This window comes from Lissotriton vulgaris, chromosome 5 (genome assembly GCF_964263255.1).
Source record: "Lissotriton vulgaris chromosome 5, aLisVul1.2, whole genome shotgun sequence".
Lineage (NCBI taxonomy): Eukaryota > Metazoa > Chordata > Amphibia > Caudata > Salamandridae > Lissotriton > Lissotriton vulgaris.
Window position 1 is genome coordinate 1,282,029,270 of NC_141693.1, and position 144,179 is coordinate 1,282,173,448.

Below are 144,179 nucleotides of genomic sequence, written 5' to 3' on the forward strand. Positions count from 1 at the left end.
ACGAAAAAGAAAAAGAAAGTGACAGGAATGACTCCTCCGAGGAGGAAGGACCTGAAGAACCAGACACGGCTAAAGAAATGATAGCGTATGTAGGTAAGGGAAATTATCTTAGGAAAGGCATTCGTCCAGAAAGTAAGAGAGGTTTTCTCTCTGGCATATCAAAACCGAGTTCTCCTGAATATCTGTTTCAGGTTACCGATAAAATTCTTCAAGAACAAATGGGGTACCATGTACTCAATTCTATGGATGAACAAGAACTAGCCCGGTCAGCAGTGCTATGGGCTGACAATCCTAGCACATACAATGATGATACAGTAGCACAGACATTTCTGAACCTTTCCCCAGACGAGCAGAAATTAGCTGGTGTATACATGATTCAGCATCTCATCACGTTATACAGACAACAACATTCTGATCCAGGTCCCTTACCGGATACATTAGAAGCGCTACTTATGAATAGATGGAGAGGCCTAAGTACCAGATTAATTCAAATAATTCTAGAACAACAACACAAATATAACGCTTTCTTAGGCCCACAATATGTTTCAGCTCCGCCCCCAGAAAGAAGAATGTGTCATTTTGACAGGCAGAATCCTTTACGAGAAGTACACCCAGTTATGAATGCCAATCATGCCTTGGAACGTGTGTTTGTGTACACACCTTTAACAAAGTTGGAATTGTTAGAAATGAAGAAACTAGTACCCTGTCATGATAAAGACCCTGCAGGTTTTCACCGAGAACTTAAAGACATGTTACTCATGGGAGATTACACGTATACGGATATCATGAAATTGTTAAAAGTACTGCTGCCCACCGGCATCTACGAGAAACTCAAGGAAAAAGAATGGGAGGCGGGAGATTAAAAGATTATATGGACTGAAATAGAAGACGAGGAAAAAGGCCGTACCCCAGGGCTAGGCCTTGGGGACAAAGCTAAAGCATTACCAGGTTTAATAGTACAGGTTTTGCCAAGATTATTGACAACTAAAAAGGAAGACTGGGACGCAATCTCAGCCTGTAAACAGAAACACGATGAAGATACTAGTGACTTCTATTCCAGATTCGAGAAATGTTTCATTATAAATAGTGGCCTGAAACCAGGTAGCGAGTCGTACCCACACCTTTTTGTAACAAAATTAGTCGAGAATTCCCTAACATCAGTTAAGAACCGTGTATATAAAGTTGAAAGTACATGGCAAGCAAATACGCCATCCCAGATGTTATAAATGTTACAATACCACCAGAACAGAATTAGAGAAGAACAGGATCACGAACAGAGACGTATGAAAGACACGAAAATGAAAATGTTAGTGGCCCAGTCGGTTCCAGCCGACGGTCAGAGGAAGGGTACGACCCAGACAGGTAATGCAGCAGCTCCCGTTAAAGGGACATGCAACTATTGCAAACAGCCAGGTCACTACGTACATCAATCAATCAATCAATCAATCAGTGACACTTGTAAAGCGCGCTACATACCCGTAGGGTCTCAAGGCGCTTGCGGGGGGGGGGGGGGGGTGCCGCTACTGCTCGAACAGCCAGGTCTTCAGCTTCTTCCTGAAGGAGAGGTGGTCTTGGGTCAGGCGCAGGTCGGACGGGAGGGAGTTCCAGGTCTTGGCGGCCAGGTAGGAGAAGGACCTTCCTCCTGTAGTCGCTCTTCGGATGCGGGGGACGGCGGCGAGGGCGTGGTTGGCTGATCGGAGGTGGCGTTTGGGAGCGTAGAAGTTGACTCGGCTGTTGAGGTAGCTCGGGCCTTGGTCGTGTAGGGCTTTGTGTGCGTGGGTGAGGAGGCGGAAGGTGATTCTCTTGTTGATGGGGAGCCAGTGAAGGTCTCTCAGATGTCCGGAGATGTGGCTGGATCGTGGGATGTCGAGGATGAGTCTGGCTGAGGCGTTTTGGATCCGCTGGAGTCTCTTCTGGAGCTTGGCGGTGGTCCCGGCGTAGAGGGCGTTGCCGTAGTCCAGTCGGCTGGTGACGAGGGCCTGGGTGACGGTCTTCCTGGTCTCTGTGGGGATCCACCAGAAGATCTTCCGTAGCATGCGTAGGATGTTGAAGCACGCCGAGGAGACGCTGTTGACTTGCCTGGTCATGGAGAGGGAGGAGTCCAGGATGAAGCCCAGGTTTCGTGCATGGTCTGTCGGTTTGGGTGCGGTGCCCAGGGCGGGAGGCCACCAGGAGTCGTCCCAGGCGGAGGGTGAGGAGCCCAGGATGAGGACCTCCGTCTTGTCCGAGTTCAGTTTCAGGCGGCTGGTCGTCATCCACTCGGCTACCTCTTTCATCCCTTCGTGCAGGTTGGCTCTGGCGGCGGCGGGGTCGTTGGTCAGGGAGAGGATCAGCTGGGTGTCGTCGGCGTAGGAGATGATGCTGAGGTGGTGTTTGCGTACGATGGCCGCGAGGGGGCTCATGTAGACGTTGAAGAGGGTGGGGCTCAGGGATGATCCTTGGGGGACGCCGCAGATGACTTTGGAGGCCTCTGACTTGTACGGTGGTAGGCGGACTCGCTGTGTTCTTCCGTCGAGGAAGGAGATGATCCATTCCAGCGCCTTGTCCTGGATTCCGATGTTGCTGAGGCGCCGTATTAGGGTGCGGTGGCAGACCGTGTCGAATGCCACGGAGAGGTCTAGGAGGATGAGGGCCGCTGTTTCTCCATTGTCCATCAGGGCTCGGATGTCATCGGTGGCGGCGATGAGGGCGGTCTCGGTGCTGTGTTTGGCTCGGAAGCCGGACTGTGAGGGGTCGAGGGATCCGTTCGTCTCGAGGAAGGCGGCCATCTGCTTGTTGACGGTCTTCTCGATGACTTTGGCTGGAAACGGGAGAAGCGAGATGGGGCGGTAATTCTTGAGGTCGGTGGGGTCCGCTGTTGGTTTCTTGAGTAGAGCGCTGAGTTCGGCGTGTTTCCAGCTTTCAGGGAAGATGGCGGTGTCGAAGGATGTGTTGATGATGTCTCGCAGGTGGGGTGCGATGACAGCGTCGGCCTTGTTGAAGACGTGGTGAGGGCAGGGGTCGGTTGGTGATCCGGAGTGGATGGAGTTCATCGTGCGGATGGTGTCTTCGATGCTGATCGGGGTCCAGGCGTGGAGGGTGGTGGTGGGGGGGGGTGGCTGGTCGGTCGTGGTGTGCGTTGGTTGGTTGTTGAAACTGCTGTGTATGTCCGTGATCTTGTTGTGGAAGTATGAGGCGAGGGAGTTGCAGAGGTCTTGCGATGGGGTGATGTCGTTGTTTCCTGCGCTGGGGTTGGAGAGCTCTTTCACGATATTGAAGAGTTCCTTGCTGTTGTGTGCGTTGTTGTCCAACCGGTCCTTGAATGCATGAATGTCCAGTCCTGAAACACAATATAGCAACAGGTAAAACTAAAGAAAGACCGCATCCGCCTAGACATGACCAGGTCCAGCCACAGACTTCACAGAATTCACAGCCTATGCATGCTCCACCACATACAGCACAGACCGCAGCGGTATCACAGCCACAGCCCATTGCTGCGACGCAGCAAGTTTCACGACAGATGAACCAGTATGCCCAATCTGATTATCCCGATTATCAACGATACACATGAAACAGCCTAGAGAGGGAGGTTGGCTTGCCTCTTATTGAGATTCCTGTAGATCAAGAGGGTCCTTATGTACACAGTCAAGTATTGGGAAAAGACAGAAAGTTTTTAATTGACACAGGGGCAAGCCGCACAACAATCAGCCATAATGAAGTCCCAGGGGCACCCCTCTCAGGCTCACAGAATGTTTCCCTTGGTTTTTCAGGACAGCCTATTGTAAATGAAGTATCGAAACCAGTCCCCCTAGCAGTAGGTCCATTATCACGCGTTACAGACTTGTTACTCACGAAATCATGTCCAGAAAACTTGTTAGGTATCAAAACATTGAAGGCTCTAGGAGCTGTGATATGTTGTTCTCCGGAAGGAGTTAGACTTTTCCTGCTTGACTTTAAGGGTCACTATGTATTACGAGAGTTTGATATCAGATCGAAAAATGTACCGAAACACCTGTGGGCACAAGGCCCAACCGATGTAGGTTGCATGCACATTACACCATACCGTGTTACACTCAAACCAGGAGTTGTTTTACCACGAATCAGACAATACAAGTTACCACCCGATGCTGTAGTGGCTTTACTGGGAATCGTTGAAGAGCTCATTGCCCAAGGAGTGGTCGTAGAGACCGACTCCAATATCTGTAATTCTCCTATCATTCCGATTCTTAAACGTACTGATCCCAATGCACCGCCAGTATATCGGCTGGTGATTGATTTACGAGAATTGAATAAATGCATTGTCCCACAGTATCCTGTGGTTCCCGACATCTCATCCTTATTGACTGCTATTGATTCAGAAGCGACGTTCTTTACTGTAATTGACCTCAAGAACGCCTTCTTCAGTGTGCCCATTGATCCAGAGAGCCAATATCTCTTCGGATTCAGTTTAAATGGACGAAGTTTCAAATTTTCACGCGCACCTCAAGGATTCACAGAAAGCCCCAGCATCTATAGCCAAGCACTGAAAAGACAACTTGATTGTATCCAAATGCCAGTTAACACTGCCTTACTACACTACGTACATGAATGTCCAGTCCTGAAACACAATATAGCAACAGGTAAAACTAAAGAAAGACCGCATCCGCCTAGACATGACCAGGTCCAGCCACAGACTTCACAGAATTCACAGCCTATGCATGCTCCACCACATACAGCACAGACCGCAGCGGTATCACAGCCACAGCCCATTGCCGCGACGCAGCAAGTTTCACGACAGATGAACCAGTATGCCCAATCTGATTATCCCGATTATCAACGATACACATGAAACAGCCTAGAGAGGGAGGTTGGCTTGCCTCTTATTGAGATTCCTGTAGATCAAGAGGGTCCTTATGTACACAGTCAAGTATTGGGAAAAGACAGAAAGTTTTTAATTGACACAGGGGCAAGCCGCACAACAATCAGCCATAATGAAGTCCCAGGGGCACCCCTCTCAGGCTCACAGAATGTTTCCCTTGGTTTTTCAGGACAGCCTATTGTAAATGAAGTATCGAAACCAGTCCCCCTAGCAGTAGGTCCATTATCACGCGTTACAGACTTGTTACTCACGAAATCATGTCCAGAAAACTTGTTAGGTATCAAAACATTGAAGGCTCTAGGAGCTGTGATATGTTGTTCTCCGGAAGGAGTTAGACTTTTCCTGCTTGACTTTAAGGGTCACTATGTATTACGAGAGTTTGATATCAGATCGAAAAATGTACCGAAACACCTGTGGGCACAAGGCCCAACCGATGTAGGTTGCATGCACATTACACCATACCGTGTTACACTCAAACCAGGAGTTGTTTTACCACGAATCAGACAATACAAGTTACCACCCGATGCTGTAGTGGCTTTACTGGAAATCGTTGAAGAGCTCATTGCCCAAGGAGTGGTCGTAGAGACCGACTCCAATATCTGTAATTCTCCTATCATTCCGATTCTTAAACGTACTGATCCCAATGCACCGCCAGTATATCGGCTGGTGATTGATTTACGAGAATTGAATAAATGCATTGTCCCACAGTATCCTGTGGTTCCCGACATCTCATCCTTATTGACTGCTATTGATTCAGAAGCGACGTTCTTTACTGTAATTGACCTCAAGAACGCCTTCTTCAGTGTGCCCATTGATCCAGAGAGCCAATATCTCTTCGGATTCAGTTTAAATGGACGAAGTTTCAAATTTTCACGCGCACCTCAAGGATTCACAGAAAGCCCCAGCATCTATAGCCAAGCACTGAAAAGACAACTTGATTGTATCCAAATGCCAGTTAACACTGCCTTACTACACTACGTACATGAATGTCCAGTCCTGAAACACAATATAGCAACAGGTAAAACTAAAGAAAGACCGCATCCGCCTAGACATGACCAGGTCCAGCCACAGACTTCACAGAATTCACAGCCTATGCATGCTCCACCACATACAGCACAGACCGCAGCGGTATCACAGCCACAGCCCATTGCCGCGACGCAGCAAGTTTCACGACAGATGAACCAGTATGCCCAATCTGATTATCCCGATTATCAACGATACACATGAAACAGCCTAGAGAGGGAGGTTGGCTTGCCTCTTATTGAGATTCCTGTAGATCAAGAGGGTCCTTATGTACACAGTCAAGTATTGGGAAAAGACAGAAAGTTTTTAATTGACACAGGGGCAAGCCGCACAACAATCAGCCATAATGAAGTCCCAGGGGCACCCCTCTCAGGCTCACAGAATGTTTCCCTTGGTTTTTCAGGACAGCCTATTGTAAATGAAGTATCGAAACCAGTCCCTCTAGCAGTAGGTCCATTATCACGCGTTACAGACTTGTTACTCACGAAATCATGTCCAGAAAACTTGTTAGGTATCAAAACATTGAAGGCTCTAGGAGCTGTGATATGTTGTTCTCCGGAAGGAGTTAGACTTTTCCTGCGTGACTTTAAGGGTCACTATGTATTACGAGAGTTTGATATCAGATTGAAAAATGTACCGAAACACCTGTGGGCACAAGGCCCAACCGATGTAGGTTGCATGCACATTACACCATACCGTGTTACACTCAAACTAGGAGTTGTTTTACCACGAATCAGACAATACAAGATACCACCCGATGCTGTAGTGGCTTTACTGGAAATCGTTGAAGAGCTCATTGCCCAAGGAGTGGTCGTAGAGACCGACTCCAATATTTGTAATTCTCCTATCATTCCGATTCTTAAACGTACTGATCCCAATTCACCGCCAGTATATCGGCTGGTGATTGATTTACGAGAATTGAATAAATGCATTGTCCCACAGTATCCTGTGGTTCCCGACATCTCATCCTTATTGACTGCTATTGATTCAGAAGCGACGTTCTTTACTGTAATTGACCTCAAGAACGCCTTCTTCAGTGTGCCCATTGATCCAGAGAGCCAATATCTCTTCGGATTCAGTTTAAATGGACGAAGTTTCAAATTTTCACGCGCACCTCAAGGATTCACAGAAAGCCCCAGCATCTATAGCCAAGCACTGAAAAGACAACTTGATTGTATCCAAATGCCAGTTAACACTGCCTTACTACAGTACGTCGATGATCTGCTGATCACCGCACGAAGTGAACCCGAATGTGAACAAGCATCCCTGACAGTTTTACATTTTCTGGCCGACAAGGGACACAAGGTGTCTCCTTCGAAGCTACAATTCTGTGTTCAGCAAGTTGTGTACCTGGGTCACTTGCTGTCCAAAGTGGGGAGACAGCTCACTCCTGATCGCATCCAGTTAATTGTAAACATGCCACAACCCCAGACACAAAAGGAAGTGCGGGCCTTTATAGGCCTCACCTCGTACTGCAGACAATGGATTCCTCAATATGCATTTCTAGCTAAGCCACTCATTCAGTTGACAACACAGGAGGCAGCGACTTCGACTGCCCTCCCTTGGACTCAGGAACATACACAGGCCTTTGAGGAATTAAAGAAAGCTTTATGTCAAGCACCAGTTTTAGCGACACCATGTTACAGCAAACCTTTTACACTTTTTGTTACAGAACGTGATGGTACAGCGTTGTCTGTCCTCACTCAAGATCAAGCAGGTTCACATAAGCCTTGTGCTTATTTTTCAAGTACATTGGATTCAGTAGCCCAGGCACTCCCTGCGTGCTTAAAATCAGTTGCAGCGACAGCCCTAGCAATCAGACAGAGCGACTCAATTGTATTAGGACATCCATTGACAGTACAAGTTCCACATTCTGTAGAGGTTCTTTTAAACCGAACCCAGACTCAACACTTGACTATAGCACGACTGACAGGTTATGAATTGACGCTATTCCAGCCACACATAGAAATCAGACGCTGTAACATTCTAAATCCTGCAACATTGTTACCTTCAATTATGACAGATTCAGCCCCGCATGATTGTAAAGAAATCATTAATGCAGTAACAAAGCCCCAACGAGACTTAACAGATGTTCCACTGACAAATCCAGACCTGACACTTTACGTGGATGGTTCATGTATGAGAACAAGCACAGGAGAATTAGTGGCCACGTATGCAGTGACCACTGAAACTGAAGTTAAAGAAACACATCGTATTGATACGCTGTCCGCTCAAGCAGCAGAGCTTATCGCTCTGACCCAAGCCTGTATACTAGCCAAGAACAGAAATGTTAACATATACACAGATTCACGTTATGCTTTCGGAGTCGTACACAACTTCGGAGTGTTATGGCAAGAACGAGGTTTCTTGACCTCTCACGGTGCCAAGATCCAACACGGTCCCCTTATTCAAGCACTGTTAAAAGCAATACATCTGCCTTCAGGCATTTCTATCATGAAGTGTAAAGCACATACTAAAGTTACAGACTCCATTTCCCAGGGTAACGACCTGGCAGACCAAACAGCAAAACATACAGCATTGACTCACACCCAGACAACTGATGTGACAAAGACAATAGTGCCGACACATTGTATGACAGTTAGGGATCCCACACTAGATGTAATCGATATTCAGACACATGCTACTCCAGATGAAATCAAGAAATGGACTGAACTAGGAGGTATCCAGACAGATCAGGGATGGATGACGAAGGGAAAATCTACATGGTTTCTCCCCGATTCTATGGTTCAAGTCATAATAAATACAGCACATAGTCCAGCACACCTAGGAGAAAAAGCTATGTTAGATAGTTTACAGAATCGCTGGTACAACAAACATTTACGAGCAGCAGCAAAACAGAAAGTGCGTACTTGCATGATCTGTTGTCAGTTCAATCCAGGTAAAAGCGTCCCTGTAGAGCAAGGTGGATTTCATCCTCCCGATCACCCTTTTGAAGTCCTCCAGATGGATTATATCCAGATGGACCATTGTCGAGGATTCAAGTACGTCCTCGTAGTTGTTTGTGCACTTTCCCGTTGGACCGAAGCATATCCAGTCCCAGATTACACTGCCCCGACCACTGCTAAGCAGCTGGTTCGTGAATTCTTCCCACGGTACGGCTTGCCTCGTATCGTGTACTCAGATAACGGACAACCATTCTCGTCCGAGCTCATGAAGCAGGTTTCACTCTTGTTAGGATACCAGTGGAAATTCCATTGCGTCCGACATCCCGAGGCAGCTGGCCTTGTAGAAAGACACAATCAGACATTGAAGACACGTCTCGCCAAAATATGTAAAGAGAAAGGGGTCGACTGGATAGTCGCCCTGCCAGTTGCACTGTTCTATATGAGAATGGTCCCCCATTCGAGATCAGGACTATCCCCGTATGAGGTGGTCTTTGGCCGACCACCAAATATGTGGGGGACGCCCATGCCTAAGAAAATAACCGATGTTGACTGTAATATGCTGACAGATTACCTTGCCTCCTTGATGTCTGCACTCCAATCATGTCGTTCACAGGTTGCCGCAGCCTTTCCCGACAACACTGATGTGAAGCCACACGATGTCCGTCCTGGCGACACTGTACTGATCCGCAACTTCGATAGGAGGAGCCCGCTGGAGCCCCGCTGGCAGGAGCCGAAGCTCGTCCTTCTGACCACGAGGACTGCAATTAAAGTTGAGGGCCGAAAGGGGTGGATCCATACGAGTCACATTAAAAAATGTAATGAACTGTTGCCAGAAACTGACTCTTCCACCCCCTCAAAGGACTGCCCCGATTCCAGTGACTTTAAAGTTCCCAAGAGAGAGAAAACTCCACAAGAGGAGTATAAAACGAAATTGCGGTCTAGCAAGTCAGACAGTTTAATTGTTTAAGTCCTCCCCTAGGTGAATCGGTTAAATTAGTTTCTGACATGTATCCCCTAGACCGAGATAGAGAGAGAGAGAGACAACTCAAGAAACATGCATATTGTAAATCACTTCGTAGTCACTGTATAGTGACATTATTGGTTATGTTTTTTCTAAGCCTTCTGACGATTGTTGCCAGTATATTGCTGCATATATATTACCCTATCTTCAAGCATACCCAATCTGCTTACAATGTCACTGCCGAACATTCTTTTAGCGAATTACCCCCTCATGAGTTATCTTACAGACTTGCGCTGCGCAACAACACATTCATTAGTATGTTACATCACTCCCATCAGACTAATAATGCTACAAACTGTTGGATATGTGGCCGACTCCCTCCCTATCAGAAATACAAGGGAGTTCTGCCCCTTTTTCCATACCCATTCACTCACAATGGCTCATGTGGAGCATGGTTTAGAATATTTAATTCTTTAGATTCTGATATTGCTGTTTTCGAAGGAAATTGGGTTTGGGGAAACCTGAACTTAGTTTTGCTTAACGCCTGTTACCCTGACAAGAAGGGACTTCCCACTAGGACAGGAACTGATCTAGAAAATGAAGTATATGGATTAGGTAATTACACAATTAACCTCATGATTCTTACTGTTGAATCCGAAGCTGCACCAGTTCTCCCTGCTATGTCAGTATTACCAGTCACGGGTGACTTATGTGTCAGAAAGAAGGGTTCAGTACACTTAGGTCATAGTAAATGTACTACTGTGGTCGAATTCAGTGATCAAGGCAAGTCTTCATTTAGAGCTACTCGTCATTCCTACTTTGTTTGTGGCCATACCGCATACATACGCTTACCTCCAGATTGGGATGGTACCTGTTACATTGCATTCCTTCTGCCACCTGTTTTCCTAGCCCCTCCTGATTATCACAGAAATACAAATCTAGTAACCACTAGACTCCGAAGAGATCTTCCGATTGTCGACTATACTGAAACGGCATGGGAGCAATACACAGACTTCAATAAAGGTTTCTTCCCCTACTTAGGTACTGTCTTTAATAGTAAACTGATACGAAAATTAACTAGAACCCTCGAAGCAGTAGTGAATGAAACTACCTCCGCTCTAGGCAACTTAACAGAGGAGCAATCTGCCATGCGGGTTGTTGTTCTTCAAAATCGTCTTGTTATTGACGTCATCCTAGCGGATAGGGGCGGAGCCTGTAAGGTCATCGGGTCAAGTTGCTGTGTTTTCATTCCAGAAAACGCGCCAACAGTATATAAAGCTATCACACGTCTTCATAAAATTGCAAGTTTGATACATCAGAATCCAGGCACCTGGACTTGGTCCGGTTGGTTCTGGACAACGATTACCGCTTGGGGATGGAAGATCCTATCCTTCCTAGGCATTGCCCTTATCATAGTATTCAGTTGCTGCCTGTGCCTACAATGTGGGCCAGAGCTTTGTGGTCTGTGCGCCACATCATGTATTCCGCATTCAAGTTTCCACTCCAAACGCGAAAAGAAGAAAGAAGAGCAAATGATGTTACATGAACAGACCGATCGGTTCATGAGGATTGATATATCATGAAGGGTCCGTAGGGAACAAGGAGCGAATGAGGAAATATAAATGTTATGGTCAAGAAATGTTCCCTAACGTGTACAAGCTTAAAGTGCATGTAACTTCCCTCCTGTGCCAGCTATGAAGACGCAAATACATTTGCGTCCAACGTTAACATGTCCTCTTTCAGATCCACCCTGAACGGGTTGAATATTCCGTTCCTAAGTATGCCATGCCAACGTCTTTTTGTGGTGTACTTCACACGTTTTCCAGCTCTGGCGAAGTAGGCACCTGAATTCTGCCATTGAGCCTTTTCCTGCCTTCTGACACTGAATGCCTCAGCCTGGGCTGCCTCTGTACCCGTGACCTCTGCCTTACTCCCTGCGCGGCTAACGGCGCTTAGCTCAGCCTGTTGCCTGCCAAGACTGTATTCAACCTTCGAATTATCTGCTCCGCTCCTCAAAAAATACATTCCTGCCTACTAGTTCAAGTAAACATCCTTCCAGCTGCAGAGCAAAGGGCCCGGTCTCACTGTCTCCGTGCAAGTAATTCATAGCTTCTGTTACCATGGTAGGCCCATGCCCCCTCGCATCTCATGCAGACACGTAGACGCTTATACACGCACTCACAGTCAGTATAGAATAGCATCTGCCCAAAAGAGACCTTTCCTTCTAGATAATATGGTTCCCGAACATCAGATATCAGATATGATATAGGAACGAGTTGATCTGACATGCCAGACTTCTGTCTCTTTCCGCTAGTGTAAATGTCAAGTCCCCTGCACCCTCCAGCTCCACGTCAATCACACGTCATGCAGCTGCGCGCGCATCCAGACCTCAGATTTCTGCTGACATTGCAAGATTCTGCTATGTACCCACCTACTTGTGACACTTTCATGTGACGTTTCTAGCACACACGCCTAGTTCACGCCTTTTTGATTACGTATTGCTAACACGTGTATGCTTTTATCTTGTCTCTCTCAGCTGTTACGCCTACTGTATTGGTTTTCAGTATATGCTTTAAGTATAAAAGTTATGTCTTGTCAATAAAGTATGCTCTATTCCTTCCTGAACCCCAGTGGTGTCAGGAACATGATATCCGGTTCAAGAACCATTCCTTTTTAAGGAATAAAACCCCTAAGAACTCTAACACCACGGACTCTGCGTCTTTCTTTCCGATTGAGTTATTCTCTCTTTTAGTACTTACCTGCATAGGAATTAAGACGGTAAATCAAATATTTACCACATTATTTTGGCGCCCGAATAGGGACCCCTCCCCCACCTTACGCGCCGGTTGGTGCGTTGCAACCTTTGCCCCCTGCCATAAGTCAAGACGGACAATTACGCGTACCCGCAGGATTTCCTGTATCTCCCTCAGGTCTACGGAGGTGACGGAGACTGCGATCAGCACCCAGACGAGGCGGTGAGGAGTGCGGAGGATCCCGACCAGAGCCTAGCCGAAAGAAGCAAGGTCCGAGGTGTCAAGAGGCCCACCAGTTCCGAAGTATCCACGTGTCGAGTCAAGTCCAGTCCAGTCCGGTCCAGTCCAGTCGGGTTTTCCGAGGCCTTCTGTTCCGTGCTTCCCGGTGAGTACCATTGCTGGGGACGCATCTAGACGGGTGCATTATTATGTATCCGGTAAAGACGAGTTTGGGTACACAAACACGGTCTGCACTGTTTTAGACAGCGTATCTGTACTGTTTAGCAGTATATCAGTTATTCAAGTTCTTGCACTGTTCTCAACAGTGTATCTGTGCTGTTTAGCAGTACATCTAGTATCGTGGGTAGTCATATATGTTCAAAATGTTTTCATGTAATTAATGTCGTGGTATGAGTGATTGTTTGATGTACATTATTGCGTTTTTGTGTAACTAGCTGTGTTCAGAGTAAGTAACAAGTATCGAGTATCCAGTACTAAGTAACAAGATGCCGTTTTTCAATAAATTAAGACAGATAGGAACTAGGAAAGGGATACTAGAGGAAGAAATTCCTATCCCCCCTAGGGACACTCCTGGAAATTTTATGTACCATAAGCATGGCTTAGATGCCATACTGTATCTAGATTTATGGGCCGATTATACCAAGCACCTAGACGAGAGACACAGATGGCCCGTTACAGTAACATGGGATGCCGAGTGCATCATGAAGGTAGAAGAAGCGCTATGGAAAAAGAAAGCCAGACAATCTCAGAAAGACGCCATAGAGTTTTGGCGTAAAGAATCGCAAAAACGTGCCGAAAAAGCACTCCGAAAAGAAGACAGACATAGAGAAGAGTCGGATAGAGTCTGAGAAAACGAATTAGTTAATGAAGGGATCCGAGTAAAAGCAGAACAAGTAGACCGTATGCGAAACAATCTTGTAAATGGCATGTACTTTGTGGCCGAGGGTTTGCCTGAAGCCACTTCAGAAATACCAAAAAATCTGCCACCGCCATGGGTTCCGACTAAAGTAAGTCACAGGACCACCAAAGACATATTCCTTGCTTCCTATCTAGATGATGTAGCACCCGCTTACACCAACCCACGTGCCCGCGTCCCGCCTACTGACGGTGACAGAGGTGGCAACCCGCCTCAAGACAATATCCCGCCATTGCCGCAACAAGATTCACCCGTTCGACAGCCTGTTCCACCTGTTCCTCCACCTCCACCACTTCCCACATCTAAGATTAATATACCAAATCCGATTGCGCCTGATCCTAATAAGAGACAAGTTCAGGTACACATACAGACTCCACAGAGAAATAATGCTCAAGCCTCTGCCTCAGGAGGTGCGACAGGAGGTCTCCAGACCCCGCCAGCAACACACAGATTAAACCTTAGGGACATGTTGAAGCAACGTACACCCCAATCACCCCGTCTCGACATGCTTAAAGAACCCCTTCCTTTTTGCAGATATGATCCAGTACCCGGTAAAGACGATAGAATGTTGTTAGCATCACTACGCTTACGAAAAGTTGCAGATTACCTAGTGTTATTTCCAGGAATGACTGAACACCTAGATAGAATATATCATTTTGTCCAGACTGGGGAAGATCCTGAAAGTATTAAAGAGGCCCTGGCTCACCAGAAAGTTGACACTCAAGGTTGTATATTACGTTTCTTCATAAATTGCTTAATAAGAGAACGAGACAGGCCTGGAGTAGACCAGGAAGAGATGGAAGCACTAAACAAGTGGGGTCAAAATATAGCCGACAGAAACCATGATAAACTGAATTGTATAGCAAGTATGTACAAGAAAATTAGAAAAGCAGTAATAGAAATACACGAAAAAGAAAAAGAAAGTGACAGGAATGACTCCTCCGAGGAGGAAGGACCTGAAGAACCAGACACGGCTAAAGAAATGATAGCGTATGTAGGTAAGGGAAATTATCTTAGGAAAGGCATTCGTCCAGAAAGTAAGAGAGTTTTTCTCTCTGGCATATCAAAACCGAGTTCTCCTGAATATCTGTTTCAGGTTACCGATAAAATTCTTCAAGAACAAATGGGGTACCATGTACTCAATTCTATGGATGAACAAGAACTAGCCCGGTCAGCAGTGCTATGGGCTGACAATCCTAGCACATACAATGATGATACAGTAGCACAGACATTTCTGAACCTTTCCCCAGACGAGCAGAAATTAGCTGGTGTATACATGATTCAGCATCTCATCACGTTATACAGACAACAACATTCTGATCCAGGTCCCTTACCGGATACATTAGAAGCGCTACTTATGAATAGATGGAGAGGCCTAAGTACCAGATTAATTCAAATAATTCTAGAACAACAACGCAAATATAGCGCTTTCTTAGGCCCACAATATGTTTCAGCTCCGCCCCCAGAAAGAAGAATGTGTCATTTTGACAGGCAGAATCCTTTACGAGAAGTACACCCAGTTATGAATGCCAATCATGCCTTGGAACGTGTGTTTGTGTACACCCTTTAACAAAGTTGGAATTGTTAGAAATGAAGAAACTAGTACCCTGTCATGATAAAGACCCTGCAGGTTTTCACCGAGAACTTAAAGACATGTTACTCATGGGAGATTACACGTATACGGATATCATGAAATTGTTAAAAGTACTGCTGCCCACCGGCATCTACGAGAAACTCAAGGAAAAAGAATGGGAGGTGGGAGATAAAAAGATTATATGGACTGAAATAGAAGACGAGGAAAAAGGCCGTACCCCAGGGCTAGGCCTTGGGGACAAAGCTAAAGCATTACCAGGTTTAATAGTACAGGTTTTGCCAAGATTATTGACAACTAAAAAGGAAGACTGGGACGCAATCTCAGCCTGTAAACAGAAACACGATGAAGATACTAGTGACTTCTATTCCAGATTCGAGAAATGTTTCATTATAAATAGTGGCCTGAAACCAGGTAGCGAGTCGTACCCACACCTTTTTGTAACAAAATTAGTCGAGAATTCCCTAACATCAGTTAAGAACCGTGTATATAAAGTTGAAAGTACATGGCAAGCAAATACGCCATCCCAGATGTTACAAATGTTACAATACCACCAGAACAGAATTAGAGAAGAACAGGATCACGAACAGAGACGTATGAAAGACACGAAAATGAAAATGTTAGTGGCCCAGTCGGTTCCAGCCGACGGTCAGAGGAAGGGTACGACCCAGACAGGTAATGCAGCAGCTCCCGTTAAAGGGACATGCAACTATTGCAAACAGCCAGGTCACTACGTACATGAATGTCCAGTCCTGAAACACAATATAGCAACAGGTAAAACTAAAGAAAGACCGCATCCGCCTAGACATGACCAGGTCCAGCCACAGACTTCACAGAATTCACAGCCTATGCATGCTCCACCACATACAGCACAGACCGCAGCGGTATCACAGCCACAGCCCATTGCCGCGACGCAGCAAGTTTCACGACAGATGAACCAGTATGCCCAATCTGATTATCCCGATTATCAACGATACACATGAAACAGCCTAGAGAGGGAGGTTGGCTTGCCTCTTATTGAGATTCCTGTAGATCAAGAGGGTCCTTATGTACACAGTCAAGTATTGGGAAAAGACAGAAAGTTTTTAATTGACACAGGGGCAAGCCGCACAACAATCAGCCATAATGAAGTCCCAGGGGCACCCCTCTCAGGCTCACAGAATGTTTCCCTTTGTTTTTCAGGACAGCCTATTGTAAATGAAGTATCAAAACCAGTCCCCCTAGCAGTAGGTCCATTATCACGCGTTACAGACTTGTTACTCACGAAATCATGTCCAGAAAACTTGTTAGGTATCAAAACATTGAAGGCTCTAGGAGCTGTGATATGTTGTTCTCCGGAAGGAGTTAGACTTTTCCAGCGTGACTTTAAGGGTCACTATGTATTACGAGAGTTTGATATCAGATTGAAAAATGTACCGAAACACCTGTGGGCACAAGGCCCAACCGATGTAGGTTGCATGCACATTACACCATACCGTGTTACACTCAAACCAGGAGTTGTTTTACCACGAATCAGACAATACAAGTTACCACCCGATGCTGTAGTGGCTTTACTGGAAATCGTTGAAGAGCTCATTGCCCAAGGAGTGGTCGTAGAGACCGACTCCAATATCTGTAATTCTCCTATCATTCCGATTCTTAAACGTACTGATCCCAATGCACCGCCAGTATATCGGCTGGTGATTGATTTACGAGAATTGAATAAATGCATTGTCCCACAGTATCCTGTGGTTCCCGACATCTCATCCTTATTGACTGCTATTGATTCAGAAGCGACGTTCTTTACTGTAATTGACCTCAAGAACGCCTTCTTCAGTGTGCCCATTGATCCAGAGAGCCAATATCTCTTCGGATTCAGTTTAAATGGACGAAGTTTCAAATTTTCACGCGCACCTCAAGGATTCACAGAAAGCCCCAGCATCTATAGCCAAGCACTGAAAAGACAACTTGATTGTATCCAAATGCCAGTTAACACTGCCTTACTACACTACGTACATGAATGTCCAGTCCTGAAACACAATATAGCAACAGGTAAAACTAAAGAAAGACCACATCCGCCTAGACATGACCAGGTCCAGCCACAGACTTCACAGAATTCACAGCCTATGCATGCTCCACCACATACAGCACAGACCGCAGCGGTATCACAGCCACAGCCCATTGCCGCGACGCAGCAAGTTTCACGACAGATGAACCAGTATGCCCAATCTGATTATCCCGATTATCAACGATACACATGAAACAGCCTAGAGAGGGAGGTTGGCTTGCCTCTTATTGAGATTCCTGTAGATCAAGAGGGTCCTTATGTACACAGTCAAGTATTGGGAAAAGACAGAAAGTTTTTAATTGACACAGGGGCCAGCCGCACAACAATCAGCCATAATGAAGTCCCAGGGGCACCCCTCTCAGGCTCACAGAATGTTTCCCTTGGTTTTTCAGGACAGCCTATTGTAAATGAAGTATCGAAACCAGTCCCTCTAGCAGTAGGTCCATTATCACGCGTTACAGACTTGTTACTCACGAAATCATGTCCAGAAAACTTGTTAGGTATCAAAACATTGAAGGCTCTAGGAGCTGTGATATGTTGTTCTCCGGAAGGAGTTAGACTTTTCCTGCGTGACTTTAAGGGTCACTATGTATTACGAGAGTTTGATATCAGATTGAAAAATGTACCGAAACACCTGTGGGCACAAGGCCCAACCGATGTAGGTTGCATGCACATTACACCATACCGTGTTACACTCAAACTAGGAGTTGTTTTACCACGAATCAGACAATACAAGATACCACCCGATGCTGTAGTGGCTTTACTGGAAATCGTTGAAGAGCTCATTGCCCAAGGAGTGGTCGTAGAGACCGACTCCAATATCTGTAATTCTCCTATCATTCCGATTCTTAAACGTACTGATCCCAATTCACCGCCAGTATATCGGCTGGTGATTGATTTACGAGAATTGAATAAATGCATTGTCCCACAGTATCCTGTGGTTCCCGACATCTCATCCTTATTGACTGCTATTGATTCAGAAGCGACGTTCTTTACTGTAATTGACCTCAAGAACGCCTTCTTCAGTGTGCCCATTGATCCAGAGAGCCAATATCTCTTCGGATTCAGTTTAAATGGACGAAGTTTCAAATTTTCACGCGCACCTCAAGGATTCACAGAAAGCCCCAGCATCTATAGCCAAGCACTGAAAAGACAACTTGATTGTATCCAAATGCCAGTTAACACTGCCTTACTACAGTACGTCGATGATCTGCTGATCACCGCACAAAGTGAACCCGAATGTGAACAAGCATCCCTGACAGTTTTACATTTTCTGGCCGACAAGGGACACAAGGTGTCTCCTTCGAAGCTACAATTCTGTGTTCAGCAAGTTGTGTACCTGGGTCACTTGCTGTCCAAAGTGGGGAGACAGCTCACTCCTGATCGCATCCAGTTAATTGTAAACATGCCACAACCCCAGACACAAAAGGAAGTGCGGGCCTTTATAGGCCTCACCTCGTACTGCAGACAATGGATTCCTCAATATGCATTTCTAGCTAAGCCACTCATTCAGTTGACAACACAGGAGGCAGCGACTTCGACTGCCCTCCCTTGGACTCAGGAACATACACAGGCCTTTGAGGAATTAAAGAAAGCTTTATGCCAAGCACCAGTTTTAGCGACACCATGTTACAGCAAACCTTTTACACTTTTTGTTACAGAACGTGATGGTACAGCGTTGTCTGTCCTCACTCAAGATCAAGCAGGTTCACATAAGCCTTGTGCTTATTTTTCAAGTACATTGGATTCAGTAGCCCAGGCACTCCCTGCGTGCTTAAAATCAGTTGCAGCGACAGCCCTAGCAATCAGACAGAGCGACTCAATTGTATTAGGACATCCATTGACAGTACAAATTCCACATTCTGTAGAGGTTCTTTTAAACCGAACCCAGACTCAACACTTGACTATAGCACGACTGACAGGTTATGAATTGACGCTATTCCAGCCACACATAGAAATCAGACGCTGTAACATTCTAAATCCTGCAACATTGTTACCTTCAATTATGACAGATTCAGCCCCGCATGATTGTATAGAAATCATTAATGCAGTAACAAAGCCCCGACGAGACTTAACAGATGTTCCACTGACAAATCCAGACCTGACACTTTACGTGGATGGTTCATGTATGAGAACAAGCACAGGAGAATTAGTGGCCGCGTATGCAGTGACCACTGAAACTGAAGTTAAAGAAACACATCGTATTGATACACTGTCCGCTCAAGCAGCAGAGCTTATCGCTCTGACCCAAGCCTGTATACTAGCCAAGAACAGAAATGTTAACATATACACAGATTCACGTTATGCTTTCGGAGTCGTACACAACTTCGGAGTGTTATGGCAAGAACGAGGTTTCTTGACCTCTCACGGTGCCAAGATCCAACACGGTCCCCTTATTCAAGCACTGTTAAAAGCAATACATCTGCCTTCAGGCATTTCTATCATGAAGTGTAAAGCACATACTAAAGTTACAGACTCCATTTCCCAGGGTAACGACCTGGCAGACCAAACAGCAAAACATACAGCATTGACTCACACCCAGACAACTGATGTGACAAAGACAATAGTGCCGACACATTGTATGACAGTTAGGGATCCCACACTAGATGTAATCGATATTCAGACACATGCTACTCCAGATGAAATCAAGAAATGGACTGAACTAGGAGGGATCCAGACAGATCAGGGATGGATGACGAAGGGAAAATCTACATGGTTTCTCCCCGATTCTATGGTTCAAGTCATAATAAATACAGCACATAGTCCAGCACACCTAGGAGAAAAAGCTATGTTAGATAGTTTACAGAATCTCTGGTACAACAAACATTTACGAGCAGCAGCAAAACAGAAAGTGCGTACTTGCATGATCTGTTGTCAGTTCAATCCAGGTAAAAGCGTCCCTGTAGAGCAAGGTGGATTTCATCCTCCCGATCACCCTTTTGAAGTCCTCCAGATGGATTATATCCAGATGGACCATTGTCGAGGATTCAAGTACGTCCTCGTAGTTGTTTGTGCACTTTCCCGTTGGACCGAAGCATATCCAGTCCCAGATTACACTGCCCCGACCACTGCTAAGCAGCTGGTTCGTGAATTCTTCCCACGGTACGGCTTGCCTCGTATCGTGTACTCAGATAACGGACAACCATTCTCGTCCGAGCTCATGAAGCAGGTTTCACTCTTGTTAGGATACCAGTGGAAATTCCATTGCGTCCGACATCCCGAGGCAGCTGGCCTTGTAGAAAGACACAATCAGACATTGAAGACACGTCTCGCCAAAATATGTAAAGAGAAAGGGGTCGACTGGATAGTCGCCCTGCCAGTTGCACTGTTCTATATGAGAATGGTCCCCCATTCGAGATCAGGACTATCCCCGTATGAGGTGGTCTTTGGCCGACCACCAAATATGTGGGGGACGCCCATGCCTAAGAAAATAACCGATGTTGACTGTAATATGCTGACAGATTACCTTGCCTCCTTGATGTCTGCACTCCAATCATGTCGTTCACAGGTTGCCGCAGCCTTTCCCGACAACACTGATGTGAAGCCACACGATGTCCGTCCTGGCGACACTGTACTGATCCGCAACTTCGATAGGAGGAGCCCGCTGGAGCCCCGCTGGCAGGAGCCGAAGCTCGTCCTTCTGACCACGAGGACTGCAATTAAAGTTGAGGGCCGAAAGGGGTGGATCCATACGAGTCACATTAAAAAATGTAATGAACTGTTGCCAGAAACTGACTCTTCCACCCCCTCAAAGGACTGCCCCGATTCCAGTGACTTTAAAGTTCCCAAGAGAGAGAAAACTCCACAAGAGGAGTATAAAACGAAATTGCGGTCTAGCAAGTCAGACAGTTTAATTGTTTAAGTCCTCCCCTAGGTGAATCGGTTAAATTAGTTTCTGACATGTATCCCCTAGACCGAGATAGAGAGAGAGAGAGACAACTCAAGAAACATGCATATTGTAAATCACTTCGTAGTCACTGTATAGTGACATTATTGGTTATGTTTTTTCTAAGCCTTCTGACGATTGTTGCCAGTATATTGCTGCATATATATTACCCTATCTTCAAGCATACCCAATCTGCTTACAATGTCACTGCCGAACATTCTTTTAGCGAATTACCCCCTCATGAGTTATCTTACAGACTTGCGCTGCGCAACAACACATTCATTAGTATGTTACATCACTCCCATCAGACTAATAATGCTACAAACTGTTGGATATGTGGCCGACTCCCTCCCTATCAGAAATACAAGGGAGTTCTGCCCCTTTTTCCATACCCATTCACTCACAATGGCTCATGTGGAGCATGGTTTAGAATAATTAATTCTTTAGATTCTGATATTGCTGTTTTCGAAGGAAATTGGGTTTGGGGAAACCTGAACTTAGTTTTGCTTAACGCCTGTTACCCTGACAAGAAGGGACTTCCCACTAGGACAGGAACTGATCTAGAAAATGAAGTATATGGATTAGGTAATTACACAATTAACCTCATGATTCTTACTGTTGAATCCGAAGCTGCACCAGTTCTCCCTGCTATGTCAGTATTACCAGTCACGGGTGACTTATGTGTCAGAAAGAAGGGTTCAGTACACTTAGGTCATAGTAAATGTACTACTGTGGTCGAATTCAGTGATCAAGGCAAGTCTTCATTTAGAGCTACTCGTCATTCCTACTTTGTTTGTGGCCATACCGCATACATACGCTTACCTCAAGATTGGGATGGTACCTGTTACATTGCATTCCTTCTGCCACCTGTTTTCCTAGCCCCTCCTGATTATCACAGAAATACAAATCTAGTAACCACTAGACTCCGAAGAGATCTTCCGATTGTCGACTATACTGAAACGGCATGGGAGCAATACACAGACTTCAATAAAGGTTTCTTCCCCTACTTAGGTACTGTCTTTAATAGTAAACTGATACGAAAATTAACTATTCTGCCATTGAGCCTTTTCCTGCCTTCTGACACTGAATGCCTCAGCCTGGGCTGCCTCTGTACCCGTGACCTCTGCCTTACTCCCTGCGCGGCTAACGGCGCTTAGCTCAGCCTGTTGCCTGCCAAGACTGTATTCAACCTTCGAATTATCTGCTCCGCTCCTCAAAAAATACATTCCTGCCTACTAGTTCAAGTAAACATCCTTCCAGCTGCAGAGCAAAGGGCCCGGTCTCACTGTCTCCGTGCAAGTAATTCATAGCTTCTGTTACCATGGTAGGCCCATGCCCCCTCGCATCTCATGCAGACACGTAGACGCTTATACACGCACTCACAGTCAGTATAGAATAGCCTCTGCCCAAGAGACCTTTCCTTCTAGATAATATGGTTCCCGAACATCAGATATCAGATATGATATAGGAACGAGTTGATCTGACATGCCAGACTTCTGTCTCTTTCCGCTAGTGTAAATGTCAAGTCCCCTGCACCCTCCAGCTCCACGTCAATCACACGTCATGCAGCTGCGCGCGCATCCAGACCTCAGATTTCTGCTGACATTGCAAGATTCTGCTATGTACCCACCTACTTGTGACACTTTCATGTGACGTTTCTAGCACACACGCCTAGTTCACGCCTTTTTGATTACGTATTGCTAACACGTGTATGCTTTTATCTTGTCTCTCTCAGCTGTTACGCCTACTGTATTGGTTTTCAGTATATGCTTTAAGTATAAAAGTTATGTCTTGTCAATAAAGTATGCTCTATCCCTTCCTGAACCCCAGTGGTGTCAGGAACATGATATCCGGTTCAAGAACCATTCCTTTTTAAGGAATAAAACCCCTAAGAACTCTAACACCACGGATTCTGCGTCTTTCTTTCCGATTGAGTTATTCTCTCTTTTAGTACTTACCTGCATAGAAATTAAGACGGTAAATCAAATATTTACCACATGTTTCTAACAATAACGTCCCTGAAACCTATGGTTTTTTCAGTGAATTTCAAAGGTTTTTTAAATGTTAATTTTTAAGTGCAATAGTAGTTATACCTATTTTTTTGTACTGAATTTCTACAGTTTTTCAACTGTTTATTTATAAATATTTTATTTTTCAAACAACATTATATATTTTTCTGAAAATTGCAAAAAAAATTAGATACATTTAAAACCGAAATATTTTTGATTCTTTTGTTGTTTTTGCATTTTAATATATTTATATAATGTTCTTTTAAAAAAAATAAAATTGGGGGGGAGTCGCACACCCAAAGCATACCTACTACAGCTGGTGCGCGTATTCTAGCTGCCATTGTGGAAAAGTCGTGAAGGATCCGCGTATGGGGAGCGACGAGTGCGTGGTTTTTTTCAGTTATGTCATATACGCACAGTGTTACGTGGTGTGCGCGACTGGTATGCGACCGGTCCGCGACTCCTGCTCCCGTGCATTTGAAAAACATGCATATTACAGTAAGCGACACTTGCGCGGTGGTGGACCCCACGTGCCGTCATATACGTGCTGGGGCGCGCTGGGTGCATGACTCCAGCAAAAAAAATGAATGTTCTAAAATGATATGTACGTGTCTTTAATGTACATATTAGGGCAAAAGATTTGAATTTTGAATTTGAATTTGAGTCGGATTTCTAAAGCGCATAGCTACCCGTGGGCATCCCAGCACTGTTGCTCAACATGCTAGATCCAGGGAGGGGGGATGTTCAGGGGAAGAGCCAGGTTTTTAGTAACCTACGGAAGGCCAATAGGTTGGTTTCCCTTCGGATATTGAGGGGAAGGGCATTTCATAGCTTTGAGGCGTTGTATGAGAAGAGGCGTCCCCCTGAGCGTGCTCTTCTTATTCTGGGGACACTGGCCAGGGAGAGGGTACTTGATCTCAGCTGTCTATTGGCTTTATGATGTTTGATGAGCGGTCTCAGTATGGGGGGTCTCTGCCGTGGAGGAGTTTGTGCGAAATGCAGAGGGTTTTGAAGACAATTCTTTCTTGAATTGGGAGCCAATGCAGTGATGTGAGAGCAGGTTTAGCGGAGCATCTGGGCTTTGTCCCAGTGAGGAGCCTGGCTGCTGCATTCTGGACGTGTTGCAGTTTGTTGATGACCAATTTTGGGGCCCCTAAGTACAGGGCATTTCCGTAGTCCAGTCTTGAGATGATTAGGCCCTGGATAAAGAGTTTTCTGGACTGGAGGGGGATTAGGGGGAGGATTTTCCGTACTGTCCGCATGAGGTCAAAGCATGTTCCAGCGGTTTTCCTCCCTTGGGCTTTAAAGTTGAGGTCTTGGTCAATCCAGATGCATAGGCTCTTAATTTCCTTTTTAGGGGTTGGGGTGTTACCATGATGGCGGCCATAGGATTGTGGTAGGGAGTTTACATGGGTCGCTAAGTAGTAAAATCCCTGTTTTCTCCCCATTAAGTTTAAGGCGAGAGTCGCTCATCCATTTTGAGATGTTCTGAAGGCAAGTGGCTAGGTTGTCCACGCATTGGGCCGACTGATTTAGGTAGACGACAAGTTGGGTGTCGACGGCATACATGACTATCTTTATGTCAAAAGGTGTCACAATATCTTCCAGAGGGGACATATACACATTAAAAATTGTGGGGCTCAGGGAGGAGCCCTGGGGGACCCCACACTGAAGGGGTAGTGCTCTGGAATGAGCATGCCCGTCAGCCACCTCAAAAGTTCTATGCTCCAAAAAAGATTTGAGCCAGGCCAAGGCGGTGCCAGTGACTCCCGCTCTGTTCAGCCGGTGGATGAGGATGGCGTGGTCCACCGTGTCGAATGCAGCGCTTAGGTCCAAGAGGATCACTGCCACTGAACCCCCTGCATCCAAGATGGTTCTTGCTTCTTCGATCACGGCTATGAGGGCGGTATCTGTGCCCTGCCCTGGTCTAAACCCTGTCTGGGAGAGACGCAGGAGGTCATTGGACTCCAGAAAAGAGGAGAGTTGTTGATTAACAATCCTTTCAGCCACCTTTCTAATACCGGGGAGAAGTGAGATTGGTCTAAAGTTGGCCAGATCTAAGGGGTCAAGGTGGGATTTTGTCAGCAGCTCTCTGATTATGGCCTTTTCCAGTTGGGGGACAGTGCCTTGGTTAAGGGAAGAATTGATTAGGTTGGTGAAGAGGGGAGTCACCGTGGGGGCTACCAGTTTTAGTTTATTCAAGGGATTCAGCTTGTATTTTTTCTTTGAAGAAGGCAGCTTGGGTGTTTTTTATGCTGGCTTTGTAGCGCTTCATGGCTGCTTTATATTCTCCTTTACTCTTTGCGGCCCAGTCCTTTCTCCATAAGCGTTCAAGCTTTTTACAGTTTTTCCCTAATTTGCGCTGCTCGGCTGTAAACCAGGGAGATTTAAATGTTCCTTTCATACTGGGGAGAGGTTTATTAGGCAGGACTGAATCAAGGGATTTTTCGATCCAGGTGCGGAGTTGTTGATCCGCTAATGCCGGGTCTGAATCGAGGATTGGAGCAGTGGCTGCAAGTTTGCAAGTCCAGGCTACTGTGTCTAATTTTGGCCATGGGCGGGATGGAGCCTGAGGGGGGTCTGCCTTGGATTTCGATGGTAATTTGATACTTAAAGGGGATTATGTAGTGGTCCGACCAGGGGACAGGAAGGGGCTTTTCTGCAGTCAATTCGGGAACATTTGAGAAAATAGGATCCAGAAGGTGGCCCTTAGTGTGAGTAGGCTGATGGTTTTTCAAGTGAAGGTTATGGGAGGATAGGTCTGCCTTAAGGTCTTCCACTGCTTTGTCTGACAGATCATCAAAGTGGATGTTTAGGTCTCCCAGGACGGTGAAGTTGGGGGATAGACAGACATAGGAGGTGGTAGCTTTCACTAGGGAATTGCAGAACTGTCCTAGTGGTCCTGGCGGGCGATAAACAAGGATACCTGAGAATGTTTTTAACGGGAAAAGTTGAATAGAGAAATGTATATTTTCGCAGTCCTGAATCGGGCTGTCCATAAAACAGCAGAACAGATGATTTTTGTAAATGATTGCGACTCCGCCTCCTATCCCGGAGAGTCTATCGTGATGTTTGATTAAAAATCCTGGTGGCAGTGTTTGGACTATGTCAGGGTCGGATGCTGGGGTAAGCCACGTTTCTGTGAGAAACAGCACCTTTAGTTCTGTCTCCTGCAGGAGCAAGTTGATTTCTGTGCTATGTTTGGGTAAGGACCTGCAGTTGAGTAAGGCCATCTTGGCCCAGTGCTTCTTTGGTGAGGTGGGAGCTTTTAAGCTATATGAACAGTGACGGCATCTCGTTTGTCGTTCTTCTAGGGAGATCGTGTGAAGGCAATGTACGGAAATGGTATTCCTAAGCTGAAGGAGGGTTTCTTGTGTGTAGCTAATGGGGGACGAAATTGATGGCATATGGGACATAGGCCCATGGCCCGGTCTGGCGCGGACGGGCGCAGACGGGCTTGCCTTTGGCGCGCCGCCGGCGCGCACGCTGCGCTCGTCCGCTGCACTTCCTGGTAAGTGTGGCCATTTATACAGGGGATTTGCGGGAGGAGCGAGCACTAGTCTGCCGACCCACCCCTCGTCCAAGATGGTGACCCCCCACCTGACTGTAGCCCCAACTCGGCTGCGGCGGTGAGAGGGAAGCGTGAAGGCAAGGGCGGCACAATCGCAGCAGCAGGTTATCTATGGTATTGATAAAAATAATATATTACTACTTGTAATAAACATATTATTTTTAAATATATTTTTGCGAAGTCGCGTCGGCGTGCGCTTGGTGAGCGCACGGTGCGCGGATCCCATGTGACCTCAAAAAAAAAAAGATTTGATTTGTTCATAACATTTCCCACTGTAACTATTGAAGGACCCCACCCATTTTAATTATTCTTTTTGGAGCAGTTGATGAGAGACATCTCTTCTTCTTCCAGAGCTGGTTTTGGATTTATTTTTGGTGTTTTTAAAAAATTGCATGGGAGAAATGGCATCTGGTTCGCAAGCTCCTCATCATTCTTCAGATGAAGATATCTTGGAGGAAGATCCACCCAAGCAGAGGCCTGAATCAGTGGTATGGACATTTTTCACCTTTCCTGCCGGAGAAAAAAAGGTCAATGCAAGAAAAGTCTCATGCTTGCTGTGTGACAGGGTTCTGTCACAAGGCAGTGACAAGAAATACTCCTGTGGAACAGCGAGTATGTATAAACATCTGCAGACCATTCACCCGAAGAATCTGGCACAAGAAGAAATGAGGCGTGCAGCAAAAAATCCACCACCAGGCATTGCTAGCACATCCGGATCGTCCACTTCAGCACCAACAGTAGACATTCGCCCAGAATTTGTTTTTCTGCAGCAGCACTGCACTAAGTGCAAAACTATCATCTGTTATTGTGAACAGTCAGCGAACGCTATTTGTGCAGTTCAACGGAATGACAAATGAATTCCAAAAGCTAACTGTTTACTTAGTTCCTTTTTTTTCAATCTTTAAAAAGCAGCAAAAAAGTACAAAATTGTTTTAAAAAACAACAAAAAATAGAAACCAAAAAAGTTCTGAACTACCTTACCTTCTGTTTGACTGAAAAATAATGCATTATTACTGTATGGTGAATTTATAGGGGCAGATCTATGAGGAAGTGCTGCAGCGTGACACTGCAAGCCCTTTAGCTGCACCGCGATGCGGCACTTCTAAAGCACAAAGATGTGATATATATTTACATGAATATGTCGCAATTCTGTGCTCCCTCTGCACTAGCACACAAACTGCAGCCATGCAGTGACGCAGGCAGGGTATCTGTGTCTTTGGGAGATTGTTTTTGTGTAGGAAGGGACTACTTCCTGCACAAAAACAATCACTAAAGGCATTTTCCTCCTTCAATTTGTGCTGTGGAATGCAGCATGCATTGAAAGAGGAAAAAACGAGGAGAAATTAAAACATTTCTCCTTTTTGTGCCTCGGTACACCACCTCTAGGGTGGCGCACCATTCACACAAATCTACAGATTTACACTTTCTCTTAAAATCTTGAGATGTGTTATTCCATCGGTGCTGTGTGGGAACAGACACAGCAACACCCATGGAACGCCCCTTCAATGCAAAGTGCTGCGTTTGAATGGGTCGTATTTTCAAGGAGAGGAAAAGCCACGCAGGGTGACTTTTCCTCTCCTTGTAAATATGAAGCAGTCCCCAGCGCCATCACTACATTACAAAAAGTGACGTATGGTGGTGCAGGGGGCTTGTAAATCTGCCCCATAAGTGCTTAGGTATTGGCAGAGTGATACAATAGGAACATAGTGCTGGATGGGTGATTAATAAACTGCATAAGACTGACTGGAGGTATCCTGGGCTGCATGAGTACTACTTCAATATTTTAATGGAGTGTATCAATAGTATGTATCTGTTTAGAGGTTTGTAGGGATTGTGCACAGAATATTGTACGTGTATTTGTGTTGGTGCCTAGGTCATTCTATAAGAACATCACTAGTAACTAGAATGATGACAGTTCTGCAAACAGAGTGCTCAGTTAATTTATTAGTGCTTAGGTATTGTCTCAATGCCTGAGTCATTCTGCAAGTGCATAGACAGTGACTGAGTTCCTAGAGTGCTTGTAGTTGACAGCAGGTTAAGGTTATAAGTGCTTATGTTTCAGCAGAGTGATTAGATAAGGAAATGCTTCTGTCAGGATGATTGTATGAGTGGATACAGACTCACAGTGTGATTCCAGGCAAGCATGACTATTAAATAGATTTTTGCAGGACTGACTCAGTAGTCTGCAAGGGTTTAAGGGACCGCATACATAGTGCACATTTGACTGTAACACTGCTTGTCTCCATGCATGATTCATTCTGCAAGTGTATAGACAGTGAATAGGTTCCTAGAGTGCTAGTAGTTGACAGCAGGATACGTTTATAAGGACTTATGTTTCAGCAGAGTTATTAGATAAGGACATACTTCTGCCAGGATGATTGTAGGAGTGGACACAGACCCACAGTGTTATTCCAGACAAGCATGACTATTACCTGGACTTTTGCAGGACTGACTCAATAGTCTGCAAGGGGTTAAGGGACCGCATACATTGTGCACATTTGACTGTACCACTGCTTGTCTCAATGCCTGAGTCATTCTGCAAGTGCATAGACAGTGACTGGGTTCATATAGTGCTAGTAGTTGACAGCAGGATAAGTTTATAAGTGCTTATGTTTCAGCAGAGTGATTAGATAAGGACATGTTTCTGTCAGGATGATTGTAGGAGTGGTTCAGATTCACAGTGTGATTCCAGACAAGCAGTGCTATTACCTGGACTTTTGCAGGACTGACTCAGTAGTCTGCAAGGAGTTAAGGGACCGCATATATAGTGCACATTTGACTGTACCACTGCTTTTCTCAATGCCTGAGTCATTCTGCAAGTGCATACATAGTGACTGAGTTCCTCGCGTACTAGTAGCTGACAGCAGGAAAAGTTTATAAGCACTTATGCTTCAGCAGAGTGATCAGATAAGGACATGCTTCTGTCAGGATGATTGTAGGAGTGGACACAGACTCACAGTGTGATTCCAGACAAGCATGACTATTACCTGGACTTTTGCAGGACTAACTCAGTAGTCTGCAAGGGGTTAAGGGACTGCATACATCGTGCACATATGACTGTAACACTGCTTGCCTCAATGCCTGAGTCATTCTGCAAGTGCATAGAGTGCTAGTAGTTGACAGCAGGATACGTTTATAAGGATGTATGTTTCAGCAGAGGGATTAGATAAGGACATTCTTCTGTCAGGAAGATTGTAGGAGTGGACGCAGACTCACAGTGTGATTCCAGACTAGCATGACTACCCATGGATTTTACCCGGACTATTGCCAGACTGACTCAGTAGTCTGCAAGGGGTTAAGGGACCGCATATATTGTGCACATTTGACTATACCACTGCTTGTCTCAATGCCTGAGTCATTTTGCAAGTACGTAGACAGTGACTGGGTTCCTAGAGTGCTAGTAGTTGACAGCAGGATACGTTTATAAGCACTTATGTTTCAGCAGAGTGATTAGATAAGGACATGCTTCTGTCAGGATGATTGTGGGAGTGGACAGAGCTGCTTTAGAGCCATAGAACAGGTCAGCAGAGCTGCTTTAGAGCCAGAGAACCAGGTCAGCAGAGCTGTTGTAGAGCCAGAGACCCAGGTCAGCAGAGCTGCTGTAGAGCCAGAGAACCAGGTCAGCAGAGCTGCTGTAAAGCCAGAGAAACCAGGTCAGCAGAGCTGCTTCAGAGCCAGAGAACGAGGTCAGCAGAGCCGTTGTAGAGCCAGAGAACCATGTCAGCAGAGCTGCTCTAGAGCCTAAGAAGCAGGTCAGCAGAGCAGCTCTAGAACCAGAGACCCAGGTCAGCAGAGCTGCTCTAGGGCCAGAGACCCAGGTCAGCAGAGCTGCTCTAGAGGCTGAGAACCAGGTCAGCAGAGCTGCTGTAGAGGGAGAGAACCAGGTCAGCAGAACTGCTTTAGAGTCAGAGAACCAGGTCAGCAGAGCTCATTAGAGGGAAGAACCAGGTCAGCAGAGCTGCTTTAGAGCAAGAGAACAAGGTCAGCAGAGCTGCTTTAAAGCCATGGAACCAGGTCAGCAGAGCTACTTTAGAGCCAGAGAACCAGGTCAGCAGAGCTGCTCTAGAGCCAGAGAACCAGGTCAACAGAGCTGCTCTAGAGGCCGTGAACTAAGTCAACAGAGCTGCTTTAGAGGGAGAGAACCAGGTCAGCAGAGCTGCTCTAGAGGCAGAGAACCAGGTCAGCAGAGCTGATTTAGAGGGAGAGAAACAGGTCAGCAGAGCTACTTTGGAGCCAGAGAACCAGGTCAGCAGAGCTGCTCTAGAGACAGAGAACAAGGTCAGCAGAGCTGCTTTAGAGCCATAGAACCAGGTCAGCTGAGCTGCTTTAGAGCCAGAGAACAAGGTCAGCAGAACTGCCCTAGAGCCTAAGACCCAGGTCAGTAGAGCTGCTCTAGAGTCAGAGAACCAGGCCAGAAGAGCTGCTGTAGAGCCAGAGAAACCACGTCAATAGAGCTGCTTTAGAGTGAGAGGACCAGGTCAGCAGATCTGCTTTAGAGGGAGCGAACCAGGTCAGCAGAGCTGCTTTAGAGCCAAGGAACCAGATCAGAAGAGCTGCTCTGGAGCCAGAGAACCAGGTCAGCAAAACTGCTTTAGAGCCATAGAACCGGGTCAGCAGAGCTGTTTTAGAGCCAGAGAACCAGGTCAGCAGAGCTCCTGTAGAGCCAGAGAAACCAGGTCAGCAGAGCTGATTTAGAATTGAGAGAACCAGGTCAGTAGAGATGCTTAAGAGCCAGAGAACCAGGACAGCAGAGCTGCTTTAGATCCAGAGAACCAGGTCAGCAGAGCTGCTTTAGAGTCAGAGAACCAGGTCAGCAGAGCTGCGCTAGAGACAGAGAACCAACTCAGCAGAGCTGCTTTAGAGCCATGGAACCAGGTCAGCAGACCTGCTTTAGAGAATAGGAACCAGGTCAGCAGAACTGCTTTAGAGCCAGAGAACTAGGTCAGCAGAGCTGCTGTCGAGCCAGAGAAACCAGGTTAGTAGAGCTGCTTTAGAGTGAGAGAACCAGGTCAGCAGAGCTGCTCTAGAGGGAGAGAACCAGGTCAGCAGAGCTGCTCTAGAGCCGGAGAACCATGTCAGCAGAACTACTTTAGAGCTGTTGAACCGGGTCAGCAGAACTGCTTTAGAGCCAGAGAACCAGGTCAGCAGAGCTGTTGTAGAACCAGAGAACCAGATCAGAAGAGCTGCTATATAGCCTAAGAACTAGGTCAGCAGAGCTGCTCTAGAGCCAGAGAACCAGATCAGCAGACCTGCTGCAGAGCCAGAGAAACCAGGTCAGCAGAGCTGCATTAGAGGGAGAGAACCAGGTCAGCAGAGCTGCTTTAGAGCCAGAGAACCAGGTCAGCAGAGCTGGTGTAGAGCCAGAGAATCCAGCCCGGTAGAGCTGCTTTAGAGTGAGAGAACCAGGTCAGCAGATCTGCTTTAGAAGGAGGGAACCATGTCAGCAGAGCTGCTTTAGAGCCAAGAAACCAGGTCAGCAGAGCTGCTCTGGAGCCAGAGAACCAGGTCAGTGAAACCGCTTTAGAGCCATAGAACCGGGTCAGCAGAGCTGCTTTAGAGCCAGAGAACCAGGTCACAAGAGCTGCTCTAGATCCTAAGAGCTAGGGCAGCAGATCTGCTCAGGAGCCAGAGAACCAGGTCAGCAGAGCTGCTGTAGAGCCTAAGAGCTAGGGCAGCAGATCTACTCAGGAACCAGAGAACCAGGTCAGTAGAGCTGCTGTAGAGCCAGAGAAACCAGGTCAGCAAAGCTGCTTTAGAATTGAGAGAACCAGGACAGCAGAGCTGCTTTTGAGCCAGAGAACCAGGTCAGCAGAGCTGCTTTAGAGCCAGAAAACCAGGTCAGCAGAGCTGCTCTAGAGCCAGAGAACCAACTCAGCAGAGCTGCTTTAGAGCCAGAGAACCAGGGCAGCAGACCTGCTTTAGAGCCTAAGAACCAGGTCAGCAGAATTGCTTTAGAGCCAGAGAACCAGGTCAGCAGAGCTGCTGTCGAGCCAGAGAAACCAGGTCAGTAGAGCTGCAGAGCGAGAAAACCAGGTCAGCAGAGCTGCTCTTGAGGGAGAGAACCAGGTCAGCAAAGCTGCTCTAGAGCCGGAGAGCCATGTCAGCAGAACTGTTTTAGAGCCGTCAAATCGGGTCAGCAGAGCTGCTTTAGAGCCAGAGAACCAGCTCAGCAGAGCTGTTGTAGAGCCAGAGAACCAGATCAGAAGAGCTGCTCTATAGCCTAAGAACTAGGTCAGCAGAGCTGCTCTAGAGCCAGAGAACCAGATCAGCAGACATGCTGTAGAGCCAGAGAAACCGGGTCAGCAGAGCTGCTTTAGAGGGAGAGAACCAGGTCAGCAGAGCTGTTTTAGAGCCAGAGAACCAGGTCAGCAGAACTGCTTTAGAACCAGAGAACCAGGTCAGCAGAGCTTCTCTAGATGACACTGACTGACAGACACTGACTGACACTGACTGACACTGACTGACTGACACTGACTGAATGAATGACACTGGCATTGACTGACACTGATTGACTGACACTGATTGACTGACACTGACTGGCTGACTGACACTGATTGACTGACACTGATTGGCTGACACTGACTGACACTGATTGGCTGACACTGACTGACACTGACTGACTGGCACTGACTGACTGACACTGACTGACACTGATTGACTACTCTACTACTCTATTACTCACTCTCTACTACTCACTCTCTACTACTCACTCTCTACTACTCTCTACTACTCAGTCTACTACTCACTCTACTACTCTCTACTACTCTCTACCACTCACTCTCTACTACTCTACTACTCACTCTCTACTACTCTCTCTACTACTCACTCTACTACTACTACTACTCACTCTCTACTACTTTCTCTCTACTACTCACTCTCTACTACTCACTCACTCTCTACTACTCACTCTCTATTACTCACTCTCTATTACTCACTCTACTACTCTGTATTACTCACTCTCCACTACTCACTCTATACTACTCGCTCCCTACTACTCTCTACTACTCACTCTATACTACTCACTCTATACTACTCACTCTATACTTTTCTCTATTATTCACTCTCCACTACTCACTCTCTACTACTCGCTCCATACTACTCTCTACTACTCTCTCTCTACTACTCACTTTATACTACTCACTCTCTACTACTCACTCTATACTAGTCACTCTATACTACTCACTCTCTACTACTCACTCTCTACTACTCTACTACTCTCTACTACTCTCTCTACTACTCACTCTCTACTACTCACTCTCTACTGCTCTATTACTCTCTCTACTACTCACTCTCTACTACTCTCTACTACTTACTGTACTACTCTCTACCACTCACTCTCTACTACTCACTCGCTACTACACTCTCTCTACTACTCTCTCTACTATTCACTCTCTACTACTCACTCTGTACTACTCACTCTCTACCACTCTTTACTACTCAGTCTCTACTACTCACTGTCTACTACTCGCTCTCTACTACTCTCTACTACTCACTCTCCACTACTCACTCTCTACTACTCTCTACTACTCACTCTTTACTACTCTACTACTCTCTACTCTACTACTCTACTACTCATTCTCTACTACTCTCTCTCTACTATTCACTCTCTACTACTCACTCTCTACTACTTGCTCTCTACTACTCACTCTCCACTACTCTCTCTACTACTCACTCTTCTCTACACTCTACTACTCACTCTACTACTCACTCTCTACTACTCTACGACTTTCTACTTCTCTCTCTGCTCCTCACTCTCTACTACTCCCTACTACTCACACTCTACTATACACTCTCTACTACTCTCTACTACTCACTCTCTAATACTCTCTACTACTCACTATCTACTACTCTATACTACTCACTCTCTATTACTCTCTTACTATTCACTCTCTACTAATCTCTATTACTCACTCTTTAATAATTACTCTCTACTACTCACTCTACTACTCAATACTACTCACTCTCCACTAATCACTCTTTACTACTCTCTCTCTCTGCTACTCTCTACTACTTACTCTTTACTACTCACTCTACTACTCACTCTACTACTCACTCTACTACTTCCTCTGTATTACTCTCTACTACTCACTCTCTACTACTCTCTCTCTCTACTACTCTTTACTACTGACTCTACTACTCACTCTCTACTACTCTCTACTACTCTCTCTCTGCTACTCACTCTCTACTACTCTCTACTACTCACTCTACTGCTTACTCTCTACTTCTCTCTAGTACTCTGTACTACTCACTCTCCACTACTCTCTACTACTCACTCTTTACTCTCTACTCTCTATTACTCTCTCTCTACTCCCTACTTCTCTGCCTCTCTCTACCTCTCTCTCTACTACTCTCTATCTCTCTACCTCTCGACCTCTCTACCTCTACCTCTCTACCTCTACACCTCTAGCCTCTCTACAAACACACATATGCACATACATATTTGCATATATATGCATTTATATATATATTTATGTGTGTGTATATATATATATATACAAATATATATAAATGTATATATAATCTGCATATCTATATAAATACAACTATAAATGCATGCATACATAAACGTACACATATATGCATACACATGCATGTTATGTACATGACAGTTTGAAAAACACTAATAAAAGCAAAGCTAAAAAGCCACTTAATTACAAACTGAATTACTTTAACTTAAATGAGGGCGAGACCTATTGCATTTTCAATGCTGGTTTACTTTGGTTCCATCAAGACGGCATTCAGATGTGTCACACATTTGCCTTAAATTCAGAATGTTAGCACTCCAGTTGCTAATTAGATCACTGTAGTAAAGCTACTACTCACCAGGGAAGTCTGCTGCTGGTATTCAAATTGCATGTTTCAGTCTGCATGTTAGAATTTTTTAATGAAATAGAAGAGGATTCGAGAAGTCAAAATGTGCCTTAATTTGTCTTTCTGCAGCACTAATCATAATTTCTATGGTAAAATGAAGCACTTCATTGTGTTCCTTGCAAATTAAATGTTTTAAGTGTTACCACTTTATCGCAATCAAGATGGCTTCAGGTGTTCCATACTTTTGTCATAAGTAAGACCGTTAGCCCTCTAGTTGTTCTTTAGAAAACTCTGGGACATTCTGTTATTGGGCTATACTTGGGCAACATCTGGGTAATATTTGTGCTACATTTGGGCTCTTTTGTCTCTGGTGGCCATCTTGGGAGACTTATTTGTTATGAAGTTTTCTAATTTCCTCATTTACTATAGTCTCCTCAGTAAGAAATACTTTCAGTTGTTTACTTTGGTACCATCAAGAAGGCATTCAGATATGTCACACATTTGCCATAAATTCTGAATGTTAGCACTCTAGTTGCTCATTAGATCACTGTAGTAAAGCTACTGCTCACCAGGGAAGTCTGCTGCTGGTATTCAAAGTGCATGTTTCAGTCTGCATGTTAGAATTTTTTAATGAAATAGAAGAGGATTTGAGAAGTCAAAATATGCCCTGATTTTTCCTTCTGCCGCACTAATCATATTTTCTATGGCAAAATGAAGCCCCTTATTTTGTTCCTTTTTAAAATAAATGTTTTAAGAGTTACCGCTGTATTGCAATCAAGATGGCTTCAGGTGTGCTATACTTTTGTCATAAGTAAGGCTGTTAGCAATTTCTTTAGAACACCCTGGGAAGCTGCAGTAGAACACAATGGAATCAACTGACAGTCTCTGCCCTTGTTGGATGTACATGTTTTACTGAGAATGTCAGACTTCATTCTCACATGAATGAGAAAGATAATGTGAATTTATAGAAAATATGCTCTCAGTTTAGCTTATAGATCACCTTCCAAACCTCTGTGGGAAAAGCATGAGAAAATAGTTTTCTCTCAAACATGATTCCTGATATCCCAACAGAAGGCTTTTTCACATGGTAAAATCACCTTAAAACACACCACAATTCCTAGAATGAGTATGGTACCATCAACAAGTTATTTATAATGTAACTAAAGTCTTAAAACTTTCTATTATCCAGCAATGCTTTTTAATGAGGTGCTATCATATATATTGGTCCCAAGATGGCTGCCAACACTTCTTGGATCAAGTGCTGACAGGCAATCAGATCTCACGATGAGATGTGTGGTTTGGCTCCGCCCAGATATATATATATATATATATATATATATATATATATATATATATACATATAGATATATATATATATAGATATATATATATATAGATAGATATATATATATATATATACATATAGATTTTTCTTTATTATCTAAAAAACTACTGAACAGATGTACACTATTTAACAAAAAGGCATGAGTCTGAAATAAGGACCACCTTTTTGCCAAATTTGGTGTAATTCCGTGCAGCAGTTCGGGCTGTAGCTGTGACTAAACGTTCCTATGGAAAATTGCATGGGGAAAACATGTTTTGGGACCCCCTTTTTTCTCAGCCCCGGCTTGACAAATCACCCCGAGACTTTCAGGATAGGAGCAGACCGGAGCTGGCCAAAAATGTTTTACATTTCGCGAGGATTCGTCAACCGGCTCCAAAGTTATTGGGAATAGAATGTTGTGGATTTCCCATGGAAAATATGTCCTAACTATAACTACCGACCGCCAGTTGGTAATATATGCGAGACTAATTAGAATAAGTACATTTTGCTAGGAGAATAATTTTTCTTGCCGGTGTCTTCTTTTTTTCTTTTTCTGCAGTAGAGCAATGCCACCATTACAGTTTTAGCACAGATCACAGGTATAATAAAGATTCCTTCCAAATGGTTTTTGAGGCACCATTGATGTGGCAAATAAGTCTTCCTGTGACTTGAATTTTTGATCCATCTGCTACAGCCACGTTTGTGTTGTCGTCGCCCTTCTGAAGCAGTGATTTTCTTGTTTTTAAAAACTGACTGTGGACATTTGACAATACTTCGGTTTTGGGGAATTTTAGTTGGAGGTTTTTCAGTGGGGATTGTTGGGACCACAGTAGCACTGTGCACTTTTTCATACCAACCATAGAGTGGCCATTTTTTGGTTGAAGGGTTAGTGGTTGGATTCCTGGCATGGCATAAAAACGGCAGGGCAATGGACACGCAGGGGACGGGCACAGCGGGTGTGCCACTGGCATACGAAGGCAAGCTTGTCCAAGTGGGACGAGGGGCCAGGGAACCTGCCTCTCAAACCTCTCACTGGGGAATATACCATAGGGACTTTCTGCTTAAAGTTAGAGGGATGGTTAGCGCCACCTGCAGCCACTCAATGAATGTCTCTAAGTCAGACTGCACCTGTAAATACTGTACCTATAGTTTTCATTTTCATCCTGCACTTAGGGAATCCCCTATACATAAAGCTGGAGGGAATATGTTTCTTCTCAACTGCTGGTCCCTTCAAGGTCATAAGTTAAACCTACATTCCCTGGAGGATTACAAACATGATGTAATTTTCCTTACGGAAACATGGCTTTATGAGGAATCCTAACCAGACATAGGTCAGGCTCCGCCCCCCCCCCCTGATTATCATAACATCTAGAGGGATAGAGTCGGTAGAAAAGGAAGAGGGCTCACTATTATTTTTAAAAATTTATTTAACTGCAGAGCAAATTCCCTCATAATCCCTCACTGTGAAAGTCTTGTGCTTTCCATCTCTTTTTCCTATCTTTCATAAACTCTGGGGTCTTAGTTTATTATCCCCCAGACCCAGCTAGTCAATTTATCCAGGCTGCGCCTGAAGTTCTTGCGAGTATAGCCATAAAACTTACTCATTTTACAGCTGCAGTCTTGTAGCACTGACATAGTGAATAAGGCTAGGTGAGTTTATAATACCAATCTAGCATTGTTTTGTATTGCGTTTGATAGAGCATGTCTGAGCCTTATACAGTCAACTATACCAACGAACAAATAGCAAAACTTCTTGATAGTCCATTGCGATTGAGCGATGGTGATATAACATTTTCAAACACTAACTTAGACAAGGTAGAAAATCCTCAGAAAACTGAAAAAGAAGCAAATTAGAACTCATGCTCAGGTTCTTTTGGAACATCTTAAAAATAATACCATCCCGTGGGGACTTCAAGTCAAGAGCATCCCATTAACTTTATTCATGACAAATACTACTTGACCCGAATCAGTGTAGGAGGTACCAAGTTTACAAGAGATTGGCTTGTGTTATCTGCTGAAACTGGTCTCAAAAGAAGTGAGCAAGACTCTAAAGGAACAGAGGAGAGAGAAAAGGAGATTTTGGAAGATCAAACTATTAATGACGCGAAGAAACCTTTAGAAGAAGTTGAGAAACAAATAACTGAATTCAGGACTTTCACTGTTAATCAGAAAACCACGCAGGTAGCTCGAGATAGCAAGAACTATAACATAGAGATTACCTACCCATATCTTAAAGAAGATTTTTTTATAAAAACAGACCTTACAGCAATCAAATTATACCAAAGTACCCTAGGTCAAGGTAACAGTTTCTCAGAAACATTCAAGTTCTGATTCTGGCTCAGAAATCCAAACAAGACACACTAATAGTAATCCACTTTCTTCATATGAAGAACAGGGCCCTCCTTGATTACTTTTTTATCCGGAAGCTAGAACAACAGAGGCAGAAACAGAAGCAGAGGGAGGGGGAGAGTTCAACACTCAGGAGAGATACAAACACGCAGAATGGTTTACAGATCGTAATGCCTGCAGATATTCCTGTGTATAATCTGTCCTCTCATATATTGACTGAAGCTGAGTGATCCCTTTTCAGCAACGGTTTATCATTCGTTCTCTACAATACAAGATTCTGTACAAACCAAAGTAGAGGTTTTAAAATGTCTCTGAAAAATACATTTTCAGGTCTTTTTTTGTAATACGGAACATATGGAGGAAAGTGTGACAGGACTTTAGAACAGCAGCACTTTCTGTGCCCCTAGTACTAAAATAGCAGCTCAAGTATTAACATTTAAGGAAACAGTCCTCAATGAAATAGAGAAACTTAATCAAAAACGACCTTTCTTACATAACAACTTAAACTATGAATAAAAGCAAGCCATCAGCTCTCTATCCCAAAACCCTAAGATCATCATAAAACCTGCCGATAAAGGCAGAGGTATATTGATCCTAGATGTAAAAAAATATGACAAAGAGGTGTTGCAACAGTTGAGCAATATAGAACACTACCGTTCCCTCACACAAGACCCATCATAAGAATTACAGCAGCAAATTAAGATTCTGACATAGCATGACTTAACTGATGGGTGGATTTGTAATAGTGAATTTTAGTTCCTTAATAACAAAAAAATTGAACACCAGTTATATACATTCTCCCAAATATTCATAAACACCAAATAAATCCACTGGGGAGACCTATCATTTCAGGTTGTAAGTCCCTGTTTGACCCTGTGGCACAATATGTTGGCCCCTTTTTGAAACCTATAGTCCATGAGACCAGGTCATACGTCAGGGACTCAATGAACTTCACTGACAAATATGAAGGAAGTGCATTTGACAATAACCCAGATATATTGGTCACAATGGACATTGAGTCCTTGCACACCAATATACCCAATGGTGAAGCAATCATGGAACATGCTTTGAACAACTATATTCAAGACAGATCTGTGCCCACAAGTTTTCTAATCAATCTAGCCCCCTTTGCTTAAATAAGAATATTTTTACTTACAAGGATCAGCTTTACCTACAAGTTAAAGGAGTGGCAATGGGATGTTCTTTCACCCCAGAGATAGCAAACATTTACATGTCCTATTTTGAAGTCAAATGGATATACGGTGCTAACAACAAGTATGCTACCAACATTAAATCCTGGCATAGATATGTTGATTGGTTGGTAGCAGTTACATACACAAGTATAACTGTCCCCCTGGGCACTGGTGTTTGGCTGACAAAGAAATTCAGCCTTTTCTACAAATCATATGGTTTCATTCCGTTGATTGTTAACATTCAATTTTATTTAATTGAATGTACGAGCCTTTACTTGTTCATATCAATGATATTCAAATTTCATCCAAAAAAATGATATGTATCCAATGCATTTTGGTGGAGAAACCACCTTCATCAGGGATCCATCTGAAAATGACAAACAATAAATTCTGAGCATACAATATCCTAACCAATGCATTATTACCAGTCTTATTTTAAATTTTATCAGCACTTTATGCGGTAAAACGCTATGCTCTCAATCAACATCTCACTATATTCCATTTAAAGTAGTCGAAACATGTCAGTGCTAACACTTTCCGTTATCTTGAAACTGTGTTTTCTATGGCGACTGATCTTTACAAAACGAGCTTACACATTTCTACGATATGCTGTTAAAATGTCATGTTAGAAAAATGTGCTTCTTACAACATGCCAAATGAGTCCTTTACGGTCAAGTTGTACGTGCCTAAACAGTCTTACAATATAGTTAACCGTGACCACCTTTATATTAAACGCTGTTGTTTCTATACAACCCTTGACGGGTTATAGTTCTTAAATAATAATGCGTTCCTGCGTTAGCTCTCAGTTCTCACCTGCACTGGCCTCGCTCGCGTCTCATAGATGTTACCGTGGGTTCGCGCTGCTGGCATTTCCGGGATTTGAATAGTGATGAAATATCATGCCATGCGTGTCTTTACTTATTTATTTTATTTGCAAACTTGTACCGCACTAGGAATCGACTCCCAGAGGAGTATCTCCGCGCCTTTGGCAGCATCTGAGAGCAAAAAAGGCCCAGTCATATATCTTAATTCCCCAACCAGATGGCTAGTAATTAAAAAGTATATATTTAACAAGATTAGAGAGCAAAGGGATTTTATCCACTGGGGTGGACGGAAGGGTACTCCCAATCCCCTGGTTAGGTAACTATATAACAAAATTAAGGAGTACCACCAAAGACAAGGCTAGACAGCCAATATTGGTGGAATGAGACACTAATGTAAAAGAAGAAGTCCTCCTTTGTTTTTAAGGAACCCCTCACTCACCGACCTGGTCGGTGACATGCTTCATCATCGGGGCCACCTTGACAGCTGAGTGCCGTCAAGGTGTGCTGCGACAGCTGAGATACAGTGGAGCGGGTATGTGAGTGATGAATGTGAAAAAAGAAAAAAAGTCAGTGAGTTAAAAATTGTCCTGGTATGACTTATCCAAACATTATTTATTCTAAGGCTACTGGACAATATTAAAAATAGTGTATGTTGATACAATAAAGGCTTTAATAGGACCTAGTGTATCTGTGGTATGTGTTAGGTCTACATGTTTCAAACCAAAATGGGAGTTACCGGTTTTTCTTCAGGACCAAAAAGATGTAAAAGGAGTTGGGTGGTCAGGGTACACTAACACCCTGCCATACCTGCAACCCTTTCAGGACCCTAAATAGCAGAGTTGCTAAGTGGGTAAATATAATTGTAACCCAAATGTGGTTACAATAAAAATTGCAAAAACTCCTCAATGGAGAAATGCTTGCTGCACGGGGATTGAGGGGAGAGGCTACAGAGCTCAAAACGTATTAGTTTCTCTGTTAGGAAATCGGCTGATAACCTACTAGGCTACAGAGCTCAAAACGTATTAGTTTCTCTGTTAGGAAATCGGCTGATAACCTACTTCGCCCCTCCGCGCACCCATGCAGCAAGCATTTCTCCATTGAGGAGTTTTTGCAATTTTTTGTCTTGTCTTCCTGAACCTGGGGACACATAACAGTTCTTGATCTCCTGATCTCAAAGATCTGGAGGGAACGTATGGCAGGAATTTTTTGGTTAGGTAGTCTGGGCCTTTATCAATAAGGCACTTGTGAATGATGCAACAAGTTTTGAACATCACCCTCTGTTTCACTGTGAGCCAGTGAAGTTTGACTAATAGTGGTTTTGAGGGGGTACGGGCCGGGACATTGAGAACAAGGCGTGCAGCAGTGTTTTGTACAACTTGTAGTCTAGTAATAATCCCTTCATTGGCGGCTAGCAGCAAACCATTACAGTAATCCAGCCTACTCAGCACGAGCGACTGTACTAGTGTTTTTCTGGTGGTGACAGGTAGCAGGGGGAATACCTTCCGGAGAAGCCCAATGACATGGAAACAGGAGCTGACCACTTGATTAGCATGTTGTTTAAGGGCGAGCTCCTGATCCAGTTTAACTCCTAGATCTTTCACGACCACTTTGGGCTCAGGGACTGGGCCTAGATCTTGAGGCCACCAGTCAGGAGTCCACAGGTGTTTGGCTTCCCCAAAGAGCATCACCTCAGTCTTAGAGACGTTACACTGCAAGAAGTTTGCTGCCATCCAATGTGCCACTTCTTTCATCCCCCGGGCAACGGAGTTACGTACTTCAGGAGTCATGGTTTTAAACAGAAAGAGTAGTTGAGTATCGTCCGCATACGATACGGGGATGAACCCGTGGGATCTCATGATGTTAGCTAGGGGCGCCACGTAGATGTTGAATAACGTTGGGCTCAAACAAGAGCCCTGTGGCACCCCCTTGGAGATCTCCACCTCCTCTGACTGATATGGACCCAGAATGACTCTTTGAGTACGTTTGGTGAAAAAACTCCTTAGCCAGGCCAGCGCCTTGCCTCCCAGACCGATGTCAACAAGTCTGGAGGTCATGATGTCGTGTGACACAGTGTCAAACGCCGCTGACAGATCTAGAAGCACCAGGATAACGGAATAACCTTTATCCTGTAGCATATGGAGATCGTCAGCGATGGACAGCAAGGCGGTCTCAGTGCTGTGCCTGGGCCTGAACCCGGATTGGGAGGGATCTAGCCCCCCAGCACTTTCGATGTATTTTGACAAGTGCCGATTCACAAACTTCTCAGTGAGCTTCCCTAAGAAAGGGAGGAGAGAGATCGGTCTCAAGTTTGTCAATTCGGTCCAAGGGAGAGAATTGCTTTTCCGTAGGGGCCTCACCAGAGCGCGCTTCCAGTCTAGGGGGACTTCCCCTGTACTCAAGGATAGATTAACTACCTGCCGAATTCCAGCACCCAGATCGTCAATCAGGAGTGCATGATACGTGCCGGGATGGTATCTGAGGGGCACCCGCTCTTTGTTTGGGTGATTAGGGCAATTATCTCCTCCATTGATATGGGAGGGAATTCAACAAGCTTACTAACCTTGTTTTCTGCTGTACTAATGTGTGGCTGAACCATATAGTCAACTGTTGCCATATTGTTAGGGATGGATTTAGAGGCTAATTTCTTAGCATAAATGCCTTCAATTTTTCTAATAAAGAACTGTGAGATATTGTCACAAAGTTCCTGGGATTCAATTCCCTCAGTCTCACAAGCAGTGGGCTTGATAAAGGTTTGTAGGATTTGTTATAGGACTTTCACGTTTTTACCAGCTGATGATAATTGGGCTGCTATATGCTGTTTCCGAGCCGTCCGAATAGCTTTGTGGTAGCTTTTAAAGAAATCCTATGGCTCTCTTTATCCTCTGCCTTGCGTGTGACCCTCCATCATTTTTCTAGCTTCCTCGCAGTTAGCTTTAGTTGTCTGAGATCGTCAGTGAACCAAACTTCTTGTTTTGGGGCAGGCCGGGGTTTATATGTTCTGAAAGGAACAACGTGATTTATGGTTGCTGTAATGGCTGGATTTTCTGTTTAGATGGGATCAGCCCCCAGGGGCCCCTGTGACCCAGCCAAAACGTACTCACCTTCCGTCCTCAGGACTCCTCTATATCCAGGCACCTGGTACCTACCTGAGGATAGGGAACTCGCAATATACAAGCTCATATTATTAAGAACACCACTAAATCTATAGGGATACTAAGAATACTCACTGATTACTAGGGATATCCATACCCTACACCACACTTATTCACCTCAGTTGGTCTCGCGGCCACCCTGACCCAGACCGTTCTACCCTAGGGCAGATCTGACACACAATCTGGTGCGTCTACACACGTGGGTCTGCAGCCCCAGTGCTCTCCTTTTCCAAATCGTTCGCGATCCTGCGAAACTTACACGGTGATCTCCCTCTCACCGCTCTCATTAATCTTATGCCACAATCCGGTGGCTTTATGCGATAGTATCCCTCCTATCGTTCTCATTAACGCCGCATATCAACGACGACCACATTCCTATGAACACCTATACATATATATATATATATATATTGGGATATTATCTCAGCTGTCTACTCGGGATGAAACTACAATGATGACTTTGGATATGGTTTCAGATTACAATGTATTACCTGTTCTTGGCATCAAAGGTCCACTCACTCCCTATTTATGTGATCACTACTCACCTGATTGGGATTACTCATCCATTCATGCAGCAATTACCTAGGAGCTATGTTTACCTTTAGTGAACAAGAATAGGGATTACACACCAGTTAGTTATAAACTGGGGGGTGTTATTTTATTACAGTAATATAAACATTAATACATATCTAACAAAGGCTATAGGTAGAACACACCGCTTGAAAGAGAAAAGATTACACATAACAGGAACACTCCGCTGAAAGGGAAAAGATTAAGTGTAGCTAATGTGATGAAAACAATATCACCTGATTAGTGTGAAGTCTTGTTCTAGCTGTCATCTGGGTTCCTCTCTCGTCTGTGCCTTGGCTCATCTCATGCTCTCTCTCCTCTCCTGCACTCTTGGGTACACCTCTGCGCTGATCGCTCTGTCTCTGGACTCCTCTTCCCCACACGAACTGTCTCTCCACTTTGCATCTTCACTCTTTTAATAGTTCCTGCCGCTCTGATCACCGTTCATTCTGTCTCTCTTATTCGCTCTATCTCTGCGCCAATGTCCAATTCCATCTGCTCCCATAGGTTAATCCACGAGCTCTCCTCTATCTCTTCTAAATGGCATTACTTCAGACTCCAGCTATTCACACTTCCTCCTGATAAACAACTGCTTCTGACTGCTTCCTTCAGTTCCAGCTCACTATTCAACTCAGCTCTTCTCCAGATTGAACCCTCTCTCTCTCTCTGCCAACTCCACTCCACTGCTCTCCTCTCTGCTGGACTCTCCTCTGCTCGACTGCCCTCTGACTGACTCTCTCCTCGACTGCTCTTCGACTCACTGACTCCGCCTCTGCACTTCACAAATATAGAATGCTGTTTCCTCATGGAAAGTTCCAGCCAGCTGCTTTTTCTGACCAATCCCATGCACCAGGCTCCTTGCGCTAGACGCTCCCACAGTGACCAGTCTGCTTGTTTCGTCTAGAGACTGAGCCCGGGAACAATTCCTGATTAGATTCAGCTCTGGCCGGTTCTCTCCGGTCCGCTTAGGGCGAACAACAGTTATAACTATAAACATTGCTTTTGCCCTAAAAAGCCTCTCTGCTTCCATCAAGATGGAGTCTCTCTAGCTTTAGGCCTGAAAGGGGTGAAATGCTCCTTAGCTCTGTCAGAATACCTACATAAACCATACCAATATGTCTAATATGTCAAAGCCAATAGGCAATAGACAGGTTAAAGTCAAGAATAAAGGCATATTAAGCAGCTATCCTCTTCTAGGTCTGGAAAAAGGGCTTAAAAGGGCCAACACAGGCTAAGAAGGCCTATACTAGATGCGAGCAAGAATAATGATCTATTATCACTGCTAAATAAAGCCAAAAACCCTGCCATAACAGTTGCTGTCACAGCTTCATTGAATTTGCATAATGCGGTGGTGGCATTGTCCCCACATTCGTCCCAATTGGGTTCAGTGTATTTCACCCTAAAGCCCTCTGGTGTTAATTTATTCTAGGGTCTCCTGACATCTGCCATAGTCCTCTGGATGCCCTTTGCTTTATAATTGGAGCGAGTGTAGAATTCAATAATGGAGTGGTCAGTCCAATCCACTTGGATGGGAGGCAAACATTTTATGGCTGTAGAGTTACATAGCACTAGGTCCAATGTGTGGCCTGCTAAGTGTGTGGGCCCTTGATTCATTTTGTTAAATCCAAGTGTGGCCAGATCAGTCAGAAGAGTCTGTACCTCCACACAGGTAGCAATCTCGCTGTGGACATTAAAATCCCCTACCAAGATGAAATCTGAATTCACCTGCACATGGGGTGCCAAAGCTTCAACAAGTTGAATGGAAAAGTTCCCACATGGGCCTGGGGGTCGATAAACTAACGCTCCCTTCCTGGTTTCCCTGGAACTAGGGTTGATAGTAAAGATCAGGAGCTCCATCTGTGGGTTACACACTGTCTCAGTAACTACAACCTCCATCTCCTGTTTAAAAACAATAGCTAACCCTCCTCCAGTTTTAATAGGGCGGTCCATCCTTACTATTTTGTACCCTAGCGGCACCCCCATTGTTATGGCCGGAACAGTGTGGGGCTTCAGCCAAGTCTCAGTTAGAAAACAGAGATGTGGGTTCTCAGTTGCTATGAGATCCCAGACCTGAGTTGCATGAGTAACTAAAGAGCGGACATTGCACAGAAGGCTCTTACAGTTTAAAAGCGGGTCTTTAAGAGGGCTGACAGTCAACTTCACCGGGTGTTTGATAGGGACTGATAATCTAGGCCTTAACTGACACGGAGCAGTTTCAGCGCTGGTGGTAAATTGCATTTGGCATCCCCAACAAGAAAACGGCCCCTCCAGGCTATTCTCTACCCTATGGGCGCACAGTGTGGTAACGTACCTGCCCATATCCATTAGGGTCTGGCTGGTATATGTGAGAGTGGTGCGGTAGGATCTCTCCGAAGGAAGGATACAGTCCGCCATAGCCCCCTGCCCCTGGCCACGTCCTGTCGCGGACGGGCGCAGACGGGCTGGTCTTTGGCTCGTCTTTGGCGCAGGAGTAGGCGCCACACTGTGCGTCAACACTGCGCGTTGAGCCGACGAGTTGCTTTATAGCCCTCGAGTAGGGGAGAGCTAGAGCGCTAACCGCTCGCCTCCCTGGATGTTCCTGGCTCTGCCCCGCCTTCCGCACCCGTGATTGGCTGGAGGGTCGGACTGGGCGTGCAGGCACAGGTCGAGCTACAGTAGGAGCTGGTCCCTCAATGCGTGTGGGTATGCGGTCTTATTTTTACAGAGTGCAACTATTAAATCAGTTTCTAAGCACTAACAGTTACTATCCCCCTTTTAAAAAACGCAATTTTCAATTTACAATATAAAATTACGCTCGAGCTCACGGAGCCGTTTCAGCAATAAAAACAATGGTGAGCAATTATGCTCTGAGAATGGCGCCAAGCGGAGTCGGGAAGAAGCTGCCACCGTCCCCCTTACCGCAAAGTTGGGTGCCTCCTCGTTACCTTAATAGCTCTCGAGTAGGCAAGAGCTAGAGCGCTAACCACTCTCCTCCCTGGATGTTCCTGGCTCTGCGCCGCCTTCCGCACCCGTGTGACGTATGAAAGTTACGCGCTGATCTTTTTTTTAAAATGCACTGGCTGCTAACTTTATAGACTGATATGCTGGTTAACAAGGAAATTCAATACTTTAATCACTCAGGTTTAGCAAAAGTATGTCTTACTAATCATTAACTTTCTGAACCTTCACACTTATTGAAATATATTTAACCATCTGACGCTACATGGAGAATCCACGGATATAATCGCCGATAGGTGCTAGTATGAGTGTAATGTGGTGACATAAGCACATACGTATGCTATAAATGCACATTGATGTTCTGTTACGGGTAGCCTGATTACAAATAACACAAAAATTCAGTCCTTTCATTTAACGCATTAGGTCTCAAACTGTTCAAATAAAAAATCCAATGATTTTCCCTCTTGAGTAAATTGTTATTGTTGGTCGGACCTTCTTTTCTGTCGACCTGTTCTAAAATACAGGCCCTCAATTGGCTGATATGGTGTTTTTCTTCCAAAAAATGTGTTGCCACTGTGGATTTTAATGAACCTGTCCGTATATTGCTCTTGTGCTCGTTCAACCTTATTTTGAATTTCCTTTCTGTGTGGCCCACATATATCCGCCCACATTGGCACTTCAGCATGTATATTATGTTGGCTGAATCACATGTTCCGTTTACTTTGAGGTAAATACTGTTTCCTTTCATAGGATGGGTACTGACATTACCCTTCATCACGTTGTTACAATTACTGCAGTTTAGGCACGGAACAGTCCCTCGGTAGTTTGTGGCTCCACTGGGTTCAGTTGTCGTTTTCAAAAAGTCTGACACGTTTTTTGCTCTTGTATGTGCGAACATAGGTTCATTGGAAAATATTCCTTTGAAATCCGGCTCAACCATCATCATTGGCCAATGTCTTTTAATGATGGCTTTATATTGTTGGCTTACATTGGAATATTTGCTCACGCATGTTAGCCGTTGCTGTTCAATTCGTGTTTTGCTTGACAGGAGTTCCTCTCGGGTTTTTGATAATGTTCTTTGTTGTGCTTGTTGTGATTTTAACATTTAGATAAACACAGAGGCTGTGCACAACCATAGACTTTAGTTTCATAGATATGTTGATGACATTTTCTTAGTTTGACAAGGATCATTAACAAAGCTGACAGAGTTCCACAAGTGGCTCAACAACTGATTTTCTGGTTGAAATTTCACGATGTCAACTAATCCTGCTAAACTTAATTTTCTAGATATTTGGGTCTTTATAGAAGAGGGACACATTACACCAATTTATATACAAAGCCAACTGATCACAACAAACGTTTTCACTATGACAGTAACCATCCTAAATCTTGTGTCCTGACTTTCTCCAATCTTTCCTACAAAATCAAAAAGATAATCGCCAACAATATAAAGATCTTAAACACTTCTCAGAGCACAAGACCATTATTCTCCTTCAAAAGAGGCAAGAATTTGTATCAACACTTGGTCAGTTCCTGTAGGAGAATAGAGCCCAGGAACCTAACTGAATTACTGAAATTACCCCATATGACTGGCCACCACAAATGTGGCCAATGCGTGGCCTTTAATTTTACCTCAAATTCGAAACAAGTTAAGGCACATGATATTACACACCAACAACAAAAATTGTAAAATTGCAATACAAAAAAGTTGTTGTCTATTGCATTTGGTGCCCTTGTGATAAATGAAACATAGGCCAAACTAACCAACCAAACTGCATCCTCCAGCATAGATCCTGAATCCAGTGTAAAACAGGGGCCCCTTTAGTTGACCATTTCCATACACAGAACCACTCAAAAAATGACCATAAATAGTCTGTACTTTTTTTTTTTTAATAAACGTGGTGGATCAATTGAGTCTTTGTTGGTTCAAACTGAGGCTAATTTTGCCTCAGACTTTGGACTTCCAAAGCATACACTCTGCTTAGCTCCATCCAGGTTCTAGCGCGGCCGGTGCAATGGCATATACACTGCAGGACGCTGATAGAAAGCCAACATGGCAGACTAAGTTTACCTAAGCTCGTTTGAGGATCGCAGCAGTGACTCAAACATTTCTAAAGCAGCATATTTAATATTTGTACTTCAAGCAAGTGGCCTAGATACCTTACTAATGCTATGGGGTCTAACTTCAAAATCAGCGATAATTTTAACGCCCTATTAGCACGGACACGCTAACGCGTGAATCCATGCTTCTTCGCACTTTCCCTTAACGCCCAGCTTTGCATCTCTAATGAGATGCAAAGTGGGCATTCCTCCCCAGAATAACGGGAGAAATGTCGCTAAGCGACATTTCTCCTATTATCAAGCATCACACAAAGCAGCTTAGCAACAGGAAAAGTAGCGATAACCTCTGTTATCACTACTTTCTTTACGCCTGCTTTGAAACTGAGTTAGCCTTCCATATCCTATGGAAGGTGGATATCATGGCTACCTATAAGTAGCCCTATCAGCAAGCTATCGCCAAAAGTTGTGCGATTTTCGTTGCATTTGCAGCGATAATCACACAGTTAGGCAGCTTGCGCTCTGTATTTTATCACTGTGGAGATAAGCGTTGCTGATAGCACGCTATCTCCGCAATAAAATTCAGAGTTGGGTGGCGATAATTATCCTAGCGCTAAGTGCTCTTAGCGATAATTATTGACCCCTCTTGATGAAATGCCCCTTCTTTGGGTGTGTTTACACATGATTTAGAGCTGTACATATTACCAGCTCATATTCATTTTTCCTCTATCAGTAAATTGTTTTTCATTTTATCTGTATCAGCAAATTGAGTTTATGACTTTTTTAATCCCCTTAAGGGTGACACATTCACTGTGTCTTATCTCTATTTGACAGCCTGCCCGGGACATTTCTCTCATGTTATGTCATGCCGGGGTCCCTACTTTTGCCCTGTTTAAGCAAACAATTATTCTTCGCGTAAGTGAGAGCTACTCACAATGCCAGCTTGCTTTCATTTTCCTTGTACCAGCATATTAAGCTTGCTTCTTTCAATCCCCTTCAGGGCGATTGTGTCTATTTTCCATTTGACAGCCTGTTCTCCATTTCACAGCCTGCCCTATGGAGCATGTTGGTAAGCGGCCACTCTGGTAATTGATGGCATATAATTTCTATTACCACTACAAAAAGGACCCCTTTTTATGAGATTAACCATTGCGTTAATCACCACTGTAGTTCACGTATCGCAAGGTTTTCTGATTGATTCCTATTTTTACCATCAGCCATGGAATCTTGTGTTGGTCTTTCTATTCCTTTTTATTATTATTTTGAACTTAAAATATATATATATTCTGGTGTCCAATGAAGCTAAGGGTTTGCATGCCTGTCACTGGGTTGATCATCACACAGGTAAGATGGGCAGATAGAATGCACCAAGTTTTTAACCCTATTGAAATAGATTTTTACCAATGATGGATATTTTCTATTACACGTTTGGGTAACACTTTTTAATCACCAAGAATGAATGATGAAATATTTATTAGTCCTGTATAATAACCCCTGAAGTACTCCTGCTTTAGCAACTGCCTGCTCTCTGTCCCTGGAATCCACACTCTAGAATCCAATGGAGACAGCAACCCGATGCCATAAGGTTGCTAGGACACAACATATCTTCCTGTGTAATAATAAACAAAACATAGAAAATAACATTAGACTGTAAAATGCAATGCATAGAGAATTTGATGTAAATAAAAAAACAACATTCAAGCATAAGACCCTAAGTTCACAATTACTACACAAAAATGAAACGCATCAAGACCCACGTTCAGATACAGGATGTCACATACTCTGGGACACACCAAATCTTTTTGCCAAATTGGCTTAGTTTTGATACATTCTGTCTTCTTAAATTCCTGCCTGGTAACTGGATTGACATTTGGAAGTGTTGAAGCTTTGCCCTTCAACAAAATGTCACGTTCCAACTTATTACATAAGGTAACGCTCTGGATGTTACACCTTTCACTGTCATCTACCCACATGTTGTTGCAAACAACCTATTTGACCTTTTTGGGTTTGGACCATCTGGCCAAACCTGCCCTTTGACCTCCAGCAAGAGAAGTCCTTACCCAGTCACCAATCACAAACTTGCATGCATTATTTTTCAACTAATCATTTTGCCTGTGCACATACTTCTCCTGATAATTTTGAACCCTATGTACCAACTATTCGTTTCTGCACACTTTGAATTGGATCTGCCCATCCAGGCAGGTGTCATCTTGGTACCAGCTTGCTGTCCTTTAAGAAGACTGAACGGTGTCCCCTTTGTGGCCATGTGAGGTGTGTTCAATAACTCCACGCCTCGCCACACTCATCAGCCAGTTGCACTCATTCCTTTAGCACATGTTTGAACCTCTCAACAAGACCGTTTTCTCTTGGATTATAGACGGCGGTGGTAAGATGTGACACACCGGTTTTTTCCATGCACTTTTCAAATTCAACAGCAATGAATTGTGGCCTATTATCTGTTACCAGACACTCAGGATATTCCTCTCTACGGAATACATCCTCACAGAAATCTATGATATTGGATGCTTTTATCTCCCTCAAAAATGCTAGATCAGGCCCTTGGTGAAATAGTACACCAGGAAAGTGGCCTGTTTGTTATCTGTTCCCCAGGCATTAAATGGTCCACAAATGTTCATCGCCACTCTTTGCCAAGGTTTTTCTGGCATTATGCTGGGTGATATAGGAGATTCTTCTGACTTATGAGATTTGTCTCTACACATGCATGCCACACAATTCCACACACATCTATCACCTTGTCGATGCCTGGCCACCAAAAATCACACCTGGCTCTCCTCTTTATTACAGACATAAGCAAAAACGCTTCCTAGCATACGTGGAATATCAAAGTCTCTTTTCAGTATATCAGTGTTTCACATTCATCAATCTTGCATTCAGAAATGATTCTTGTTCATAGGGTCCGGTAGATTCTTTTGAAGTTTTATTCCTGGAATTTCACAGCCTGTGGAAGGCTGTGAAATTCCCCCCGTTAGGACTTAACAATAAATTCGAATTAGCATGTTTTCTCTAACCGTAGTTTCCTATTAATGAAGCTGCTTGATCTGCATTTATTGTAACTGAAATGTACAATGTATTGTCTTGACTCATGTTTAGTTTTCTCTTTTGATCAATAGTTAATAATATTATGCAAACTGTTGCTTTACTGGTTTCTTCATTCTTCTCTTCATTCCTTTTTGTCTCACACCACTCTTTACTCTCTTTTTCTACTATTTCAGAATTCACCTTTTCAAGATGGCTGACACAACCCCTTGCGTTTTTTAGTCCTCTCCTCATTTCCTATAATCGTTGATCACAGAGCTGCCAGCATGCACGGCTCGCTTTAGATCACGCCCCGCATAGTCAACTTTCACCGGGTCCCCGGCAAGCCGCTCTATGTGCGACTATAGGTGAGTTGCACTACCCTATTCCTTATCCCTCCCATCTCACTAACTGAGATACATGTTTTTTTCATACTTTGTACGTCTTTTTCAGAACTAAGAATGGCCACTTAGAAAATTACCTCGTCTCCATGTTACAAAGTAATGCGATTGGGTGAGCATTACTTTTTGTAATCTCCCGTCACTTTCACTAACAGACCGAGACGTGCTTCTCACTTTTGTTTTATCGTTTTTTCTTAGCTCGATAACGCATTCTTGCTCCTTGTGAAGCGGACTCGTTAGCAAAGATACCTGGAGTTTTTTAAGCTCCTCTTTATAAGTTTCAATAGACGCCCTCAACTAAATTTGTGCATGTATCATCCCTTACGGTTTTTCGACCACGCGTTTTTTAAGACGCATGCTTAAACAACACCTGACACTACTGACTTGTGTCTACCACCTCACGTCAATATTTTTGTAATAGCCCGTTTATTTTTCTTCGTTGAATAGCACTTAAGTCATTCGAGTGTTAACGTATAAGCATCAATCACTCCACCACTTGAGCCACAATATCACGGTCATTTTAGCTTTTTCACAGATTGCACCGTTTGCAACAGCATGTTCACGAATCACTCCTCGTACACTCATTCTAATAACCTCTCCATCTTTTTCTCAGTCACAGTTTCATTTCATCATCTTCACTTTTGTCTTCTTCGCATTCTTTTGCGTTACGTAAACGTCTGCAGAAATATTGCTGTATACTAAAACATAGATATCGCTTTTCTAGATTTCCCTGATGAAGGGCTGTCCTTAAAGCCCGAAATGCATTTGGACTTTTAAAAAAAATTAATCTTGAAGAATTATTGCATCTACACCATGACTATGTGACTTTGAACATTTTCCATGGATTCCCTATAAAGAAATGTTATCACTACAAGCAAGAATTTTATGCTGTTTATTACATTGATGTTTGAATACTGAGATTAATATGATTGATTTGACAAAACTTTATTGTACACTAATATAAACTGTTGGGATTTACACTCCTTTGAGTGAATAGCGCAGTGCATTAGGCCATCCAGACCAACGTCTGGTGATTCTTCTTTTTTATTTATGATCAAAGGCTGGCAGGACCTTTTGCTTTTTGCACGCAAACGTATACATTGCCTAAATTTGAATCTATGTCAAAGTTTAACTCTTCATGTGTACTAACCTGAATGCATCTAGGTTGCTTTTGACCCTGATTTCAATATTATTCTGCACCGCAACCACCTTGCACCACCCCAGACTTTTACAGTGGTTTCTAACCATGGCATCCTTTGAAGACATAGCTCACTTAACAGAGAATAAAACACACACTAAAGCATACTCAACAACAGAAGCTGCAGAAATTTACGAACTCATCAAGGAAGTGAGGAAGTTCGATGTTTCATCCGGTCCAGTTCAGCAACAGATCAAACAACTTGAATACCTTATGCGACGTGAAATTAACCAACATTTGCACGCCACAACGCTCATCCAATACCATCGAGTAAGCAGAATACCACGAGGATTACATTTAGCAATTAAACCCATGCTATTTAAAATGAATAAGAAATTCATGGAAAGATGGTACGCTATCCATAATAAATGTTCCCTCGATCTTATTTTACTGATAGTAGAGGAACTATCACAAGTCCTCGTTGGATTAGAGAATGAAATTAAAGACTTGCAGGCCATCCTTACTCACTGAATGGAAACAGAATCCTTAACCTCCACTTTAGAAGAGATCAATGCTAGGCTAGATTCTTATGCCAAGGAACTACACGAGCGGAAAATAAGAACATTTCGTCGAGACACCATCGACTATAAATTAGACGAGGTATACTCTTGGGCAGAGGTTTATGCACAGAAAAGAACATGGCAGAAAAAATCCGATAGAGCATCGTCTGACGAAAGTGTAGCTTCCATCACGGACACCCAAATGTCTCGACCGCCTGTGTCCACAATACACACTAGTGATCCAACTAGAAGCGTTCCTTCAACATTGAAGCCTTTTTTATCCACCAACCCAGCAGCCAACGCACCACCTATAGAAACTGTACCTCCAAAACACGCAGAGGTCACAGATTCGGGAAAGCCAACAAGAAAGAAGAAACACTAGTTGTTAACATTTCATCTAAACAGCTCTCTCAAATCCAAATGACAGTACTCAACAAAGGCTGTTCTTTCATGCCCACCAACCGAGTAAGAAGCTTGGATGCCCAAATTGAACTATTTAGATTCACAAGAAAATTGAAATTACGATACTTCCTCTCTACCATTGATACACCTACGTCTACCTCTGAATGCACTGAGATACAAGAATTCAAACCCAAGAGTGTTTTCATTCCTCCAACATCACACAAGGCCATCGATTTGTTTGAGACCCTCGTCAAGCAAGATATAGCTAAATTACCTCTCACTTCTCATTCTAAACAAAATCTATCCAAAAGCCAAAAAGACTCACTACGATCACTTCGAAATGACAGAGAGTTACACTTCACCCACGCAGATAAAGGTGGCACCTTAGTGGTCATGGACCAAACTAAATACGATAACAAAATTGAAGATATGTTAAAAGACACTTCTACATATCTCCCAAAAAGTTTGATCCCACTAATGAATTTCTAAGAATATTGGACACTATTCTTACTAGAGCTCTTGAAATGAAATGGATAACTCAAAAAACTAAAGAATATCTATTCACCAGATTCCCACGGAGACCCCGTCTATATATGCTTCCTAAGATTCACAAATCATTAGAAGATCCACCTTTGAGACCAATTGTTTTGGGCTTAGAATCCATGCATGACACTCTAGGAAGATACCTCAACACTTTTTTACAACCCATTGTCAAAGCTTGTGAAACATATGTACAAGATACCACACATTTATTGAATATTCTTAACCAAATCAATCTACCACCAAACGAAGACATCTGGTTATGCACAGTAGATGTTGTGTCATTGTACACTTCTATCCCTCACCTCAAGGTTATTGAAGCCATTGAGTGGGCGCTACTTAGAACTGATGAAATAAGAGCTAATCGGGTGTTTCTACTTGAAATCCTACAGTTTTGCCTATTCCACAGCTATTTCCAATGGAAAGACCGGTTCTTTCTTCAATCTAATGGAACCTCAATGGGTTTTCCTGGAGCTCCCAGCTACGCAAATATTTTCATGATGAAATTCGAAACAGAAAATATTTTGTCACAAGTTGAATGGTCTGAACATCTACTACTATTTAAGCGACATATAGATGATATACTCATCATTTGGCGAGGCTCACGAACCACACTAGTTGAAAATATCTCAACATTGAATCAGATCCATCCTCGAATTCAATTTACTTTCCAAATTGAAGCTGAGAGCATCCCATTTCTTGACGTACACATCAATCTTCAAGATTATCTAATCACCACCACTTTGTTCACCAAAAAAACTGACCGCAATAATGCCCTGGATTACCAGAGTTTCCTCCCTTGGTCACTTAAACGCCACCTACCCTACAGCCAATTCTTACGAATTAGGAGGATACATTCAGATGAGCACACTGGCATGCAGACAATTGAGAAATTTAAAGACAAATATCAAGCAAGAGGATACCTTCCCACGGTGATTCAACAAGCAGCCAATAGAACTTTGAAACCTAAAAGAGAACAACTTTTGATTAAAACAACTAAAGCGAATTTACCAAGAAGAGAAGTGTTTGTGTCCACTTACTCTACCCAATCTAAAATGCTTAAAACGATCATCCAAAACCGATGGTCGCTGTTACAATCAGAACCAGATTTCAAAGACATGTTCAGTGAACCTCCTATGTTTGCCTACAAACGTGCAAGTAACTTTAAAAAAATCCTGAATAAACCGGCCAATCCAGAAGTAATCTACAAAGGCATGCGTACATGCATGAACTGTTCAAAGTGCAGTAATATCATCAAAGGGAATATCATCAATCACGCCAGATCAGGAAAACCTATCCACCTTAAATTCAATGCAACATGCAACAGTCATCATCTGGTCTATTTTATTAAATGCCCATGCAACTTAGTTTATGTTGGCAAAACAGAGAGAGCACTATGAACTCGGATTACTGAGCACAAAAGTCGAATCAGGACTCAAACCACAAGCTCCCCCATAGTGTAACATGAGACATAACATAGCACAACTGAAATGTGGGGTACTAGAAGTTGTCGAACAACGACCAGATAGAGACACCAATAAAACATTGTCTCAACGTGAAACATACTGGATATGGTTCCTGCAAACTCTTACCCCGTTAAGACTTAACGATAAATTCGAATTAGCATGTTTTCTCTAACTGTAGTTTCCTATTAATGAAGCTGCTTGATCTGCATTTACGGTAACTGAAATGTACAATGTATTGTCTTGACTCATGTTTAATTTTCTCTTTTGATCAATAGTTAATAATATTATGCAAACTTTTGCTTTACTGGTTTCTTCATTCTTCTCTTCATTCCTTTTTGTCTCACCACTCTTTACTCTCTTTTTCTTCTATATCTGAATTCACCTTTTCAAGATGGCTGACACAACCCCTTGCGTTTTTTAGTCCTCTCTTCATTTCCAATAATCGTTGATCACAGAGCCGCCAGCATGTACGGCTCGCTTTAGATCACGCCCCGAAGAGTCAACTTTCACCGTTTCCCCGGCAAGCCGCTCTATGTGCGACTATAGGAGAGTTGCACTACCCTATTCCTTATCCCTCCCATGTCACTAACTGAGATACATGTGTTTTTCATATTTCGTACGTCTTTTTCAGAACTAAGAATGGCCTCTTAGAAAATTACATCGTCTCCATGTTACAAAGTAATGCGATTGGGTGAGCATTACGTTTTGTACTCTCCTGTCACTTCCACTAACAGACCGAGACGTGCTTCTCACTTTTCTTTTATCGTTTTTTCTTAGCTCAATAACGCATTCATGCTCCTTGTGAAGCGGACTCATTAGCAAACATACCTGGAGTTTTTTAAGCTCCTCTTTGTAAGTTTCAATAGACACCCTCAACTAACTTTGTGCATGTATCATCCTTTACGGTTTTTCGACCACGCGTTTTTTAAGACGCATGCTTAAACAACACCTGACACTATTGACTCGTGTCTACCACCTCACGTCAATATTTTTGTAATAGCCCGTTTATTTTTCTTCGTTGAATAGCACTTAAGTCACTCGAGTGTTAACGTATAAGCATGAATCCCTCCACCATTTGAGCCACAATATCACGGTCATTTCAGCTTTTTCACAGATTGCACCGTTTGCAACAGTATGTTCACAAATCACTCCTGGTACACTCATTCTAATAACCTCTCCATCTTTTTCTCAGTCACAGTTTCATTTCATCATCTTCACTTTTGTCTTCTTTGCATTCTTTTGCGTTACGTAAACGTCTGCAGAAATATTGCTGTATACTAAAACATAGATATCGCTTTTCTAGATTCCCTTGATGAAGGGCTGTCCTTAAAGCCCAAAATGCATTGGGACTTTTAAACAAAATTAATTTTGAAGAATTATTGCATCTACACCATGACTATGTGACTTTGAACATTTTCCATGAGTTGTTGGCCAAACATGTCATCAATTGTTTCATCATGTCATCTTCCAAAATAGCTTGCTTCCATTCATCTTCACTTATGGCCCCTCTACACGACTCATCCACACTTGCTACCAACCATTTTCCCCTATCCTCAGTTTCATAATTTCTATCCTGACTTTGCAATGGTAAACAAGAAAGATAGCCTGCATTTAAGTTCTTATACCCAGAAACATATTTACGATGAAACTCATTCTTGCAACTGGCATAGCCATTTCGCAATTCTCGATGTTGCTCTACCAGCACCTTTAGTCGTCAAAATATCAATGAGGAATCTGTGGTCGATTCTCAACTGTAAATTAGACCACCACACATGTATTAAAGTAATTGATGCCCTACCAACAGGGCAAACGCTTTTTTCTTGATGACAGAATAAATGATCTTTGCACCCTCAAGTACTGAAATCCATTTTTCTTCTGCTTCAAAACAGCTCCTAACCTGTAAGCACTCGCATGCACCACCACCACCATGATCATATCATGTGGAGCAAAAGTTTTGAGGGCCACAGCTTCCACAATATTCAATTTTATCCCTACAAAAGCCAACTGACACTCATCAGTCCACAGAAATTCCGCACCTTCTTTTTTCAAGACCCTCCGATTGTGCGATTGGCCGCAAAAGGCTGAACAAATTTAGACTAGTATTCAACCAATCCTAAGAAAGAGCGTAACAGCTCCTTGTCAATCCGTGATGGGTCACATTCAATGGCCTCAAGTAGTGTCTTTTAGGGCTTAACTCCATCCCCTTACAACTTTTTCCCCAAGTAATCAACTTGCATCACTCCAAACTTGCACTTCTCCGAACTCACAGTTAATCCAGCCTCTTGTAATTTCTTCAAGACTTCATTCAACACCGAATCAAGACTGTTCATATCTGCACCCCAGACCAATATGTCATCCTGGAACACTCTCACCTACCTGATACCCTTTAAAAACTACTCATGAGTCTTTAAAAAACTGTGGAAGTGGATGCCAGCCCAAATGGCATGCATACAAATTGGAACACTCCCTATGAAGTCAAATGTTTAGAATCGGAATGTAGCTTAACCTCGTGATGCACGTTGGATAAATCAGTAGATGAAAAGTACTTGCCGTTTTTAATGCTCGCTATCAACTTGCTTATACGTGGCAAAGAATGGCAGTCAATTCTATTGGAATTCTCAAGGGCATATTATCAAGCCCATTATCGCCGCTTTAGTGGCAGTTTCCTGCCGCTAAAGCGGCGATAATTTTAATGCCAATAATTTTAACGCCGTTCCTTGATAATATGCCCCCAAGTCCTTCGGAAGCTGCAATCGGTTCCATAACTTTAGCTTCACATAATCTGTCCAGCTCTTCCTTCTGTGCACGTAAAGCAAATGGCACATTTCTCACTTTGTCTACCACCGAAGAGCTCCCAGCCTTCAACACAATACGGTGCTCAAATTTATTCAGATATCCAAGTTGACTACTAAATAATTTAGGATATTTCACATTCCACTTCAATCTTTCTGCATCCTCAGTCAACAACATCTGATTGGGATGATTGTATCAAGTACAATACCCAAGGTTCTTTGTTATCTCCATCCCAAAATAGCTCTTCCTTTACCCACCACATACACCTTCCCATATGCATTCCTGCCTTTGTAAGACAACCAGCACTTGAAAAATCCCAACCGTGGTAGTTTTACTCCACAATACCCTTCAGGCTCACCCACACCTTTTTATCTATTATGGTGCATGGGTAACATGAATCTGCCCATATTGATACCTTAATCTTGTTTATCATCAAGGTACGCTCGGTGGATAATAACCCTCTTTAATTTTGTGAACTGTGTTTTCGCAAATTAGTAATACGTCAACACTATCTTCATCTTCATCAGAGTACTCTCTCTCATATTCTCTTACAATATTTACAGATCATTTCCAAACTTCACCATTTCCAGACCTACACATCTTTAAAAAATGGCCTAATTGTTTTGCACTTGTAGCACTTAGCCTTAGCAGCAGGGCATCTTTCTGCATCTGCAGTATACCTTAAACTCCCACACCAGAAGCATGTGTCCTTATTCCTACCTGCTGATACGCTACCAACAGGAACCTTAGTTTGATCTGTTACATCCTCAACACCCTTTCTGATCTTGTGTAACAAATTTATTTTGTTAAGGTCATTTTTATCCTTCCCTTGTTCACCACTGAGTTTCTTGACATACCTGGATGCATTCCCCAGCCTCCTTGCAATGTCAGTAGTCTTTTGTAAAGAAGGGTCCTTTATTACCTATAACCTTTCCGGTATTTTACGGTTATTTGTTCTATTGATGAACTGATCCCTAATGATTTCTTCATGTAAGTCCTTGAACCTACATGTGAAAGCCAATGTTCTCATAACAGCTACATATTGCTCCACTGTTTCTCCTGGTAGCTGAGCCCTGGAAAAAAACGTATTTCTCTTCACAACTATACTGGTTTTCTTCCCATAGTTGTCCTCCAATTGTTTCATGACTTCAGCATACTCATCTATGACTATCTCCTCCAACTCTGACCCTTTCTCCTGACCTTCGCCCTCCTGATTGTTTGAAGTCGCACGTATAGGTTTTGGTAATCTTTTTAACACTTTTCTACCCTCAATCCCCAAATTGTGTTTCAACAATGTGACTTTGCCAGATGCCCAAAAAGTTTCACCTCCTATTGCTTCTAGATAGATTACGAATGATTCACGCCAATCTTCCCACACCATGGCGGGAATTCCTGGAGTTTGCAAGGATATGGGTAGTGCTAATACTGGTGAGGTATTCCTGCTTTTATATAAGAAAATATGCTGGTAGTAAATAAAAATAATTGTGTGCCTGAAAAATGCACAGTTAAAAGATATTCAGTAACTACTGCAAATCACAGCTTTACACTAGATGTAATGTGCTCCAATATCACACCAATCTCAATTAAACCAAATCATAACATGCACATATTGCTTTAGAACATAACAAATTAAAGTAATCAAAGTAGCCACCATTGTCATGTGTGCACAACAAAAAAAATCAAGCAAAACACTCTACCTACTTATTTTGAGAGAGGCTGTACGTCCACAACTAACTTACCACTCTGGCTGGGTTCAATTGAACAAAGTTTTCAAACACTAGACAACATTTTCTTTTATTACATTATTTTATTATGTTTTTCCACTGTATACAAATTGTCAAATAACAATTAAATATCATATCACAGACAAATCATATAGAAAAACAGATCCCATTTCACATACCATACTCACAACATACATACAAATTCATACTCTATCATTCTCACTCATACCACATATATGAACATAACAAAATACATCTAGAAACATGCTAAAAAATTCAAGTTCCCGAATGACATGGATATAAAATGTGTTTACCCCACAGAGGTCTTAATCACTGATCTCACATAATTCTAAAGGCTTTTTTTGCAGTATGCATTCAGAGATAAGGAAAACAGAACATGGATAGATGTCTATTGAATGTATAGATTAATAATTCTACTAGAGCGGGGACAAAATAATCCAAGACGGGAATTTATTGCTTTCGGTGAGACCACCCTTTCTCTTGGTATCACCTTCTTCAGGGCGCATGTGAACCTTTAGAAAACATTTTTGAAAATGGGACCTGTCTGAAACGGAAATAACAAAAGTAAACAAAGGTTTGTTTTTAAATCTAAATGACAAGTCCATAAGCATATACGTACATATACAAAATATAAGCATACTTAATTACATATATTTAAGAAAACAATGGTCAAATAGCACAGAGGGTACAAAACGGCGATAATAGGGAGTGGCAATATAATGAAAATTGAGAACAAGTACACACAGATAAAGATAACGTGGGACACAATCAGAAAAATAAATAAAGATTGCAAGTCTAACACAAATAAAGAAAAAAATAAAATGAGAATGTGGTTGAAAAACCCTACACTTACTCCCCTCCAGGTGGTAGCCCATAGGAAAAGAGGTTTGCGAACATAGCATACCTGCATTTAAAAGCTGGAAATGCAATGTGCCTTGAGAATCCTCCTGACCCGAGAGAACAATAGAGACTAATTACAGATGATGCTGGCCTGAGTGAAGATATAAATAGATGTAAAAAAATAGGCATGATTAATAAAGAGAAAGTAATACATAAAAAGACTTCAGGCGTATCGTATATAGATGTCACAACAACACAAGCCACATAATTAGAAAAATGGCAATGCGTTCAAAAGAGCTTCAGACATATCGTCAGCTTACCAAGAACATGCTAATGAGCTGAAAATATCTCTGTTATAGATAAGGAAGGACAGGAGGAAGAGATTTCTGTCAAGGGTCCGTTGGAGGAATTCATAAAATAATCGGCAATCTTAGATCTTCAAAGAGTTTTTTCCGTCAGGTGGGGCTTCAATCGGTAACTCTGCAATAGATAGATGTTTATGGGCAACAATGAGTCTAAATGTTGCGACCGGCCGCTGAACTCATTCCATATGAATACATGTGTTAAATATCGAATAGGGTGGAGAACAACAATCCTCACCTAAAACAGTTGATTACTGCTTACAAATGTATGCGGAGAAAACCTTGAAGGATTAGACTTGATAATCTAAGAGAAACAGATAAACAGAAAAATAAATAAAATATCAAAACTCAGTAGAATGAATATAAGAAACTACCGTCCAGATGTAAGAAAATAAACATTGACTATTGATCGGTATGTTAAACCATATCTCCGTGCAGAGGTAGACAGAATAGAAAGAAAAGGGAGTTACAATAGTTTGAGCTGGTGCTAAGGCTCTCACCTAGAAAAGGTATATAATAGATCCGAAGTGCTATGGAAACCGCAGCTCTCCCAGCTTCTGGCCGCTATAATTCTAAGAAAAAGAAAATATATAAAGTGTAAGAAAGTGCGGGTCACTGGGATGTGAGCATACCGGCTCACATCCCAGTAATTATCATACCGAAAGGCATAATTGCCTAAAGGGGGAGAGTTTTGCGGCTTGGCAGTGTGGCGTCCTGTAGTTGAATCACAACTTGCAAGAACCAGGGGCGTAACACAGGCCCCTGCAGCCCCTGCGGTGCGGGGGGGGGGGCCTCTAGCTCAAAGAGGCCCCCTCGGCACTGCACTCTTGCCGGAGAGCTCCTGATTGGGCCCGGAGGGGGGCTCCTCTAAGTACCGTGCAGGGAGGCCCCCTTCCTTTTCGTTACGCCAGTGGCAAGAACCCACTGGGCAGACTCTACTGCATTTAAATAACCCAATGAGCGTGAACGTATCACAAACGTTAAAGCGGGATACGACGAGGCCGACCGCTGAAAAATTCTGGGAGTTGCTGTCAATGAGCAAACCCGATCATGTGCTTTCACAGACCTGAAATAATTAAAGCTACAACGTTTCCAGTGATCAAAGAGGAATGTTAATAACCCAGTGAGGCAAGCACGCTTAAAACCGATCGGGCAAAAAGACTCAGAAAGCAAAGAAACGATGTGCTACAGCTGTAAATCCATACTAGAAGCAAATAATGGGATAGCAAAAGGTCAGAATAGACTATACCTAAGCCTATTGTCTAACACAGGTGAAGAACCAAAATGGACTAAGACTAAAAGATCAAAAATCGCTAGTGTTCAGGGCAGGTGGAAAAATGAAAAAATGAAAGACATAATGTGCAAGAAAAGAATAAAGAAAAAATTAAAATCGGTGAGGCAGGCGAAATGCTTCAGTCGCATGTACTAGAACAAACACCATGCGTAATAACTGAAGCAACCTCGTTCAGTCTGCAATGGTAAGAGAAGGCAAAAACCAAGGGGCATGGCGGGCCCGCCATGTTTGAGAAAGCCCATTCGATAGTTACAAATATCTGAAGAAGAACAAGCTCATCTCTAAAGTGAGGGGGAAACAAATGAGAAACGATGAAGGCAGAACATTAAATGCCAACTCAGCTAAATGATTGCATTTTCCCACAGAAGGGATTCGTTGAGTCCTTTATCTTTTGCATCCAGGAAAAAAAATCAAAAAAAATCAAGCTTTCTGCGTATATTTGTGGTGTTGGGGCCATTTTGTTGACCTATCTTTTCTAGGATAGTCCACCAGAGATCATTTGCTTCATGTTTAGCTTCAATCCAATGGTTAACCAATGGTACTGTTTGTTTGTGGCGCCTAATGTTGGATTTATGTTCGCTTATTCGAACCCTGCATTCTCTGGCTGTCTCGCCCAAACATGCTAATTTGCACAGGCACAAGATAACATACTTGCATACAGGGAAAAACTAGCCTCGAGCCAGGAGAGGTGGGAAAAACTAGCCTCGAGCCAGGAGAAACTCCCGAGGCTATATGCAGGGTTAATCCCTATTTTGGAGAGTGTGGGAGATTTAGCCATTGAGGCGGGCAACAAAGATTCACTTGGCAAATTATACCAGGCTCACGAGGACCTCATAAAGGGTGCGGGCCCCATCCTCTTCAGCAATGTACAGAACCAGAGGAGGGGGCAGCTACACAAATCCTCATGTTATAATACAGCCTGCAGAAAGGCAAAGGGAGAACTTCTTAGAAACATCAAGGAGGGCTTAGGGGGTGAGAAGCTAAGAGAAAGCAGACGGGCATATAAAAAACTAATTGCCCATGCTAAAACTGAATGGGAGGAGAACCAATGGGAGGAGCTTACTAATTCCCTCGCAAAAAGAGACCACCGAATGTTCTGGAGAGTAGTGAACGGGGGGTCGGGGAGTCTCCACTCAGCCATTGAGCCTAACATCGCAGCAGGGGTGTGGCAGGCACACTTCCAATCTCTTTATAGCTCTGAGTTGGGAGAAACCAGGAATGACACCGGTATTGGCAGGGCCAATTATGAGGGGGACCCAATAACAGTGGGGGAGGTTAAGGCAGCAATAGCAGGACTGACTTTGGGTAAGGCACCAGGACTGGATGGCTTACCCGGGGACTTGTTCAAACAGGAGCCCGATGTTTGGGCCCCCTACCTTGCCGTTCTGTTTAACGGAGTTCTGAGCGGCATGGAAATCCCGAGTACTTGGCTGGGGGCAGAGGTGGTTCCCATATTCAAAAACGGCTCGCCTCTGCTCCCAGCCAATTACAGACCAATCAGTTTAATTGATGTGTCACAGAAGCTGTTTGGTAGGGTACTGTTGAACCGGCTTCAGGACTGGGCAGAAGAAATGAGTGTCCTTAGTCCCTATCAGGCAGGCTTCAGAAAGGGAGTTTCCACAGTGGGCCAGGTCTTCCGATTGAACATCATCTATTGGAGGGCAGCGATATTCGAAGGCGGCAGCTTATACACAATATTTGTGGATCTGAGGGCCGCCTTCGACCTGGTGCCCAGAGGGAAACTTTGGAGTGTCCTGGCCGAGATGGGCGTACCCCCAGACATCCTGATAATCTTACAGAGATTGCATCACAATAACTATGCTCGAGTGAGGTGCGGGAAGTTTGGGGAATTGACGGATAGATTCCCCGTTGACAGGGGGGTTAGGCAGGGCTGTGTGTTGGCACCGACCCTGTTTTGCCTCTTTGTCAACGGGATAATCGCCCACCTGAATGGCACTGAACATACCGACGCCCCAAAATTGAACGGCAGCAGGGTGCCTGCAATCATGTTTACAGACGACACCCTGCTGCTGTCTAAAACCCCCATGGGGATTCAGAGGATCCTCGACTCATTCGTGGCCTTTTGCACAGATAGGGGCTTAGAAATGAATGCTGCAAAAACCAAGTTCATGGTCCTGAATCCAAGCCAAAAATTGTGCCCGAACCCACAACTGGGAGCGTCACGGCTAGAGAGAGTCTCCACCTTTGAATATCTAGGTGTAACCCTGAACGAAAGTATGTCCTGGGGACCACATCAGACTAGGGCCAACCTCAAACTAGTACAGACCACTGGGGGTATCGCCCGGATGATGAATAGCTCCACATACCGTCCATTGGGGCCGCTCATCCAGATCTACAAGGCACAGGCCAGGGGCGCTACTATGTACGGGGCGGAACTATGGGGCCACACATCTTCCCGCAGTCTGTCCTCAACTGAGAACAACTTTATCAGACAGATAGTTGCACTCCCGCCCAGCACCCCGCTCCTTCCCCTGAGGCTGGATCTGGGACTGAGACCAATAGCTGATGAACTAGGTCTCAGACCCATAGTCTTCTGGTGAAGGCTATGGAGTAGCGAAGAACTCTCTGCTTATAGGGCGGAACTGAGGGAGCTTCTAACCCATCCAAAAGCGTTACAGATCCCCTGGATAAAATATATTCAAAAATCCTGTACGAGACTGGGGTTCCCTGACCTTTGGTCTGATCCTGCTAGCGCCTCACTAAACATCTCACGGAGAGCTTTGGTCAATGTTTACCATGAACAGAAACTAGTCACTGCCTTGGATTGTCAGGGGGAGGGGTCATTAACATCAGTATTTGCGCTAAACAAGGACTCATATAGGCTGGAGAGGGTTCTGGACGCCATGTCCCCCGTGCTGGCCAGGAAGCTGTTTCTCCAATGGAGATATGGCACATTGCCTCTGCGATCCTTTACCAGCTCCTGGTCAACCCGCCCTCCTCCAAGCAGTGCCCGGCATGCTCTTGTGCTGAGGAAAGCGATCTACACGTGGTCCTGTTTTGCCCAACTTACAAGGCAGCTAGGAAATATTGGCTCCTCCCACTTATTAGAAACCTTGGTTGTAGGGAGTACCTCCCGATGTACAGAATTCTAAAAACCGATGTTTCAAGTCCAATCGTGTTTGCATTAGCAAAATTTCTTACCAATGTCTGGCACACCCACACCCGTATTCTGAAGTCGCAGGTTCCCATTTAATTTTAAGTCTGCAATTTCAAATGTAACTTTAGTAGTTTTAAATCACAGAAATGAACAATTTTACAGTGTATAAACTTGTATCGATTGTGGATGACTTTATAATGGTTGTATATGTTTTTTTATTGTATATCTTTGATGGCCACACGGCCGAAATAAAGATTGATAAAGTAAAGCATACAGGGCACGTTTGCACACTTGTCACATCATGCCCCTCCCCCTCCTTGCACCACTGTGCAAACGGGCCCTCTGGCGTGTTCCTAGTTGGGGTATTAAGTCCCCTTGAATAATGAGGGTCCCTGGGAGCCAACTAGCCCACTAGGTACCTCCAGTATGCGCCACAGAGCTGCGTTGTAGAGAGGTGTTCAGAGGGCAAACCCCTTTTTACACCTCTCTGCAATGCAGCTCTACAGGCAGACTTTGTACTCAGTACACATAGACAGTACACATACTGTCCAGTACTTTCACCTTGATGTATTGTGCCACACATACATCCAGCACACACAATCACTGTGTGCACTGATCAGTACTGGATCCTTTCGATATTGTGCCATGGTGTGCTATGTGCAAACAACCACACTGCAATAACACACATTCACAATACATGCGCTGCACAATACTTCACCCTTCATGTATCGTACTTCTCACAAGCATGAATACACTCAGTACACACCCCAAACAGGTGTGTACAGCACAGCAATGCTCTATTCCTATTCTGTATCTTTCTCTGGCGCACAGACATCCAGCACATCTCCTGCATGTCGCAGCACTCTACATCGAAATGATGTAGGTCACAGGTGAGGTAAACAAACAGAAGTGGAACTTTAAAAAGGTGAGCGAGCAGCTCATTGCGCTAAATAATTGGCTTTGGTGGGAGTAGTCAGCTTTCCGGGCAGAAGTAACAGGCATAGGTACAGACAGCATTATGAAAATGTACTATGGTGCACTGATCCCAGGCACTCTCCCAGAGCTGACGAGAAGGATATTTCAGGTATGGAGATTAACACTGCGATGGACTGGGTGGAACAAAAACATCGCGCTACAAACTTCACAATGGAAAGAGAGGTGGCTGGGCCAAGCTACACAAATAGAATGTTTCGCAATGGCTATGGAAGGCCAGAAACTGCCGCTCGCCCTCCTGCCTGCAGTGCAGAGAGGATGAAGCGGACTTCTTTCCTGTAGTCTGGTCTGTAGTCTGGTCCTGCCCCACATCATCCCTCTATTGGATGTCAATTTTTCACATATTAACACAGGTGCTGGCATGTTCAGTGGATGTGACAGCACACATAGCTCTTTTTGGACTCATGGAAGTCATGGGGAGGAACCTGGGGATCTGATGCTGGTGGGGGTGGCAACTTTGATCACAAAAAGAAACATGCTCATATCTGGAACTCATCCCCCCCTGCCCCATGGTGGTTGCATGGTGCAAGTTGATGGATTGATGTGCCAAGATTAAGGAGCTTACATATGCTGCAAGAGGATACCCACTCAGATATCACAAGATCTGGGCAAATGGCGACGATTCTATAGGCTGTAATGAATTGCCCATCATAGCACAGTATGGTCCGCCACTATATGCCACACCAGAATGTGAGAAAAGTGTATGTACTGTTTATCTTTGCAAAAACATTGTGTATATATAAAAGGTGAGTGAGACTTTAGGTCTCACTCGAGCAACACAAGGTAAAAAAGGACCTGTTCACTTCTACTGATTGTTACAAGGTATGCTGCCCCCACAGGGCTTGTGCTGCTTAACTCCTGGTGAGAGATAGCTCTTTGGGGACCCCTCCTGTTCCAACAAGACTACATTCAGAGAGACAGGCTTGTGTTATGGTGCACACACACGATCCAGGTAACCCTATGACAACAAGATTAAGCATTCGGGTAACAGACAACAGTACAGTTGGGTATATAGGGCAGGGATAAACGTCATTTACCATGCATAGGACCTTTCTGCCCCAACAATCTGCCTCCCATGCTTCACCACTATACACCCTATGGACCACTGCTAGTCACTTTCTCTTTACTATTACTAACAGGGTAAGGCCTCAGGTCCTCTTCCTATCCAATATTCTTGCTTCCCTCTCCCATTCCTCCCAAGAGAATTGCCTCTAACTCTATGATCTTCCTTTCCTTGCTGCTTTTTATCCGTGAATATTTCTTGAGGTTTACCCATCAAAACTGCGGTGTAGCCTCCCATAGCATTATGTCCAACTACATGAAATTGTGTTTTCAAGAGAATATTACCCTTTTGCCTCCTTTACTATTGATATAGTCAATTTGTTTTCAGTTTCCTGTGCTTAGTCACCAGGTATGATTTTTGGTTTGATTCTTTCGAACCAGCATCACTAATAAGCGGACTGATCGGACATGTTCTTGGCAATGTATTTTACATTGTGTATGTGGTGGATAATTTCAGAGGTCAGAACAAAGACGTAGCCCAACCTGGTGATCGTTCCATGAGCTCCCTACAAAACAAGCATTGTCTGTCCTTGGTATGTTAGGTGAATGATGCTTTTGTGTCCCAGAACTCTTTCAAACTGTGCCAATTCAGTTATCATGTCTGTGCCCCCCTTAAATTGAAGGGTTTGTCTAAAGCTTTAGGCACAGTGTGATAAATTGAGTTACTGGTTGAGGAGGATGAAACCCTACTCGAGCAGCAACCCCAATCCTTGTCAGGGTGAGACACAAGCAAATCTCAAATTAACCTGTTCTCAACCCTGTAGTAGCTTGGCACAGAGCAGTCAGACTTAACTTATAAGCTATGTATAAAGTATGTATGCAGTAATTCAAACATTATTAAGAATGAAAACACCACACAGGAAAATCACCCTCCAATTTAGAGAAATATAGCACAATGTAAAAAATATAACAAGTCCAAAATGACAAAAATCCAAACAGTAGAACAAGAGATATGCAGTTATAAAGATTTAAGTGAAAATAGTGCCAAAAAATCAAGAGCGCCACTTGCAGCTATCTCGTGGTGCAAGACCAGAAAAAAGGAACAAGTTTGGGCTGACTGTGATGGAGCGTTGGTCGGGACCAGGTCAGTCCCACTGAAAAGTTACATTCTCACTCCACACAAAAAGTCCTGTTCGTGGTGGAGGGGACCATGAGGAGCAGGGAAGTGCCATGGACTGTCGTTGATGTAGTGCGCAGAACAGGCCTGGTGCCGCAGATGGTTATTGCCGGTCAGACCGGAGCTTTGTGGTGGCACTCCCTGCGAGCAATCAATGCTGTAGTACGAAGGGTCAGATTGATGGAACTTTGTGTTGTTGGGTCCTGCAATCAGCATGGTTTTGGCACCAATGGGCCCATTCACCATAGTGAAGAGCTCAAAAACTTTAATTCAGCTCCACTGAGGCCACACCAAGGCTCCGGGACCTGAGTGGCACCACTTGGAGTTCAGGGTCTCACTCCAGCTGGATCTGGTTCATGTGGATGGGAGCCTGTTATGTCTCTGTGGCTCTGAACAGGAGCCCAGCAGACTAGCCCTTGGAGTCACTCTAGGAGGCCTGGGTTAATATGCTGGCCCAATCCCTCTGACTAAGGAAGAAGGACAGCAGGGCAACAATACAGTACAATAGCAGTCCTGCAAGACAGCAGTTCAGCAGGGCAGCAGTCCACCAGGGTGGCAGTCCTTTCAGCAGAACAGCTGTCCTTCTTACTGGCAGAGTCTCCACAGGTCCAGAGGTGTACTGAACAGTTGTTGTCTGAGGTCCAATATTTATCCCAGGTGCCTCCTTTAAAGTGGGAGAAGCTTCACAGAAGGGCACAGATTTCCTGCCTCTCCTGCTCTGGATCCACACTAACTACAAGGGAGTATACAGCCCTTTATGTGGAGGCAAGACACAGCCTATTCAAGTGTAAGTAGGGCTATGCCCAGCTCCACCCTCCCAGCCTGCCAGTGATGGGCCATCCAGCCACACCTAGGCTCTCTATTGCGTGGTCTGACTAGGAGAAATGCGGAAAGCCCAAATGCCACCAACACCCAGTCATGTGACTTATGGACAGGCCGCAGGCACTAAATGCCCAAGGCAGGAAAATGCCAAGTTTCTAAAAGTGGGTTTTTCAAAATTGTAATTTAAAATCTGACTTTACCAAAAGAGATGATTTATCATTACAGTTCCAAAGACACATAACCTGAACTGGTTATCTGATCCCAATTGGAAGTTACAGCTTCTTAAAAGTAATGGGGTAACTTTAATGTTATCCTATTGGAGAGATAGGCCTTGCAGTAGTGCATGTAAAACCTAAAAGTACATGTCCAACATTTTAAATACACGGCACCATGCCTCTGGGCTGTCCAAGACCTAACCTAGTGGTGACTTTTATGTTTTTAATTTCAGGAGTATTTTATTGAGCATTTCTCATAAACAATAAAAAATAAAGAGCAAACAAAAAGTAAAATAGAGTCTAATAATACAAGGTACCAATCTGAGATATACATTTCTGTAGCGTACAGACCTGGATGGTTGGTAACAGTTGATGAGCATGAGAAAAGCAACATATGATGCCTCGACGGGCCCTTGAGGGACTTTTATGTTTTAAAAGGGAAAGTTTGGGACTGGCAAAATGTTTCTTTTGCCAGGTCGAAATTACAGTTTAAAACTGCACATAAAGGCTGCAATGGCAGCCTGAGGCATGTTTAAAGGGATACTTAAATGGGTGGCACAGTAAATTGAATATGCTATTTGGATATAATTATACCACGTTTTTAAGGATAGACCACTTGGTTAGCAGTGGTAAAGTGTGCCTAGTCCTAAGCCCAGCAAAAAGAGGTCAGAACAACAGGAAGTTTGAAGGAAAAATATTTGGGGAAAACCATGCCAGGCTTGCCAGGACTAACACACATCGCTGTAGGTGACCTCTACAATGTGTCATTTGTTGAGTCCTCTAGGGGCTATGCTCCTAGCGTACCGACTGTAGCCATTTGTAAACTGGGGGTGCATAAACAGAAAAAGGTGTGTATTAAAGTGTACCACATAGACTTTTCACACCTACATATGTAAAACGTTGTTTTAAACAAGGCCATTTTCTTTACCAGAAGAGTGACTCTTTGAGAGTTTTGAGAAAATTCTGCATGCACAAGCGATTTATCTCTGTCCTCCTGAAAGGTGTGTAATAACTTCATGTTTGATTCTGCCCATTAAGATTATCAGGATCTTGACTAGTGCAGTGTCCATGAAGCTTCCCCATCTACTCTACTTTGAGTTACTCTCCTCTCCATGGACAAGTGTATTTCTTAGGTTTCTAAAATCAAAGTGTTGCCTGCTCTATATCTCGTGTGTAAACTCTCTCCCCTTTCATCTTTCTAGCATGGATTCAGTCATTGATGACCCTCTGCTTAGGACTCCAAATTACAACATCAAAGTAGCAATGTAAATGTTCACTAATTCTCCAATGCATTTTTCATGTGACAGATTCCAGGCTCACTGCCAACCCAATGCAGGTAGAGCCTGCCGCCCACCCCTTTCCCTAATATTTACTATTAAAAGTATGTGATTCCCACATAACCCCATTTTTACAAGTTAATATACCCCAGTTATATTTAAGATCTTGCCCATAAGCTGACATTTTACCCACCTGTTCTTGATCTTCTTTCTTGCATTGTCTTCATCATCTGTGTTCATTGTTCATCTCAGATACATGTTCTGTTTCAAAATCTTCCTTTTCAATTCCTCTTTAATTCTGTTTTGTGCTTTCAACTGGGTCCATTGCTTATCTCTCATACTGAGTTGCATCTTGTTCCATCGTTTTCCACAAATATTTTGGCGTTACTTTACCATTGTTCTGGGTCCCTTTATCCTGCCTTTGCACCTGCTGAGAAACTTTCTGATATTTACTGGCCTCTTCTCTATGACAGTTCTCAAAACCTATATCCCAGCTCCAGCCATTGCCCATACCACCTAGGAACTGTGAGGAAGTAGGATTTCCCGTTATGCATGACCCACCGTTTTGCCAGATACTGCAGCATATATTTCAGTTCAAGAGTCCTAAACCTTTCTTTCATTGCTTCAAATGAAATTCTAACACTCTTTGTGTATATCCTGAAAAAAATATAAATGGGCAAGCTTCAATTCAGGGCCCCTTCAACCTTCTTGTGCTTTGTAACATTAGGCATTGAAATATCTTCCCTAATATTGTATGTAGCAATTGCCCCAGGAGGAAGGTTTCCCCGTTGCCTCATGGGCCCTTTCCAAATTAAAGAAGTGGTCAGATTCCAGCATTAAAGTATCTAGTATCTGTTTGTTAAGATACTTCTGGATTTGTGCCCTCTGCTCACCAAGGGAACCCAAGGAACTAGAGGTTGTTCCTCCTTGATCTCGATTCAGTGTCTTCTTCCTTGGGCTGAAGTGCATAAGGAAGGTGAGAGAGTGGCAACTTCACCTGCAGCTCTTTTCTGTTTTTAGTTGGCTTACTGTCTCTTCTACTTCCTGCACTTGCTCTGCAAATCTGTTAAAATAAGGTTGACTTCTATTGGTAATGTGTGGATTTTATTTTCCAGTACTTCTCTTGAGTTTTCTATTGCTTACCTGATTTAGCTCAGGGTGGTTCAGGGGGAATGTATCAGCATTTCCTTCCCAGCATCTACTATCGGCCCCTTTTTGTTTTTATATTGTGCCACTTCTATGTTTAAAATAATTACTGTCAGTATCCGAAGCCTTCTATGTTGATTTAAGTATCCCCATCTTTTAATCTTTTATCAATATTACATAGCTTTATGTTGGTCTCTACTGAACGCCTTTATCAATCTTTAGAATCTATAATGTCTAGGCCTGTTGGCCTTTCGAGGATTCCTGGCTTTGCCACTTTTCCTTCTTTCTCTCTGCCTCTATGCTTGTAGAGTTCACCTCTTGGTCTTTAACCCCCCATTGTTGAAGTTACAGCGGGTCTATTCAGTGTTATGTTCGGTTTTCTTGGTCTATTTCTTCTGCTTCTCCATCAGTACTGGTTTAGGTGGAAGTCAATGTCAATTAGTATTGGCTCTTTCCTCGAGGCTTGTTCTCTTGCTCTCTTTTGTGTGTACTCTCTGGAGTTCTGCCATCAAAACTCTTGTTGTTTCACCAGTGGCTGTCTTTGATTAAGCAGAGTTACTCGGTTTTCTCCTCATTGCTCATTTTTCAGCTTTAGCATCTTCAGGGATGTCTGGCACCTCTTCACTTTTTGCTTATGTCTTCCTATTCACCGGAAGCTGCGTTCTCACAGCTTACAGCTTCATTCTCTTTCATGCTGTTTCTGGAGTCTGTGTCAGGCTGGGAGAACTTATCCACCACTTTCTCAGAATCTCTTCATACCTTTTAATTTCCGTCTTTCCCTCACATTTTAACATTTTGGAGAGGTTAATAGTCTACAGTATAGAAGGTTCATTAGGAGTTTGTTGGAGCTCCTTCGAGAAAGAGTTAGTCATGCCCACCAAGGAAAAGAATATATTCAAATACATACTAAATTCTAGGCTCAAAATACGGCTCTACAAAAAAAACAGAAGTCTTTAGAGCCTTCCTGTCCTGTCATTGGTTTCAAAACATTATTATAGTGCCTATGCACCCGGTGCTGCGAGTTACCTTAATGTTGGAGTCTACTGCTCATGATATGCAGAAATATCTGGATTCGGGGATCTTGTATTGTGGGAGTTAGCGCAGTCCATCTATGATGCCTACATGCCTCCTCTCTTCAAATGAACTCTTATCGCCTGCTAACCAGACGGTTCTCCTGACAAAGCTCAACAGTTTCTGTTCTTCACAGGCAGAAATCCTCTTTGCAAAGGTCAAGCGAGCAGCTCACCATATCGATTTCAGGGTCCAAGCCTATTCCCATTTTGGTGAAGTGCAGCCACTGCAAAGTGCTGTCCCTGGAAAACAAGTCTGTCTGCCATACAGTTGTTCAGATCCTTTCCAGATTGAAGAGAATTCTTGAAACACTTAACTGGTCAAGGGGAAAGGTATTTATCGTCAGACAGCCTCAATAAGCTGTCCTGGGTCTCCTCCAATGAAATCATAGATGGACACACCCTGAGTAGCTCATCAGTGGCCTAAGTGGTGTAACGAAACTTGAGGGGGCCACCCTGCAGAAATACAGGCAGCCCTCGTCCCCTACCATCCCCCCTCCCCCTCCCCAGACCCAGTCAGGAGCTCTCAGACCTGTGGCCCGCTGCCCGTGCACAAAACCTGTACCCCCCTCCCCCGGAGCTTGGGGGCTTCCCCCGCACCATAGGGGTTGCGGCGGCTAATGTTACCCCTCTATATCATATTGTGAAAATGCTGAAAAATTGTAGTGGCAATTATTCTCAATCTAAGTTTGAATTTGCTTATATCAATAATTCTACTGACTGCACCATTGCATATTCTCCAGTTCCATTGTTGCTGGTTTGTGTGGAAGAAAGAAATATGGACTACTCCCTTTCATCCATTTTGTATCTCACATTGCTACCCTGCGAGGTGCAGATACATTATTACCTACCTCTCCAGTACATTCATCTGGTGTAAATAATTTCAGGATAGCTGATCTGTGAGCTTCAGGCCTGCCATTGCCGCTCCCCTCATTGTGTGGGTGTTTGTTATTAAAATCCCGGCTCCTTCGTGCATGGGTAACTCCGCGCCTCGAGATGTAAGGAGAGAATAATTATCTGCACTGTAACAATCTCTCCATCATATCTGCAGCGCTCCTTCGCAAAACGAAATGGATTTTTACCATCTGCATCCGAACACCGAGATCGAAGCGCGCCTCCGCATCTTGGGCCTCAATCATAAAACCAGAAACCATTTATAAGGCCTTTTGCTGTCAGTCATGCACGCATCGGTCTTCTAACCTGGGCTGTGCATGCTGCAAATTGGTTGAAGATTCGTCTGAAAATGAGAGGTGCATTACCAGAGCTCGGGGGTGTTTGGGGGGATGGGGGGGCACTTTTCTGGAACAAGGACAACTCTGCCTTCTCACAAGATGTCGCATCCACTTATCACATGCGACCTGGCGAAGAGCCACCACCACACAATGAACTGGAAACCCTTCTACAGAATAGGTTTCAGCACAGTTTTGAAATGCTTTCCACAGCTGCACTTCCTATAAAACATCCCAGGACATGGGATTGTTACAGCGTAAAAGCTGATCATTCTTTACACGAAATAAAAAAAGATTTTGATATTGAAACTCTAGTGGGAATTTTGCACAAGTCTAGAAAAACATTGAAACTGAGAAAAGCTGAAGTACCAGCACTGTAAAAGTGTGTTTGGATTTATAGAAATAGAAGAATTTTAGAATAATTAATTAAAAAAGTTTATTAACTGATTACCCTATTACTTTAACAAAGTTGTGATGAAAAAGTATTGATCGAAAAGCTTTCTATCATGCAAAATAACACACATTATTTATATGAAGCAGTAAATGTATGTATCAAAAGAGTTTTTCACACAATTGTGAAAGTATTAAGACGAAACTTAGTTTTTCTATTGCTTTGATTGTAATGCACCATAGCAAATGAAATGTTGGTGTAAATTAAGCATGTTACATTTTATGTGACTGAGACTTTCAGAATAATGTTTGACATTATTAGAGTCTTAGATTTCCTTAAACGATTTTATTATAAATTACGTTATTATAATGCTTTTTAAGAATAGTTTGCACGTAGGTACTTTTAAAATTGTGGTAGTAGGCCATAATTAGAGTTGAACATTTTTATGTAGTAATCATTGACAAACGGTACAATAATTTCCATTTTTGATTTATTTCATTATGCCTGAACTTAACTACGAGTTTATTTTACTAAATAACAAATGCTACCTTTAAAATGCATTGATTTGACTTTTTCCTTATGCTGCATTATTCTATAGCCTGGTGTAATGGACTTTGTCAACTAACCTCTGAGGCCAAAATCGATACTCGATTCTCATGAGCAACTTGGGAAAATATGTTGGCGTATCAATTTTGTACCTGATGAGCAGAAGAAGGATCGCAGGATGATGAGTTCATTGTATGGTGACAACTGATGTTACAAATGGACAATCTGGAGTATAAAAAGTGACTTTCCAAGGAGGAGGCAGCGCTTTTTCCCCATATCTTCCAGGTCCGTGCCTTTTCCATTTATTCTGTTTCCTCCATTGCTGACTGCCTGCCTGATTACCTCTTCATACCATTGCTTTTTTCCCTTTGCTGATGAACTTGCCTGCTGGTGAATTTGGAGCTGTCTGGTGAGAGACTAGACTTGAACTTTCCTGATTGTAGCTCCATTCCCTTTACAGTGCTCATCGACTTTTCCTTAGTGTACTTTAACTTGACCCTTTGCCCATGCTAACAGAACTCTATTGAACTATACCCCAGTCTTTGTTGGTGGTAGGAAACTCTAACCGGAACCATCCTCTTTGTGGATTCTTTTAATATGGCAATAGATTTACTTTGGCTAGATGTGTGGTTTTATTATATGTGCTTGTAAGCAGAAAGCCAATGCACACAACAAATCAATGTGATATGAGTAATCACCAAAAAATGTTGAGAAAGAAGTAACACGGATGTGTTCTTTTTGTGTTGTTTTTTTATTTTTTGATATATATATTGAGAACATGAAACCAGCCGACACGTGTTTCGTCAAGCAGGGAGTTAACCCGTGACTCTTCAGAACACATCCGTGTTACTTCTTTCTCAACATTTGTTGGTGATTACTCATATCACATTGATTTGTTGTGTGCATTGGCTTTCAGCTTACAAGTAACCACAGGGAAGGATCTCTGCCGTCCCTGTTTCTCAGAGTTTAGGGTTTTTCTCTGATCCATTTGCACCAACTATAAACAAACATTGCTTTCGACTGATCCACTACCTGTTGAGCGCCATAATATTTCTAAAAACAAACAAACCCATCGCAGAACCTCATTTATTCTAAGGGTTGTAAGATTCATGAGTTAACTGTTTAAAAATATATAACTTGACTGCATTGATTTTGGATCTTTAATACAATAACAAGTGAATCTAAAATGTGTCTGAGGCTTGTATTAATTGAGTCTTAATTTTCTTAATGTTTTGATTTGTTCTGCATTCCGTCCATCAATTGTGTGTCTTTTGCTTAATTTTCTTACCAGCAGAAACTGTGCCTATAATTGTCTGATTTCTAATGCATGATGGACAAGACTTTCCACATTGTTAGTACATTTCTAGTTTTGGAATGTGTGACATACAGCTTTGAGACCTCTGCAGTAGGTATATTAACCACGGATCTATCTCGTTGTAATTGGATCCTCAGACCAGTGCAAGAAATAAGGAGCATCCTGCTAGATACCTGTTCCAGCAGCTATAATAAAGCCTGATCCGAGATCATACTAACCAATTGGAATATGCTGAATTTGTCCAAATGTAATTTGCCGACACCGGAACACATTCAGGAGCACCCCAAAGTTGTCTGCTTTCCCTTACGAGCCGCAACCTGCAAGTAGTGAGGGGGATTTGTTATTTCTACTTCCAGCAGGGTCCAAGAGAAAGGCCCGATTTAAATGCCCCTCCCCCCTTCTTAAGTTAGAGTATCACCCTGGCTGGGATCTATCACTAATTCAAAACCTGAGGCCAATGCAATGGTAGAAAAGAAGGCCTACAGCTAATCACTTCAGAAGTACTTAAGAGTGCTTAAGAGTGCTTAAGAGTACTTAAGAGAAACTATGATTCAGAGGCAGGGTTTTGACTTTGTTCAGCCATTCTATGTAAGAGATATGGATTCACTGTAAAAAACAAATTGCTAAATCTATATGTGAGGATGAGTGCACAAATAATTTATTTACCATTTATTATTTTATTTTCTATTTAATTCTTTTATACTGTTATTTATCCCAGTGTAGGGTGTCAGAGAGCTTTACATCACAGAGAGACCATAATTCATGTAAGTGTGAAAATCAATGTACAGGCAGTGTTACATAAGGAAACAAGGATTATGAAGTATAGGAATTACATGACTTTATATCTTAATAGTGCATGGTCAAGAGAAACACAAAGCCAGGATTTAAAATGTAACACATTGATTGGGGTTGTCTGTACTAACAAGACTTTATTACTACCCAATGGAGGTTTGTAATCTTTGTAAGCAAAGAATAATAAGAGATTGAACAATATTTAACTTAAACCTGTGACTTGCAGATTATATGTAGCTCCCTAATGTCAGTTCATGGTTTACTGTACTATAGCACAGGGATTGAAACTTATGAACTAGAATTAACAAAAGGTTCTTGTATCAATTATTAATATTATTATTATTATTAAATTATTTTTGTAACGCGTGCAGCTACCCAAAAAGGGTTTCCCGGCGCCTAGCACACAAATTCCTAGATAAAGAGCAGTCAAGAACCATTTGCCACTAAAAGAGCCAAGTTTTAAGATTTCTTCGAAAGCTCAGATAAGACGGGTCATTCTTCAAGGACACCGGTAGAGAATTCCAGATTTTGGGGCCAAGACAAGAAAAGGAACAGCCTCCCATTCTTACAAGTTTAAATCGGGGAATCACAAAGTCTCTGTGGGCTGTAGAGCGCGGGGGACGAGAAGGAATGTAAGGATGGATGAGCTCTTGCAGGTACGCTGGTGCCACACCTTGTCTGATTTTAAAGATGTAACAGAGGGTTTTAAATTTAATTCTTTGATCAATTCAAAGCCAGTGAAGGTCACGTAAATACGGCGAGATGGAATCCTGTCTAGGAACTTGACAAAGAAGGCGTACTGCAGAGTTCTGAACTACCTGTAGCTTTCTCAATACCCTTTGGCAGCTACCGAGATAGAGAACATTGCCGTAATCGAGGCGAGAGGTGATGAGTGCCTGGACTACAGTGCGTTGGGTTGAGGCAGGGAGCATCCAAATGATCTTACGAAGCCACCTCAAGATCGTAAAACAGATGGCAGCAACACTCGCCACCTGTTGTCTCATAGAGAGACTATCATCAATAATGATGCCCAGAATACGGACATGGGTGACAGGTAGGGGAAAGCAAACCATTTCCTGAGGCCAATGGTGAGGGTCCTTATGCTTGCCCAGGATAAGGACCTCAGTCTTATCCCCATTTAACTTCAAGAAGTTATGGCGCATCTACTCTGTCACTTGCTATAGGCCTGCACTGAAGGGCGGATGTCTTAGCGCCTTTAGTGGTGGAAAGCGAAAAGACAATCTGTGTATCATCAGAAAACGAATATAGGGAAAGACCCGCATCTTCCACTATCTTTGCCAGGGGTCTGACATAGATGTTGAAAAGCAGGGGGCTTAAAATGGATCCCTGTGGGACTCCATATGCTGATACGCAGATCTTAGATGATGCCTTAGCAGAAAAAACTTGAAAAGTGCGACCATCAAGGAATGAAGCAAACCAGGATAAGGCAGTGCAAGAGACCTAAGGGTGTTAAGCAAGATGTTATGCGACACAGTGTTGAATGTGGCACTCAAATCTAATAGAATAAGTGCCGCTGTTTCCCCTTGATCTAAATGCTGGTGCAGTTTCTCAGTGACCCCAAGCAGAGCGGTTTCAGTAGAAAATTTGGCTCTGAACCCGGATTGTGAATAATGAAGAAAGCCAACTTTGTCTATGTGTTGTGTCATTTGAGTATTGATGTGTTTGTGTTTCTCAAAAATTTTGGAGAATGCCGGAAGCAGGGATATAGGTCTAAAATTAGATAGTACAGAAGGATCTGCTCCGGCCTTTTTCAGGCATGACCATGGCTCGCTTCCACTCGGGGGGTACCAAGGCCGTAACCCACTTATCTACCTACACAAAATAAGCATCTTTGATCTACATGTTAAACGATGTGCTTTGCAACATGCACTTCAACTCTCCATGCTACTTTGTGTCAAAACTGTGACTAGACAAAACATATCTCCTGTCAGGATTTGCATTAACCATCAGAGTTATCTTACTATTATTATCCCCTGACATTTACTGAGCACACAATGATCTCTGCAGCAGATGATTTAACCCTCAAGTTATTTTAAAATACAGCGTCTTTGTGACCAATTCATTGAGAGGAACAGATTTGCAGTCATATTTGTCTTTGTTTAAAATTTTTGTGCAGAAGATTTTTAAAAACTAAATGAATAAGTGGACTGTCAGACTGTGTTTTTTTATGACCACCTCCTTTCTCTGGCACATCTTGACCCCACTTTATGGGTTTCTGATGTAAATTATTTCCAGTTCCAGCACCGCCTATGATCAATAGGCTACAGAAATCTATGCAGCAAATGCATTTGCCAGCTAAATATTCAGCTTGGAATATGGAAAATGTGTTATGCAGGCTACATATGAATCTTCAGTCAGTATATGAGTCAACTGAACTACATCACTAGGATTAGAATTAGTGACCTGTATATCACAGCATCTATTTTTTTTACTATTTTCTCCCTTTTCGACTTTTTTTTTGATATTTTTTCTCTTTTCATCATAATCTATCATTTTTTCTTCCATATGTCTACCTTTTTCCCCTACATTTTGGATTCTGTGGCTACTTCCATCACAAAGTTGTGTTTTCAAAATGTTCTATCTCAATATTTGTTTTTTTTCCTTTCATGCTTATTTTTCCCATGTTCTGGTTCAGCCCACTTACTACAGTTGTTTTTAGCGATTTGTGCTACTCCTTTCACCTTTTCTACCATTGCCTGCTCATCATTCTTTCTGTTCTCTAAATATCAGTCTGTTCTTTGCTCGTTCCTAGTCTATGATGATTTTCTGTCCTCTCTTTTTCTGTTCTCCCTCTTCTTTTCTTTTTGACTCATCATCTTGGTGAAATGGCAATTGTAATACATGGGATCCTGGGTCAATATATGAGCAAATCCACATTTAGTCCTTGGCCCATGGAATACCCGGAAATCAGCTGCAGGATATTCTGGGGATATTTACAAGAAAATGGTGCAGCGCATCGCTGCAAGCAATTTAGCAGCGCCAAGCTGCGTCATTTCAGAAATGCAGGGATGTGCCACATTGACAAGAATAAGGTGAACCCCTGTGTTTTCCATTCCAAAAAAAAGCTGCCTAGTGCCAGCACAGACACCCTTGCACCATAGTGCAAAAGTACCTGCATTCAACCCTTAACCCTCTGGTAGCGGTAAGTAGACATAATATCGAATTTTAAATATCGTTCTGTTATAATATCAAGTTTTAAATGTTGAATGTCAAAAATATTGTTGTTTATAATATCGATTTAGTGTGTTGTATAAAATATTTTTGTTAAAAATATCGATATTGAAAATACCATTATTAAAAAATATCGATTTTGTAAATGTAGTGACATTTTTAATATAGTATATATTTGTATATATATTAATAATTTGTAATAAATTGGATATGTTTTATAGAAAAATGGTTTTAGGAGTGGGATGTTTATAGGGGATAGGGGTAGGTAATGTTTTAAAAAATATATATTTAATTTTAAAAGTTGAAAAGTAATATTAATGAAATTTCAAAATGTTTTTTTGAAGCGGGATGTTGGGGCAATAGGTGATACTTGTGGGGAGTGTTTTAAAAAAACATTTAAAATCCATTTTTTATTTTATAATAAATAAATGTAAAATTGGATTTTAGGAGCAGTATGTTGGGGTTATAGAGGATGAAGGGGTAGTTTTTAATTAAAAAATATTTTAAATGTTAAAATAAAAAAATTAACAAATCTGAATAATTTGTTTTATTAATAGTGAAAATGTATGGAATTTGCAGATCATTTTGTGGAGTAATGTTTAAATTGAAAGAATAATTGGAAAAAGTGAAAAGTTGTATTAAAATGTTTAAAACATATTATTATGATTTGTTGTTTTTATATGGTATTCCCTGTGTTAATACAGTTTGGAGTGGGAATAGTAAATTATATATGTTTAGAGTCCAGCACCTTCCCTGAATTAATATAGTTTAGAGTGGGAATAGTAAATTATACTGAGTTAATGCAGTTTGAAATGAGAATAGTAAATTATATATGTTTAGTGTTCAGCAACTTCCCTGAATTAATATACTTTGGAGTGGAAAGAGTCAATTATATATGTTTAGTGCCCAGCATCTTCCCTGAGTTAATATAGTTTGGGGTAGGAATAGTACATTATATATGTTTAATGTGAAGCACATTCCTTGAGTTAATAGATTCAGTTTGCAGTGGGAATATTAAATTATATATGTGTAGTGTCCAGCACCTTACATGAGATAATACCGTTTGGAGTGGGAATAGTAAATTACATATGTTTAGAGTCCAGCACCTTCCCTGAATTTATATATTTTGGAGTGGGAATAGTAAATTATATATGTTTGGTGTCCAGCACCTTTCCTGAAATGATATAGTTTGGAATGGGAATAGTACATTATATATGTTTAGTGGCCAGCACCTTCCCTGAGTTAACCCCTTGCATGGTCCCGTCGGCCGTTGGCACTAACTCCCTAGTGGTGCCGTCGGCCAATGGAGCCCCGCCCACCCTTTAGAACGCCCGCACCGCAGCGGAAAAACCGCAGCGGTATAGGCTTTAATATAGTTCGGAGTGGGATATGTTTAGTGTCTAGCACCTTCCCTTACTTTTTCTAGTTTGGAGTGGCAATAGTATCCAGCACCTCCCCTGTGTTAATATAGTTTGGAGTGGTAATAGTAAATTATATATGTTAAGTGTGCAGCACTTTTTCTAGTTTGGAGTGGGAATAGTAAATTATATATGCTTATTGTCCAGCACCTTCCCTGAGTTAATACAGTTTGGAGTGGGAAGAGTAAATTATATATGTTTAGTGTCCAGCACCTTCCCTGAATTAATATAGTTTGGAGTGGGAATAGCAAATTATATATGTTTAGTGTCCAGCACTAATTGATATAGTGTTGAGTAGGAATAGTAAGAAATAAGTTCTTTATTTTGTAGTAAGTTTAATGATAAAAATGTATGTTTAAGTGGTAATAGTATGTTATATATTCTATAAAAAAATATGTATGTCTAACAATTAATTCGAGATAATTAGTTTTTTGTAAATACAGAAAAAACAATATAGGAATTACAGATAGAACAATAATTATATTTTATTTATGTATTTATTTTCATTCAAAGGCTCCATCAAAGAAATATTATGCATTTTATTTAAATAACATTGTTTGATATATATATTGTTATACAGAGAAATAATAATAAATGTTTTATTTTTGGATACATTGCATATTTAGTACATTTGTAAACATAAGCCTATAGGGGCTCATTAGTATCGCGGGCGGACTTATCTGCCCGCCATAGGCCTGGGATATGAGACCGCCATACTGGCAGGGGCATCCCACATTCCTGACATTGCGGTGGGCGGTGCTTTCAGCAGCACCCTCTGCAATGTCAGAAATGCATGTTGTATTAGTATCAAAAAACAAACAAGGGAGGTACCCTATGAACCGATATGGGACAGGGTGAATAAATCTTTAAAAAAGTAAACAGTCCCTGAGCTTAAGGATATCCCTTATGTCGTAGCCTCCCTGGCCTATACTAATGAAGTGAGACGCTACACGACCCAAAGAACAGCCTTATGGTCAAGTTACAACAATAATACTCAGCTAAAGCACTAGCTGAACGTCAGTTTCATTGGGTACTCAGTATTACATAAAGTCCTGTAGCATTACAAACAAACTAATATACATAAGTGATAAAAACAGTGATTTATTTATAAAAAAAATTTCTTTACAATACATAATTTCAATATTACATAATCATACAACAAAATTGCAATAAAAACCAAAAGTCTACGCAGCGTTTCGGTGTCTTGAATGAATAGGTACACCTTCTTCAGGACGGTTTTTAAAATCACTAAAAAAAGAATGCCACAATTAGATATGAGTAAATATAGACTTATAACAGAGTCCCAATTAATCCTGACGTTTAACATCAAACATTTAAGCTTTTACTCCTTTATCACACAGTATTCTGGTCTATTCTAGGAGATCTAGTATGGGTCTATATAATCCTAGACTTATAACAGAGTCTTAGTTACTCCTGACGATTACATCAAACAATTAAGCTTACTCCTTTAGCACACAGTATTCTCCTACTGGATCCCATTTTCTCTACAAACAATTATTCACATCACATTTTATCGCTTGTGAATCAGTTCAAGCTAATAACATGCTTCAAGAATTTAAACAAATCAGACAATTTAGGCTTTTCTGCTATTTTAGTATAATAAATTCTAAATTGTCACACTGGATTCTCCTGCTGTGTCATATTATAGGTGTACATGTCTGTACCCATCAACAATAGTTATTTAAACATCGATAGATTCACATTCAGAGGTCCATTTAATCACATACCTCAGGTTTTGAGCGAATCTAGTTGCTAAGAGCTACGATTTACGACAACAACTTCTTATTCCTTTGGTTGCATGTTTTCTGACAAGTGGATTTTATGAAAAAGTTTTCCACCTAAAAAGTAGATGTTGTGTCATTATACTAAAATAGCAGAAAAGCCTAAATTGTCTGATGTAGGAGAATACTGTTTGCTAAAGGAGTAAGCTTAATTGTTTGATGTAATCGTCAGGAGTAACTAAGACTCTGTTATAAGTCTAGGATTATATAGACCCATACTAGATCTCCTAGAATAGACCAGAATACTGTGTGATAAAGGAGTAAAAGCTTAAATGTTTGATGTTAAACACCAGGATTAATTGGGACTCTGTTATAAGTCTATATTTACTCATTTTTAATTGTGGCATTCTTTTTTTAGTGATTTTAAAAACGGTCCTGAAGAAGGTGTACCTATTCATACAAGACACCGAAACGCCGCGTCGACTTTTGGTTTTTATTGCAATTTCGTTGTATGATTATGTAATATTGAAATTATGTATTGTAAAGAATTTTTTTTTATAAATAAATCAATGTTTTTATCACTTATGTATATTAGTTTGTTTGTAATGCTACAGGACTTTATGTAATACTGAGTACCCAATGAAACTGACGTTCAGCTAGTGCTTTAGCTGAGTATTATTGTTGTAACTTGACCATAAGGCTGTTCTTTGGGTTGTGTAGCGTCCCACCTCATTAGTTTAGGCCAGGGAGACTACGACATAAGGGATATCCTTAAGCTCAGGGACTGTTTCCTTTTTTAAAGAAATACATGTTGTGCATTTGCATGCACAACGTGGCAGGCACTGTGCTGTGCATACCACCTTGTGCATGCAAATGCAGGGGGGCGCCATAGGTATCCCCCATGTACACCCTCCACCCCCTCCAACACCCTGGGGGCCAGCAACAGGCCCCCAGATAAAAAAAGCATGCTTTTCCATGGCGGAGTCTCCGCCATGGAAAGGCTCATCTCCACCATTATAGTAGTATAGAAGACGGTGCCTGCAAGGCACCGCCACCATATTGCTGTGCTTTTCCGCCCGGTAGGCAATCGGGCGGATAAAATCGGCGGACGGTGTTCCGGTCCGCCATGGTCCCCCCACCATAGCAATATGGCGGGGGAAATGGGTTGATTGAGGGCGGTGACTTTTTGTGGGTGGATCGCCACCGCTATAGTAATCACCCTCATAATATTTAAGTATAGTCAGCATGAAATATTTTTATGTTTTATATATTGGAGAAGTTGGTAAATATTAAAAATAAATTACAAATAAAAGATGTAGTTGTCTACTGGTTGTTATACATTTTTTTAATACATTTTTTTTGGTAACAGTTATAGAATATTTATTTACATTGTAAATCTGAATTACATGATTAGATTTAGGGACCGATTCCAATCTGGGTCAGGAAGCTTTCCGACCAAGCCGGATCCGGAGTGTTTTCCGACTGAGCCGGACTCCTGCAGACCGACCGACCGAGTACGATGCGGCCGCAGGCTGCCAGACTTGGTTCAGTCGGACTCCCATAGAAGTCAATGGGAGCAGGTCATACGACGCATACATGGGCTCCCATTGACTGAATAGTGCCATCCACACCGTACATGCCTGTGTTGGGGAGACCCTTGGGTCTCTCCCTGTGTCCGAGTCGTAAGGCTGTGGGTGGCGGGGTCTGACGCAGACCCCGAAGGGAAGCTACCCAGACATTTTGCAATCCGGAAATCCGGTCCATTGCACTACACGGTTTGTTTACGGACGAGACGTACAGAGCAGTTCAGACCCGGAAAGGAGTTGGTCGGTGATTTCACGTTTCTTCCATCATACTTGCTTGGTCGTACAGCTGTACGAGTTGTTCGGTAAACACGCCCTTCCAAGCGAGATCGGAACGGCACCTAAGTGTACATTTTTAATAACATACATTTTGTTTCAATCTTTTCATTGTATAAGTGCTTTATATTTTTGCATAATTTCTAATAAATAATATTATATTTAGTATAATATTATTTAAATTGTAAATATCAATAAAATTCTCAGGGTAAGAAAGCATTTTGAAAAAGAAAAATATTTTTTAAGATTAATACATTTTTTCTTTTTTTTAGCAAGTAGTACAATTTCTTTTCTTACATTGGTAAGTTAACATATTAATGTATAATAAAAAATATATTTTTTCTAATATTTACTATTGTAATTTAACATTTTTAAACAGCAAAGAAAAAACATTTTGCACATTAGTAATATTAATTAGTATTTTTTTTAAAAATGATGATATATTTAATGTACAATGAGTTAAATGTAGAAAAGTATTTTTATTATTTTAATTAGATAGCCATTTTTTAAACTAAGTTCTATTTTGTACGCTATCTGTGTTGTTTTAGTTCATTTCTGTGGGGAGAAGCTTGCGATTGGAAGCTGCGTCACACCGGTTAAGGTAAGTTTAATTCAATAACTTTTAGGCTTAATTTAGGAGTAGGGCGAAGGTAGTTAGGTAGTCTATACTGTATGTAATGTTTGTATTTTGTGGTTTTTGTGAGGTTTCGTTGATAGTTTTGCATATGCGAAATGCAGTTAGTACGTTGATAGGTAGGTGTTAGGGTTTGCTATATCTGTTTAATTATGTTTAGAATATTGTGTTAATAGTATATTTATGTGTGTTTTAAAATTATTTTATTGTATCTTTGTGTGGAAGGGATTGTGTTGTATTTTCCACAGGTTTTTGTCATTTGGAAGTTGCCGTTGGGAGAAGTATGCTTTTTTTTTAAGAAACTGAAATTGTTTCTAGTTACCTAATTATTATTTTACAGTTCCTTTATTTTTTGAGTATTCCTGAAGTGTTTCTTTTTTTAATTACATTTTTCAGGTTTTTAATGGATTCAAGTCTATGGATATATTGCTGGCGGATTATATTTTACACAGTTGTATTTTACCATTTTTGGGGGGACTTTTATCAAAGTATTGGGATTTTTCCATGTTTGGATTTATTTATGGCAGTTTGGATTCAATTCTTCAGCTACAAAAAATGTAATTAAATTATTTACAATAGGAGGGAAATGTAATTTTTGTAATTTTTTTGATATTTTTTAATATATAAAATATATTTATTATGTCAATTGTTTTGAAAGTTAAAATAATTGACATATTTATATCTTGGATGTTTGAAAAGAAATGTTTAGTGAAGAACTCCGTGTACAATTATGATTTTTCTATGTTTATGTATTACCGTTTAAAAGTAGGGATTTAGATATTGTTTCCAGATATTCTAGCCCTTTAGTGTTTGGGTAGAGCCTTACTTTGTATTGTAAGTGCTCGAACACTGTTTTTGTTTGTTTAATTAGTTTTGTACCTAGCTGTGTTACAGACTGTTCAAGTCTAAGGGACCGATTACGATGGTGGTGAATCCGCGACCCCACCGCCATATTAGGATGGCGGTGGGAAGGGAAAAGGTACCGCTGCGGACGGAAAGACTGTCCGTCGTGATCCCGCAAGGCGAGCCTGTACCGCCCACCTTGCGTGACCAGGTACAGGGGGTCAAAGGAGGTGGTGCTGTGCAGGCACCGCCGTGGGTATTTGGATGTCTGTCTACATTTGCATGTACAAGGTGGCAGGCACCGCACAATACCTGCAACGTTGTACATGCAAATGTGAAACATATATTTTTACATTGTGGCGGGTGCTGCCACAATGTAGCAGCTGTGTTCTTTTTGTATTGATTGTAGTAATTTATGTAGGGTTGGTTGGGTTCTGCCTGTTGTGGCTTGGAAAGCATTATGCCACCCTTCCACAGCATTATTAGTTTTTGCTTCTTTGTTTCGGGTACTGTTCTATACATTCCTCTATGGGATGTAGTACTTGGGCTGTCTCCTATGTTCAGATCTGTTAAGCCTTCACACCCATGTATCCTCAAAATAGTCGATTAGGGGGCTTTCTATTAATAGATTGTAGTGTTCTGCTACATCAGTTATTGGGACGTATACTAATGCAATTAGCTTTTTAATTTCATAGGAAAAATTGCTATTAGTTGCATATTCCACACTAAGGTAGAATTTTGAAGATGTTTCCATATGCATTGATTAAAGTGGTAATAGCAACCTAGTATTGCTGTGTAAGTGTAGTTTTTCAGGATGGCTTGTATCACTGACTGTTCAAAGTCTATGATAATTTTTTGAGGATAGTAATTATTAGTTTCTTGCTTTACTTTTGTTAAGAGTTCTACATCGATAGTGGTTTGTTTGTTTGGTAACAGGGCATATATAAAGGGGATGGATATTGGTATTGTGATACAGTCCATGGATTCTGTATAATTGGTAAAATGGTTTGTGACATATTTTAAATGTTCCGTCCATCATCCATGTCTCACAATTCTGTAGTTTAAGTACGTTTGTGGAAGTTGCATATATTATATTCCTTTTATCATTAGATGTATTGTCAGGAAGAAGAAATTGTTCTTTATTATGAGTCACAGTGAGTTCAGGAGGTATTTAAATTTCACTGAAAGTTTTGGGGGTAGGTGGGGTGTTAGCAGTTGATTTATCTGTTCTCGCTATTAGCCTTTTGTATGTTGATACAGAGAGTAATTGGCCAGTCACATGTTCTGGAACTCAGGGGAGTATGTCTTTGAGTATTTCAGTAGTAGGTTTTTGAGAGCTAGTGCTAACTTCTTTCAGAGTATCTAAAGCATCTCTCCCTTCTATTTTCATGTTTGGGGGTGTTTATGTTCCTCAACATTTAATACAGTAGTTTAATTTGTTGTAGCCTTCCCATAACATGCATGTGAATAATGAATGTTGTCACCTGTCTGTTTTTCTTGGGTACAGACATATTCCATATAGCATAATAAACATTTTCCTTTCTGGGAAGTAATTAATTTTGTACCTTCAGTCATTCGGATGTTTCAAGTGCTGTGAGAAATGTATATAAAAAATAAAAAGGGGCCTATTAGGATGGCGGGTTGGATTGCCACCGCTGGGCAGGTGGTAGCCACCACTGGCCCGGCTGGGCGATCCACCGCCATCCATACCTGAAAGACCCCCCGCCATATTAGTATGGCTGTAGGGTCCGCGGCAGACAAAAAGACCGTCCGACGCATTTCCGCCGGTCAACTTGTCCACCAGGCAGTAAAGGGGCATGATATGGTAGCAGTGTCTGCAAGACACAGGCATCCATATCACGATGCAGGCGGAGAGCATGCAGCTTTTGCTATTGGGGGCCCTTTGTGGGCCCCAGGGTGTTGGGGGGGGGTGAGAGGTGCACATGGGGGGTACCTATAGTACCCCCCTGCATTTGCATGCACAAGGTGGCAGGCACAGCGCGGTGCCTGTCAAGTTGTGCATGCAAATGCACAACAAGCATTTTTTTACATTGCGGCGGTTGCTGCTTACAGCACCACCCGCCGCAATGTAAAAAATGCAGGATGCGCTCGCCAGTGTGGCGGGCGTATCCTAATTAGAATGACAGGACTGTTGCAATATGGGCGCTTGGTCCCGTGCTACGATGCGGTCCGCCCGCCATCGTAATAGGCCCCTAAATGTATTGTAAATGACGCTGAGGAGTTTCTGTTGGTGCGAGGCTTTAGTGTTTCTTTATATTTCCTGCAGAAAAAAGTACTAAATGTGTTTAACAGTATTTTCTGTATTTTCGGGTTTGGGTGGTTAGTGGGCACTTTGGGTTGGGATTTTTAGCTTTTATAATAATTTCATTGTGATTTATACTTACTTTTTTGCAAGGTGTGTTTTTTGATGGTTTTTGTAGTTAGTGGAGTGTCTTTTGGAATATTCTGTAGAGGAGATATAATTAAAAAAATAATACATTAATTACGTGATTATTGTAAAACGTTATTTACTTTTATTTTATACAGTTGTAACATTAAATTGACATTTTACTTATTTTGTGAAGTTGAAATCAGAGTTTTCAATGAGGAAGTCCAATGTTGTAGAATCGATGCGGCAGAGATTCCCCTTGTTCTTGGTTTTGTTGTTGTAGCATAACATAAGATTACATTATCCTTAGTTTATATAGCGTATTTAATTGTCCTTTCAATCTTATTGCGTTATTTAAGTTGTAGGAGTTTTTCATTGGTTATTACTAATATTTTCAATTCATTTTGCAGTTGTTTCCTTATATGGGAAACGCTAATTAATATTTAGTTAAACCTTTTTTATTCTTACTTTATTTAAAAGTATATAATTTGTAATTTATATAGTATTGAATGTATAATCATAATTATTTATTTTATATATTCTGTTTGTAAGAAGTAATAAATTTGGTAGATTTAATTATGTTAAAGTTATTTTTTCAATTTATATGTTATTTAACTTTAATTGTATTTATTTAATATGTTGTGTGTGTTTGTGATAATGTTTATATTTTTTGTTATACATTGTGATATTAAAAATATTTTTAAGGTGTTGATTTTTGGGGGGGCAAAAATTGTGTGTTCCATATGTTTGTTATTGACATTTGTGCCATTTTGTATGTTTATTTAATTTTTATATTAGTTATAACAATATTGTTTGATCGATATTAGTGATATCGATGTTAATGTCTGACAATATTTTTATGTCGATATTTGTGTATTTTTTTCAATAGGTATAGAATACCAATATTTATGTTATCATTATTTGTGTGTCGATAATTCTGTAGGTCGATATTATGAGTGTTGATATTATGTCAGTGATCCCTGGTAGCTTGGCTCAGAGCAGTCAGGCTGTCAGGATTACCTTAGAGTCAATGTGCAAAGTATTTATGCAGCACTTCAAACAGTAATAAAGTAAAAACACAACACAAGAAAAATCCCGCACCAATTTAGGTCAAAAGAGTAAATCGTAATAAATATTTATCAAGACTACCAAAGTGACAACAATCCAACCAGTAGAACTGGAGATATGCAATTTAAAGAGACAAAAACCAGAAAGTGCCAACTGTGGATATCTGGTCACGCTAGACCAGGACAAAGTCACAAGATTAGGCGGACCACGCTGGAGCGTGGGCTGGCTACAGTGACCCTGTTAGGCATGCTGAACAAGAGTTCCTTAAATCCATAGTGCGAAGAGTTGCTGAAGTCCCGCATCGAGAATGTGTCACGCAGCAGAGGAATGCGAGGTCTGCTTCGGAGGTGCATCATGAAGCAACAGTTCAGAGGAGTTGCGATGTGAGGTCCTATGTTATCATCAAGGTGGCCGTTGATGAGGGGCATGCAGTGAAAATTCCAGCATCAAGGATGCGTCTTGTAGCAGCTGGTTCCGAAAATGGTGCAGGCTTGCAAAGGGGATTCCTGCATCATCCTCGAGACTGTCGTTGACGAACAATTTGTGATGCAACGGACTGCTTTGAGGATGCATCATGCACTGGCTGTTTCTGAAGAAGCTGTGAAGGCGGTGCAATGTCCTTGAGCTGGGAAAGTCCACAGAGCAGAGGTTATCGGTGGTGTATGCTCAGGGCTGTGCCGCGCAGCAAAGAAGATGTATTGTTTCTGCTGGGTCCACAGATGTGCTGGCAGAGACCATTCAAGCCCATTTCCATGTGTCCAAGACTGGAGTGGCACGACTTCGCATGGTAGGACTCACAGAACAGGTGCTGGGCTCAATGTTGTTGGAGCCTTCTGTCCAGGAGTGGACAGAACATTTCGCTCCACCAGCGGAGTTTTGCCTCTCCTCACTGTCAAAAACTCCACCTACCATCTTGTGGCAAAGTTTACTATTGCCCAGCACAACGTGGAATTTTCTACTAGGCGTGGAGAAGGATCAGGTGCAATTGCACATGCAGCATCATGCAGTGTTTCCTCCTGTCCTGAAGGTGGCACAGTGGCAGTGATGTTCTGTGGCTTCTCTGGCTGCTCTGGCTCTGTCAAGTCTCATTGGCCGCCATGTGTGTGTGTGCTCTGCACTGCATGCCAGCTTCTGACTTCTGATGTTGTTTAAGCGCCTCTGCACTTCATTGGTTACCGGCCTTGGAATATTAGACAAGATCGTCTAAGCTTGGAAAAAGTTGCGGTTCAGTGAGGCGTGGTCTTCTTCACGTTGAAAGACAGGCATCACAGGACTGATTGTTTTCATTACGTAGTGTATGTAATGCTTAGGCACTGCCAAGAATGTTGTAACATGGACATTGTTGCAGAGCAGCTTACAGATATGTTGTTTTGTTAGTCAAATGTTGTGGCTAAAACATTCAAACTAACGGTCCTGTGGCTATGTTTCTGTTTTCACAAGCTTTGAATAAGGGCTGGTGGAAGGGCCACCACCCTGACCATAAAATCTGTAACGCTTGTACCGGTGAAGGGCTGATTTGCTGTTATTAAAACAAGTTCACCCACACCTTCCTGTAAGGTGGCTACCTGGTGGTGTAGTGCCCAGTGCCTAAGGAGCGCTTGTATCCACCTTGTGGTACTAGCAGCTGAGGTGCTGATTAAGAAGCACAGTAATGCAGGCAGTTCACTTGATATTCAACTCATCCCATCTGCCCTCCAAGAAGGGAAGAAAAAGGGCTGGGGTGTTTGTAGAGGGTGGGGCTTGAGTCAATGGCTGCATGAGCCACCTCCACCGCTTGTTCTATTTAAAAACACATCTCTGGTGTCTAGTGGTCATTCGGCCTCCCGGAGGCAGATTGAAGGTGATAACCTATCTGGCCCCCGAAGGAGCAGAAAAACGTTGTTTGGCGGGGCTTGGGATAGAACCAGTCAGTTTCATGGGGACGCTCCCACCTCTGAAAGTAATTCCTGGAGTCCAGTGAGTAGATTTGTTCTTGGGGATTACCCTCCTGCAGTGATCCCAAAGCAGAGATCCACTAAAGAAAGATAACATTGGAAAGGCGAGATTGTCCCCCTTTGCAATGATACATCCCCATTTAAATTACAGCTCAGTTAGCTTAGATATACCCACAAGCTGTCAGGATTTGCATGGCAATTGACGATCAAATAACGATTAAAAAGAAAACAAAGGCCAAATTGAGCTTTTACAGGAAATGTCACTCTCTCAAGAACAAGTTGCCAATGACCAAAATCTTTGTGCGACAATGCTTATTGACATTACAGAATTCAGATATGTCCACCGCTGACTCCGCTCAAGAATAGAGTCAGCAGTCTGGTCTTTTTAGGCTCGCGGTGAGCCAGGTGCCTAATGCTCGCGTTCTGAATAGAACCAAGCACTTCAACCGTCGTTGTGACGGAGACGGTTGTATTTTCGTCTGTTCTGCCTTAGTGGAATATTTGTTTATTTTAGAATCACTGTTCGTATTTAGTGTCTAGTTGTTGCCTTGTATTCACCCCAGTGATAAAACTACAACGCATGCGCAACGTGGATCCCGGAACACTGCTCACTTCTTCAAATTCAGCGAAGTAGAGTCCCTAATACAGCTGAGCATGTGCCAAAGACTCGGAGTGTCTTTTGTTTCCTGTGAGGCGGTGGTAAGAGGTGTTATCACCAACAACATCGTCAAATTTGGTTTCTTTGATTTGCCTATGAAGAAAATAGAGCAGTCAATACGTATAGAAGTTTCTTGGAAAAAAATTGAACTCTACAGTGGTATTCATTTGAGGAGCAGTTTTACTGTGCTTAAGGTAACCCTTTTGAACCATATTTAAAATATCAACAGAACCTTAGAATAATTATAGGTTGGCTTACAAATGTGTTTACCTTACAGATATAATGTTGCACCTCTAATTAAATTCCGAAGGAGAGAAGCAATAGCCTTGGGGTTTACTGGTAATTATAAAAGTGATATTTAAAATAGCAGTCTAAGAAATAAAAAGTAAAAGTGTTGTATGCTAATAGATTCATTCCCACTCCAGGTATAGCACACTTGACCACGTGGAACCCAGCTGATCCAAAGCAGCGTGCTACACGTAGATCCAATGCCAGGCTGTCTCTCTTTGTTGCTCCACTTCCCCTTTCCCTCCTGCTAGTACGTTGCCCAGAAGTTTTGTAGCATTTGGGTGACGGTCTGGTGGAGGGGCGTTGGGACCATCTTCGGCTCCTGTGGAACAAGTTTTGGTTTGTGACACAAGCTCTGATGCTGACATTACAAATTAAAAAAACAGCCTTGGACTGCCGGGAAACAGCTACCTGAAAATAAAACTAGGCAATCCCTCTTATGCTAACACCAATGGTTCCTTTACACTCCTCCGCAGCTTCGACCAATGCCCGACGGATGCACTGGGGAGAAAAGGAGGGTGTCGCTGGCTACCACCTGCACTTAAAAGGTTAATAAAGGGGATTTTGTGGTGTAGGGATGGATAGATGTATGGGTGATATTAGATATTAGGGATGGATAAAGGAAGGTAAGAATCGCTTTAAGGTTTAGGGAGACATAGGGGTAAAGGGAGAGAAGGGTAATAGGGTTAATAGGTGGGTAAAGGTAAAGGTGACTTTAGAGTTTAGGGATAGCTAGAGGGAAAAGAAATGTAAGGACGATTTTAGAGTTCAGGGGTGGGTAGAGATAAAGCGTGGTAAGGTTGATTTTAGTTTTCAAGAATGGATAGAGGTAAAGAGAGGTAAAGAGGATTTTACGTTTCAGGAGTGGAAAGTGGTAAAGGGGGGTAAGGGTGAAACATAAAAACTTTTGAAAACATCATGTGTTTGATGATGAATAAACCATCCTCTAAATTATAAAACAGGTAACCAACAAACAAATAAATGTAACACTGCTACAAATTTTAATTCTTAAAATACAGACTGTCTAGTAACAATCTTAAAGGAAGGGAATATGTTTATAGCTTCATAATCAGTAAAGGCAACAGGTGGCCAAAATGTACGTTTGCGGGTTACTTGTTTTATAATTTAGAAGATGTTTTATTCATCATCATACACGCTGTGTTTTCAAAAGGTTTGTGTTTTCACGCTTATGGCTCAGAGACATCGCTGAGTGAAAATTACTTTATATCATAAAGTGATTTATTACTTGTTTGCTCGCTGTTCAAAAATAGCTTTATGATATAAAGTAATTTGCAAGCTGCAAACTTCTCACCAACCCCTAATCAAGTTGTCTTACAAGAAACAAATACCACAGTGTCAGTGCAAGTAGCGCAGAAGAACATTAATGAAGAAATGAATGAGTACTCGGTCCATGTTCCAGGGAAGAAACTAACACACAAAGACAACTGAAGCGGAGACACACTCACCAATGAGAAGCAAGAAAATAGGAGTGTCGATGAAGCCAACTGATTGTAAGTAATGAGTGTGCCCAAAGCCCTTTTTTTGTAAGTAACAATGCAGTAAAATGAAACCTAAGGAATGAAGTTTGTTTCAAGGAACTTTGTACTTTCATGCTGTGTTATCCTCTGTTCAGGAAATGAGGGAAACCGGTTGGAACCTGGATCTGGCAGCTAATTTTGAGCCATAAGAGGCATCCAAGTTGGACCTAGTGAAATATGCTAAATGTGTCCCTGTGCTAACGCTGGGACACATTCAATATAGCCAGCACATTGTCTACTTTCTGTTCTGAGCAGCAACCTACAGGTACAAGGGCTTTGTTATTATGAATTTCGGCTGAGCCCAAACAAAAGCCAAAAGTAAGGAGCTATCAACCCTCCTTTTGTTCCATTAAGATCCTGACTGTGAGCTATCAACTAGTAGCAAATGCAATTGAGGGAAACCAAGGCAGACAGCTTGTTACTCATCACATTACACTGTGACAACAAATCAAATATGTGAAATCAATGTACAGGATGTGTTACAAAAGACAATGAGGGTTACAAAGTATAGGAGTGACATATTGTATTTACAGGTAGACATTATATACTCGGAGTGCATGGTTGGGAGAAAAGTCAGGATTTAAAATGTAACACATTGCTTTGAATTGCCTGTAGACATTACTGCTACCTAAAGTAGCCCTTTTTAGCAGCCTTATAATAATGACAGATTGAGGAAAAAAGCAGTACGGTTCAAAATCCATAACTTACAGTTTGCATGCAGCTCCTCAATGCTGGTTCATAGTTTACTGTGCTAAATTAGAAAGACTGAAATTCAGGAACTGCAAGTAACAAAAGGATCTATGTGTCAAAAGCAGAAACCCCTTTACCTATCTACAAAAATCTGTGATTTGTATGTTACTCGGTGTGCTTTGCTTTGCTTATCCTTTTTGTAATTCAAGTGCCTCTAGCTTCATTTTAGTAAAATCTGTACGTCTAAAACGCGTCGGCCATTAATATTGAGTATAGCCTGAATCTTGTCAAGAGGATTATCTGCGTAAATTTCGCAATTGCTATTGTATATAGCGTTTTTTCTGCTAAATGACGAATTGTTTATTATTATGCAAAACTGATTCTATTTTTTCATATTCTAATTGTCTCACTGTGTATTGTATTTTCAACGTTATCGTGATTTTACGTTTGATCAACTTTTTGTAAATGATTTGTGACTTTTTGTAATATTAGCTACATGTATTTGTGCAATTAATTTGTGGTAATTATCATTTTTGTCTGTATGTATTGCTAGTGTAACTTCACTAAAATGGATTCTCTGTTGAGTTGACTACATGTCCCTCTCTTTTTTTAAATATGTTGAATAATTAAAACTAATTAGCCTAAATAGATGGCTAGGATACACGTATTGATTTCCGTTTATTCTGTTTAAATAATTTTTCAAAATATTGGTGGTAGTGGTACATTTTCTTCGTTTGCTCTTGATAATCGGCCCTACCCTCCCTCCTTAACTTTGATGGGCCAAACCCCTTCCTTGTACAAATTGCTTTGCTTATCCGGCACAGAAACTAGTGGTTTCTGGAGGAAGCAGGAACTCCCGGTTCGCCAGAAACCTCATGGTCCAACCTTTCGGAAAAAAAGAACCTACAATTGGGTTTTCTCTGGGGCAGCACCAAGAATTTGAAACTCTTTCCCACCCGCCATCAGAAGAATCCCTTCTCTAGCACGCTTCAAAAAGGAGGCCAAAACTTTCATCATGGGTAAATTCCTCGTCTAAGTTCTGCCTTCAACCACCACAGTGTGCCTGACTAATCTAAGACTATTGCCTTTTCCTCAGATCACCAAGTCACTCCACCGAAAAAATGTGGGGTTTTTGTTTTTACGGATTCTAACTGTAATTGTAACCATACACTTGTGTCCCTCTTTTTCCCATATGGTCCTAGCACCCCTGCCCCTCTCCAACCGTTTTGTACATTTCTGTACTCTGAGCCTTTTGTTTGTTCACCTCTGTAAACCATGTAAAGCGCTCTGATACCCTCACGGGTCAAGTTCGCGCTCTATAAAACACAAAATAAAATAAAAATAGAAGACACATTCGCTCTCTTTGCTACTTTGAGTCAAAATTGTAGTAGAAAAAACACAGATCTCTCCAGCACCCCTTTTAACCACCAGAGTTAGTTCACCATGATTATTATCCTCTGAGATTTGCTGTGAACACAAGATTCTCTGCAGCAGAAGCCTTAACCCCTAGAGATATTTTAAAATGCTGCCTTTGTGATAAATTAAAACAGAACACATTTTACTGTCCTTAATGACCTTTTTAATATGTCCTTAAACCAAGCGATAGTTCCTATTAAATGGAATGTAGCCAGGGTTAAACACATTAAAAAAAAAACCTTATATAGATCCTGAGGAGTCCACTAATTAGAGCCCTATTGCTCTTCTTCCCTATTTTGTAAAGGTACTGAAGTCCCTGGTTAATAAACAGCTCACAACTCATTCAGAAAGCCATGAACTGTTGGACCCCTCTCAATCTGGGTTTAGGGCTGCCCATTGTACTGAAACCTCCCTGGTGAAGGTTGTCGACAATATAATACTTGCCCAGGATAATGGGCAGTCAGCCATGCTTGTCCTGTTGGACCTGTCTGCTGCCTTCGACACCATCTCTCACAGTATTTTATAACAATAGATGCAGGAGAAGGAAGTCAGGGAAACAGCCCTAGATTGGCTTAGAAACTAACTGTCAGATCAAACATCCAATGCACAACTGGGCATTTTAGTTTCCCGTAGTCGGTTGGTAGACATGGTAGTCCTTCAGGGATCCATTTTAAGTTCCATGCTCTTCAATATCTATGTGGTACCTTTGGCCAAAGTGAGCAGGTCCTATGGGTTCGATGTGGTGTCATACACTGATGATATCCAACTACTGATCAACCTTGGTTCTAATCCAACCGGCACTAGACTCCGATTTAAAAATTGTATGACCCATATTAATAAGTGGATGCACACTAACCATCTCCAACATAATGGCAGTAAGACCAAGGTCTTTCTCTTTGGGAAGGCACATGAATTTTGGCGGAATGACTGGTGGCTCCAGAGCCTTGGCCCCTGTCCATCTCCTAAACCTATGGTGTGGAATCTTGCAGTAAAGATCGATAATCAGCTGTCCATGAAAGATCATATAAACTATATAATGAGCACATGCTATAGATTAATGCCTAGCTAACGTAAGATCATTCAATGGATTCCAATAGAATCAAGGAGACCGCTTATCCAGGGTCTAATCATAAGTCGGCTTAATTGGTATCTATCCAACAGGACGCTCAGGTTAGGAACCAAATTTCTCCTCGCCCCTCTCAGGAGTTGTACCACCAGGAATGACAGTTGATCCTTTTCTCATTTGGCTCCTGCCTTTTGGAATGAACTCCCCTTACAGCTCCGTATAATCACGGATCGTAAGCAGTTCCATAGGAGACTAAAAACATGGCTCTTCTGATCGCCTTCCTCTTCTTTGTCAGTCAGCCACTTGCCTTTACTGGAGTTTGCTAGTGCTCTGGGACCCTTGGCGATATGTGCGCTCAATAAATCCCTTTGACAATTGTCCTTGTTACCAATTTCTTTGCAGCAGAAGAAAAAAAAATATGTATGTATAAGTTGACTGTCAGACTCTAGTTTTCGGGACTCTGCCCCCTCAATATTCCACCACTTTTCGTTTCCACACATTGAACCTCAAGGTATAGTTTCCCGGAGTAATTTTATTCCAATTCCAGCACTGATCATTCTCTCTATTTTATGATGCTGCAAAGGGTGTACCACGGCCCCTGCATCCTCTGCTGCGTTGGGCAGCACCCCACCCTCAAGGGACCCACATTCAGTCTCTGAAGCATATGGATATCTGCGAGAATTGGAAGTTCACAGGGCCCCTCCATTTTGTGTTACACCACTAGATGTCACCAAATATACCAATGGATGGACTCTATTTTCTTCCTGCCTTAGCTTTTTGTGCTAAAATCCTTGTGCATATGAATATCGAAGGATTTTCCGGAGTTCATTATTGTGTTAGGTTTTACCTCTTGCATCTTTTAAAAATTCATGTAATGCCCTGCATTTCTGTATTTCAATGGATAATGAAACAATGAAAATGTTTGATCTATCCACAGTTCAAAAAGCTGTGTTTCACAAACGTAAATCAAGGTTTTGGCTTTTTACTAATAGAATTTGAGCAGGAAGCTGCAGCAGGGACTTCTTTTAAACCATTGTCCCTAAGATCATGGTTTGGTAATCATGTATATTTAACCAATTTACAGTTCTTTGAGAAAGAGAATCTCGGCCAGCATGGGATGAAAGTGTGAATTGTTTTAGGCCCAGGAGGCTCTCACTTATGGAACCTGTTAAGAAAGTAAGGGATGACATATGATATTCTTCTCCTCATTTGCAACCAGTACAAGCAGCTCCCAGTCAACGAATGCCACAAATTAATTTCATCCCTTTATTTATGTCCATCATAAATTCTAATGCTAACTCACACACTGTTCAAAAGATTACAAAAACTCCTGTGTCATTTTAAATAATAACATATGTAACACATCTTCCCTCCAAAAGAATACATTAAAAAAACACAAATGATACACATACAAATGCAAAATTATTTCAACATGTTATCACTAAATATAGCTGGATTATTACAGAATGTAATCCCTAAATTTTAAAGGTAATTTGTGCACTCTGCTACCATTTGCACATTCATTAATGACACCTTGTCTTGCCAAAGGATGTAGATTGGTTGACATACTTGTGGATGGTGTTACTCCTTTGTTTGTCTCAATCCTACATGCAATATTTGATACATCAGATTACTTCTGTTTTCTCTACTTTCCATTTCATCTTCCCCTGGCCTTCCTTCTTCCTCTATCTTTCTCCGAATACGGAAATGTGACTGAAGTACCAAACTGCACCACCAACCAAACGCACAGTGTTTTTAAACACTTCAACGACTCTCACCGGATCTTATGAACACATGGATCCCTTGCTTACTTGTGTGTTTTTTTTAGGTACACTAAATCACCCACATTCATACCCATCTTGCTGCAACCACCTCTTCTCTTATCCACATCAAGCTTAATTTTATGTTTATAGTCCTCTAACAACCTTATTTTTTTGTAAATCCACTTCAACATCATAACGTTTCTTGTTCTTATATTGCCATGGCACAAGATTAGTACTCAGTTTACATCCTCTCCACAACTCAAATGGACTTACCTCACTCACAGAATTGAGAGCAGCACTCTAAGCTAGTAGCAGGGACTGCAAGGCGTTTCTCCAATTCATCCCTCTCCTAATAGCATCTTTCACCATCCTATTAAACGTCTCAACTCGGCCATTGGATTTTGGATGCGATACTGAGATTCTCTTGTGAATTATGCCACATCTAGACAGATCATTTTGAGCATAAGTGATGGTAAACTGCAGACCATTACCTGAGACGATTTCATTTAACCTCAAGTGCAATGATTTGTTTTCTGAGACCAAAAGTTGGAATTAAATTGTCACCCCTTGTAATTATTCCATTCTCTATTCTTAATTCTTCATGTACTTTGAAAAATCCCTTCAACTTTTAGGGAACCTTACATTCCTCTGGCCCTCCACTTACCATGAACTAAGTGAGTAACTTCAAACTAGAGTATTGCCTCATTTCATCACACCATTTAGATTTCAGAAAGGCTGGATTGTCTATGACAGTCAAACTCACATCAGCAACTGTTAATACTACCTCACGCTCTTCCTCCATATCACCTTCTGGACTCTCAATTGACATTTGTAATCTTGACATGCACTCAGCATGAATATTGTTTTTCCCTGGAACATACTCAATTCTGTATTGCAACATGTGTAATGTGGCTGCCAATCTAGCAATCATAACATGTTCACCCCCTGGAGACAGTATGCGCACCAATGGTTCATGATCTGTCTTTATGAGTAAATTAGTTCCCCACAAAAACCTCTTGTAGTATTCTGAGCCCCACTCATAGGCAAAAAGTTCTCTTTCTATTGCCGAGTAAGTTTTCTAAGTTTCACCTAGCGTCCTTGAAGCATAGGAAACAATCCACAATTTTGCTTCTTGTATCTGCATGAGTGCTGCTCCCACACCACAATTACTTGCATCTACTGCTAGTACACACTTTTCCGATGACAAACAGTTTGAGACAAGAAGCATTTCCTAATAATTTTTTCAATTGATTTAAAGAACACATTGTAGATTCACTCAAATCAAATTTTGCATTCTTCTTTAACAACCCTCCAAGTAGCTCAACCTTTGCAGCATAATTTTGGATAAACTTTGCATAAAACTCTATTAATCCTAAGAAAAAAGCAACCAATTGCTCTTTGGTGTCTGGTATGGAGGCCTTCAATATACCTTTGACATGACTGTGTTTTGGTCTGATACCTGACACACTTATTAAGTGTCCCAAGTTCTTTACTTCACATCTCCGAAATTTACATTTGCTCACTTTTAGTGTCAAACCTTTATCTCACAATGCTCGCAAGGCATTATCCAAATTCTTATCATGCTCTTCTGTGCTATACTTAAATACTAAAATATCATCCTGTAAGGCTATTGCCCTAAGTACTTTCCTTCATCAAATGCTGAAATACAGAAGCAGCACTGGCTAAACCAAACTGCATCCTACAGTAACGGAATAATCCTTCCTGTGTGATTAATGATATTACCATTTTAGATTCATCTTCAAGTTTAACCTGGTGGTATGCACTAGCCAAGTCCAAAGTGGAGAAGACTTGGGGACTGCTAAAATTGAAACCATTTCATTTCGATTTGAGAGAGGATGGGAGTCCATCCAAATGGCATTATTGAGACTGCGTAAGTCAATGCAAAGTCTCAATTTTCCTGATGCTTTCACAGAAATAACAATGGGGAAACCCAAGGTGAAGCTTTTACTGGCTTAATTATACCTTTCTCGCATAAGTCCTTCAATATTACTTTCAGTTTCTCTCTATATGCAAACAAAAAGGCATGCTTCTGACCTTATGTTTCATGGCTACCACATCATTCTTTAATACTATGCAATGCTTAAAACCACAAAATTCACCTAGATCCTTACTGAAAACATCATTACACTTCCTTCTCAACTGTAACAAAAAGTAACTCACTTGTTTCGAACTTACTGCATCGCCATACATGCTATTCTTCAATTCTTCAACCACGTAGACCAGGGGATCTAATTTGAGATCTAATCTGATGCCCATTTCCACTTGGTGAGGCCATCTTAATAATGACCACTCTTTACATGCTACATACTCTTTACCCCGAGTATTGCGTCTGCTTAAAAATATCTTGCCAAATCAATGTTATGTCCCATAAATACCCCAGGAGATATGCGGCAGTAATCCGTTATTATGCCACAATCCATCTATAAAGCCTTGCCTTGCTCAATAACAGTGTACCAACAGCAAGAATTAACCAGAACAACAACCTTTTTGCCACCAATGTTGATGTGGAACTTTCTCTTGACCATTCTAGCACTTACTTTCAGTACAGTATTGGGATCTTATCCTACATACTCAAAATATTCTAATCGGACTATGTATGCATTTACTAAAAAGAAAATTCCATTACTTGGATCTATATATTCAGTTGAAGTGCTGCTTTTTTGCATTTAGAGCATACATTGTCTATAGCAGGACAACCAATAATATGATCTAATTTAGAGAAATTTCCATATCTATAGCATGATAGTACAGTTCTCTTGGTTTCTTCTTTTATAAACATGAGTTTCCTTCGACTTATCAGTATGTTTATCTACAACATGGATCTCACCTTCAGGCAAACCCCTTTTTCTCTTGTTCAAATTTCTCAGAACGCTTTATTGCTTTAACAATCTCCATGGCTGCCTTAAGTGACATGTCAACACTAGCCCACAAACTTTCTTACACTTTCTTATTATTGGTTTTCATTAAAATCTGATCTCTTAATACTTGCTCATAGTTAATGTGCTCACAATCACAAGTCAATGCAAGTGACCTTAACCGCAATACATATTCTTCAATAGGTTCATTGGCATTTTTCTTTCTGGAATAGAATGCAAATCTCCTCATAACTACATTTGTTTTTTTCCATACCAGATATGCATTGATTTGGAAGCATACTGCTAAACATCTAAATTAATATTAGAGACAATTTTCTTTCAGGTCTACAGTCATCACCTTCTAGTACTTCTACATAAGAGAGAAATACCGCTTCCCAAGTTTCCCAATCCATGGGAGGTTCACCAGATTTCGGCAGAAACACAGGAGGTGGTACAATATTTGACATTGTGATGCTCAAAACTCTAGTATCTGGAATTAACAGTCACATACACACAACTACAAGATTGTAGGAGCAAAAGCAGTCAACACAATCCGCTCTGATAATAATAGTAGTCAAACACACACAATTATAAACCAGAAAATAATAAATGTAGTCACGATAGTGAACTATGGATACATGAAATTGTACTGTTCTGGTTCAACTTAGGTGTGCGCATCACTGTGAATATACCAATTTGGATAAAATAAAGATAGTCACAGTGATATATATGCTTCAGTAATCCACGATGTTTCAGTTCTAACTAGGTGTGTGCATTCATAACATTTAGCACAAATAAACGTTATCCAATATTAGGCCAATCCTGATTCATGATGGTGGATTTGCGTTATGATGCTGCGAATGACGTCGGAAACAAGGTATTGCACTGATCCCTATTCAAATGGTGGCGTTGCATGATAATGTTGAACTGCGCTGATCCCTATTCAAAATCATGGCACTGCTTGATGGCGTGTCACCCAAGAAATCTGATATGATCCAATTTCGGTGATGGTGAAGATAAACTGAGGAATGAAGCATCAGACCTCATATGCTGCAATGCAATCCGTTGTGTTAGATAATTCACTTTAATAGATCTATTTGGATATAAATTAATAAAAGATACATAAAAATACACATTTTGTTTAAAATAATCTCGTTAAAATACAGTGCACTAGGCAAAAATATAAGAGCAAGTTTTAATGCTGTTCATAAAATAGATTTTCTAAATAAACATACATTTTCCTGTGCTTAATAGCCGAGGTGATGAATGTGAAAAACGCAAAGCATAAAACCATGGTATTTATATTAGATAAATAGTTAAAAGCCTCTTTAAAATGAAACTATCAGAGGGACTCATTTATGAAAACAGCGATGCAACACTTTTCCTAGCGCCATCTTTGCGACACCAAGGATGCGCCGTATTTACTGTATGACGCTCCATGTCACAAGGATTTACAGATACGTCAGTATTCCTGACGTATTTGTAGGCGCAAAATTGACTCATTGCTGGAGTGTGTCTGAAAACAGACAACTCCAGCAATATGTCTTTTCACATGGGACAAGTCCCATGTGAAAAGTTCTTTGTCACTCCTTACGCCTGCTTCAAGCAGGCATAAGGATTTGACATAGTGATGCCCTAGAAGTGTGGCAGTGAAATCTCATAGATTTTACTGCATCACTTCTACGTGGTTTTGCTGAGACAGAACGTCGACCCTGCATACATTATACCTGTCACAGGTAAAATGTGGCGCAGGAGTTTACAAAGTGACGCATCTGCCTAGATGCATCACTTTGTAAATATGGCACATTTTTTATGCCTCTGCAGTGTCAAAAAAAGTGACTCAACGGTGGTGGTATGGCCTCATAAATAAGGGCCCACTTTTTTAAATAACATTATTCAAAAACTTTTCCTGATATCCTAGTAAATTTACAAAACAATAATAAGTGCTTAGTAGATTGGACAGTTATCCCATTACAAGGGTGTTTGGGTAAACTCTTTTTCCACTCACCTATTTTTGGGAATGCTACTATAAAATGTAGTGTTCCTGATCTAATCCGTGTAAGATAGAATCTTTCCTGCGAACTCAAAGAGTGGACAAGTGTTGCTTCTGGTTTCTCAGTATTTTATTTCATACTTACAAACAGTTAGGGTTCAACCAACATTCCTTTTTCTCTCTTTGTCTTCTTCTTTAGGTCAGAATGGAAGTCCACTGATGTAGTCACTTTCTAGATGTCTCAGAGGAAAGAGAGAATTTTGTCAGTGGAATACCCTAGTCTTTCAGCTATGTTTTAAGGAGGGGTTTTTTTTGTGGAGGGAGACTGTTGACACCTTATCAATTCCCTTCACCAAGAGCACTAGAGAAAATTATTTCAATCCCTCTTGGCTTCAGTTCCCCCAACCAACTGCAGTACCTCCGAGATCAGAGGATCCCACGTTTTTCTTAACCCCGCACAGCGTTGCCGTACCGGTAACAGCCACGCTCCTCCTGGAACATGGCTGGAGTCAGCGTGGGTCGGCGGGTTCTCAGGATAAGCTCTTTGGGACGAAGTGTGTTTCTCCTTTGGATCGGCTTGGCTTCTGGACTCCCGCTGCTCCGTGGATTCCTCATCGGCAGTCTCAAGACCGCGTCTCTCCAGTACCAATGTCACTCTGGTATCGAGAGCGAGCTCCTCCTTCCTGGGATGTCCTTTGTACTGGTTTCCTTTTCTTCTTCTGCGTACATTCTGGATGCATTCCCTATGTTGTGGGTGATTGACTTGGCGACTCCCCCGTCAATGGTTTCGTGGGTTGGACCTCCACTTCGTCCTGTTGGTGGAAGTCCTCGAAATATGCTCATGAAGAGTTAGGTATGTAGCAATTGAATGATATGGCTGGAAATAAAAAGAAGGTAAAGCATAAGGGGGAAACGGTTCTTCCTGTAGGTCATGTTCGTTATCCATACAGGCAGACTCCGATACTTCGTGACGAAGGGTTACGAGTAAAAAGTATCTGGGAATTTCATTACACAGTTTATTTCCAATATCTCTCCACTGTTCCTTAGGTATTCTCACTGGATTCCGGTATAGCATCTCTATGACCCATGAGAAACATTTGTATTTCTTTTTTGCTAGAGTATAGGATAATTGTAGGGTCGTCCAGAGAGAATTTCTTATCTATTACATTTAAAAGGCTTTTCACATTTTTTAACCTAGGGATTTTGTCTCAACAAGAGATTGTTAGATAACACTGTACTTTGATCATCCTCTTGCCAGGGTTAAGAAGGTCAGAGAGGACGTAAAATAGAATCAGCTCCACAAGATTTTAGCTTCTTCAATAGTTTTATTTTCTCCTCAAATGCAACCAGTACGTACAACTCCCAGTCAACGAATGCTGCTCACGCACTATTCATAAGATTAGAATAACCCCTGTGCCATTTTAAATAAATAAATAAGTAACAGGCCCCGCTCCCCTAAACTCAATTGGATCAATGGCATGGCTGAAAATTCTTAAGCTTGGGTACACAGAGGCCACGTTTTATTTTTACACAAATATAATATCAAACAAAACCTTATCAGGCATTTCATATCTACTAAAGAAAATAAAACGTTGTCATGATGATAAATATTCTCACTTCAATCTGGTAGTTCCATTCCATAAATTCACCAAATTATTCATATCTATTTACAATTCCTGATTGCAGAACAAATTTTACAGTACTCCGGCATATATTCAGTTCCAATCTATGTGAATCACGCAGGTGCCACACCCTGCTTCCCTCAGGGGGTGGGAAGGTACCCGACCTTCGATGAGACAAACACCTGCTGAGATCCTGCTTCTCCCCACCACCTGTTTTGTGTTTTAAACATGTGGTTTTCCCTGCCCATGATTGCTTGCCTTTAACGTGTTGAATTGTGTGATTTGCAGTCCAACCTCTGTAGTTTGTCTCTCTCATTCCTTGGTGACAAATCTGTTTTTCCTCCAAATTTCTCCTTTTCTCTGTGCTAAGACCTGTGTGTTAAAACAGTGCACCCCCAGCCACCATTTTGTGTTCACAAGCCAGTGAGGCCAGCCCCCCTGCCTCCCCCCTCCCCCCAGCAACAGGGATATTCTACATCAGAGGGTGCTTCTGAGAGCTGTTTAAACTGTATTTACTGGGGCCTGTGTACTTTGTGTTTTGGCCAGCAGGAAGAGTAAAGTTTTATTCAAACAGTATTGTTAGATTTCGAGTTAGTGAATGAAGCCTTTACCTGCAGAAGTCCAAAGTGTGGATTAATCCTGTCTGTCTCCTAGGAGATTCTGAACAGGAGATGCAGCTTCCAACTCCCTGGCCAGCAAACCTTGTCTGAGGTCGCTGGGACCTTATATGGTCTGCTAGTGGTTGGCACATGTGTACACTGATTGGTGGTTGTATCTGGTGTTTCTATTGGGCTAGGGTTAATGTCCTCATTGGTTGGGTATTTGAGGGTTCTTATTGGTTTCTGGGTCTGTGATTCAATCATTGTGGGGTTGGGACTAGGGTTAGGGTTAGGATTTCTACTGGAGGTAGGGACTAGGGCTTCCTATGTTATTGGTTGTCCATTGGCTGAAAGGATCACCTGATTACTAGGGCTATAAAAGGCCAGGCTCAGGGCGTCTCAGGCAGGGCGTCGAGGCTAAGGGCGGAGAGGACAAGGGAAGTTGCCTGTTTGATCCTGTTAAGGGCGGAGAGGACAAGGGTAGTTGCCTGTTTGAGCCTGGTAAGGGCAGAGAGGACAAGGGCAGTTTCCTGTTTGAGCCTGTTCGAGACCGACCAGGACCAGTGCCAGAAATGCTACCCTTTTCTCATTTAGCAATACCCAGCCCATACCACCACATCCACAAACAGCAACACACTCACACCAAATGTACACCACGCACAACACGATGCACAGATTGATGTACCAGCATGCACCACCAACGCAACAAAACCACATCTACACACCCTACTATCCCAACTACCACACATATCCACCATCACTTACAAACAGTACGCAACTCTATCCTATACCACTAACTGATACACTAACACAACGTCAATCAACAACATACATAACTACATCCCATTCAGACACACCCTCCCTGCGGTAATTACACCTGACAGACCATCTTTTATCACTAACAAACATATAATGATCCTTCCATCAGTTGTCCAACAAACACCCTCTCCTCCCTTCTACCATAATAACACTAACACACACATTGCAAACCACCATACTGTGTAACTCTTGAAACAAACCAGTCTAAGATAAACACTCTCACCTCTACTTCATTCCCTCCTATACACAACATACACTCTACTCATAAACTCATTACCACCACCTAAACGTCACAACCTCCTCTCACAAACAATACTACACAACCAAATCCTGTGCATGAAACATATACATCAGTACCCCTTTTCACTACACCTCAAAAGCAAAACATATCACACACACCAGCACAACATGGTCTTCAGAGCACAACACCTCAGAATACTTACCATCACAACATACATACATATACCCACCTTTCAAACCAAACAAAGGAACAAACTCCAATGCCAAGCTTTCACTCTTCCACCACACCTAACACAAATACAGCAATACAGCACCTCTCTCTATCTGCCTCTCATTCATTGAATAATTTAGAACATTGCTACATGACCCACATGCTGCACCACCTCCCCTGTCTCGTACACCTTCCGCCTTAAACACACGCAAAAAAACATAAGCAACATGCCACACCTCACAACTTTGCTTCCCCAAGTCTACCTCACAACAATGTTACACCAAAAAAGCAACACAGCACTCCAACTCACTCTCAAACACTATCTCCAACACATACACATGCAGACCCATCAAAATGTCTTCTTAGCATGCTGGATGAGGAACACAATACAGAACAGCTACACGATTGCTATCCTAATACAGCTAATACCAGCACTAAAAACACACCTGCTACACACCCACACAATACTGATCACTCTTCTACAAAACAAAGTCCCACTATCACCAAAGGCCACTCTCTACACTGTCTACTAATAAATGCTCGATCCCTCTCTAAAAACAAGCATCACATCTACGACCTTCTCACCGATGCAAAACCAGACATACTATTCATAACCGAATCATGGTTGGGAGAGACAGAGTTTCAAACCTGATAACAATACACTCCAACCTATGCGTTCTGGGTGACCTTAACATTTGGTTTGATAAAACCAATATGACCCATCCAAAAACAATAATCACCAGCCTAGACGCATTGAACCTGCATCAGATTGTCCACAATCCGGCACACACTGCTGGACATATCCTAGATGTCATTTTTGCTAATACTGAACTAGTTACCTTTCAAACTATAACTCCAATCACATGGTCAGACCACCACTTGCTTGCTTTCCAACATAAAACAACACTAAGAGACTCACCTAAAACTACTTTACATCCATCCACCTATCAGCCGTGGAACAAACTCAATTTGGAACACTTGGAAACACAACTAACATCCAGTATAAATCTGGAAACCATAAATTCTGTTCAGAATCTATATGAGTAGCTACAGGCAGTTTTGACATCCTGATACCACTCAAAACCACACAACAGAACAAAAGAAAAAAAGCGCCTTGGAGAAACATAGAAACAAAAGACATAAAACAACAAATTAGAAAGCTGCAACGTACCTGGCTCAAAACAAACGCCAAACAAGAAACTTCACCTACAGAAAATTAACAGATTATATAAATTGGCTATCAAAAAACTATGAAAAGGTACTATTCAGACAGAATTCTAAACTCTAAATGTGCAAATAAAGAATTCTATAAAATGCTCAATGAATTTCGAAAACCAAATTGCCTAGAAGGAACTAATCCTGTTACTCAAGATTTCACAGACAAACTGGCAAATCATTACACGGACAAAGCAGAAACGTTGGACTCGTACTTAAAACAGAAACAAAGCACCAGCACTAACCCTTGTACAAAACAACTATTCAAGAATGCTCTAATCAAGCCCCTCCATTCCTTCCAACACATCTCACACAATGAATTTATGGACCTAGTCAAAGCAAGCAGGCCTGCTTAAGGTCATAGACCAGGCAGCCTGTATAGTAAAAAACCCATATTTTCTGAGAAGTGGAGCTATTACCCAACCCGAAGCAAAAATAAAAATAATCCCAGAATCGCGCAGAAAAGGCTGTAGAGGTGAAAAACCGACTAAAGTAGGAGGTCCACTGAATAACCAAGGGGGACCAGTCTCAGAAAAATCTAACTGTCTCTCTGCCCCAATACTGGAGTCTTCACAGACTGCCATACAGGGGGTTCAGGACAGCGCAACTGAGGACCCTAAAGCAATAGTCCCAACTAGCCTAGTACCCATCAGGTTTACTAGCGTTAGTGACGTTACAAAAAATACGCTTTCTAAGCCCTCTTCATACCTTTCAGTAGAAGCTAAGCCCAAAAGATCCAAGAGGTCTAAGAAAAAAAAATTGGTTTTGGACCCGGACACAAAGATAACACCTTCTCTGCGCTCATACTTTAAGGCAATCCCCCAGGTCTTGAGTCTCGCACATGCCAGTCACCTCTCTACTGCAACCTCTTCTGAGACAAGCCCCGACCAACCACAAGTTGGCAATACGGCCGCAGTCTCTGTACTCCCAAATATGGAAAATATGGATAACACGCAAACAACTGATGTACTAGAAATCTCCGTAATCTCTAAAGGAGACAATGACGCGCTTCAATCCAACACTAACATGGCGCTCTCACTCCCACATAACATTACAGAATTGGCAAACTCTGGCCTCCTCGACAGCGATAACAACCATGAAACAGGGGGAGAATTAGCTCAAACACTTAAAGATTTTCCAACTTCAGCCCAAAGCTCTCAGAGTATTATACAGCAAGCAAATCAGATATCTCAACCTCTTACTCCCATAGTCTCTATCTCTACTCCACCTTCAGACCTCTCTGCAATATTAACCATGATTTCGAACCTATCAGTCGATGTTAAACGGGGATTTGAGGAGTCTTCTAAAATCCAGAGAGAGATTAGGTCATATTGCGAATCACTAGACAGCAAAATTGATGGGCTGTATTCAAGGACAGGAGCCTTGGAGGAGACAACTGCAGTGATGTCCATAGAACTAGACAATGCTAAGGAGGAGATACTGAAGCTCATAAGAGAAGACACTGCACTGGCTGAAAGAATAGAGCACTTGGAAAACAATTCAAGGCGATGCAATATTCGCATCCTGAATGTACCTGAAGCTAATGAAGGCAGCAATATTAAGGCCTACATTATCCAACTTCTAATTAAAACTTTACATCTCAAACACACAGAGGAGGAACTTAATCTAGACATTCAGAGGGTTCACCGGGATCCATTCAGGCTTAATCAACAACGTATAAAGCCCCGCAAGATTCTAGTGAATTTCCACACATATCAACTTAAGGATCATATTTTAAACTTAGCCCTAAAACAAAAATCCTTGGCAGGTGATGGTTTTTCCTTCCAAGTGCGCTCTGACCTGTCAAGGGCGACCCTGCACAGACAATGGGAGCTAGGCCAGAGGATGGAGGCATTCAGAAATCTGGGGGCATCAGTCCAGTTAAGCTTTCCTGCAGCTCTTAAAATCATGCTAAACAACAAAATGTTTAACGTCCGAACAGTTCAGGCAGCCGATGAACTATTACTAAGTTTGGGCACCTCAAACAAATAATCCTAACTCAACTACAACGTCTGGGGCTCTTCTTATAAACTTATAAACTAGTACATAGAGTTCATAGAGTTTATAGAGCTTAATAGTTCATAGAGTTTATAGAGCTTAATTGTGACTGAACAGTATACAGCTCAAATTGAACTTGCATAATGAATGCAAATAGAACGTAAACATAATACTTCTCTTAAGAAGGAAACAAAAGCCAAGGCAAAAAAAAAAGAAAAAAAAAAAAACACTTTCATAGTATTTCCCAGCACTTTAAAATCTTGGACGGTCTAAGTAAAAAAAAAAAAAAAAAAAAGGGAAGGAAAAGAAGGGGAAAAAAACCATATTTATATATTCATGTATACTTGTATATGTATATGTGTATATATATATAAATAAATAAATACACATACACCATGTAATAGGAAATTATAAACTCCCTTTCTCCCTGTATAAAACTGTATAGTCGTCACATTAAGCTATTTTAGTTAAATTACACACAGTTGACTTTCCAACAAAAGGCTCAACAGATTTATATATATCCAGCCCTATATGCTAAAATAGTCCCGTTTGAGCCCAGATAGAGTATCAGGGGTATCACAAACCGGATTCCTTCCGGTTGGATAATCAAGGGTTCCTCAGGGGTGGGGGGGAGGTTTTCACAAGGGGAAGGGGTTAGGCAAATAAAAAACAAAATGTTTCTCACCTCTAAAATGGCGGTTGATAATCTTATAATTAAACATTGGACTAATCTATCTTATTTTTGCAATATCAGATTGAATGTATCTGCAGGGCCCCTAATTAATACCAATAGATCCACCAATTATAAGTACCATTAAGATTCTCTCCTGGAACGTTAATGGCCTGCGCACCAGACCGAGAGCTAACACTATCATACAATATATTCGAGATTTTGGAGCGCAGGTCATTATTCTCCAGGAGTCACATCTGGTTGAAGCAGAAATATTGGACATAGTAAAAAAGAACAGATGGATAGATTTGTCAGTTTCTACTTCTCAGACAGTCAATACAAGAGGGGTTGCCATTATGTTTAAAAAAAACTATCACAACAAAGCTCTTGAAACAAAAGGTCGATCCTCAAGGCAGATGGGCAATCGCGGCTGTAACGATAGGGGGGTCAAATATTACATTGGTAGGTTATTATGGACCTAACTGTGATGACCCTTCGGTCCTGGCTACGTTGTTCTCTGAGTTGCTTCATTTTCCAGAACCCATGATAATAGCGGGAGATTTTAACATTGTGCTTGATCCGAAGTTGGATAAATCTACTTCCAGTCGCCAACAGTTACATTCTAAATCAAGAGATCTACTAATTAAAAATATGCATCAATACGGTTTTATTGATATCTGGAGGGCAAGGTCGGGTCAGAAGCCCGGCTTTTCTTATAGAAACTACAAGTATCGTCACAGATCGAGGATTGACTTCATATTGGTTAACAAAAGTCTGGAAAAGTTAGTAAAAGATATAACATATTTACCATCACACCTGTCCGACCACTCGGCTGTATTCATAAACCTCGAATTACAGCCTCAAACCGTGACAAGGTCTTGGACAATTGACAGATCTTTTCTTACATCCTCTGAAGATCTGGAATATGTTAAGGTGGAGACGCAAGAATTTTTTAAATTCAACATTGGCTCGGCACGTTCTAGTCTAGTATGGGACGCTTTTAAATGCACTTTGAGAGGGATCGTTAAAAATAAAATTTCGTTCCGAAAGAAACAATACACCCAAGAAGTTACACTAATAGAGGCCAATATATTAAAAGCTCAATCAGATCTAGAAAACTCAAATAATTGCCCAGATCATGTTATACATGCAAAACAGGAGGAGTTAATAAAACTTAAAGGGCAAATGGCCTCAGTATTGAATCAGCGTATCCTGCAGAAGTGGGAAGCTAGTAAATTAGCAAATTTTGAATTTGGTGAAGGGGCAGGCAAACTATTAGCCTGGAAATCTAGAACAGACCAAACACGCAATAATATCAGCTCAATAATTTCTGATTCTGGTACAGCATCTTCGGATGTAGAAATAAGGTCAGTTTTCAAAGATTTTTTTCAGGCTATTTATAGAGAGGATAACAACATCGCCTCTATTGATGTACAAAACTGGCTCAACAAAATTTCCCTACCAGTACTTGCTAAGGAACACGCGACTTTATTGGACACCCCGATTTTGGTCGAGGAGGTAGCACTTGCTATATTAAATAGTAAATCTGGCAAGGCGGCGGGCCCGGATGGCCTACCGGCAGAGATATACAAAAATATAGCAGCAGATATTGCTCCTTTTCTTACCAAGCTATTTAACCAAATACTGGTAGAAGGCGATTTACCTCCCTCATCATGGAGTAAAGCTTCTATTACGCTAATATTGAAACCAGGCAAAGAAGCCACCGCCTGTGGATCATATCGTCCAATTTCAGTCTTAAACGCTGACTATAAGATTTTTGCGTCTATACTAGCCAAACGATTAGGACAAGTAGCACCTTCAATATTACACTCTAATCAAAAGGGCTTCGTTAAGGGCTGTCAACTCTACGAGTTAATCCATGATCTGATAGGCGCTATTGATATGGCAACTAACTCATCACAGCCCCTAGCTATTCTCACCTTAGACGCCGCCAAGGCTTTCGACAGGGTTAATTGGAAATACCTGTCGGGGCCTTGGAAAAATTTGGGGTGGGGCGGGCTTTTTGCCGAGCTGTAGAATTACTGTATCATGAACCTTCAGCCTCGGTCTTGGTTAACGGCGGACTATCTGAACCTTTTACCATCACAAGAGGTACCCGCCAGGGCTGTCCACTTTCGCCCTTACTCTTTGATATTTATATGGAGCCTTTCGCCCAATTGATTCGTGAAGATATTAACATCGCTCCATTTAGATATAGAGATTGGGAAAAAAAAGTAGCCTTATATGCTGATGATCTCATGATTTTAACATCGGACATCAACACAGCGTTTCCATCAGTTATTAACCTGGCACAAAAATTCGGCAATATCTCAGGCTACGAAATTAATGCCACAAAAACTGAGATCATGTCATGGAACAGCATAAATGTGCCACTCCCAGTACAAATTCGGGACAGCATGAGATATTTAGGTATAAAAATCTTACAAGATATCAACCAGATTGCCCACACAAATTTTACTCTAGCAGCCAAAGACTGTAGGCACTTAATGAACTCTTGGAGACATCTTCCATTGACGCTCCTAGGCCGTTCTAATCTGGTCAAGATGTCCATCTTGCCTTGGTTGTCCTTTATTTTCAACAGTTTACAACTATATTTTGAAAAGAAAATGATAGCAAAGATGCAGAGTGACATCACCTCATTTATATGGAGGAACAAGACAGCAAGAATTTCTTGGAATAAGTTGAGGCGTCGTAGGGAGAAGGGGGGTTTGGCCGGCCCCGATATTCAAATCTATGCCTGGGCATTTCAGCTGACACATGCCCGAATTTTACTTAAAACTCCATTGGATCAGGGAGTCGGCCACATGTTTTCAACACTGCTAAAATGTGAAGGTTTAAATCAGACGGGATTCTTATTTAAGTTTGGAGACCCTAAATTTTTTAAGAAAATTAAGTTGAAGACTTTACAGGGCCTGGCAAGAACTTGGTACAATATTAGAACTATAACTAAAATAGGCTATTACTCTAACGGCTCTCCTATATGGGACCTCCCGGCTCCACCGGAGTGGACTAAAGATGCTCTGACAAGTCCGCTAAAAGACGCTGGGATCTTAACTTGGGGAGATCTGTTTTTTGAGGGGGAATTGGTCTCCTGGGAACATCTAGTGAGTAAGGTAGGCCCCAACCTCTCTAGACTTAAATATCTGCAGATCTCTAGCTGGGCGACGGCACAAAAACCCGGCCCCACTAGCCGTCTACAGCAATCATTGGGAGACAATAGCCAACTAGAATCTTCTCTACTGGATAGTTCCCTAACAACAAAACAGGTTTCTCACTTTTATAACCTAATTTTAGAGGAAATAGACGGAGTATTACATCTTCCCGATCAACTATGGGGCTCACTATTGCCGGCGGTAAACCTAAAAGAATTATGGAAGACATCCTTCACTGTTCTATGGGACATTATTAAACCAGCCTGGCTGCGAAGAAATCATCTCTTTACCCTTCACAGGGCCTACTATTCTCCTCAGAGGTTGTCCAAATTTTCATCAGGCACACTAGTAGCTTGCCCCCGTTGTGGCCAGGTGGCAGCCTCGGATGCTCATATGTTTTATGATTGCCCTCATTTAACATCTTATTGGCAATCAATAAGTAACAAACTAACATCTTCAACAGGCACTACTGTGAATATAGATCTAAGCCTGGTAATTTTTGGAGTAATGGACCAAAAACGCAGTGCATACAACAACCTTTTGTTTTACTCAATCCTGGTGGCTCGACGGGAGATTTGTAGGCGTTGGAAAGAGGCATCCTGTTGGACAGGCCACATGACGGGCCGCTCTCCCCCAGCTCGACCAGGCCCGAGCCCAGTCACGCAAGCACCACACACCACCATTGCACGTCCTACGTCCCCTCAGGGACCCCTGCCCTCGAACATGATAACCTCGTGGGTCCGATCCACTGCCGGCCCATGCGCCCAGCCCGGGCCGCCATCTTGGACACTTCGCCACGAGGCCGCCTGGCCCCTGATCGACCTCAACCCTGGGCCTAGCCCGGCCTCAGACATTCCGGCACCACCCTCCACCCAGGAGGTGAGCGGGCTACTTGGCAAGTCAATGGGAGAAAGAGGTGCCGATGGCTCTCCCCCGCCCAGTGCCGCTCGCCCATCGCCTCCCCGGGCGCTGGCTCCACCCCCCTGCTGGGTGTCTGGACTCCCTCATCCCGGACCCCCCGACCTCCAAGTGCGAGGGTCCGGACATCAAAGCACGTCAGCCCTATAACTGGGGCAGCTCCAGAGCAGGAAGGCAGTTGTATCTTGGAGTCGAGAGACGTAAAGAGGAACTCATCCTGGACGGACTTCTGGCGCTGCCGTAGCTCTGTCCTGTGCACCATCGTCCTGCCTGTTGGCGCTGCCACAGTCGTCGTAACCTTCATCCTTCATCGTCGTCCGGATCTGCTGGCGTGGCCGCGGACCGTTGTAACCGTCATCTTTCACCGGGACCTGCAGGCTCCGCCGCGGACCGTCGCCCTTCATCTACTTCGGGACCTGCTTGGCTCCTCCACGGCCCGACCATCTAAGAACGCCGAGCTCGAGGATTGTGAGCTATTTCGACCTCATTGGTAATTAAGACTGTCCCGCTACCCTTTTCCTCAAAGAGATCAGAACCGAGGGGACCCCGGAGTCCAGACCTCCTTGTATCATACTATCGTAACCTAAGAATTGCATATAAAGTCTCGTTAACCTTCAACCTTGTGTGGTGTCCGTCTGTGGGGGGGAAGTTACTTGTCTGTACAGTCGTTGGAGACGGCTCTCCCTGGAGACCTCTCCCCGTAATCTCGGCCGACCCTCCCGGTCCGTCTAACATTGGTGGCCAGCGGCGCGATCCGAATCACCGCATAACGTACAGAGAGTAGCTCACCCCACAACGAACAACAATGTCGACTAAAGAGAGCGGATCAACCGAGAAGTTCCAAATGGAAAAACTAGAGGAATACAGCCATCGTGAACTAAAGCAGTTCTGCATCGAACTAGGTATCGCTACCACCGGACTAAGCACCAAAGATGATTTCAAGCATGCCCTAGAATCTTGGGCAGAGACCGGGGATGTCGAAGCCCCTGAGCAAAGCACCGCGAAAAATACCAACACGGCCCCTGAGGGCCAAAGAACCAGTCTCTCGCAAGACGAGATCCAAGAAAGAGAAAAAGCCCGACTACACGAACTCGAAATGGCCCGACTCAAGATGGACATAGAACTCAAATTGGCCGAGCAAAAAATAAACTTAGAGCACCTTCGCCTCCGAGAAGAAAGAGAGGAGAAACAGAGGCAAAGGGAGCTCGAGGAAAAAAGACTAACGTACGAGCACGAACGGAACCTAGCCGAGATCAACCTGCGCAAACAAAATAAAGAGTTAGGGGTGCCCGACAGACCGTCCACCCCAGGGACCACGGAGAAAAAAGTGCACATCCCCAAGGATGTGGTCCGAGAATATTTTCGAGAAGACGACATCCAGCAATGGTTTAAGGCCTATGAAATCGCGATGACTGCGCACCGGATCGATAGAGCCGACTGGGGAGCCGGCTTATGGGGCAAATTCCTCAATGAGGGCCGCGATACTCTGTTACAGCTCCCAGACCACCAGATGACCTCCTACGACCATATGAAAGCGGCCCTCCTCACCCGCTATGGCCTCACGCCCGAGATGTACCGCCAGAGGTTCCGAGACTGCACACGCATTCCAGGTACAACTTGGGTGGACTATGTAACGTACTTTAGCCGAGCCTTCGAAGGCTGGATCAGAGGGAACAACGTCACGACCTACGAACAGCTGTTCAATCTGATGGTATGGGAGCACCTGTCCAACAATTGCTTCATTGAACTGCGCCAACATCTCCTCGACAGCAAGTTAACCGATCCCCGGCAGCTCGCAGCCGAAGCGGACCGGTGGGAAATCACCAGAGTGGGCCGGAATGGGCCCTACGAGCAGAACAGGAACAACAATGGTCACCACCGACCCAGAGGAGGAGGAGGGGGCCAAGGACGAGGAAGAGACAACACTCCGGCCGCCCCCACTACCAGCACCACCCCCCCGGCCAACCGGGGCAGCACCCCGGCGCGACCGGGGTACAGAGCCAATGTTACATGTCACCGATGCCAACGAGTCGGCCACTATGCAAACGACCCAAGCTGCCCGCAGTATCAGAGTCCAAAACCCCGCCATGTGGCCGCCGGGGCACTAGGGGAGGAACAGATCTCCGAGGAACAGGAAACAGACGAGCAAGAGTATCAAGAGTGGGAGCCAGCCGCCATGACTCTCGCGTGCTTAGGGGGAAGAGACATGGTCCCGCGGGTCCCCCTACCCGCTAACACCCAGAAGTACAGCCAATGGGTGAGCATTAATGGACAACGGGCCGAAGCCCTTCGAGACACCGGGGCCAGTGTGACAGCCGTCCGCTGCCATCTGGTGACCCCAGAACAATATCTACCGAACATTCTCTGCCCTGTGCGATCAGCCGACAACTCGGAGAGTCTGTGTCGGATGGCCTGCGTCCCCTTTGAATGGGGAGGGGTCTCCGGCATGTTGAAGGTAACGGTCCGAGACGACGCCCCCGTGGACTGCCTTCTCGGAAATGATCTGGAAAGCTCCCCGTGGGCAGCCGTGGAGCGAAAAGAACACTTGGGGATGTTGGGCGTCCCAGACTGAGCGTGTGTCACCACCCGGTCCATGGCCGCCCGTGCCAACCATCACCCGGAAGAACCAGAATGGCCGGCGCCACCGCCTCCGGTCGCCCCCGCCGAGACCCCCGGCCATGGCACCCCCCTCGAACTTGCTCAACCTTCCGACTTCGCTAATCTTGACCAGTGGGCTCAAGAAGGGGGACCCACACAAGAACAATTTCGTCAGGAACAGAAGACCTGCCCCTCCCTTGAGGGACTCCGACAACAAGCGCTCGCCCAAAGCGCAGGGGACACCTCCGGAACTCATTGGGTCTACTGGGACAATGATCTATTATACAGCGAGCAACGAATCGCCGAGCTGGGGGCCAACCGGGTACTAGTGGTGCCCCTCCGCTTTAGAGACTTCCTGCTAAATCTGGCCCACGATGTCCCCCTGGCAGGGCACCTGGGACAAGATAAAACCTACAGCCGCCTAGTGACCCACTTCTTCTGGCCCAAAATGAGAAACGATGTGCACCAGCATTGCCGATCTTGCCCCACGTGCCAAGCCAGTGGGAAGAGCGGCCGCAAATTAAAGGCCCCCCTGCAACCCTTTCCGGTAGTCACGACCCCATTTGAGAGGGTCGGGATAGACATTGTGGGACCCCTGGACCCGCGTACAAGACAAGGCCATCGCTTCATCCTGGTACTAGTGGACCACGCCACCCGCTACCCTGAGGCTATTCCTCTCCGGACCGTGACAGCCCCAGTGGTCGGCCGGGCCCTGATGGGGATCTTCTCCCGGGTGGGGTTCCCCCGAGAAGTCGTCAGTGACAGAGGCACGAACTTTATTTCTAAATATATGAAGTCCCTCTGGCAACAGTGTGGGGTCACCTACCGCTTCACGACCCCCTATCACCCCCAAGGAAACGGACTTGTTGAGCGGTTCAATCGCACGCTAAAAGGGATGATCGGGGGATTGGAAGAGCCCCTCCGTCGCCAGTGGGATGTGCTGCTGCCGTGCCTCCTCTTCGCCTACCGGGAGGTCCCACAGAAATCCTTAGGCTTCAGCCCCTTCGAACTACTCTATGGGCACCCAGTGCGGGGGCCGCTCAGCCTGATCAAAGAAGGCTGGGAGATGCCTCCGGCAAAGAACCCTCCAGATGTCTTCCGGTACCTCCTCACCCTCCGCAACCAGTCCCGGCGGTTCAGAGACCTAGCAAAAGCCAACCTAGAGGCCAGTCAAGAGGACATGAAAAAATGGTATGACCAGAACGCCTCATCCATCGAATTCGAGCCGGGGCAACAGGTCTGGGTAATGTCCCCCACAGAGCCGTGCGCTCTCCAAGACAAATGGACGGGACCCTTCAAGGTAATCGAGCGCAAAGGTCCTGCCACCTATCTGATCGATATGGAGTCCTCCCGGAATCCACTCCGAGTCCTCCACACCAACAGACTGAAGCCCCACTTTGCACGAACAGAACTCAGCCTACTGATGGCCACAGACAATGGGGTTGAAGACGACTCCGAGCCTCTCCCTGACCTCTTGCGGACCCAGGAGCAAGACGGCTCCGTGGATGGGGTCCGACTCTCGGAGACCCTCACCAGAGAACAACGCCAAGAGTGCCAAGCCCTCCTATCACGGTTCGCCAGTCTGTTCTCCCTCACCCCAGGTGTCACTTCCTGGTGTGTGCACGATGTGGACACCGGAGACAGCCCTCCTATCCGCCACCGGGCCTACCGCGTACCTGATCGGGTACGGGCCTGCATCCAGGCGGAAGTGGCTAAGATGCTCACACTCGGGGTCATCGAGCCCTCAGACAGTCCATGGGCCAGCCCGGTCGTACTGGTCCCCAAAGCAGCCGCCCCCGGAACCACACCGGAACTCCGGTTCTGTGTCGACTACCGGGGCCTGAACGAGGTCACCAGAACGGACGCACACCCCATCCCCCGGGCAGATGAACTGGTCGACCGAATGGGCGCTGCCCGCTACCTCAGCATCTTCGACCTGACGGCAGGGTATTGGCAGATCGGCCTCACACCCCGAGCACAAGAACGTTCTGCCTTCTCCACCCCCGATGGCCACTATCATTTTACGGTCATGCCCTTCGGCATGAAGAATGCCCCAGCGACTTTCCAACGGCTCGTCAATCAGGTCCTGGCGGGGCTCGAAGAGTTCAGCGCCGCCTACCTGGACGACATCGCTGTGTACAGCCACCAGTGGACCGAGCACCTCCACCACCTCCAGGCAGTGCTGCAAGCCCTTCAGCGAGCTGGCCTTACGATCAAGGCTAGCAAATGCCAAATTGGACAAGGGTCAGTGAGGCCCCAGACTACAGCCGGGAGTTCGTCGTCCAAACAGACGCCTCCGACCAGGGCATTGGGGCGGTCCTGTCCCAAGTGAACACCGAAGGCCTTGATCAACCGGTGGCCTTCATCAGCCGGAGACTCCTACCACGGGAACAACGCTGGAGCACCATAGAGAGGGAAGCCTTCGCTGTGGTATGGGCCCTCAAGAAGCTCCGGCCCTACCTTTTTGGCACCCACTTTCGGGTGCAGACTGACCACCGACCTCTGCAGTGGTTGATGCACATGCGGGGGGAGAACCCAAAATTGCTACGCTGGTCCATCTCCTTGCAAGGTATGGACTTCACAGTCGAACACCGGCCTGGGTCCGACCACGCCAACGCGGATGGCCTGTCCCGGTTCTTCCGCCTCGACGAAGAGAGTCCCCAAGAGGATGGGTAACTCTCCCCGCCTTCAGCTGGGGGGGACGCATGTTGGACAGGCCACATGACGGGCCGCTCTCCCCCAGCTCGACCAGGCCCGAGCCCAGTCACGCAAGCACCACACACCACCATTGCACGTCCTACGTCCCCTCAGGGACCCCTGCCCTCGAACATGATAACCTCGTGGGTCCGATCCACTGCCGGCCCATGCGCCCAGCCCGGGCCGCCATCTTGGACACTTCGCCACGAGGCCGCCTGGCCCCTGATCGACCTCAACCCTGGGCCTAGCCCGGCCTCAGACATTCCGGCACCACCCTCCACCCAGGAGGTGAGCGGGCTACTTGGCAAGTCAATGGGAGAAAGAGGTGCCGATGGCTCTCCCCCGCCCAGTGCCGCTCGCCCATCGCCTCCCCGGGCGCTGGCTCCACCCCCCTGCTGGGTGTCTGGACTCCCTCATCCCGGACCCCCCGACCTCCAAGTGCGAGGGTCCGGACATCAAAGCACGTCAGCCCTATAACTGGGGCAGCTCCAGAGCAGGAAGGCAGTTGTATCTTGGAGTCGAGAGACGTAAAGAGGAACTCATCCTGGACGGACTTCTGGCGCTGCCGTAGCTCTGTCCTGTGCACCATCGTCCTGCCTGTTGGCGCTGCCACAGTCGTCGTAACCTTCATCCTTCATCGTCGTCCGGATCTGCTGGCGTGGCCGCGGACCGTTGTAACCGTCATCTTTCACCGGGACCTGCAGGCTCCGCCGCGGACCGTCGCCCTTCATCTACTTCGGGACCTGCTTGGCTCCTCCACGGCCCGACCATCTAAGAACGCCGAGCTCGAGGATTGTGAGCTATTTCGACCTCATTGGTAATTAAGACTGTCCCGCTACCCTTTTCCTCAAAGAGATCAGAACCGAGGGGACCCCGGAGTCCAGACCTCCTTGTATCATACTATCGTAACCTAAGAATTGCATATAAAGTCTCGTTAACCTTCAACCTTGTGTGGTGTCCGTCTGTGGGGGGGAAGTTACTTGTCTGTACAGTCGTTGGAGACGGCTCTCCCTGGAGACCTCTCCCCGTAATCTCGGCCGACCCTCCCGGTCCGTCTAACACATCCCCTCCGACACTACAAGACTGGAGTTCCTTCATACTTTCTATATCGAAACTAGATCTTTCTAGAGGTGGCAAACCAGAAAAAAGAGCTTTCTGGCTTAAACTTGACTGGTCTCAATAATTAAAACTGGGGTTTTTTTTTTTGTTTTTTTTCCCCCCAGTTCCAATGATTACGAAGCCATGTCGCACTCCCTTCGCTTATTCATGCTTGTCCTTCATAATTAAGGTCAATCAGTGGTATGAGCAGATGGTGGAATTTGGCTAATGGCAAGCATCATTCTAAGTGTATAAAAGGGTTGGTGTTTTCTTCTGAAACTGACTTGGCTGTAGGGTCTTGGCGCATCCTCGTAACGATTGACCCCTACCAGTCCTGCACTGAGACAGCATGTCTATTTCTCAAGTTACACCTTTCCTAGTCCTCGGTACTGATGGACCTGCCATGGTTGAGATGAGGAACAAAAAAAAAAAAAAAAAAGAAAAAAAAAAAATGTCTTCTTAGCATGCTGGATGAGGAACACAATACAGAACAGCTACACGATTGCTATCCTAATACAGCTAATACCAGCACTAAAAACACACCTGCTACACACCCACACAATACTGATCACTCTTCTACAAAACAAAGTCCCACTATCACCAAAGGCCACTCTCTACACTGTCTACTAATAAATGCTCGATCCCTCTCTAAAAACAAGCATCACATCTACGACCTTCTCACCGATGCTAAACCAGACATACTATTCATAACCGAATCATGGTTGGGAGAGACAGAGTTTCAAACCTGATAACAATACACTCCAACCTATGCGTTCTCGGTGACCTTAACATTTGGTTTGATAAAACCAATATGACCCATCCAAAAACAATAATCACCGGCCTAGACGCATTGAACCTGCATCAGATTGTCCACAATCCGGCACACACTGCTGGACATATCCTAGATGTCATTTTTGCTAATACTGAACTAGTTACCTTTCAAACTATAACTCCAATCACATGGTCAGACCACCACTTGCTTGCTTTCCAACATAAAACAACACTAAGAGACTCACCTAAAACTACTTTACATCCATCCACCTATCAGCCGTGGAACAAACTCAATTTGGAACACTTGGAAACACAACTAACATCCAGTATAAATCTGGAAACCATAAATTCTGTTCAGAATCTATATGAGTAGCTACAGGAAGTTTTGACATCCTGATACCACTCAAAACCACACAACAGAACAAAAGAAAAAAAGCGCCTTGGAGAAACATAGAAATAAAAGACATAAAACAACAAATTAGAAAGCTGCAACGTACCTGGCTCAAAACAAACGCCAAACAAGAAACTTCACCTACAGAAAATTAACAGATTATATAAGTTGGCTATCAAAAAACTATGAAAAGGTACTATTCAGACAGAATTCTAAACTCTAAATGTGCAAATAAAGAATTCTATAAAATGCTCAATGAATTTCGAAAACCAAATTGCCTAGAAGGAACTAATCCTGTTACTCAAGATTTCACAGACAAACTGGCAAATCATTACACGGACAAAGCAGAAACGTTGGACTCGTACTTAAAACAGAAACAAAGCACCAGCACTAACCCTTGTACAAAACAACTATTCAAGAATGCTCTAATCAAGCCCCTCCATTCCTTCCGAAACATCTCACACAATGAATTTATGGACCTAGTCAAAGCAAGCAGGCCTGCCGGCAGCCCTTCTGACCCCTGTCCGCCACAAACTTTCAAGACAATTCTTTTAACAACCTCTGCTGCCATTCCAGTAAGAAGAATCATCAACGATTCCTTAACTACTGGAATATTTCCAGAAGAACTCAAAAAGTCATACATACGCCCTTTACTGAAGAAAACAAACTTCGACCCGCTGAACCCTGACAACTACAGACCCATTACAAATGGACCTTTCCTGGGCAAACTGATAGAAAGGGCAGCGTTCGCCCAGATGTCACAATTCACTGAAGAGAATGATATACTTTCAAATTTCCAAACAGGATTCCGTCCAGGAAGAGGCACTGAATCTGCCCTCCTTGCCATATGGGATGACCTAAAGAATACAGTTGACCGCAACGGGGTTGCTGCGCTACTCCTCTTGGACCTCTCAGCTGCCTTTGACACGGTTGACCATGACACTCTGAAACAAAGACTTTATGAAGCCGGCATAGAGGGAACTGCTCTAGACTGGATCGCGTCCTACCTTCGAAACAGAACTAATGTCATCCATACACCATCTTTCTCGTCCAAACCGTACTCCACAAAAGCAGGGGTCCCTCAAGGTTCTATCATCTCGCCTATGCTTTTCAACATCTACATGAAGTCTTTACCAGTACTGATCAATAAATTTCACCTGACGTGCTACAACTATGCAGATGGCATGCAAATACTCCTTCAACTGGAATGCCCCAAAGACATTGGAAAATCACAAATTTTCAGCTGTCTCAGAGCCGTGGATCAGTGGATGACTTGGAGCCATCTCATATTGAATGCTTCAAAAACTGAAATACTCACAAGTGGTGATTGGAAAAATTACAACCCGCTCGCTGCATGGCCTGATGAACTGGGATCACTGCCTAAAGTATCGAAGGAAGTAAGAAACCTCGAATGACCATGGACTCCAAGCTGTCGATGAATGCCCAAGTGGATAAACTAGCAAGATCAAGCTTTGCTACTATAAAAACGCTGCGACAAATTTTCCTTCATTTGGGATTTCCACACAAGGTCCAAGCTACCATCTCCCTTGTTCTATCCAAACTCGATTACGCCAATAGCCTCTACCATGGATCACCTTTAACGACCATGAAAAGACTACTACGGATTCAGAACTCGGCTGCCAGACTACTCTTGCATATAAAACCACGAGACCACATCTCCCCTGCCTTGAAAGCCCTGCATTGGTTACCGGTTGCCAGAAGATCCAAGTTCAAGCTGCTTTGTATTACCAACAAAGCAATAAATGGAATAGGACCACTCTTCATCAGGAATAAAATCACCAAACACATTCAACAAAGGAACTTCCTCTCTAAAGGAGCATCTAGCCTCAAAATCCCACCATACAAGAAAAAAACCATGGGTGGCACATCCTTCTCTGTTCAAGCAGCCAAACTATGGAACTCTTTAGCCCCCCCCAACATAAGATCCACCGACAACCACCTTATCTTAAGTGAAACTACTCAAGATTTGGCTCTTCCCCACATAAGCACCATACGGAAACAGAAATTTACAGCATGTCCCTCTGTATATAAGCATTTGTTTTCATTATAGATATGTTCCTATCTTTGTGTATTACTTTATAAAACATGTAAAATAAGTATGTTGTTAAGAGAAAAGAAAAAAAATAATAACAATAATAATACTCAATAAATAAAAATCATCTTTGGTCTACATGTACATACTTCCATTGTGCATCTATGTACCTTCCATGTACTTGGATATGTGTATCTGTTACTTTTCTCCTGAAAAAGCATATCCAATGCACTACCTTATTTCTCATCCTGTGCCTCTATACATATGTTTAATCTAAATATACTTATTTCCTTTATGTATCTTTATACTTTCAATGTACTTATGGATCTATATATTGATCACTTTCTTCTAATTTAGCATTTCCAATGCACTAACCTATTTCTCAGCCTATACTTTGCTCAATATATCTTCTAGCCCAACCTTCTGACTCATCTCAAACTTCTTTCTACTACTCCTTCCAATGCACTACCCTATCTCTCATTCTATCAATATATCCTCTACATCCACTCTCTCATTTATCCCAAACCCCATACCACTACTATGATTGCCAAAATAACTCTTTCTAGAATCTCCTGCTCTACCCCTCCTTGCATAATGACACCTCTTTTTACTACACCAATCCCCTAAAACAAACCTTTCTAAACTCTCCCCTCTGACTCCTCCCCTCCAAAACTCCTTTTTACTCATCCAAAGCCTCTCCCTACTGCTAAGACCTAAAAATAAAATAACCATTCACTCTTTTATCCCTCCATTATCCTATTCAATCAAAATTAACAGACTAACATGTTCACTTCTCAAATTCCTATTCAAGTATACTAATATACTGCCCAAATAGCTGAATAACATATCTACTACTCAAATTACTTCATATTTATACTATACTAATTTTCAACACTAATCCTTCATGGGTTCCGGAGTGGCGAGCTACTCACCAGAAAAGCGCTTCAACACGCATCAGGGGTAACAAGTAGGGGTGGGCGGCCAGCTACGCTCCGTGCACGGAGTGTGCGTAGTGCCGCCTACTCCACATTTTGCGGAGCGGGCGTAGCCAGGCGGCACTACGCACGCTCCGCAGACGGAGCGTAGCTGGCCGCCACCCGCCTCCCTCCCGCCCTCCCTAAATACTTTCAATTGAAGGAATCAAATAATTTAAAATGCACTTACCTTGCCCGCCGCTGCCCGCCGCGTCCCCGGGGCTCGCTATCTTCCGTCTTCCGTCTTCTTTACTAATGCGCATGCGCGGCCGCCCGCGCATGCGCATTTTCTCGTGAGAAATGCGCATGCGCGGCCGCCCGCGCATGCGCATTAGTAAAGAAGACGGAAGACGGAAGACGGAAGATAGCGAGCCCCGGGGACGCAGCGGGCAGCGGCGGGCAAGGTAAGTGCGTTTTAAATTATTGGACTCCTTTAATTTAAAGTATTTAGGGAGGGCGGGAGGGAGGCGGGTGGCGGGGCTGGCGGCCAGTAGTGTTTGCGTAGTGGGGCTACGCGGAGTGCGGAGGTGGGCGTAGTTTCTCGCCCACTTCGCGTAGCTCCGCGAAGCCCCACTCCGCCAACTCCGCCCAGGGTTAGTAACAAGTGTGCTATATGAATGCAAATCTTTCTTCTCCTTTTATCCCTCCGCTATCCTTCTCACTCCAAGTAACAGACTAATATCCACCACTGAAATTACCTCACATTTCACCATATTAATTCACCACTTATCCTTTATAGGCTTCCTGAATAGTGTGCGTCAACAAGCGATAAATATATACAAACCTTTCTCCTCCTCTATCCTTCTGCTATCATTCCAAATCCAAATAACTGACTAACCTATCCACCACTTAAAATGTACTTGCATGTTTCACTAGACTAATTCAACACTAATCCTCTATGGGACCCGGAGTAGCGTGCTACCCGCTGAAAAAGCACTTTGACGCCTCATCAGGGGTTGTAAGCGCTATATAAATGCAATTATAATACAATACCCCTACACTGCTGAGTGAAATGGTGAGGCTATGCCCACTTGCTGTGAAATGTCCTTGCAGGATGAAGTCTATTTGTCCTCCTCAGTGCTGTTCTAAAGGTAATGCTGAAGAGGTGACTTATCCTTCAGATCCGCTATTGGTGTGGCCTGCAATCCCACCTTGAATCGAAATGCCGACACAACTATACCTATTACCCGTCCCCCACCAAATAAATGTTGTGGATGGGTATTTGAGCAAGCGGGCATCTGCCTACATTGTTCCAAGTATTGAGGTCCCGGGCAAGTGGGGCGCACCAAAGATGGCGCTGCCTTAAAAAGCCTGTCAGCTCCTGTGGCAACTAGACCTCAATGACACACACACACATTGCATTACTTGCTTCCTCCATCAGCATCCCGGCCTGGACTCCTGTCCCCACTCTGGCCACTTGCAAAAGCAGAGGACGAGTATGCATCCAAAGGGAGTTTTGGGCCTAATGCCATGCTTCCCCTCCCGACCTTTTTCAGTTGTATCTTTAGCCAGGGTCTGATTGGTAAGGCGGGCACTTAGGCAATGGCCGAAGGGCTGGTATCCAGGTTACAGCTGTGGGCTGCTTTTTGGGCAGCCTGGAGCAGATTTGGGTGGTGTCTGTATTGTAAGGATGCCGCCAGGGGCCCAGTGGGTGCCTGAGTGGCCTTTCTGGAGGCAGATGGACATCCATTACTTACTTTTTATTAACGGGCAGAGGTGTCACTTCCTTTCTCTCGCTTGGCAGGCCCATGAATGTATGCTTATTGAGCGGGGGCAGGGGGCCTGAGCAGAAGTAGCCTTCCTTGTTGTCAGGTGTGTTTAACCAGTGTGAACTAATCTGTGCATTTTTTTTATCTAAGTAAAGTTAAGAAAACATGCCTCTGTCAGAGACTTCCCCCCCTCCTTTTTATAAAATTTCGCCGAAGCAGTGTGTTGCAGAAAAGCAATATGCAAATGTGGGACACTTTTTTTTTGCATGTCAAAGCCGATTTTTAATCCCAATCCAACCCTGTATTTTGCTGCCTATGTGCTGGCAGGTCATGGGGCATCCACCTATTTCAGATTAGAATAAAGAGTTTTCCCCTTTGCACTGTCTGCAGAACTGTGGAATCAAACGTTTGAAATGGGTTGCATGGGACAGAATGCATAGTGGAGAAATAAAGATGAGAATGGCGTTCAAGAATGGGGAAAATGAATGAATGAATAGCTAGCCTAATGAACTAAAGGTTGAAATATCAATCATTCCACTCTGCTGGCTGCTGACAGCTTCTATATTGACTGCAGCAATATTGATCCAAAGTAAAATAGGTGGGAAGTCATTTTTTAAACTCTTTTGATTTGCCCGTAGGTAGGGTGTTGTATTGGAGGGGAAACCCATTTTAACAGGATACTGTGGATGCATGGCCCCTGGGGAATAAGAATAGATTATTGAATGAAGAATTCTGAGATGAGAGGCAAAAGAAGTATACAGATTTAAACTGAATACTTACTGAGAAGTCCTCCCTAACATATTTATCTTCTTCACATAAATTTGACAGAACTCTATGTGTAGTTCCAATACGTTTGGGCCCCATAGGTTGGTAGCGCCACCCCCCATCATGATTTCTATCATGCCAGTAGTAGGTTATAGCCATCCGCTGATCATTGTGCATCCACTTTCTTATCTGCAGTAATCTTTGTTGGAATCCCTTTGCTGGTCAAACCTAATCCCACGTAGTCTCAATGAGGATCTGGGTGTTATCAGTGGTCCTTTCCAAATATATGAAATACACATTGAAGACACAGGTTTAGTTACAGAGATGTGAAGAAACCAGAAAATGCAAACAATTAAGGGTAAGGGAAGAGGAGAATGTGTCATGTGAGGATAATTGATGAAAGTTGCACCAGTCTTCAGGAGACCACCATTCGGAGATCATGGTACTAGGATTGATACTGAGACACCATCCCATTGGCTGCTAGCCTCAGGTATTCCTTAATTAACAATTAAAGAGGCTCTCTCCACAAAAAAATATGTTGTGGTTTCCAGAAATTCTAAAATACAGATGCATGTCATAAACCAACATTTCCAGCAGAATGGAGGCTAAGTAAAAATTGGACACATTCAATAGACGCCATGAAGGCCCTTCTTCAGTGAAACATTAACTATATGTAATATCGCAGGCACTCTCTACCTCAGAAAGTACATTAGATGTATTACACTTCTGCCTTGACCAGATGCGACTTTCTGACTAGCCCAGCATTCACTCAGCTGATGGGATTAAAATATATATGACATGGAAGACTCACTAGCTTTGCTTAAAAAAACCGCGAACAGCAAAAGGCACAATACACCCACTGATTATATCAAACTTGAAGGACAATAGCTTGTTTCCAACAAAACACAGAACCACACAATTAAAACGTGCTACGCCCTTTCACAGAGGCAGAAGTACACTGAATGGTTTCTGGACAGGACAGCATAATAAAGCACACAAAGATGATGAAAACTACAAAATAGATCTCGTCAAAAGACCAAATAAAAAGAAAGAGGAACTAGACATATACATGAAAAAATAGCATCAAACACAGGGAAGCCTGACCAAAATTGGCCATCCCTGCAGGAAAAACAACAAATAGTATAATTATGGATAGTCTTCCAACCTTAAGCAAAAAAGCCTGTACGCTACCCAAGCCAAAAGACATAAGTGATAAGGTACACCTGTGTAGTATTCCTATTTGATGTCATTTCTAGAACTCTTGATGTCACTTAGAATGCTGCTGTGTCTTGAGCTCATTCTGCTGTGAGCTGCTCCTGTGTTAACTGCCTGTTCCTACTTGTGGATGTCAAGTTGTCATTTCTTCATTAAAAGCTGTAACTCAGAACCTGCGTTTGGATTGAATTACTACATAATTTCTGGCGACGACTGGGTAACTACAGCTACAACTTTCAAGACAAAGACTTCTTTTTATGACAACGTTCACTCTCGCTTATGGAAGTTTGTTCCCTGCCTACAGCTCTTCACCGCTGGATTTGCGTTTTAATGGTGCCATTCTCCGATGCAAGAAAGCGACCCGTGAGTTCAATAATTATTTCTTCATTTTTGGCGCTCATTGCTCTTACCGGGTATTGGATTCCGTTACACGCATCTTTTAAATCGCGTGGAATCTCTGCACCCGCTCTGCCTGCACCCGCAGCATCTAGGCAACTCAGAAGCGCCTAGCAACACCCAAAGCTTCCATCTTCGTTCTCCGATCCTCCGGAACGCGCTGCATTGTGGGTATCACCTTCAACCTTGTGACGGAACGCGCGGCATTGTGGGTATCACCTTCAACCTTGTGACGTCTGACGTCACGACGTGCCGCCATTTTGTTTATTTACATTCTACATCGGAAATCTGTACTCACGAAGACGCTCTTCTTTTCCTCATATCTTCTTCGTTTTGCCTCGTTTTTCAAGCGGATTCATTTTCCTGCAGTTCACTAACATTAAGGTACTGGAATATAACCTTACTTTATTTTCTTGTTTTTTTTTCTTCTTGCACTTATTTTACCACCGTCCTCCAGACTGTTACAAAAATGATTTAAACATGTCCAACATTGCTGCGCCACCTCACTTTTTACAAACTGCTGGTGATCCTAATATTGAATGGGATCTATGGCATCCAATGTTCCTAGCCTATGTTGAGGTGTTGGAGAAAGATGGGTGCTCCGCTAAACGCAAATTAGCTCTTCTCAGACACTGTCTTGGTGGAGCTGGCATTAAAGAATTTGACAATCTTCCATCACTTGATGATGCTGGAGACTTAGATGTGTTTGAAAAAGCATGTGCACAAATGAAAATTCGTTTTGGAAGGAAGATTAATACAGTTATGGAACGTTTTAAATTTTATTCCCGAATTCAAAAACAGGATGAATCCATTGAGGATTATGTTTCTGCTTTAAGATCTCTAGCTTGTTCTTGTGCTTTTGAGACCATTTCTTACGAACAAGTTCTCAGAGATCAGATTATGATGCGCACCAAGAGTAAGAAAATCCAAGAAAGACTCTGGTTAGGTACTGAATCTTCTTTAAGCTCTGTCATCAATATTGCCAAAGGCATTGAACAATCTGAATTGTTTGTTTCAGAAATCAGAGGTCAACCACCCAAACCTCAAATCACTGAAACTGAAGTCGCATTAGTAAGAAATCAAAATTCTTCATCCAGTTCCAACAGGTCATTTCCCAAAAAAGACAATGAGAAGAAAGTAGTTGAGAATAAAACTATTGCTGAAAATAAATTTTCCTACAGGAGAAATATCTACTGTTACAGGTGCGGTAGCTCTAACCATGTTGGAAACTATAGAGGATGTCCAGCTTGGGATAGAGTATGTGTAAAATGTAAAAGAAAAGGACATTTTTCAAACGTCTGTCGTTCTTCCCAAAGAGTCAATTATATCTCCCAAGAAGAAGAAGAAGTTTTACAAAGCTTTAATTGCATTTTATCTGTTGATGACTCAGAACAAAAAGAATTTCCTTCTTTTACCATTCTAGTTGATAACCAGCCTATCCTTTTAATGATGGATTCTTGTTCATGGTACTCCATCATTGGTTTGAATCTATTTAAAAGTCTCTGGGGGGATAGGAAATTATTGACCTCAGACATATCTCCAGGGGGTTATACTGGTAAGAGAATAAATATCGAAGGTTTCTTCTGGGCTGATTTTCAAGTTGCTGATCGTTTTGCTAAAGGGAAAGTTTATGTCGCCACCAAAGGTGTTGCAATTTTTAGTTGGCCACATCAACGCCTACTCGGCATTAAACTTGATCCCAATGCAAACCCTCCAGTCTACTTGGGAGAACCCTATGTTTTAAGTATCTGCGATGCTGAAGATAATTCTTTGTTTGTAGAGAATACAAAAAAATGTTTTCCTGATGTTTTTAAAGACACTTTGGGTAAATTTGTTGGCTTTCAGCATAAAATTATGCTTAATGACAATGCCATTCCTGTCAGACACAGGGTCAGGAATGTTCCACTGGCCTATCGGGAGAAGTTAAAAGACATTTTGAGTGATCTTGTATCCAAACAAATTATTGAACCCATAGAATCATCCCCTTGGGTTTCCCCCATTGTTTTGTCACTCAAAAGTTCTGGCGAGCTTCGTCTATGTGTGGACCTCCGCAGCTTGAATAAGGAGATCTGGGTAGACAAGCATCCCCTTCCCAACATTCATGAGTTGATTTCCTCTCTCACTGGCGCTACTGTCTTCTCAACCATCGATTTAGCTAGCGCCTATCATCAGGTGGAGTTACACCAAGACTCGAAGAAACTCACAGCTTTTGTCACTCCGGAAGGCATGTTCCAGTATTTGCGCATGCCTTTCGGTCTCGCAAGTGCTGCTTCTGTGTTCCAACGCCTGATGAAAGAGGTTCTTCTTAATTGTAAAGGGGCTATTGCGTTCCAAGACGATATTTTAATCTTTGGTGTTGATGTCGAGGAACATGATCATAATTTGCATTGTGTACTGTCCAATGTGCAGAAGAAAGGTCTCACTCTAAAGTTCAACAAATGCAAATTCCGACAATCTAAAGTCGAATACCTAGGGCATGAAATCTCCAGTGATGGCATAAAACCCAAACTAAATCATGTAAAAAGTATCACTGATGCCCCTACCCCCCTTTCGAAGGAACAACTATTATCCTTCTTAGGTCTTACCGAATTTTATGGAAAATTTGTGAAAGACTACTCTACCATTGTACATCCCTTACGCTCTTTGTTAAAGAAACAAGCCAAGTTTGTGTGGGGTACAGAACAGCAAACCTCCTTTGATTTGTTGAAAAGCAAAATTGTTAATGCCCCTTTCCTCAAACCCTTCTCTGTCCATAAAGACTGCATTGTATGCGTAGATGCCAGCAATGTAGGACTTGGTGCTGTTTTGATGCAAAGAGATCGTTTTGGTGAATATGTTGTTTCCTATGCTTCTAGGACCCTGAGAGATGCCGAGTTCAATTACTCTACAATAGAAAAGGAACTCCTTGCTTGCACTTGGGCTACTCAACATTTTCGACAATTTATTTGGGGTACGAAATTCACTTTGAGGACCGACCACAAACCCCTTGTCAATATGTTGTCAGCTGGGGGTGGCAGAACTCTCACCGCCCGATTGGCCCGTCTTGCTGCTAAACTGCAGGAGTACCAGTGTGAAGTTGTCTATGTTCCAGGACGACTTAATGTACATGCAGACTGCATGTCACGTCTTCCTGTCAAAGAAATTTCCAATACGGTTATCTCTGACGAATGTGATGTTGCTTTCTCCCTCTCTGATGTTAATCTAATTTGTGGTAAGGGTTCAGATAATTCCATCACCGAAAGTGTTTGGTCTGATGCCATGCGTAACGATGAGGTTCTCACCAAAGTTAAGTCCTTTTTGTGTGCTGGTTGGCCTGAAGAGCGGAAGTTGTGTGGAGATTTAGCTTCCTTTTTCAAAGTAAAAGACGAATTGTCAGTAATCGATGACATGGTTTACTACAACCTGCTGTACATTATAAGGATATTGCAAGTCGCAGAGGAGTTCCATAACCCTATAGAGGAATGAGGCCAAAGGCCAAGTTTTTTAATACGGTTATGGGACTCAGAGTACAGCAGAGCGTTCTTTATCTCATAAAATACATGTTCACACCCTCACCTTTCCCATAACACACTTAAATTCTTGGTGCGTAGCTCTTTCATACGAAAGAGAAAGCATATTTCCAAACTTGATGAAGAAAAATAGAATCTCTATTGCAAAATTAAACGCATCTAAAACCTGCTAGATATTTGTTCAAGAAACATATTAGAATCAGTTAAATACAAGTCAATTTTCCTTAAAAAAAACTGCAGTAGCTCAGAATGTGTAGAAACATGCAGAAATATTACAACTTTTCTATAATTATGAAAGCAGTGCAAAAAAACAATGCTCTTTCTGCTTGTCACTGCAGGCTAGAAAAACAGAGCAGAAGAAGGAAAAGCAATGTTTCATTTTTTTGTCACAATTAACAGCTACATTAATTATGCTCGTTTTACCTGACTTCTAGTTCTAGCAACAATCATTGTGATGTCAGAACTTAACTGTAATAAGAGGGCATGATAAGTTGGTGGTTATAAAGAAAAGTAGGACTGCTGTTTATTCAGGGGCTGCAGAATGCCACGTATTATATATCGGAGTATACACGAAAGAGCAATATCACAAGTATCCTTTCCAGGGGTGGCTTCTCCACTACGGCGGAGGAGCATCGCCCCACTGCTTTCTCGCAGTGCAAGAAGCAGAAACATAAAATGGTAATAGCTTTCGGTTATTACAATTTTATGTTTGGTTGCAGGCAGGTGGGTGGGCGGGACTGCTCTATTGCAGGGCAGGGGAGAAATGGTGTGCCTGCTCACTCCCGAGTGCGCAAAGACTTCTTTGGTCGGCCCCGTCGGGCCGCCCAAACCAGTCATGCGCACTCTGCCCTTCTCCATGCAGGTTGCAATGCAGCATGCTAGTAGAACATGTCCTCCTCATAAGCCGCAGGCTGGGCGGCGGCCCAATCAATCACAACACTGCTTACAACGTTGTGATTCGTTTAAGGGAGAGAGCCTGGCTGCCTGCTTGCTTCTTGTTCCTGCCGGAGGCAGGAGAGGAGGAGCAGAGAAGATGTGGGACCTGGCCGGCGGAAAGGTAAGTTTCATTTTTTTTACAGTAAATTAAACCTCCCCTTCCCTACGCGCCCCCTGTGCCCCCACCCGCAAGCCATGTCAGCCGCAACTGATCCTTTCTACTCAAATTAGCACCACCATTGTGGGGATTTCATTAACTAACACACAACGGGTTATCCTTTCCCCAAGCAACAGGGACTCCACTGTTGTTTTTAAATTAAATTTGTACTTTATTACACCTTTAAATTGTGCACACAGCCTTTATCGCCTAAAACCCGGAGGCCGGCGGCAACAGTAGGTCACCCCCAGATCCCTGAGTAGAGGTCACACACACAGCCACGACGCCAACAACCTGGAGGCCTGGCGGCGCAACGGTAGGAGAGAAAGAAATGTGAGACAATATCGAATCATGAAAGCAATTGATGACTGACCTCAATATGACAAAACAAAACCCAACCATTAGCGTTGGTGGTGACACTCCATATCGCAGTTCGGTGTGCAAAGGTAATGCAGTCTGTATATGCATATTAAACCGACTTCTTGAAGACCTGAGGATAAAGTCTCCTGGTAGGGAGAAATGAAAAGGTGTAGTACACCACTAAAAACCTACCCAAAAACAAAACCCCCACCCTACGAACCAGCCAGCCTACCTATACCCGTGTCCACTCGCCCACCCCCACCAATTACCACGTCTACAGTCGAACTCAGGACCCACAGCTACTGACCCAAGGGCCCAATGGAACGGAGCAAAATTCGAGAGGGACTATGCGAACCACCACCCAGTACAGCCGTCACAAGCATCCACCTAGCACACTGTACAGGCAAGACTTGGGCGGGATCCCCCACCCACCTTCGGCATGGGAACAGTCAACCACAATTCTCCTCAGAGTCAACTATCGTCACCCCACCTTCCTGCAGCTCATCCAACTCCTCCCCCTCAGGATCCGACTCACTGTCCCCTTGCGCGCCCTGGAATACCTTAAACAACCCCAGAAGTTCTTGGGGCGACTCTTTGGGGGAAGCAGTTCACTGTACACCTCCGACTGAGTGCAACAGTAAAGCAATTCCGCCTCCCAGCGCTTCTTAGTAGGAACCGGCCCCCTCATCCAGCACAACGCAACCAGACGCTTGGCCATCAGAAAACGCCATGTCAGCAAGCCGCCTCAATGCCGCCGGCAGCGGCTTAGAGAAACCCAGCAATGCCAGCGCCGGGCAGGGCAGAATCTCCACACCCAGGATAGAGCTAAGTTCCGTGAAGACCTCTCCCCAAAACTTATGGATATTATGACAAGTCCAGGACATATGGAGAAAATCAGCCGTAGGGAAATGGCAGCGCTCACACTCCGCTGACTCCCGCAGCCCATACCTGTGTAGCCTATCCGGCATGTAATATACCCGCTGCAGGTACTCAAAGTGAATTAGGCGGTGCCTACTGTTAAGTGAAATTTTCCTAGTGTTCGCGCAGCAATAACGCCACATCTCGTCCGAAATAGGAAACTGAAGGTCGGCCTGCCAGGCCAATCGAGCCCTGGAGGGGGGGCACTGCCGGTACCCATCACCAAGTTTCTTAAGAGCAGTGATCAATTTACGGGAAGAGGGGGTCTTGATTACATACGTGAGCTCAGGCACTTCCTGCGGCTCCGCCAATTCCGGGCCCAGTGATACCAGCGCCGCTCTACGAACCCTATGGTACTGGAAGCTATGCAATAGCGTCGCCCCAGGGCAGGACTGGAGAGCCTGCTGCGACGTCTTCATAGTGCCATTTAAAAAGAGATCCCCCACCTTGTCATTGCCCAACTCCCGCAACGCTTTCAGGACGCCCTTCTCCGTTAGTGGGGCCAACCATACTGCCCACTCCACTCGCAGTAAGGGTGGATACAGCAGTTCACTCTCTCGGGAGCGAACCATCGCATGCCAAGCGTGGTTTGTGGCAGCAATGGAGTCCAAGTTACCGACCCTTCAATAGGCTGGATAGCATATCGTGGCCGGGAGAGGGGTAGGGTCTGCAAAGAGGCGTTCCAATTTCACATGTGGGATGCCAGGATCCCCGTGAATCCATGTATGAAGATGTGCCCCCTGTGCGATCCTGTAGTACCGTTCCAGGTCCGGAGCCCCAAGACCCCCCTCTTCATAAGGAAGAAGGAGCGTTTGCCATTGAACCCTCGGCTGTTTGCCCCCCCCCACGCAAGTCGTATAAGTGTTTGGGTAAGCTGCCGAAAAAAGGCCTTAGAGAGGACCACAGGTATGTTTGTGAAGAGAAAGAGAAATCTGGGGAGCACCACCATTTTCATAAGCGCTATCCTACCCATAAGGGACAGCGGGAGCCTGCACCACACCTCAACATCATCCACCAGTTTGGAATAGGCAACCCCGTAATTCTCTCGTATCAGGACCTCTGGGTTAGTGTGAATGCGTATCCCCAGATAACGTATGGAGTCCGTGGTCCATTGCAATGGGTACTCCTAGTCGAATGGGAGCGTTACCGGAGTCAAAGGCAACGCCACTGATTTATTCCAATTGACCCGAAGGCCCGACAAGGCCCCGAACCTCACCACTTCACGCAATACCGCCGAAAGATTTGCTTCCGGGTCACGGACATACAACAGAGTGTCGTCCGCATAAGTCGAGATACCAATCTGGTACGATGGAAAGTTGATTCCCTCGAACCTGTGATATTCTCTTATAGCGCAGGCCAGGGGTTCCGCCACCATGGCATACAACAGCGGGGAGAGGGGACAGCCCTGCCGAGTGCCCCTGCTGATCTCGATCGGGGCAGTGACCAAATTCCCTATCTTTAGTCACGCAGTGGGTTTGTAGTACAGAGCTCCCAGCATCTGCAGAAATGGTTCTCCGAGCCCGTACTTACGAAGGACTCTGAGCATGAACGACCACTCTACAGAGTCAAAGGCCTTTTCCATGTCTAGGAAAATGGCCACAGCCTTATTTTCTTGCCGGACATGCTGAATAGTGCCCAACACCGTGCGGATGTTATAGGTTAGGTTACGCGTCGGGACAAACCCGGCTTGCTCCGGGGCGACCAATTCCGGGACCAGAAGAGCCAAACGTGTCGCCAGAACCTTCGCATATAGTTTCGCGTCCACGTTAATCAACGATAGTGGCCTGTAAGAGCCACAATCATTAGGGGGTTTACCTGGCTTCGGGATGGTTATGAGCAGCGCCTCCCTCATAGATTTCGTCATGCTGCCCTGTTGACAAATATCGTCAAAAAGGAGCATCAGGTACGGGACCAGCTTATCCTGAAAAGCCTTGTAAAAAGCCACCGTGAGGCCATCCGACCCAGGAGCGCTACCCGACTTCATACCCTCTAGCGCCTCCGTTATTTCCTCCTTCTGGAACGGAGCCATTAGAAACTCTCTTTGCCAGTCGGCCAAGAAGGGCATTTGTATGTAACTCAAGTAGTCGTCGATTTCCTCCTCAAGGTGGCCGGACTTCTACGAGTACAGTGCCGTATAATAAGTATGGAATTCCGCCAGGATATCCTGCTCCTCCGTCACCACATCACCAGTAGCCGTCACCAACTCCTCGATCACTAAGGGCGGCCTGCTGTTGTGCATCAGTTTGGCCAGAAGAGAGCCGGGGCGGTCTCGTTCCCCATACGCGCGCGCTGTGGCGTATTTACCCATGTGTTTTATTTCCCTGTCCGCCTCTTCATGAAATTCCTCTAGCAGGGGTTTAAGTTCGTCCGTGACTTCAGCAGAACCCGTGCCTCCCGCCTGCCGTTCCAGATCAGCTAGCTGTGTTTCAAGCAGTTTCAACCGTTGCCTGATAGCCTTGAGCACCCCTGAGTGTTTAGCCATCGTCACACCTCTGATATATACCTTAAATGCATCCCAGAGCACCTGGACACTATCCACCGACCCCACATTAGTTGAGAAAAACACCTCTATGTCCTCAGCCAGTTCCCCTCTGAAGGCTTCGTCTAGGAGGGAATATGGGGGGAATCTCCAGGTTAACGGGGGAATCCTCCTAGCTGGGGCAACCAGGAGCAAAAGTAGGGGCGAATGATCAGACAGCGTGCGAGGCAACACAGTGCACCCCTTCACCGAATCAAGCAGGGACCGGGAAATAAACCAGTAATCAATCCTTGTATGGAGGTTATGGTAGGCCGAGTAATGGGTGAACCCGCCCCGCCCTGAGTGCCTATGGCGCCACACATCCAGCAGGTCAAGCTTCACGAGTTCCGTTAATAGGAGCAGTGCCGAGGCAGCCGGGGACCTGGGGGGGCCCGCCGACCTGTCTAATTCTGGGTTCAAAACCAAATTGAAGTCCCCCCCCACAGCATCCTAGAGCCCACATACTGTCTACAGCTGTCCGCTAGCGAGGCATAGAAAACAGGAGAGTCATAGTTGGGGCCATACACATTCACAAGCAACAAATCATGTCCTTTCCCCACACAACGAGCAATCGCATACCGATCCTCCGGGTCCACAGCTACCTGCTGAAGCGACAACTGAGATTTAGGATTAGCCCAGGTGATCACCCCTCTTGCATGCGTGGTGAACCCTGCAGCGACACATGCGTTCCCAAGACCCCTCGTCTGCAACATGGGACTGGACAAGGGCAGGTGGGTTTCCTGCAGCAAGGCGAGATCAATCTGGTGTCGCTGCAAGTAGGCCAGGACCTTCCTAAGTTTACGAAAGTCGTTAAGCCCTCTCACATTCCATGATAGCAATCGCAGAGAGCCTGGGCCGCTCTCCGGCCCTAGAGACTGAACATTCGCCATAGTAAGACAGATAGCCTATCAGAGTAGAGCAGACGGTACAGTGGACACACTCCAGTAGTTGGCTCAAACAGACCCCCTCCCCAACAGTCCCCGAACTTCCCACAATGCATGAGCAACAATAGAAGAACAGGACAAACGTCTACCCACCCACAGCCGACCAACCCCAACCCGGTCAGACAGAGCACGTCACCACCCGCCCTGAACCCTCCCCGACACAACACACTACAAACCCAAAGACCCTCTAGAGAGTCAAGAGCCGAAAGCGTTGGGGCAGAGGTTCCCAGCCAGACAGCAAATCGATCAAGCAAGAACCAGACACCTCAGTAGCCCCCCCACCTTACCCCCTAGTATCGTTCGGCACCCCCCAGCCCAAGCAAAAGCAGAGTGACAAATAACAAGTCCCTCAGTCATAGGGTAGCACCCCCCCAATACGAAAGTCCATCAGTAAACCATAGTAATATCACATCCCTGCAGCATGTCCTAAGCAGCAAAAACCACACTACGCAAAGTCAAATAAGTAGTTCATAGGACCTGAAGTTGTAACGCAACATGCACTGGAGACCTAGCCAAGCCGGGTTCAGGGTCGTAGGGCAGATCACCCCTGGCCGTCCATAGAGGCGGCCTCCTCCTCGTCTTCACGTTGACCCCTCGGACTGTTACGTTGTTCCTTGGCCCATTCCTTGAGAGATTTTTTCAGGTCCGCTGGGTCCGTGAAAAAATGCGAGTGCCCCTGCTTGTTGATCCTGAGTCTCGCAGGGTACAACATGGCGTAGTCTAGCCCCATGTCTCATCTGCTTTTTATACGGGGCAAAGCGCTTTCTTTCCTCCTGCACTCTCGCCGTGAAGTCAGGGTAGAGGGAGATGTTCATGCCCTCAAACTGTAGATCCCCTTTCTCCCTTGCCAGCCGCAGTACCAAGTTGCGGTCCCTGTAGTTCAAGAGTTTTGCGATGATCGGCCGCGGTGGGAGGCCAGGTTGCGGCTTAGGTCCCAGGGTGCGATGAGCCCTCTCGACGATGAACATAGGGGAGAAGACGCCCTCCCCTAGCAGCGAGCGGAGTAACTTCTCCACAAACAGCTCCATCTTGCCAGCATTGGTAGACTCCGCCACTCCCGTGATGCGGACGTTGGAGCGCCGTGAGCGTGCTTCCAGGTCCTCCGTCTTGTCTTGTATGACCTGGAGCAGGCGGCTGAACTGCTTTCGATCTTTATCCCATTCCGTCTGGGCCTCCTCCGCCTCCGTCAGCCGCAGCTCCGCCATATCCAGCCGCTCAGCATGTTTGTCCACCCTCTCAGACATGCAGTCCATCCTGAAGGACAGAGCGTCAATTTTCGTGCTGATCGCCGTCATAATGTCCTGTAAGCCCTTTTCCATGGTGCAGAGCATTTCGCGGATGTCCGCGCACAGCGAGCTATCAGCAGTCTGCGTTGAGGTCTCTGTAGGCGCCCCTTCAGCACCCTTCGGCTTCCGCTGCTCGAACGAAAGTTTCGGTTGGTTCCTATCTCACTTCCCCATAGCGTCGCTTATGGGTCATTGGCAAGGCACCCCAGTCAGTGCCGGCGTGGCGTAATGGGGGCGCCGGGGGAGCGAACTCCGTTGAGCAGATTGTTGTGTAGCAAAAAATGAAGCCAAAATGGCGGCCGCCGGCAGCTAGCTTCGGGCGGGCCCAGGGGACGACGAAGCCCGTCACCGGGCGCGCACAACTGTGTAGATCTCACTAAGGACAAGGGAATAGTACCAACACACTCCAGCACACTTCCCGGCC